A 105,642-nucleotide genomic window follows, 5' to 3' on the forward strand; every position below is an offset into this window, starting at 1 on the left:
CCGAGGCTGTGTATGGTTCCCTCCAACTTTCTTCTTCAACTTGAGCATAAGTTTCTCTTTCCAAATATTTCGATTTTGCTCTTTTTCAGCAAGTAATGAGATAACTGCTCTCAGCCACCACTTTATGTTTTTAGTTTCTTTTCCCATCTTACTATGTATGAACTTCTTTCCCCAACTTATGCTCTCCAGCTGGCCCTTTAACTGGGTCAGTCTTCCTAAAGGGAACCTTAAACTTCGTTTGCCTCCAGCTGTTCCCTAGGGATGTCCCTGCTCCGTACAGCTGCAGCTTTCATCCAGGACCCTTAGGACGAGTGTCTTCCATCCTATCTCCACTGGGAATATCCCCACAGAAATGCATGGTATTGCCTTTCACTCATTCACTCCAGCATCCATTCACCCATCTGATGAAATTTATCAAGTACTCACTGTGTGCCAAGCTCTATGCCTACATGCTGGGAATTCGCCTTGAACAAAACAGCCATGGTTCCTGCCCTGCCGCAGAGTGCAGTTCTCTCTGGATAATTCTTGGCATTCCACCTGTTTTCTTGAAAGGAAAATAAAGTATATTTATGATTAAGCCTAAAGCAACAACAAAAAAACTTGCAGTTTAAAATGGTGTAAAATATGACATTTTCCCAAAATACTCCTATTTAAAACACAGTACAGAAATACAGAGGCACCTGGGTGGCTCAGTTGGTTGAGCACCTGACTCTTGGTTTTAGCTCAGGTTGTGATCTCATGGGTCGTGGGACTGAGCCCCGTGTCAGGCTCTGTGCTCAATGGGGAGTCTGCTTGAAGATTCTCTCCCTCTGCCCCTTCTCTCTCTCTCTCTGTCTAAAATAAATAAATCTTTTAAAAAAACAAAATAAAATAAAACGCAATACAGAAATATAGTTCCACGCTTTCACTCCCTGCAAGTAAACCTTTCTAATACATCTGACTCTCAACCACACGAGAATGACATGCCCACACAGCCCTCTTCCCTGGGTGGGGTGGTAGAGAATGAGAGCTATGTGTCCAGGACCCAGCACAGTGGTGGGTCAACTCCTGGAACACGTTTGTAAAAAATGCCAGTGCCACGCCCCCCAAAATTCTGACTCATTTGGTGTGGGTTGGGGTTCAGGCATCAGCATCTTTAATAACACTTGAGTGAGTCCTACATGCAGTCAAGGCTGAAAACCATCAATCCAGCCAAAAAACCTCAGCCCTGGCATGGAATCCTGGCTCTTTCATACACTGGTTGGGTGGATGATTTATTTAGGGGAGTGTATGTCACCTGCATAAGTTCAGGTGAAGTGAAGGAACTCCATATGCAAACACCTTAGTGCTATGTAACAAGAGTTGCTCTGTCTAGATGATTGGTGAATGAAAATGTCTGGCAGCACTTGTCCAGAGTTAATGATCTTGACCCAGAAAGGGAAGGAGCGAGCCATCTTGTGGCCTGAAAAACCCAAACCTCAAGACTCCCTAGCTTCACTGCTCTGGGCCTGCAAGTGTATATGCACCGGGCCTGGAAAACAGTAACCCACCGCACTGTCCGTCACTCACATAAAACACAAACATATTCACAGAGAATCAAGAACAAGCCCCAAACCTCTCACCAAAGTCATTCAGCAAGTGCTTATTGCAAGCCTTCTGGGTGCCAGCCCTGCACTGGGCGGTGAGCAATAAATATAGGAGCTTACAGTAAACGTAGCGCAAATAAGTATATCACACGCTGTGTTAAGTGACACGAAGGAAAAGGACAAGGAGCTCTCTGAGCGTGCAGAAGGGAAGACCTTGTCTGTGGGGATTAGAGAAGGCTTCCCTGGAAGTGACACCTGAGCTGAGATCTAAGGAAAAGTGGGAGTAAACTTTATGGCAGGGAAAGGGCATTCCTGCGAGAGGCTTTCCTGAGGGAGGGTAGCACATTGGAAGAAAGAAGATAGGTCAGAGAGCCTGAAACAAAGGGATGGCACAGCCTGGTATCTGAGAACAAAGGCTCCAGAGACGGACCACCCAGGTTCAAATCTGTGTGACCACTTTGAATGTATAAGCCTGGGCAAGTTACTAACTTCTCTGCGCTGCAACCACCTTATCTGTAAAATGGGCACGATAATGCTATCTGCCTCACGGGGTTTTGACAGAGATTCAGTGAGTTAATACAAACGCAAGCATATAGTAAGCACTCAATAAATGTTACTATAATAATCACTATTCATAATAACGGTACTCCTACTTCTATACACATAGGGGTAGGAACACTCATCTACCTACTAAGACATTGATTACACTGGACCCTTTCCATCAGGAGTAGGATAGTAAATTGGACCAGAGTGTGAGACTATTCTTGTCCACGCCAATATTGCCAAAGAGCCCCCTAAAGGAAGACACTCTCAATAATCAGTAAACTAAAAGACCCTTCTGTGTATGAGAGCCAGCCTCTTTGCCCAGCCTCTTCTGTGACTACTCTGTGGGCTCATGTTCAAAGTGCCATGTATGTAGCCTATGTACGGACTCAACAGCAGGCATTTCTCCTCTCCGGTGCTATTCCTGCTGTGTACCCAAGCTTCCAACACAGAGGCTAACTCTGAACCCTCAACGTGGTATCTTTCCCTGGGTGGATCAGAGTGGTACCTGACAGCTGGTTGATTGCCACGGAGGGGACAGTGTTTTGTCTTCACTGCCAAAGAAACTTACTTTGAATTTAAATTTGTTCTCACTGATGGCCATGCTTCTCCCAGCAACACCATCCATAGTCACGTATTGAATGTCATGGCATCCCATACGACATAGTCCCTCTAAGGAACTCACTTTAGAGTGAAAGAAGAAAGGAATGGGCTTGTGCCCCTGAGATGCACTGGACTTCTCACGTTTTCCATTCCCCCCGAAATAGTTGCCCTTGTACAACAGTGGACTTGAGCACTGAAGAGTCCATTGTAGTGCCAGCTAGGAGACAATGCCTTGAAACACTGGGAGCTGCTCTGCAGCATGTAGCATCTGCTTTAAGTAGGGCTGTTTCTTCCCCTAATACATGGATCTAGAGTACTTACACCAAGGAGTACAATTAGGTAGTATCTCTCACATTGACATATAATGACCCATCCTCAATGGGTTTACTTCATTTCTGAAAGTCTGGATCTGCTGACTTAGGGTACCCAGAGGAGGAATATTTCTACCAGAGAACACAACAACGATTCTCCTGAATTAGGACCTGGGACTGCTATCTGGCTATTTCAAACATCTCATGCCACTGGAAAAACAGGTTTTTTTAAAAAAAGATCGTAGTTTGGCAATGTCTCAGACTGGGTTTTCCAAAAGCAGACATGGAGATGGAGTTTGGTGTACAAGATTTTTTATGAAGGACCAACATCTGTGGAAGGGAGTCGGAGAAGACAGGATTGGGCAGGAAGATAAACTGAACTGCTGAACTTTAGTACAGGACCAACAAACTTCAGTCAGCCCCATGAGGAGCCCTGGAGCATAAATGACCCACCAGACTTGTCCTATGTTAGGCTAAAATGTCCATGCCTGATTGACCCTGCCTTAATCGTTCATTGGGTACAGGCCACCCAGGGAAGGACGTGCCCTTGGGTGAGGCTATGCCTGTAACTGAGGCTCCCTGAAGGAGCTGACAGCTGGAAACCATCTGCTCACAGCACCCCCAACAAAGAAGTTCAGGCAACAAGCTCTTCTTCGAAGGGGAATCTGGGAGGTGCATCTCCATGTCTACCATGTAGGATGGTTGATCCTGACAATTAAGGGAAGAAGCCTCACTAATACACAAATGCGATGTGGTAGGTATCCTCTAAGGTGGTCCCCAATGATCTCTGCTTCCTGGTACTCATGCCCTTGTGATCTTGGATGACCCTCCCCCACCAGTTGTGTCTTCAGATGAGACCGCAGTCGCAGCCAACAGCCTGAATGCAACCTCATGACAGACACTGAGTCAGAGGTGCCCAGCTAAGCTACACCGAGATTCCTCGCCCACAAACACTGAGATCATGAATGTCTGTTGTTAGAGCCACTGAGTTTGGGGGTGATCTGTTAGGCAGCAATAGATGACTAATATAGGGGGCAGGGAGGATTATGACTGCAACTCAAGCAATAGATACCCTGGGCTATCTTCTAGTTCAACCTGTAAAGTCTGGTATTCTTAACAAATGGGATGACCAACAGAGTAAGACAGCTCAGAAACAAAGGTCTGACTCATCCCACCAAGTAAAGAACATAGGCAGTTGACATGCTGACTGAAGAGCAAAGGAAGACAGAATAAATGGTCATGGAAGGTGGTCATGTGGCCTCATGAACTTAGCAGAAACAAGGGTTAAGGCCACTATTCCTGTATTTCCTTCTTGCTGTGTCATCTATCTTTTTTTTTTAATTTAATTTCATTTTTCTTTCTTTTTCCTCTCACTTACCATTGGATACCCAGATGGGATCATGACAGAACTAAAGAGGACGATACATCATTCAGTGATACTGGACTTGGAGCTGATTGCAATAACTCAAAAGACAGTGGGTTGTCTACTCTTGGAAAGAAGATGCGTCCGGATAGCCTATAGCTGCACTAGTCAGGTGAGAGCAGCTCGGGGAAGTGCTAGGATGAGGGAAAGGGTGTATTTGGGTATTGGGCTGCAGAGATACTTGTCTCTTCGTCCAGGATAGCAGTACCCTTCTTAATAAAGAGAAATCTCAAAATCAGTGGTAGATAGGACCACAACTCTGAGTCGAAAGACGAAAAGGACATTTCTTCTTCCCAGCTCCCTGGCACGTTACCAGGCTCAGGCAATCAGAGGCCACCATCTACACGACTGAGACAATAATGCACTGGCTCAAAGATATCTGAGAGTCTTCAAGGGACATGTTGGGAGTCTTCTCTGATGTCCTCCTTCCCTTGGACCTGCCCCATTGTCCAAGCCTTCACACTGAGTCTGAGACCAAGTGGTTACCTTCCCAATAAATTCCTTTTATGCTTAAGTTATGCAGACATGGGCTTGTTGTTTCAATCAAGAACCCTAACTGATATACCCACAGAGATATCTCCTTTCCTATTAAGATTGATCCAGTTTTCCTGCAGTGTGTTAAATGGAACACTAGTCCAGAAGTATGCTCAAAATGGGTTCAAAGGTTAAATAAGTTTGGTAAACAGTCCATGCTGTATGCTGTTCTTGAAGATTCATGGTAACTGTGAGCATATTAAAGGTTCTGAGAAGTCCTGTGTTAAGAAAATATGCTTAAATTGGTACAGCCACTTTGGAAAACAGTGTGGAGGTCCCTTAAAAAGTTAAAAATTGAGCTACCCTATGATCCAGCAATTGCACTACTGGGTATTTACCCCAAAGATACAGCTGTAGTGAAGAGAAGGGCCATATGCACCCCAATGTTCATAGCAGCATTGTCCACAATAGCTAAATCGTGGAAGGAGCCGAGATGCCCTTCAACAGATGACTGGATTAAGAAGATGTGGTCCATATATACAATGGAATATTACTCAACCATCAAAAAGAACGAATTCTCAACATTTGCTGCAACATGGACGGGACTGGAGGAGATAATGCTAAGCGAAATAAGTCAAGCAGAGAAAGACAATTCTCATATGGTTTCACTCATTTATGGAACATAAGAAATAGGAAGATCGGTAGGAGAAGAAAGGGAAGAAGAATGAGGGGCGTAAACAGAAGGGGGAATGAACCATGAGAGACTATGGACTCTGAGAAACAAACTGAGGGCTTCAGAGGGGAGAGGGGTGGGGGAATGGGATAGGCTGGTGATGGGTATTAAGGAGGGCATGTATTGCATGGTGCACTGGGTGTTATACGCAACTAATGAATCATGGAACTTTACATCAGAAACCAAGGATGTACTGTATGGTGACTAACATAATATAATAAAAAAATATTATTATAAACAAATAAAATGCAGGCTTGTGTATAGAGTCACAAGACAGACAGACAGACAGACAGAAAGAAAGAAAGAAAGAGAAAGAAAGAAAGAAAGAAAGAAAGAAAGAAAGAAAGAAAGAAAGAAAGAAAGAAAACCTGCTTAACCTTGTTTAGGGCGCCTGGGTGGCTCAGTCGGTTGAGTGTCTGCCTTCAGCTTAGGTCATGATCCCAGGGTCCTGGGATTAAGTCCCACATCAGGCTCCCTGCTCAGCGGGGACTCTGCTTGTCCCTCTGCCCCTCCCCCGCTTGTTCTCTCTCTCTCTCTCTCAAAAATAAATCAATAAAATCTAAAAAAAACCCAAACATTGTTTATAACAGGGTTTCCATTACCATTTTTCTTTTACACTTAATGGATGACACTTCTCACTCTGAGAAATAGTGTCCTGAAGCCAAAAAAAGGAAGGTTCAGAGAGAGACTGCGGTTCCCGCAGATTTCTAAGTTCCATTTTGTTTGCTCTATGAGGTCTTCCACTTCCCCAGTTGAATCAGACAAAGAATCATCACCCCCTTCCAAAGAGGCCATGCTACCCACAGAATATCAGCACCATTCTGTTCAGTAATATGTACCTTCCTCACATACTTTCTTTGACATTAATTGTTTTCTTCTCAGGTCTGTTAAAGGCCTCTCTGTTCTGTTTTATTAACTTTAGAATTATTTTAATATTACCAAACTAGTAACTGCTTTACCAAACATCTTAAACTATGGCAGATGCCCCTTGTTAACCATTTTTAAATAAAAATTTCTTAGCCAACCTGAACTTGTTCTTTCAAATTACCTTTTGGAAAATCACAAAAACAAAGTCCTATTACAATTTTACATATAGGTTAATTTTAGCAAATTTAGTAATTTTAGTAAAGCTGTAAAATAATTTAGGAAGATGCGACATATTTAAAATAGTCTTTACATCTAGACCTACATGATGTCTCTTTCCGTTACATCTGTCAATCTACATTTTTTAGTTTCTTTTATGCAGGTCCCAATGTTTTTCTTTTCAAGGGAAGATGACAAGGTTATTATGATTTGTAGATTGATATGATGTTTTAGCTATGAAATTGAAAGAACCATCTGGAAGAGTTATTTAAATTGACAAGAGAGTTCAATAATCATATGGACGAAACAATCCACATGAATAACCTTCCTGTGTACAAAAAAAACCCATTAAAACTATGAACATATAGAGACATACGGAGGATTCCAGATGTATTTAGGAGCAGAATTAACAGGACCTGGTAATGGGTTTGGTGTCATCTGTGGTCCCCCTTCTGCCCCACAATCACTCTCCAGAAAGAACCATGTTGGATCATACTATCTCATTTCAATTTTAGAGTCCAAATTTTATGTCTAGAGGACACTTCTCAAAAATGTTGGCATTCCTAGCTTCAGCACTACTGGTGAGGTCTTTGCTACGTGTATTCATCTCGTTCTTTTCATTCCAGTCAGGCGGAAGTGGTTTGGTTAGCTGGTCAGCTCCCAACCACCATTTTTTCTCAGCAATCTGCCGCCAAGCCTCTCTGTGACTATTTCTCTCTCACTCTTTCCTGATTGTTTGATGAAGCAGGAGGGAAAGATCTGCTGGAGTTGCACCGGGAAACTGAAAAGAAGAGTGCTGATTTAGAACAGCAGCAGAGGAGAACGGAAGAGGAAGCTCACCAGGGGCACGGAAACAGACCGGCAGCCCTGGAACCACATATTCATGAGTGGCCCTGGAATGCACAGTGGCCCTGGAACATTTCAAAGGCTCTGAGACCCTTTGAAAAAGGAATCCACCATGCATGGAGGTTGGCAAGGGAAATGCCAAAGCTCCTTTTCTGGACTAACTCAAAACCTCTCAAGTTATACCTTCAGGAAAAAATATATCGATGTACATATTGATATCAGGGCACTGAATTGTTGAATGACAACCAATCGGGATTACGGGCTTTCAAGAATGAAAGGTTACATTTCACAGCACTTAACAATCTCTGAAGTCCACACATCCTAAAAGATTCCTTTGTTATATGAAAACAGAAGAGGATTATACCCTTTCAACGAGTCTTCTCACTGGCAAGGAGAGTAAGACTGGTGCTCTTTGTAGAGTTTCTCAATATACCTCTTCATCAGAACTCACCTTAAATAGGTCTGTTTCCCTGTAGTTTTGTGGGAGGGAATATTTTCTGCTGTAGTTTCGGAGCTGTCTTTCATGAGCACCACGCTCAAGGCTAAACCTACTCTTAAGATTGAGTCCTTCAGTCCAGGGGAAAAGTCCTGGGAAACTTTAATATGGGGGGAAAAAAGAGGAGAATTTTAAGCAAATGGAATATGCAGTAGTACGCTCAAGGACATTTAACAACTGGCTCTCTAGGTCTAGAGGGGAAGCCCCGATCTGTAATATTTGCCAACTGTCATTGTGGAAATATTTCTACCGTGGCCCTGAAGTAACCAATATGATGTCACCGAAAGCAGAGTTGAGAAAAGATGCACTTGATAGGCTCTTGAGAGCCTGTAAGGGCTAATTCTAGCACGCCACTAAGGGACAAGTGATGTTTTCCTCCTGTGGCCCAATCTATCCAGTTACGTGGTTCTTTTCCAACCTTGCACTCCAGGAAGGAGAGGAGGGGATGCAGCTGTAGGTTGGTGACAGAAGGACAGGGGTACTGTTAAATGCTATCAGGGAGACCCAGAGAGGGGAAAAGATGCAAAGACCCAGCATAAAATAGAAGGAATGAGCGCCCATCCCTCTTGGGGATCCTCTATTCTGAGCATCTACTGTCCACTTCCATCAAAAATGTGCTATTTCTAGCTTTAAGTTCTCTCTGTAAATTCCAGAAGGAACTGTTCCTCTTCCCTGGCCACAAGAGGCCTGGCTGCCCCCCATGACCACAACTCCCTGATATGGGCACGGTTCCCCTTCCTGGATGTGGCCTATAGTCACCTTCTTGGGAGTGGGTGACTTGACAAGGGAATCCCCTGGTTCCTGGGTACTTTCCCTGCAGTGAGAACCACAAGGAACACAAAGGCCCAGTGTTTAGCCACCGGAGAAATGGGTAGGGGAAAGGCTACGTGTCTACAAAGAACAAAAACCCTTTCCATGGATATAGTAGCTCCAAGCACGTGGGGACATTTCCCAGGTATGGGAAGAAATGAGATGCATAATGGGATTAGGCAGCCCCTTGCTTCAAAGGATTCTCATTACGCTGGAAAGAAAATTAAAAATCTATCATCTTCAACAAAACACTCCAGGATCTGGCATCTGTCTATCTCCACGTTCCCATCTCTCACCATTCCTTCTCGCTGGCTTTCTTCACATTTGGAAATATTCCAACCTTGTTTCTTCCTCAGGTCCTTTGCACTTGCAAATGTATATATGTATGTACATATACATATATTTTCTTGCTGAACCATTTGAAAGTAAACTGAAACAGGGTGACACTATTTGATATTTCTGCATTTATCCTAAAAACAAGGAGACTCTCCTCCATAATCATAATACCATTACCACACTCAAGGAATTTAATGTGGCTGCAATATCTGAACTATACACAAATGTCTAAAAAAAAAAAAAAAAGAAGAAGTCCCTTATACCTGGGGGAGAAGGTCCTGACTCTAGGATCCAACTAAAGTTTGCACATTGCATTTGATTGTTAAGGTCCTGGAGTTTCCTATAACCTGGACCAGGCTCACTGCCTCATACACACACACACACACACACACACACACACACACACACACACCTCTTTTTATCGTTCATGACATTAACATTTTGGAGAGTACAGGCCAGTTGCTTATATAATGTCTCCAACTCTGGATTTACCTGATTGTTTCTTAACAATTAGACTCAAGTTATGATTTTCTTTTTAAAACATTGTTAGTGCAGCCTGACAGCCCCTCATAGGTAGGGTTCTGAGTGGTGACTAATCTGGGGACCCAGCAGGTGTGTACCAACCGTGGCTGAGCCTGGCCTCCAGGTGTTCCCTGAGATCCACAGTCCCGATGCAGCTCAGGTTCTGAGTTTTCCTAAGCTAGAACTGTAGTGAGGAATTTTCCAGCTAAGGGCTGTGGAGCCAAGTGTTTGTTATTTTCTGACAGCAATATCTGAACCTCTCGGGCAAACATGTCTTGATGGAGGACACAAAAACCAAGAAGTGGGGGGCCTGGCTGGCTCAGTTGGTGGAGTGTGCAACTCTCAATCCCGGGGTCATGGTTCGAGCCCCACACTGGGCACAGAGCTTATTTAAAAAAAAAAAAAAAAAGGAAGGAAGGAAGAAAGAAAGAAACCAGGAAGCAACTGTATGCAGAAGGCTGTGTCACAGGGACCCATGACCAAGACTAAGAAGATGCCCCACAAAGTGGAAATACTATTTCCTGCCAGTACTGACACTCAGTGTGTAACCTGGGACCACAAAACCAGACGTGTCACACACCTGTGACACCAACCACACCCACCTCATGTGGGGAGGAATGATGTCTTTACTGTGTGAACCCTGAGAGCAGAGGCTGGGCCCCAATCTACTGAGATGTGCTGAGACTCTACTAGTGGTGTCTTTAAAGCCATCCAGGAATTTGGCTTGACCTCGTTCAAAACTCAAGTGGTTGAATGAAGACGTCTACTTCTGGCCAAGCTGGAATAACAGGGGAAGAAAAGACAACATTCAGGAAACAACGATCTTAAAGACACTGGCCATCAGGCAATGAAAGATGGGATCCCTGAGATGAAGGAAACAAGTGAGGGGAGCCCTACAGCTGCCCAGCTTGTATCTTGACAGCTTCCACAGCGTACGGAAAGAAAAGGCAGAGTCCAGCACACTCCCTGAGTTGAGGGGACAGAGCTGAGAGTCCAAGAAGACGGAAGCAGCTACAGAACACAGCACAGAGAACCGGAGAGGAGAAAGCTGCACAGATGCTCAACTCCAGAGAGCTGCAGAGGGGCCCCTCGAGTGTCCCACAAAGTACTGGCTGTGCATCTGGTCATTAAACAAAGATCAAGTCACTGTAGAGCTCGCTCCTCATTAATCAATATGTTGAACACTACATCAAATACTAATGATGTACTATATGTTGGCTAACTGAACATAATAAAAAAAAATCAACAGGAAGAGCTTGGAATCCCATTCCCCACTGCCCTGCCTCTGCTCCTCCTTATCACAATTACACCCATGCTTTCTCCAGCAGCGGCCCATAGATGGCGCCGTTACCTTTGCCTGGACACACAATTGCTCTAGACCCTGGCTTAGAGTATAGTTATTACAACGTGTGTGAATCTGGTCCTCCTTAAAATTTTGTAGGATTGGATGATAGTTATAATGGAATCCTGGTCTTCCAGGGATTCCAGACCACTTAATAAATGTAGCAAGCAATACTAGTAATCGCCTCCCTATCCCTCACTCCCTGGGCCAGGACCCATGAGACTTCAGTAAATGTATAAAGTAGCCAGATTCTTTGAACAGAGAGAGGCAGGTGATGGCTTTATGGAATGGCCTTGTCCCCAAGGAGCAGACATGGACAATCAGTCTTGGTCTTCAGAAACCAGCCAGAGTGGAGGTGGCCTCTCTCCCACTGGCTGTGACTGTTTAATACAGCAAGCCCTGACGGGATCAGTCCCAAGAGTCCAGAACATTTAGAAATGCCGGGGTTCCTGTTGTGAGGAGACCCCCTGCAAACAGGAGACAGGTGGCAGGGGGACTCCACATTTGCCTGCTCTACCAAAGCTGTTCTTGCCCAGGGAAAGAAGACCTCCACCAAAAAGAAAGACACCTGGACAGTAAGTGCCTCCTGATGTGATGCAAGGACCACTCACAAGGTTCTATTGTCCAAAACAGGAAAAGAAAAATCGAACCTGAATCTGATAAGGCCTCTAACGCTAATTGCCAGGGAACAGAGTAACATGTTCAAAGACACCAGAGGGGCCAGCAAAATCCGGAGTGAAAAATTCTAAGGATATGTAGTCTAGTCTTCACATGCGCACACACGCACACACACACCCCAAGTTGAACAGTTACAGATTTTAAAAGCCCAAAAGAATGTGTCACATAGATACAACGTATATGGAGTTTGTCTGGATACTAAGCTACCTGTAAAAAGACACATGAGAGGGGCGCCTGGGTGGCACAGCGGTTAACTGTCTGCCTTCAGCTCAGGGCGTGATCCCGGCGTTATGGGATCGAGCCCCACGTCAGGCTCCTCCACTATGAGCCTGCTTCTTCCTCTCCCACTCCCCCTGCTTGTGTTCCCTCTCTCGCTGGCTGTCTCTATCTCTGTCAAATAAATAAAATCTTTAAAAAAAAAAAAAAGACACATGAGATAATATAGGAAATACAGACAATGACTAGATATTGGCAATGTAAGAATTAGTACTAATTTGTAGGTATAATTGTTGTGGTTTTTCTAAAGAGTTCTTCTGTTTTTGAGAGTTCTTACTTCTTAGAGATACATATTGGAGTTTTTATAGTAAAATATAATATATAATATAAATAAAATAAAACAATATATAATAAAATAAATAATACATAATATAAATAAAAATATAATATCTGGGATCTGCTTTAAGACAATTTGAGGGAGAATAATAGGGATGTAGATCAAATAAGATGGGTCAGTTGCTGAAGCTGGGTAATCGGTATATAGCAATCATTAAACTAGTCTCTCTACTTTTATATTTGCTTTACAATGCATAATAAAAGGCTAAAAAAAGAGAGTTCCATAGCAAAGTGCACCAGGTAGCCACAGTCAACCGATCAGAGTTGAGATTATGGATCAGCCTTCTCTGGTCAACTCCAGGCTGGAGCACGGTAATCCTGGCAAAGATGCTGTGAACAAGGAAAGAACCCAGGGGTCTTAAAGGTGAGCCTGTTCTCATAGGGTCAGAAGCTATTTTTACAGAACGCTTGCTTACTTGCTTACTTTCCTTTGTGTGTGTGTGTGTGTGTGTGTGTGTGTGTGTGTGTGTGTCTTTTTGTTGTTATTATTGTTCTCCCTCAATCTTTGGTAAAATTCTTTTATGAAAATTCCAACTTCCTTCAGATGTAATCAGAGGGACCAGGAGAAGTTGGGTTTGCTTATCAAATGCTGAGACCTCCACTCTTATGCCCGGCCTTCTTCCTCCACTGGCCTCCAACCTGCTGGCACCTGGCCTTTCCCTCCTAGCAGCGGGCTGGGAGAAACTTCTCTGGGGCATCCGACCAGCTCAGGAGACACATTTTCAAGGCAATGAAATTGATAGAGGCCTGGGCGGAGCATCCTCCCCTCAGATGAGACTTCCAACTGACCATCCACATAAGGACCATATCTATAGGACAAATAACAGGGTTTGAAGTTAAACGTTTGTCTGCCTACGTGCAGTTTGCAGCGAGCTGCACTTCTACGTTATCATGTTTTTATATTTCTAAGGAACCTGGGCTATGTGTGTTTGCCTCCCCTCCCGGATTCCATTCGGGTGGGGGCCAGCCCAGCATGGAGCAAGAGGGGATGTGAGACAAGATTGTAGCTCTTGGCATCCAGAACAGAAGCACCAGTTTTGACCTAGAAGCCAGATAACATGGGTTTTTTTTTTTTTTAAGATTTTATTTATTTATTTGACGGAGAGAGACAGCCAGCGAGAGAGGGAACACAAGCAGGGGGAGTGGGAGAGGAAGAAGCAGGCTCATAGCAGAGGAGCCTGCCGTGGGGCTGGATCCCATAACGCCGGGATCACGTCCTGAGCCGAAGGCAGACGCTTAACGACTGCGCCACCCAGGCGCCCCCAGATAATATGTTTTAAACAACTGGGCTCCCAAGGTTATTCATACAGCATGAGTCGCACAGATAACATTCCTTGGCTCTCAATTGGGATTCCAGCCTGGCTGATGAGGTGGGATGTTGTAACTTTGCCTTATTCTCAATTATTGCCTAGTATTACCTTCATCTAAGTGTAGCTTCCTTTTCTCTTGTTTCTATTAGGTTTCTATAATAATAATAATGAAGTTTTCTTTCCTTGTTGAAACCAAAACCTGGAAGGTTACAGGAGAAACTAACACTATCGAAGGCTTCTGAAAAGGGTACCTGAGTGATTAGGGACTGGGGTAGGGAATTTAAGCTGTTATGCTTTTTTGTACCTCTTTATTTTTCATCATATTTTTTAAGCTAATAAATATCTCAAAAACACATTCAGTATCTTATCTTCAGGTTCCAGGGTCCTCCCCCAGCCTGTGACTATAATGTGTAGGTGGGTACAACACTGCCCTGTCAGCCTGCTGAAATCCTCTCCATTTTCACAACCCACCCAAAAAATGCCACTTCCTTCATTAAACCTTCTCCGAACACCAAAGCAAGAAGATCCTCTCTCCTCTGAGCTCTCAGCCCACACTGGCGGCAATCATTTTAAGGTCCTGATCACTTTTTACCACACAATTTCATTATCTGTGTATCTATCATATTTTCTCTGCTCATTCATTTGGCCTTGCAGAATGCTACTTTGCCAAAGTGGGCCCAGTATCCAAAATACCACAAATTCCCAGTGGCATCCTCCAGGCTCATTTTAGATGATTCTCACTCCCACAAGCCACACATTTGCTCTTATGAGTGTCCCCTAGCCATTGTCCTGAACAGGGGTCCACCACATCCAGGGCCAGTGACCTGAGGAGCACCAGGATCCCACATGCTGACAGGTCAATGAATTAACGGCCATAGGCCATTTCCTCCAACCTTCCATATACGACAACACTGAGCCACAGAAACAAATTTAGAGATGAGAGTAACAGCCTCTGACTCTCCTCTGTGACTGTTCTCCTGGAGACTAATAGTCAAGGAAGTCCTTCTCACAGGACAGAAGAGGGGGCTAGGAAGGGCCTGTCCTCCTGATCTTTTGGAGGACCCAACTTCTCCAACATATCTGGTATTTTTGTTGTCATGTTTTAGCTGTTCGGTTAAAGATAACGATTGTCCTCTTGCTTAAGTTGGCAAACACAGTTAAGAACTCTCACCCCATGGTCTCAAAGGATCTAATCTCCCGCAATCTGCCAAGATGTATTGACGGGAAGCTCAGGAAAGAGACAGGTGAGGCCTGGAACAAAGCAGACACGAATACACACATCAGAACTGCCCCACCACATCTCTCTTCCCAGGGCCCTTTTGCACGGGAAAGTTCCACTGGTGGCCTCGTACAGTCTACCGTGCTTGTTCAGGTGCAACCTCTTGGTGACCCCCGACCTCCTGGCACCAGGCTTGTACTTTATACTCAGTTTTTCTCGTACTATCAGCCTGTGCTATTCGCTCCTGTCTGTTCCCCCTACCAGACAATGAAAATGAAGACACGGAGGGGAGGAGGATGGTGGTGCCAGGCAGTCTGGGGTGGAGGATGCTGTTGTTCACTACCACAAGGTGGGCGTTTTCATCATCCTGGGACCCTCAGAACTCAGGAAGGAACTCGGAAACCAATATAGGCCGCTCCTTTGGCCCCGCGGCCACCGCTCTCTGGGCTCCAGGTGGTCAGGGGGCTCTCGGTCCCGCCCCCTTACCGCCCCCTGCAGAGGGACCGGGGTTTAGGAACAGCGGACTCCAGCACCTGGCGCAGACAGGTAAGCCAGAGAAATGAGACCCGCGACCAGCGTCTCGGGCCTGCCCTCTGTTCGAGACATTCCCCCCGACTTCACCTCTGTTCTGGATCCGGCTGGAGGAGGCTGGGAGAACCAAAAGGGCCGGCGCCCTCGTCCAGGGCGCATGCGCAGGGTGGTCGGTGCGGGGCGAAACCCCCTCGTCGCGTAAGCTCGTAACCAGCAGGGGGCGACACGAGGACGCCTCGCTGCTTGGGGCCCCGAGCTAACTACGTCGCGGCTGGAGGGTGGGCTGGCACCTAACTGGGGGCGGCGAGGAAGAGAAGAGAAGCGCCCAGCCTCCGGGTAAAATCAGCGGAAAGATAGGACGTGGCAGGAGCAAGCATGCCTGGCGCGACCCCAGCCGTCCCCGCCACCCCGGACGGAGTGCTTACATGCTCGCCCCACTACCATCGGTGTGGTGTGGCCAGGGGTCGAGTGGTGCAGCGGCGGAGGAAACAGGCTTCCGCCTGAGACTGAAAGACTTTCAGCTTCACCGTTTACTGTGTGACTTTAGGCACGTTATCTAGCCTGTCTGAGCCCTGGCTTTCCTGTCTATTAAATGGGGATAGTAGACCCCACTTCCCTGGGTCATTACGGAGCTCACAAGCGCACAAGTAAGTGCATAATAAATGTTGACCCTTATCAGCACTTTTCTTATTACATCATTATTGCCATTCTGTGCATCTCCTCCCCCAGTAACCCTCACCCCGACCCACCACAGGAGCTGACTCGGCGAGCTCCCCTGAGTAGATAGTGCGAGTCAGTCAACTTGGTATTACTAGGGCACAGCAGCAGCCCTGATAAAAATGACTGCTCAGGGGGCCAGGGAGAAGCCAAGGTGCTGAGTTGGGATGAGATCGTGAGACTTCCACCGGCGGCCGACAGAGCCCCTGCTCAGACCTCAGTCCAAATCATCTGTTCAGACCCTCAGACTCTAGCCCCATGGAGCCCAAGGGGTTTGCTCCATGCCAGCAGTCTGACCTCCCTGCTGTGTGGAAGGATGGGCTGCTCCCTCCCTGAGCCCCCCGTGGTCCATCTAGCCCAGGACGAGGGGTGTTTAGTCCACCTGAGAGTGCTTTGTCTGGGCCTGGGTCTCCACCCACTTCTGTGTCTTTGACTCTGCCTGACTATATCCGTGCTTGTGTCTTGTCGCTGAGCCTGTCGATCCGAAAGGAAGAGGAGGGAAGATCCACCTCTTTCTAGCTCCTGCCTCAACTGCCAGAAGTTGGTATATATAATTAGCCCTACTCAACTTTCTCCCCAAAACACAGCTGGAAGCTCAGCCCTTACCTCAACCTGCAGCCTGTGAAAATTCTACCCCTCTGTTCACTGCACAGCCCACTCAGGCTCAGCCCAAAGGGACATGGAGTAGGATCTCCCCAGAGGGACTGCAGAGCCCTGAGGGACTGTTGGGAAGGAAAACATGTCCTATTCAGGAAGAGGTGACTTGTGAGAAAGAGGTCCTGCGGACTCTCCACTGGACAGTTTCCTTAGTGAGCCTGAGGCCAGGGAGCCCTGGGCACTGTCTTCTCCCTTGTGGCCCAAAGGCAAGTCCACCTCTAACCCACACAGCACCCTTGTGAAAGTTAGCTCGGGCTGGTTTTCAGTCCCCATGTGACTTCTGGGCCAGGTGACCTTGTATAATGCATGACCTGCCCAAACTGTACATAGCAAAAACCTGCATCCTGGTAGTCCCCAAGGAGAGTAGAAACTCAGACTGTGAATAAGTCTGTGATCAGGCAAATGTCCACTTGTCCATCTATTCACACCAGGACAGTGATGGGGGCAGTGACTGTTTTATAAAAACTATCACTTCTTACTCCCATCCAGGGACCCACAACTCCCTGTGCCTCCCTCCAAAGCCTCTGACTCTGAAACTGATAGAATCTACAGGATAGCTTTGGGAAGCTTGTGGCCTCTTCCCCCCACTGTCTGTCATGCCCTAGCCAGGATGGTTGACTATTCCTCTGTGCCCAGCTCTGCTCTTGGGGACAGTCCTCACTGCCTAACTAGACCTGCAATGCTCTTTTTATATATCTAAAACCAAGAGCACCTCTCAGTGATGTCTTCTTTCTTCCCAAACTCTTGTCTCTGACTGAGTCCCTGGTCTTCATGACCTTTGACTTGGCAATGGTTTCTTAAATATAATAGCAAAAGTATAAGCAACCAAAGACATAAATAAATCGGACTTCATCAAAAGTAAATATGTTTGTGCTTCAAAGAACGCTATCAGGAAAATGACAAGACAACCCACAGAATGGGAGATATATTTGCAAATCATATATCCAATAAGGGACTTGTATCTAGAATACACAAATAATCCTTACAACTCAATAATATAAAGCCAAGTAACCCAATTAAAAATGGGCAAAGGATCTGAATAGACATTTCTCGAAGGATATACAAATGGCCAATAGACACATGAAAAGATAGTCAACATCATTAATCATCAGAGAAATGTAAGTCAAAACCATAATAAGATACCACGTCACACCTTTTGATTATAATCAAAAAGACAGATAATATCAAGTAACAATAAAAATATAGGGAAAACTGAAACCCTCACGTATTGCTGGTAGAAACATAAAATGGTGCGGACACTTTGGAAAACAGTGTGGCAGTTTCTCAGTAAGTTAAACACAGAGTTAACTCTTCAACCCAGGAATTCCACTCCTAGGTATATATGCAAGACAAAGGAAAACATATGACCACACTAAAACTTTTACAAGAACATTCACAACAGCATTATTAATAACAGTAAAACAGTAATAACAGTTCATCACCTGATGAATGGATAAAATGCATTATGTCCACACAATGGAACATTCTTTGGCATTAGTAAGGAATAAAGGACTGTTACATGCTACAAGGTGGATGAATCTTGAAAAAATGATGCTAACTCAGAAAAGCCGTCACAAAAGACCGCATGTTATACAATTGCATTTACACGAAATGTCCAGGATAGGTAAAGCTATACACACAGAAAGGAGATTATTAATTGCCTACAGCCTGGAGGCATGGGTGGATTGAGAGTAGATTAGCTAAAGGCTTCTCATTGGAGTGATGAAAATGTTCTAAAATTGATTGTGGGATGATTGCACAACTCTGTGAGCCAACTAAAAACCACTGAATTATATACTTTAAATAGGTGAATTGTATGGTATGTGAATTATATCTCAACAAAGCTGCCCCCCCCCACAAAAAAAAGGACTCAGAAGCCAGCTGAAGGGAGTCCCACTGACTACATTTCGGATAATTTGCAAATTAAGTAAATAATGATAGTAACATGTTATAACCCATTGAATAAAACATGAATCCATTGTACTTATTGTTATAAACAATGCGTAGAAAATTTGATGAGTAATAGGATATATATATAGTCTCAGAGTTCCTCCCTGGAAAATATTTATTAATTACAAAGGAAAAAATACTAACTTTACAGAGAGGAACTTAGCAGACACCACCTCACTCAAATGATCAAAATTAACATCACCCATAACTGGATAAATAAAAATCATGTCCCATCTGTAGGATACAGTGAGAGAATTCAGCACCACGTCAGTGGTGTTCCTGCCAAAGATGCATAATCTAAATTGAACCACGTGGAAATATCAGACAAACACACACCGACAGGTATTACACATAATAACTGGCCGTGGAAGTCAGTAAAAGACTGAAACTGTTACAGATTGAAGATGAATGAGGAGACAATGACAACGAAACACAGGATGTAATCTTGGCTGGATCTTTTTGCTATAGAGATATTGTCCAGACAACTGGCAAACCATAATGAGGTCTGAGTCATCCATGAAGATAATGTTGATTTTATGATTTTGACGATTGCTTTAGGATTGTGAGGGAAATACAAAATAAAGCATATGTTTGTTGGAAATACAAAATAATGCAAATGTCAGCAATTTATGCTCAAATGGGTCCAGGGCAGGGTGAGTTCTTTATACCTGACAACTTTTTCTTAAGTTTCAGACTGCTTAAAATAAAGCAAGAAACCCTAATACATAAAAAATAACTGGTTCATGTTCTTCAAAAAATGTTTGTGTTACAAAAAGGCAAAGAAAAGTTGATGAACTGTTTTCAGCTAATGGAGACTAATAAGAATTCAAAAACTAAATGCAATGAGTGATACTGGATTAGATCCTGGATCAGAAAAAAATAATAAAGGATATTATTGGCACAAGTGGCAAATTTTGAATAAGGTCTGAAGATTATATAATAGCATGTCAATGTCCTGATTTTGCTCATTGCACTGTGGTCATATAGGTGAAGGACTTCATTCTTTGGAAATATAAGGGGACACGGTGTCTGCCACTTACTCTCAAATGTGTCAATAACACTAATTTTATAAATATATAGGGAAAGAGAATGATGAAGCAAATGCAGCTAAGAAATGGGTTTAGTGGAGTTCTTTGTACTATTCTTGTAACTTTTCCAAAAATTTAAAAGTATTTAAAACTAAAGTTATTAAAAATAATGTTAAAAAAACAAGATGAAAAATAAAACCCAATGCACATGAATGAAAAGCACACACACACACACACAACAATGCATATTTTGTGAGAAAGTATGACAACAAAGACATACACACTAAACACAATTCAGTGGTTCCTTATTGAGTGCGCGGCAGGGTGGGGACAAAAATGGGAGCGTGTGGCCCAAGAGAACAAACAAAATGATTTTTTAAAGGCTGGAGTGGGGATGTCTAGAGGAACAAAAGCCAAATTTATGACTTCAGACTTCTGAAGAATAAGGTGGGATAATAGTGAAGGCAAGCATGAAGAGGGAAAGCATCATATAAACACACACTGTTTTGTGTTATGTTTTGGCATTGTTCGAATTGTTTTGTGATCTAAAATATATTCATGTATTATTTATTTAATTTTTGAAATAGAGGGAAAAAATGGAACATCCATATAATGCTATCTAGACAGCTATTAAAACTGAGGTAAAGGGGCACCTAGGGGGCTCAGTCTGTTAAGAGTCTGCCTTCCACTGGGGTCATGATCTTGGGGTCTGGGGATCAAGCCCCACATGGGGGTCCCCACTTGGCAGGGAGTCTGCTTCTCCCTCTGCCTCCTCATGCTCTCTCTCAAATAAATAAATAAAATATATATATTTTAAACTGAGATAGAGCTACACCCACTGATATGTAAGAATGTCATGGCCTCTTGTTAAACTTTTTTTCAATGGCAATTTGCAGAGTAGCAGGAATAGTATAAACTTGATGAAAAACAGTTTGCACATGCAACGTTTTAACTATCAGCTATGCTACTTATGGAGGGAGAATTAAAGAGAAGGACTTATATACATTTCAGCCTGATTATTTTACAATGAGCTTGTGTTAACACAATTTTTAACCACATAATGCATGAATATATTCTCATTTTGGAAAAAAAATCCAGTAACATATGTATGGTTTTAAGATACATATTACTGTAGACAAGGTAAGGAATTGTTTCTTAAAGGACAATTGGCATTTTTTAAAGGAAATGTAAATTCCTTTTTAACAAAACACTACTTGAAACAATGATTATGTAATTATGCCTCTATTAATATAGCAACAGTTTAAAATAGTGCATGTGCCCAATGAGGAGGTCGTCGATTTCCAATTTCACTGAATGGAAGGTGAGAGTCTCACCTTGCCCGACTTTCTCATCGACACTTCTGCAAAGTATAAGTCACTACTGGCCCCTCCAAACCCACAAAGCCCTCCAGCTACCCAACCTGTGCGCAGGAAGGTCCCTACGTCGTTCCCTTAGTTTCTACCTGACAAACTCCTGCCTGAGGCTGTCGGGGTGTCACCTCCACTGGAGTCTTACCTGTCTCCAGGCGGGAGAAGGAATCCCCAGTCCTCCTCTATCCCAGCCTCGGCACTCCACCCCATCATCCCCACACCCTCCCCACCTTCACCGCGCTTCCATAGTCTCATCTTCCCTCTACCTAGCGGGCTCATCAATTGTCGCACTAACTCACTTTGGGGACCTGTCTCAGCAGAGGCTTAGGGTGTGGGGAAAATGCTTTAAGGCAGTTTGGCACTGTATTAAAAGCAATGAAAAGCTCCCTATCCTGTTGACCTAGTAAGGATCCTAATGAAATAATCCTCCCCAAAGGAGAAAAAAAAAAAACTATTTGAAGATTTTGGTTTGAGCATCATTTTAATGCTGAAAAACTGGACATGCCGGAACATTTAACAATTGAATGGTTAAGGTAAATTACACAGTAACAGAATATCTCTCAGCCATTGAAAAGTCCTTATGAGGACCATAGCACGGGGCAAATATTTAGTTGAGACCTCAAGTAGAAAATGCAGAATATAAAACTACGTGTTCCCCATGACTAAAACGATGCAAATTAAGTGTGTAGTGAAAAGAAGAGTGGGTTTTTTTCTCCTTCTTTCTTAAGAAAGAAGGTGATGAGTTTAGGTTTGGGCACTGGGATTCTTTATCCTTCTTTCAATTCTGTGATTATTGTTCTAACCGTATGACTAGTGTGCAGAGGCTGGAAGCGGCGTTAAAAGGAGTCTCAACATCGTACGATTTAAAAACAGAGGAACTTTCAGCAAGAAGACTGAGTTTCTAATGGAGGGATTCCAGCACCTTGACTAACCAGTGGGTGCTGGGGGCGGGGAACAGGATTCCCAGGGTCTTTTAGAACAAAGCCACGACCACCCAGTGCACCTGGACGACTCGGTACGAAAAGGACCTCTCGCCCACTAGCCAGCCACTCTGCACCGGCGACTCGGGTCAGGCTGAGCGGAGCCGACTGCCCGTTGGTTGAGTGCATGTGTTTCTCCAGCGATCTGTCCCTTTAGACTACCGTCCCCACTAGCAACCTGCACTTTTCCAGTGAGACCAGCCGGCCTGCTGACCAAACCGAAGGAATCGAGAGAAATTGGGGGAAAGGCGGCTCACTCTGTGCGAAGACCCGGCGGCGCTTTGTTTGGGTCGCGCGCAGCCTCCCCATTTCCGGCCCCGCCCCTTCCCTCCTCCCGGCCCCCTCTCCCTGACCCCGGCTCCTGCTCCTGGGCTCCTGGCACCCTGCTTTCGCGGCTTCTATCCCCCTCTCCCCGGCCTCTTCCTTCCCACTCTCTTTCCCCTTCTGCCATCCTCTCCCACTCCAACACACACACACACACACACACACACACACACACACACACACTCTCTCTCTCTCTCTCTCTCTCTCTCTCTCTCTCTCTCACCTCTCCCCCATCAGGACCTCCAGCACTACCTTCACTACCACCATCTTCCCCAGGATTTGCAATTTTTGCCCCAGAGGAACGGACTCTGAAGAAGGGGTCTCTGCGGAAAATCAGTAGGACCCAATACCGAGGAGAGTCTTTCGTGGAGATCAGGACGCCGGCCTGAGCATCTGGGCTCCACCACTCCAGACGGCGCGGGCCTCGCCCCTGGGGAAGGGAAGGCGAAAGGCGGAGGCTGGGCAAGGGAGAGGCAGGTCCCTGGAGAAGGAATGACCGAGGGTGAGGACCCTAGAGATGGCGACCAGGGTGGGGCCGCCTCCACTTAGTAACGTTGAGAGCAATCCGCCGTCTATCCGTCCGTTTATTGGGATTCGGGAATCATCTACCAAGGCCAGGATTTCAGAGTGGAGAGCCCACTTCGCATCCCTCAATATCCGCAAGTTTGTTCTCCATGAGTATGGGGAGGTGGGAGAGAACGACCTCAAGGAATATATCAATACGCTCTCATTCTCCTAAAAAAAAAATCAGGTCAGGGGCTCCAAAAATGACACACACTCCCCCCAACACTCACTCCTTTCGGGAAGAGCTGGCTCTCCCTCCATACACGTACAGGACTCAGAAACGCATAAAGTGTGGGTCGTTGTTATTTTTACACAAATGGTGTGATATTCCGCGATTGTCCGTCCCGCAGCGGAGGCCGCAGATGTGTGCCACCGGCAGGGAGAGAGACGAGCTCTTGGCGAAAAAATTCCTTTGAATTATATGTTTGCCTAAGAGGTATTCTACCTTGCCAGAAAGAAACAAAAATTATTAAAAAATAAAGAAAGGAAATGAGATTAAAATCTAGAAGAAAAATAGGTAAACCCTGTTCCTCAGACACACATGCGCACGGGCGTGCATGGGAGCTCGGCACATTGGCTCTTCATTCTTTGAAATTGCCTCGGATCGCTTCTCGGCCTTTTGGCTAAGATCAAGTGTGAAATTGCCTCGGACACATCTCTGGGCTCACTTCGTGTGGCCGAGGCCCAGAACCCGGAGGTGTCCTAGTCCCGCGGCCGCCAGAGGACACGGCCTTCCCTCCAGAGCCTGACAAGGCCATCCACGCGCTCGGATCTCAGGCTTCTCGGTGCAGCCTCCCCGAGATCGCAGTCCCCCCGCTGCTGTCCCCGCGCCGGGTCCGCCGATACCAAGGACCTTGACCTCTCGCGGACCTCGTCGCCTCCTTTAGCTCTCCCTGACCTGCTTTTGAACCCGCTAATCCTGTCCGAACTCTCGCCCCGCGGCGATCGGTCGCCGCGGCCCGGCGCGTTAATTCCCACTGACCCCGCCGCCCCGCCGCCCCGCCGCCTCTCTCCACTCTCCAGGCTTTGAAGGGCGGCGAGGGCTTCGGCCTCCGAGTGCGGTGCGCTGCGCTGCGCGGGTTAGGATCGCCCGGCCTCGCTCCAACCCGCATACACGCCCTCGGACCGAAACAAGCAGTATCGTGTTGCAAACACTCTCTCCTTTTTTTGCTTTCTCTTGTTTCCCCTTAGTTTAATTCGTTTCTTTAAGAAAGCTATCAGATCCACAAAGATAAAAATTTTAAGTTAACCTACTGAACTGGCGAGGCTGTGGCGAAGCGGACACTTTCGCATGAACCTGGCAAGCAACGAGGGCGAAGAAAGGGTAAGCAGGAGTCGGACTACCGCGGAGCGAGCGCCTGGGCGCGGGCGAAGGCGGGAAAAGACTGGAGGCAGAACAGAAGGACAGTGTGACTTCATTCCTGTTTTTAGGTGGGGGCGGATATGTCTGAGATGGGGCAAGAATTTAGGGCTTCTGGGATGGGGCTGAGGATCTGGAGAGACACCGGCTTGTCATTTTATAATCCTTTGTGCTGGTTAGAGGTTTGGGTTTTTTTTTTTTTTTTCGCAGACGAATGTTTTCCTTTTAAAAAAAAAAAATTAAAACTGTTTAAAAGTTAATGAAATTGGTGCACAACATACACACTTACAAACAAGGCCCCCCCACACACACACCCAAGGCAAGGGATTGCATGTTTGTTTGGGGGTTTTTTGTATGTTTGTTTTGCTTTTTTTTTTTTTTTAGCCAACTGAACAGGAAAAAATGTGTTCCCCTTCTTGGATTTTCCTTTATTACAGAACCTCTAAGGCTGCCCGAAAGCACCTCTTTAATGGGAGTTATTTCATAGGCCATTTTCCAGTCACCCAAACAAAACCTGCGCTTAGTCACTGGCTGGTCTTTGCATCTCCGAAAACCACCAATCAGGTGGAGTGACCCCTCGAGATCAACTTCAGAGAGAGCAAGGAAGCTTTATGTGGAAAGGTAAGGGAGTCCTCAGAAGGGGTGCCAGGCATCATGCTTCCTCATCTTCCCTTTCCTCAGCTTAGCCCGGAACCCACCCTCGAGTGATGCTGATGGCAAAGGATCCCTTCTTGGGACAAGGCTCAAGACTAGCGGGTTCCCTGGTGCTGGGGACTTGGGACCGGAGTGGTTGGTGACCCTGAATGTGCAATGTGGCAGCAAGCACAGCAAAGACAAAAAGGAACCATGTCTACAGGGTAAGTCACTGTGGGCAAGCTCCCTGAGACACAAAGTAGGGGGGGAACAAATGAGCAGCTGTCCTTGACGGAGGCATCAAAACAAAACACCTCTTCAAACTTATTATAGCAACATTTAAAACATTGTTTTACAAGATTCGTTTGAATTAAGACACCCCACCCCACTTTGAATTTCAACCCCAATTCAAAGGGTGTGAAAACATACAAAAGCCGCCATTGCTGGCCTCCAGGCTGCTCCCCAAAAGTAGCCCAAGGAGCCACTCCTGCTCTCTCCGGGCCAGGCCTGATGGAAAATGAGCTGGGGAAAGGGTGGGGGGCCAGGATACCACCTGCGGGGATCCTTCTGCCTCCAGGCTGAGGGCCTCAGATCCTTCTGGGGCTCGCATTGCATTGCCGTTCCTTCCTGGACCTGAGCCTTGGGAAGGGCTGCGGGCTGGCTGGGGTTCCCCAAACGGGAAGGGAAAATTCTAGTTGGCGGCAGAGGGAAGAGTGGCACTTTAAACACGGAACACTCAGCAGTGTCTATGAGATTGGATGACCGAAAGCGAGGTTCAAGTCCAGGCAACCAGCCCACTGTCATCTCTGAGCTCAATGTTTGCTTTTGAGAAACGAGAGGTTGGATGAGAGCAGCAGATTTGCTATCTGGAGGCCTTGGGGGTGAGATGCGTTTCTCCAGCACCCCCATCCTGACTCCACCTAGGCAGCTGGGGTTGAGGGCCTGGAATCCGGGCTCCCAACCCCCAGGTCAGACAACCTCTCCCTGTCCCTTTAGACATGGCTAACCTCTTCATTCTTTCATCCATCCAGGAGGAAGGGAAAGGGAGATGAGCTCTTGCTACCTGTGAGCTCTGGCTCTAAGCCTTAAATGATAAAATCTTAAATTTTCTTCCTTCCAGCACCCTCTGAGTGCCAGGTACCAGATCAAGTGCTCTGCACAGATCAACTTACCCTCATAACAATTCCAGGAGTTTGGTACTAACATTATCCCCATTTAATGGATGAGGACACTGAGGCACAGAGAAGTTAAACAACCTATTAGCAACTAGGTAGTGGTAGAACCAGGATTCTAACCCAACCTAGTCAAGAGTCAAGGCTCTGGATCTTTACTACAGAGCCTATAATTCCTACAAGCCTCCCAGTCCAGCCATCCCCTCCTTACTGGACAGGAATGGAAAGGAGGCTTCTGGAAGACGACCCATTAGCTGGAGACATACAGCCAGTGCATGGCTCATCCCTGAGCCTCACCATGCTTCTCCAGCGGCTCCCAGAAAACTTCTCTTCTGAGAAGAAAACTACCTCTTCTGAGCTGCCAGTGGAACACCTCAAGCCAGGGGTATACCCATACTCTCACACAGGTAAGGCAGAAACCATCCCAATGTGATCCGTAATGAATGGATAAGCAAATATGGTATAACCATACAATGGAATGTTATTCAGCCATAAAAGGAATAAAGTACTCATATAGGCTATAACATGAACGAACCTTGAAACATTATGCTAAGCGAAAGAAGCCAGACACAAAGGTCAATTAATTATTAGATGATTCCATTTATCTGAAAAATCCAGAAAAGGCAAATCCATAGAAACAGGTAGATTGGTGGTTGCCTAGGGCTGGGGGTGGGGAGGTGGTGGAAAGTTGGAGCAATAGCTAAGGGCACAGATTTCCTTTTGAGGTAATGAAAATGTCCTAAAATTCACTGTGGTGACAGTTGCACTGTACATCCGGACATATACGACGTATTTGAGTATATCTGTGAAAATACTAAAAACTACTGAATTGTACAGTGTGTGAATTGTATGATATGTAAGTTATATCCCATTTAAGCCATTACCAAGACAACAAAAACAAAGCAACACGTAGTAAAGCCAGCCACAGTCAACTCAGCTTCTGCTCTTTGAGAGTTTGTGTCCTCATGCTCCAGGTTTCTTTTGGTCTTTGGGAGAGGGCTCCCCTTGAAGCTGCCAAGGCCCCTGTCGCTCAATCCGCAAGTCCCCACCCCAGCTGCTGTGCTAGGAGCCACCACATAGTGCCAGGCTGGGGCAGTCCAGTGCATGAGTTTGGGGGAAGCCAGTTCTCGGAGTGAAATGAGACACAAGGGAAGAGATTTTTGCCTTAGCGGTGCCCTGGGTTCCCACACCTGGGATTGAAGCCACACAAACTAGATATGGGACCTCAGTCCATTTCCTTCTCTGCAGAAGGGAGCAACCAAGTCCACCCTAAGGGGTGTCATGACTCATTCATCATAGTATTAGTGTTGCACAGTTTGGGGCACTTAGCCCTGTATCTCTTGCTAGAAGACAAATAACATATCCATTGATTTAGAGAATGATCCAGATAAAATCAGAGTGTGGTAAGAGTGAGTGAATTTTGGTTGTTAAGAAAGAAGGAAAAATTTTTAGAAGACTCAAGTTTCAAATTTTTTCATTGGTTTAAACTCTGCACCTGGCTGGGATGGTAATTTCCTAAGAAAAACAAGTAAAAGTGGGTGCTTCTGCCCCAGCAAGGAGAAGGCTGATGGAAAGTGGGGGGATTTGGGAGCCAATGAGGGGAAGAGGAGGGAGCGGGGAGGGAGAGAAAGAGCTACTGAGGCTGAGGGGCTGGGTGGGCAAGACGACACCAGGAAGGGAGGAGGACTGGAGAACCAGAAGGAGGAAGGAGGCGGAAGGAGGGTGAAGAAGCAAATCATCAGAGAAGGGGCAAGGAAGAAACTTCACAGAGCACTACCAGGAAGGAAGAATAGGAAGCCAAGAAAGCTTTGGGGGAAATCTGTCCAGAGGAAAGCAGAGGAGAAGGTCAGCAAATCAGGAATCCCTCCCCCACCCCCCACCAAGCCGCCTGTCCTAGAACCTGGGGACACCCATTCCTGTGCTAGTGGCTGACTCTGCCTCCCACCCTGGCCAGCCAGTCGTCTCCTCTCTCCCCTTGGGTGGCCTTTCCTCAAGAGAATCTTGAGTCCTGTGGGTGGGGGGAGCTTTTCAGATCAGGTTGGTCACCTGTGTGTTGGGTCCAGCTGTATCCTGGCCAGGCCTGTTCACCCTCTCTGATCCTTCTGCCCCCCAGTTGCCCCCACCTTCCAGACCTCTGCTGGCTTCCCTCCATCCCCCACTGACCCAAAGTCCTGACTGAAATAAGGATTTCTCATTCCTTGGATTACCGACCGCATACTGACCACCTAAGACCTTTGCTCCTGGCTTTCATCCAGCAATGCCTGCTTCCCCTACCCTTAGCCCAGTGCAGGGGTTCCCAGCCAGGCTTCCCGTGGAAGCCTTTTAAATAACAGGACCCTGCTGGGGATCTGATTTGAAGTCACTGGACCTGAATCGAAGCCATTTGGTCCGCAGCCCAGCACTAGTGACTTTTTTCTAAGTTATCCAGGTGATTTAATAAGCGGCAAGTCGAGAAATCCTTTGCCTCCTCCCTTAAGCCTTCTTGGCACTGGTCCAAGGCCAGAGTCAAGGCAGGAGTTGCCTGCTGGCAGCCACTCGGTGGTAAGTGGTGGTAGGTACCTGGAGAATATCACCAGCCCTGGCCTGCCGGCAATGTCACTCCAGTGTGGCCCTCTTTACAAACTGTCCTAGACCCACAGCCTCCCCTGGGCAGCTCTCCCCATAGGCCTCAGGACTCACCGGGTCAGGAAAGGCACCAGCGGGTTGTACTAGTCCTGGCACAGGCAGATCTTGACTGCCCTAGAGCTCCCACTGCCTGGTTGGGATCCTTGTCTACACAGAAGAGGGGACAGAGCAGAGCAGGGGAGTGTTGCCTTGAGAGGCAAAGAAGCGGGGCAGTAAGTGGGCCTTCCCCACCTCACCCTGCACCAGCGCACCCCAGCCCAGCTAACCTGGGCTCCCTGCTTTCCCCTCAGAGGTGACCTCCCCCCTCATACTGGGCACCTCTAGGGCCCGGAGGGTCTGCTCCCTGCTGAATCCTCTGAGGGCAACCCTGGCATCCAGCTCAGACAGGCCTCGGGCATCTTGCATTGCCTGGAATGAGTCAGTGACTGCAGGCAGTGTCAGCCTGCAGGAGGCTAGCAATCCAGGAGGAGCCCACACCCTGGAATCTGAGGAGCCTCACTCCGCCCCAGCACCTCTCCCACCAACCCCAGGGACAGCGTGTCCCGCCAATAGAGCAGCCCTCCTTGGGTTGCAGCACTGCTACCTACTCAGAAATGAGCACATTTTATTGTTTTTCATAAAAATAGCAATGCTCATTGTAAAAAACTCCAACAGCACCCCCATCTACTTTTAAAAGGTCAATTCCTTCGAACCAGAGAGTGGGACACGGGGTCCCTCTCTAATGTGCCAGTACAGAGGTCTGGCTCCCAGGCACGTAGGGGTGGGGTATAGGCAGGGTCAGGGAAGGAAGTGATGAACAGGTTTTTTTTCTGCCACCTAGATCTTGTGCTCCCCAGCTGAATCTTCAAGGGGTGTCCTTCCCTATTCACCCAAATCCCTAGCTCCCTTCCACTGCAATAGAATTCCCTATCCCCCCCCCCAGAGTAATAGCTGGGGGCCCGAAGAATGCCACCCAGAATCTCCCAGGGACCTTTGTATGGGGCCCCAAAACCAGCAAGAAGAACGATGGACAGGAGACCGGAACAAAAAGGGGATGAAGCAGAGCAGAGGAACCCAGACCTCCTGAGCCTCTAGGCCTCAGGGAAAGGACTGGGGAGAAGCTCTGGCTGAGAGAGAGGAGCGGGGAGGTAGAGAGGCTGGGGAGGAGTGCAGGAAGGAAGCCAGCTGGGGAAGGCACCTGAAGAGGCTGCAACTTGGCCCAGGCACCAGAAGGAGCAAGGCTGAGCTGGGCTCAGGGGTCCAGGCCTGGAGAGCTGGCCTGATGTGCTTGCCAGAGCACCCTAGGGACACAGAAGAAGGTTAGAATAACCAGACACAGATGGCTCCTCTGACTTCCCAGGTTCTGAGCACTGAAGGGGATGCTGAAGGCTCCTGCCAGAGCTGCAGGACCACTGTGAGTGCAGGACCCAAGGGCTTAGCTGTGAGATGCAGGGAGCTCCTGGGGGAACCTGGACTCCAACTCCCACCCAACCATAGGCACATCTTGACTCCCCTAGAACCCAGAACAGGGGACACACTTCTGATCCTAGAGGGCCTGCTGCTCAGCAGGGTGGTGGTAGGGAGACTCTTTACCCATAGGCATGGGGGGGGGCGCTAGCTCTCAGAAGGACAGAGGCTCAGGAAGTCAGTTTCACTCACTGAGCTGCTAAAAGGCCTGGTGAAGGTGGATGGGGAGGGCCTGGAGGGTCCATGGAGAAAGATGGGATCAAGCCCACACCAAGAGAAAAATCAGCAAGAATTGGAGATGGCAGCTAAGCGAGGCGCTAAGCTTGGTGAAACTAGAGGGAGGACAGCCTCTTTCCCCAACTCAGGCCATTTTGGAGAAATCATCTGGAGACCTAGTGCCAAGGAGCATCTGAAGAGAGCTGGGTTGGTGGAGCCCTTTCCCAACTGGCTGTCTCCCCGCTCCTACAGCTGATCGGAGGACGTGGACTGCCATGTGGCCAGGGACCACCTTGTGGCACAGCATCATGGGACTCCAGCCCAGGAGCAAAGCAGAAGCCCACTAATTCCCTCGGACCAGCAAAGCCAGGACAGACTGGTAGCAGGGATGGAACCGGGGCTGTGAGCTGTGGAGGCTCTGTGGGACCCAAAAAGGGCCAGATCAACACCTGGGCTTTGTCTTACTGGAGCCCTGGCAGGGTCAGAGCCACCAGGAAAGCAGTTTAAGGCATGGCCCTGCCCTTATCGGCTGGGACTCCCCTCCCCTCTCCCCCATACACATCCCTCCCACTAAGGTTCCTTTATTGCTTTACAAAAAAGGAGGGGGTATGTAGAGAGACAGAGGATTTTCCAGGTCCCTAGGATCTTGACCCGCTTGAGATGACTGTGAGGTAGCAAGCGTAGACTGGTAGTGAGAGTGTAAGGCATACGACACATACGCCATTGGTTTGCTACCCAGTGAGGAATCCTGGATCTCAGTGAATTTGTGCCAAGCACACTGGACACCCAGAACTCTGCGTGTCCTGCTTAGCCTGGGCAGGAGGATCTCCCAGAACCAACCGGCATCCCAACATGGGAGCGTGGACACACACTCAGCAAGGCCAACCCTGCACACCCCTGCAACCTGGTGTACCGGGGTACAGGCACACCCAGCATTCCTCACCCTGCAAGCTCAGGAGATAGAGCCGCAGGACAAGGTCTCCAGAGAGGAAAGGTTTGGGTGGGAGCCCAGTGGCCCCGCACGACCAGCCTCCTTGGCTAGGCACTGGACCGCCCAGGCGCTGGGATACCCTGGCAGGCATCTTGGCAGAGCCCAGGCTCGGGAAGTAGATCCAGCACCGCCCTCCCCTCCCCCAACACACACACACATCCACGCAAGAACGCGACACACTCCGCCTCGGCGCGCGCAGAAGCCCTGAGTTCCTCACTTGATCACCACGGCCCGGGCCACGCCTCCAGACCTGGGGAGCTGAAAGAGCCCGGCGCCCCCGGGACGCCAAATCCCACCCCGCGAAGAGGGAACGGGACGGGAAAAAAATAGAAAAAGGGCGGGAGAAAGAGGAAGAGTGGGACCTCCCAGGAACTAACCCTCCTCTCTTGCTCCGTGTGGAGCTGCGGGAGCTCGGGAAGGGGAGGCGGCCGCAATTGCCTGGGTCCTGGCTCCTCGGGATTCTGCCTCTCCCTGCAGACGGGCCGGGATCCCCTGGGAGGGTGCGGGCGCCCGGAAGCCCATCCGTGGACCTCGGAAAAGTTCGCCGGACAGAGACCGGAGTTATCGGCACTGAGAGACGTTACTTGTGGAATGAAAATTTAAAGAGTGAAAGCAATACCCGGTAGGATTCAGTAGGTGCTGTTCTATTTTTCTTTAAACAGAAACTCGGGCCGCGCCTGTGGCAGGCGGAAAAGCGAGGGCCTGGGGGCCGGGAAGGTTGGAGCCTATTGGTTACTTTCCGCCTCTAACATGAATAATATAAATATGTAAACTTGAGGGAGTTAGAGAGGAGAAAGACCGAAGTTCAGAGCGAAGGCGACGGGCTGGATCAGGAGACCAGCGTCCGACTGGGCTGGCGTGGAGGGCGCCCTGGCCCATGTGGGGGTCACTGAGGAGTTCCAACGCCGCTCCAGTGCGTGCTGCATGGGTCGGACCGGCGGGTCGCACTGCCCAGGTCCTCCTCTAAGTACAAGCTTCCTTCCTCCCAGAGCCTCAGGGGCCAACAAACGGCATCACGCGGCGCTGGTCGAAGCTCCTCTCCCCTCTGCACACCCTGCCCAGCGCCCCGACACCGTCTCGCGCTCCCCTGTCCTACCCAAAGTACCTCGTGGCCAAGTTCTTTCTTTACTATCTTCCTTCCTCCCTTTCTGTTGGTACGGAGCTGCAATCCTCCTCCCCCGGCACCCTTTACCCTGCCCTCTTCCTGCTACTCAGACTCTTCACCAAGGCACTGTTAGTCACCCAATTGCGTAATTGGGGCGTTCAGCCCACCTCGCCTTCGGCTGGGTGCATTTGAGATTGGACACACGAACACTGGACACACGCTAAGGCACCGACACGGTCACGTAACGGCGCACGCAATCGTGGAGGCTGCACCAGCCACACACTCAGCCACGCCATACCCACTTACCCTGGCACATCCATGGGCCCTACCCCCAGAGACACTCATTCAGACTCCCGGACAGACCGGAGCGCTCTCGCTCACCCGAGCTTGTGGGCGGGAAAGGGGAAGCAAAGGCTGCAGCTACCGCGCTTTAGCGGAGGGGTCTCCGGCCCTCGCGCGCACGCACACACCTTGTACACATCTTCGCTGGGATCTCTCGGTCTCTCTTGGAGCCCCTTTCTGAGTCAAACGAAGCGAACGAAGGGCCCGGCCTCTCCCGGTGCTGTCAAAGGAGAAGCTAGATTCGGGCGAGCGCGGACTCCTCAGAAAGTGCTGGGGACCGGGATGCCTCGGAAGGCTGAGCGCTCCGCCCAGGGACCCCCACCGTTTGGCTTCCTAGCCCAGCCGGCTTCCAGCCGCGCTCACCTCCGCGCTCCGCTTTTCCCAGCCCAGCGAAAGCGGGACCTGGGACCAGGGCTGGGGTGGGCGCAGCTCTACAGCGGCGGGGTGGGGGTGGCATAAGGAAACTCCCACCTGCTACCCAAGTCTGAAGATGCGGGCCCCGCGTGAAGGCCCCGGTTCCGCCGTTTGCTGCCTACCAGTCTCGGCCTCGCTCGACCCTCTTGGCTCCTGGCCCCGGCTGGCTGGCTGCGCGTGTTTTCTCTCCGCCGGCGAGCGCGGGTCACTCCGTCAGTCCCCTGGCCTCACACAGGCTCATTGACCACATTCCAGGCCTTACTCTCCCAGGAGCTCCGGGATGGGCCTGCGGTCCGTGTTCGTGAGTGTGGATGGAGGTATGAGTCTGGGGGCGGGGGTGGAGCACTGAACCCCAGGCCTGAGTCCCCGAGCCCGCCAAGCGCCGGAGCAAGGCCAAGCTCCTTTCTGTTAGGTCTCTCCGGGGTCGCCCTCCTGAAGCACTGTGGTTATTGATCCCGCTGAAAGAGCCGGAGCGCGGAGCCCGCACTTCCGTGGGGACGAAGGGAGTGGGGAGGAGAGTAGGCGAGGGGTTGGGGGAGGGAGTGGATAAACTTTAGCGGAAGACAGGGGGCAAGGGCAGCACCCCCAGGCCGCCCCAGCCTCTCTTTGCTGGGCTGGGTGTGGGGCTGGACCAGGGCTGGAAGAGTGGGGCCACCCTCCCACTCGCCCCGCGCTGCTCCCAAAGGAGCCGCTGGGAGTAGGAGAACCCCAACTCCCGCCCAATCAGCAGGGATGGGTGGAGCAGCCGGGCAGGGGCGGGGCCGGACGAGGAGTCGGGCGGGGGGCGCGAGGGGCGGGGAGCCGAGAGCTTGGCTAGCTCAGGCTGGCCAGGCGGTGGCGGAGGCGGCGGTGGCGGCCGGCATGGGCGATGGGGGCGCCGAGCGCGACCGCGGTCCCGCACGCCGGGAGTCGCGCGGCGGGCGCGGCGGGGACCGAGGCGGAGCGGAGGACTCGGGTGTTGATGCCGGCCGCCGCAGCCCAAGGGAGATCGCAGGGACCTCCGCTTCTAGCCCCGCGGGCTCCAGGGAGAGCGGCGCCGACAGCGACGGCCAGCCCGGGCTCGGTGAGGCAGACCACTGCCGCCGCATCCTGGTGCGAGGTAAGCGGACAGCTCGCGGCCCTGGCCCACCGGACCCCCACCCTACCCCTTACGCTGCCTCCCCTCCCAGTTCACACACTCAACCAGTCAGTCACCACTCTGTCATTCATTCAGCAAATATTATTCTGAGCGTCTATTGTGTGCTAACATTGCGCGGAGTGCAGGGGACAAAGCGGCGAACGGAACCAGGGAGATCCCCGTGTCACTGCCTTACAGTTCTCAGCCTCTCGGGCCGGCCGCTCACCCTAGGCCCATCCCAGCCGGTGACGGTGGCGGGGGCGCAGATGCAAGTGCGGGATGCCGAGAGCCGGTCCCCGCCCCGCGTCCATAACGGCGGGTGCGGAGAAAAGCGTCACGAGCGCTGGCGGGGTCAGGACCAGGACGGACCAGCGTCCGGAACCACGGGAGGAAAAGGCCGGCGCTCCGCTCAGCGGCCCAGCGCGTCTCCGCCGCCCGGCCAGCCTCGTTTTCTCTTCCCAGCGACGCAGACCGCCCCGGTTGCTCGCGGAAGAGGGCACCGGGACGCGGAGGGCGCCGTGCGCCGCGCTTGCCCGCCTGGGCTTCGCTCTTTCGGCTCCCACTTCCTCGCGGCGTCTGGGCCCGGCCGGCTCTCGGTGCGGCCTTCCCCGGCCTGGCCTTTCGCGTCTCTCCCTTCCTCCCTCGCCCTTCGCCCTCCTCTCTTCTTGCCTGGCCTTTTCTCTCTGCCGAGCTCTCCTCAGCCCTGTTTTCCTGCAAGCGCTTCCGGACTGCGCCCGAGTGCCCGGCTCTGCCTGGCCTCTCCCAGCGAGGCCGAGACTTCCCCGATCCCCAAGCCAGCCTCACGCGAAGCTCTAGGCGCAGCTTTCGCCGGATCCGGGCCTCGCCCAGAAAGGGGATTCGGGGTCTCGCCGTCAGCCTGTCCCTAGGCCACGGCCAGAGCCTGAGGTCTGTTCTCCCACCATTTCGGAGCGCCGGCACCGGCAGACCCGGCGCCCAGAAGAGGCCACACGCGGGTAACGGCTCCCCTGGCCTCCTTCTCCAGCTCCTGGCCCGGCTTCCACCCGCTGCCCTTTTATTGCCTCTACTTCCTGAGCGCCCGCTTGCAAGCCAAGAGGCTTTGGGAGTCCACTGCTCAGAGATGATTTCCTCCGCCACCACCGCCTCGGGAAGGGAAACAGCTTGACGCTGGCCCTAGGACACTCCAGCGCCAGGATCCCGAGCTTGTCTGATCTGACCTGGGCCACCCACACACAGACTGGGATACCTTGGCCTGGTTACCCACAGCCGCTGAGTTTGGGTGGCTCTGGGAATGGGGGTTAGGGCCAGTGTTGAGCACAGAGGCAGCCCAATATAAAGTCGGCTGATGACTGTCTTGGACACAGACTCAAGGACCCTGGTCTTCTGGAAGCACTCCTGGTGTCAGGTGTGGTCACCTAGAGATGGAGCACTAAGCGCTGTTCTGAGGGCAGGCTTGGGTCAGGCAGTTACAGACCGCGTATTAGGGTGGTCCCCACCCAGCAGCAATTCCAGTAGGCCTGTGGACCTGTTGGGCACCTGGGATTAAATTAGATCCCTTCTCATAGACTGTAGGGTGTCCTGAATACGAGATGTCAGCAGCCAGCGTGGAGTTCCATTGAGAAAATCTGCAGGGCTTCTAGAAATGAAGAAATCAGCCCCCTAAGTCCACACTCCCAGATTAAGACCCTCAAGTCCCTGCCAGTGACACTCACCACCTCATACCCCATCTGTGGGTATTTGTGAATTCTGGACAATTGTGAGTTCTATGCCCACCTACCATCTCTTCCACTCTAACTCTGCATGTAGAACAAATAAATTCTGTGTACAGATGGCCAGTTTAATAACTCCCAAATAGAGACTCATGGAAGGGCGCCGGTGGTAGCATGGAGGCCACCCATTCTAGGAGCGATCCATAGCTGGGCAGAGATGGGCACCCCCCCTCACATGCACTGTATGCAGGGCAGCTTGTGTGAATTTAAGGAGATATACTTTTATAAATGCATGTAAGCACATACAGCAATGCCGTTATCTTTGTACAATATAATGGAAATGTAGCATAGAGGGCGTATTTACACACCTAAAAGCAATAAAAGGTGAACAAGGCCCTCCTAAATCCCTCTGCCCTTTCTCATTTAATGAAAAAGAGGTTATTTCAGACTGAGATACCTGGCATGTCGTTTAGCCCTAATCCCTCCTAGCCAGGGTCACTTGTGTCACTCCTGGCCCCACCGGGGCTCAGGGTAGAGTCTCTGACAGATGAAAGGCCCGGCACTGGTAAAGGGAAGTCTGTAGCACCTTGGCCTCAGGATGAATGTCCCTCCAGTGTGCTTTAAGCCAAGAGTACATTTTGCCCTTGACCTCCCAGGACACATCCTCCCAAAGTACTTTTGGAGGAAATCATAAAAAGGCAGAAGGGAGGTGTTTGTCATCACCGAGACAGTTAGGTTGCTGATGGGGTGAAAATTCTGGGGAAAAAAACCCACTTCCTCTAGGTCTTTGCACTTCTTTCACTTTTCCACATTGATCTGTTGGGGGGAGTCCCAAGGCACAGGGGAATAGAAGGAAAGCGTGTGTATTGGAATTAAATGAAGTTGGTTTGGAATATTGGCCTTAGAGCCCTTTAAATTTGAGCCAGTTTCTTTGCCACTCTGTGCCTCAGTTTCCTCATTGCACATAGAAACCTAAAGCTGTCATCTTGAAAGTTAGTGCTAAAGGTCAGAGGTGATGTCTATAAAATTGTAAACAGCCAGCAGGATCTCCAAAACTATTCTGTTGAATGAAAGGGGGATGCTCTGAGGTGACCCACAAACCACTCAGGGAATGGGCCTCCTTCCTCAGACACCTCTCCCAGCTCACCCCCCTGTAGGGGACTTGGTGTCTTTTTGCCTCGGCAAAATGCTGCGCCTGCTCTGGGAGGTGAGCAGCCAAGGGGTCGAGAACCAGCTGCTGAAAGGAGGATTAGTGCCACCTTGCAGACCACGAGGTGTGGCCTTCCCCAATCCCCTTCGAGAAACCCTCGCTCCACCAATCCCTCAAGTTTCCTGCTGCCCCTGCGAAATGCGGGTCAGGGAGCCAGGGAGGCCGACCTTGCTGCATCCCCACCTCAAAATGGAGGCTGCTTCAAGCCGCACGCGGACACAAACAACGCCACAAGGATGACAGGCATGTGTGCACAACAGGCGTGCCCGCACACTCCGCAGCATACACAGCCAGCCTTCCATGGGGCCATACCGCCGCCCAGGCCACCGCACAGTTCTGAGCGCACTGCCCGTTGGCCGGTGAGGAGCGTGGATGGGGGATCCTTTGTTTTATGTTTGGAAAGGGCGGGCCGAGCCTGAGCAGGAGGCCGCCGGAGCAGCTGCCTCCCAGCCGTGGCCCTCACCACGCCGCGCAGACCGGATGCGGCGGCCTTTTCGGTGGAGCCGGGATGCCGGCAGTTAGAAGACGCAGACCAACTTCCACCCAAAACTTGCAGCAACCTCACAGTCTGTGCACACACCCGCACACTCAGATGCACCTGTGTGATTCCCAGATTAATCCGGATGCACATTCGACAACCCTTCTGGATAGAGCCGGCAGGGTGGCCCGCTCCTGTCACCGACTTTTGTGAACAAGGCTCAGTGTCACTGCCTGCTCACCCGAAGTGGTCCCTTAGGCCTCTGGGTGTCAAAACCCCATTCTGGCTGCACCCTCTGTCCTGAACTCAGTGTAAGCACCGTGGACTCTGGTGGAACAGGATCACGCTGCCCCCAGAGCGCTCCCATGCTATGAGAACAGGGGAGCTCCTCTCCTTGTTTCCACACTTCTCTGTCTGGGAGCAGGACAGGAAAAATTAGGGATCCCTTGACTGAGGGAACAACTGGCCCCCACACCACCACCCACTAGCTGAAATGCTTTCACTGGGGAGCTTGACGGACGCACATGGCGACTAAGGACAGAAGAAAACCCAGGAAGACTAGGGCCTCTGGCTCCTTCTGGCAATTCTCCTTGTGGATGTGGGTGTGGGGAAGGGAGGCATTGAATTTAGTGGAGTCCACCCCCAGCCCCAATCTGGGGGCAGTGCTGGTATGTGCAGAACGGGGAACCTCTGAACACTTCCGGACTGCACGACGGCATCCACAAGGCAGGGCCCTGGCTGCCAGACTCATCCGAAGACGCTGGGCAAGGGGCCAAGGTTTCTGGGGCTGGAGCTGAGAGCGGCCTGGGGGGAACAGACTCCCCCCTCCAGCAGCCAGATCTGGACTCAGCTTCCCTTTGAATCTGCTCGCTTTCTACTTGGATTTACAGAAGCTCAGCCCTGACCTTGCAGGCCTCACCCCACAAGAGGCAGCGGCTCCGCAAGAGCACACCTGCCCACTTGCCCAGCAGGCATTTTGGCAACGCAGAAAGCGGGGCAGATTGTTGTATCGAAATGAGCACTGGATTGTGAGTCCCAGCTCTTGGGCCCTCAGTGGACCTCAGGACCCTAGCGTCAATGCGAGTCTGTTAAGAGACGCAGTTACCCAGGACCAGGCCCCAAGCCGCAGTTGAAAGGTTTGAATGGTTCATGCAGGGGACTGCACTTTGGAATTTTGGGTTTATTTTCATTTTTAGTTTGGGGGCTTGTGGAGATGTATTAGGTTTCTTTTTTTATTTCGCTGGGATTGTTTTGTTTTATGGTTGTTTTTCCTTTTGCTTTGTTTTGGCAGAAGGACCCAGCTTCTCATCAAGGGTCTAACTAGACTAGGCACTATCCTTTTGGTCTTTATTTTTTCCCTTTATCTACATGCGCCTCCCACCCTATCACACACACAGAAGCAGCCCCAGCTACCAAATATGTCATCTTGTTGACGTGTCTCGGCGCACCGTTTGCATTTTCAGGGAACTAGACAAGGCTCCTTGTGTTCTCGTGCTGTTTTTGTTTTTCAGGGTGGTAGCTTGGGCTCCAGTGCCTGTGGACCCACTGCCACATCGCCACATCGCCCAAGTGTGCACCTCGCCCACGTGCCAGCACACATATACACACACACACACACCCATACCCACACCTGCAGGGTCAGAGCTTCTAGGTGCCCCCCTACCCTCTCCACCTCCATCCCCCACCTCCACTGCCTTCACCCTGCAGGGCAAGGAGGCTGGGACAGTGAGTGAGTACTTGCACTGGAGCGGAAGGAGGGGACAGTGGGGAGGTGTCCTGGAGCGGAAGGAGGGGACAGTGGGGGGGGTGTCCTTGGGCTGATATAGGTCCATGGATGGCACCGGTTTTGGGCACTGGCCTATTGTGCATCATCTGTAGGGAGAGGGAGCCTTTATGGGTCCTGTTGGCTCTAGGCCATTTCCTCAATCACCCCTGACTGAGCCTGGGGCCATAGTGGCCCTGAGTTCCCTCCCTCTATCTCTTTGATTTGTATTGGGGGGGGCACACAGAGCATATTAATTATGCTTCTATTTTTGTTTGCTTAATATAAAATAAAGATTGGCCTGGGGCGCCTGGCAGAGGCAGTGGGTTAAGCATCCCACTCTTGGCTTCTGCTCCGGTCATCATCTTAGGGTCATGAGATTGAGCCCTGCTTTGGGCCCCCCACTCAGCACAGAGTCGGCTTGAAACTCTGTCTCCCTCTCCCTCTCTTCCTCCCCCTCCCTGCCCCCCTGCATGCTCTCTCTCAAAATAAATAAATAAATCTTTAAAAAAAATAAAATAAAGATTGGCCTTATTCCTCGTAAAGTCGGTAGTGGGATACACAGCAGTGTATCCCCTCAAGTTCCCTACCCCAGTCTGAGAAACTCTGATAGAAGACACCGAGGCAGAATGGGCCTGCCTAGGAATCCCTGGGAGCTGAGCAGTCTAGGCGCCTGGTTCCTACCCTACTCCATTCAGGAGGGAGGTTGGAGGGCCTGCGGGTGCCAGGGTGGCATCGAACAATGCGGAAAGAAGCGGCAGTGCCAGGACAAGATCTGGTCCACAAAGCAGAGGAGTGGACCTATGTGGAAAAGCCAGGGCCCAGAGCGCAGCCGGGGTGGGGATGGAGTGGGGTTGGCTGCTAGGTGCTAGTTGGGGTCCGCAAAGGCCTCTCAGACCATCCCTCTCTTCCATGTTCTCCTGCGGTCTTGCCCTTCACCTGTTGGTTCTTTCTACAAACATTAAGGAATACCTACTAAGTGCCAGACCCAGCCGGCAGAGGCTGCTAGCGCTGAGCTTCCCAAACAAGAGACTGTCCCGGACACTGGGAAGTGCGGGGTTCCTGACCCGCCCGCACGGCCGGGCCGGCCGGCGGAGGTGGTGGGGAAGCGAGGCCTGCGCTAAATTCGAGGGAGGCAGGAGCCCGGAGCCGGGGTCCTGATGCCGCGCCAGGACCGCAGAAGAGGTCACCGCGCCTGCCAAATCCACGATCTCCCCAGATGTGTTCTTAGCACACAGGACACAGTAAATATTTGTCGAGTGAATGAAAGGAGACAAAACTGTCAACGTCGCGTATGGCATTAGGTAGAAAACTGCAACGCCCTTCCCCGGAAACGACGTTAGTTCTGAAATGACATCTTCATTTTTTGACGTTACAACATTGTTCCGTCTATGAAACGGTGATGGTGCCAGAACACGGAATAATTGTTAAAATATAAAATTGCCAATGCCATATTTTTGGAATTTAGTGCAGCGCTCTGCTTTGGGAACCACCGAAATATAAAACTTGGAAAACCTCAAATAGGTTTCTTTGACTCCTAGCTGGGTCCCCAGGGCCGGGGAGGCCGCCTAGAGGCCGGTCCCGGCTGGAGCAGGCGGTGAGATCAGTAGTGAGTCTCCCGCCTCCCTGCGGCTGTTAGTGTGAGGTTCCACTCGAAGCCAGCCAGAGGGTGAGAAAGAAGTAGCTAGATAAATCTACGCCCCTCCTCCGCGCTCAGTTCACAGGTCTCCAGCCATCCGCTGGAGCTTAAAATCTCTGGGTGACCAAAGCCCGCGTTTGCTCCGTGTTTTTCTCCTGCTGTCGCGCACCGCGACGACCCGGGGGCGCAGGGCCACACTCACACTGTAGACGGGCAGACAGAGGAATGAATTTCCAAAAAGCAAGACGTGCTCAACTTAAACAAAACAAAACCAAACCCGAAGCGGTGGAAGGCTCCCCCAAATGGCCACGGTTCCCAGTTTCAGGTGTGTCCTTCCCGGAGATTTTCCCACTCTGGCATGCAAACGTTAGCAAAAGCGGAATCGCATGACAGAAGCTGTTTTGCAATTTAACCCTTTAAACACATTTAATCCGCAGGGGTCATTTTTTCGGGTCAACCATTGCGCGCTGTTCCGTGACTGAAACAAAAGTATCCCTTTGGTTGGGGAAAGCCGAATTCTCCCAACCTCTGGAGGGATGTTCCGGTCGTTTTTCGTAACAGAAACACTGCGGAATAAACTTCCAAGCACCGGTCTTTGCGCGCTTGACTGTTTCGGTGAGATGAATCCCTAGCAGTGGAATTGCTGCTTGAAAAGGTTTACACACACCACAATTTTTAAAAACATGCTTTAATTCGAAAATAGTAATCAGCTCATCCCATCCCTGCCCTCCGCCTTCCAGTTCCCATCCGGCTCTAAGGCAGCTATTTTTTCCTTTCTAATTTCTCCTCCCAAAACTGTTTCATGCTTATGCAAGTCAGGGCCGCGATATTATTTTTTCTTGCATTTATTTATTTATTTATTTATTTATTTATTTATTTATTTATTTATTTATTTTTACTCAGATGGTGACATCTCTGTCTGCTATTTTCACTTACCAATATATTTTGGGATGTAAAGAATTTCTTGTTTGGCTTTTCACAGATGCATAGTATTCCATTTATATGGCTGGGGTGGACCATAACGTGTGTTGTATAGCCCATGCCCTATTGGTGGACACTTTGCTTTTTTCTTGTATGTTGCTACTATATACAAGAATTATATTACTTATTATATGCAATAAGTAAACTCATAGGTATATGTCAGGGAAGTTCCCAAAGGCGGGTTTACTGGGTGTGTTTGTAATTTGGAAGAGAATGCCAAATTGCTCTCCATAGATGGTATACCACCCCACCCCCTCCCACCTGGACCCCTGCCCCAGCTCCAGCAGCAATGCCTAAAAGTATCTGTATCTCCAAATCTTGCCATCACGGTTTGTACTGTATATCTTGATAGATATTGTCAAATTGTTCTTTGCAATTTATACCCTCATATTGTCATCTTGTTCTTTGCAGTTTATACCCTCATCTTTTCCCTCTGCCCATACTGGGCATTACATATCTTTTTTACCTTTGTCAATGGTATAGGTGATAAGTAGTACCTTATTGGCATTCTAATTTTTATTTCATTGATTATTAGTGAAATTGACTATCCTTTCATATTTACTGGCCAGTATATTTCTTCTGGTGTTATCTACTAACACATTTCCTTTGACCTCTTTTAATTTTCAAATATTCCTTTCCTTATTGATTTGTAGAAACTCTGCATTAAGGATAGTCGCTCATTGCTTTCAATATGTGTCACAGTTTTTTTTAAGTTTATAATTTCCTTCTAATTTGTTTCTGATGTCTTTTATTTTCTGATGTATAAAATAACTTTCCAATTACAAAACCAACCATGCTGTTTTGCTATATCAGGTATCAACTGAAACTTCTCCCCCCCATAAAGCATGTACACTTCCAGAATGTAACCTCCCAAACTCTCTCTAGTAATTGAAAAGTATAAATGTATAAGTTATATGTTACAAGAGTGGGAATTTTTTTGCAAAATTTTTTTCCATTTTAGAAACATTTGTAGAAATCTTGTTGTCTGGAACTGCCTTGCTCTTTGTAACAGCTGCGTGATATTCCATTCTGCAGATGTAATTAATTAAACCAGTCCCCTATTGATGGACATTTAGGTTGGTTCTACTCTTTTCACTACTACAAACAATGCATCAGTGAACATTTTTGTATCCTAATTTAGGCAGATGGTCCTTTAAATTCTCATTTATGAGACAATCTGAAAAATGTGGAAATGTGTAGGACTTTTTTATATTAAGGAATGATTGGTAATGTTTTTGGTTGTAACAGTAGTATTGTGGTTGTTTTTTAAAGGAGATCTTTTTTAGAGATACATATAGAGATATTTCTGGATGAACTGATATGATGTCTGAGGTTTGCTTAAAATGATGAGGATAGAGAAGAAATAGGATTGTTCCTGAATTTATAATTGTTGCAGTTGGGGGATAGGTATATCAGAGCTCATTACACTATTCTCTGCAATTTTGTATATGTTTGAAATTTCTTATAATAAACTGTTTAAAATAATAAGCATTATTTCACATATATCATATTCAAGTTGTGATAGATATTTCCAGATTTCATGCCAAAAATTTGTACTCCCAGCAATTGTGTATAAATGTGCCATTTTCCTCATCCTTCTAACCCAGGCACACTGAAGCTTTTAGAGTGAGATATTTTCAAATGAAAAAAAATATTTTTATTAGCATTTTTAATTACCAGTGAGGTTAAGCATATATTCATATACTATTCTTCATTTTATTTATTTATTTTTATTTATTTATTTTTAAAGATTTTATTTATTTCACAGAGATACTCAACAGGAGAGGGAACACAAGCAGGGGGAGTGGGAGAGGGAGAAGCAGGCTTCCCGCTGAGCAGGGAGCCTGATGCGGGGCTTGATCCCAGGACCCTGGGATCATGACCTGAGCCAAAGGGAGATGCTTAATGACTGAGCCACCCAGGCGCCCCTTATTCTTCATTTTAATTTCCTCTTCTGTGAACTTGTATTCATGTGCCTAGCTGTTTCTCTGTTGGTTTATTGTTTTCTTATAGTTGTGAATGGCATTTTTATACTAAAGAAATAATCCCTTTTTCTGTGACATATGTTGCAGATATGCCCAAATCTTTTCCCTTTTTAAAAATTTGCTGTGAGGTTTTTTTTTTTCTGAACTCAAATTTAAATTGTAATGATCTCTAATGGTCATTTCTCTTGGGGCTTTTAGTTCTCTGTTAGAAAGTCCTTCTCTGGGGCGCCTGGGTGGCTCACTCAGTTAAGGTTCTGCCTTCGGCTCAGGTCATGATCTCGGGGTCCTGGGATCCAGTCCCGTGTCCCTGCTTAGTGGGGAGCCTGCTTCTCCCTATTCCACTCCCCCTGCTCGTGCTCTCTCTCTCTCTCAAATAAATAAATAAAATCTTTTTAAAAAAAAGTTCTTCTCCAACCGAAGATAAAACTCAATTTTTTTACATAGTCTTTGCAACAAACCAAACAAACATATACACAAGGTAAGATCAGGAAAAATCTTTCCTCCCTGACCAGCTTCTACTCCTGAACAGTGAACAGAAGAGAGGTGTTCATCGTGCAGACTTGATCCTATGTAGACACAAGCACGCACACACACACACACACACACACACACACACACACACAGTGTAGTCTTACTTTTTGTTCTTTATAAAAATAGGTTTGTACATACTTGCTGTTTTTGTTTGGTAGTATATAAGGGACATCCGTCCAGGTCAGTACATGGGGATGTACCTCATTCTTGTTAATGTCTCCATAAAAGCCAAAGACATGACTAATACTGTGATTTTATTAACAATATTTCCACTGATAAACATTCAACTTTTTCCTTTATTTTTCTCTTTCAAACTATGCCACAAACAGTGAGTCTGTCTTTATCAAAGTGTATCAATATTTCTCTGGAGTAGAAACCTCTATAAAATTTCTAGGACAATGGAATTATGCAGTTTCTAAATTAGCCAGGCATTGTGAAATTGTCTTCTACAAATATTCTTAACGACGGAGCTTGAGAGACCCTGTGTTTTCCCTCATTTTTACCAGCACATTTTCCCCAGTCTGATAGATAAAATACGGCATTAGGAAAAAGAAAAAACTATATCTCATGTGCTGTTCTAACATTCATTTTCTCTGATTCCCTCTGAGCTTGAGTATTTTTTCATAGTTATTAGACACTTGGATTTTTTCTTCTCTGAATACCCCTTTTATATAATTTGCTCACTGCTTGACTTTACTCATCAGGCTGTTTGTACCAGACATTAGGACTCTGCTATGCAGGTATTATGAATATTTTCTTCTTCTTCTTTTTTCTTTTTTAAAGATTTTATTTATTTATTTGACAGAGAGAGACAGCCAGCGAGAGAGAGAACACAAGCAGGGGGAGTGGGAGAGGAAGAAGCAGGATCCTAGCAGAGAAGCCTGATGTGGGGCTCGATCCCAGAAGCTGGGATCACGCCATGAGCCGAAGGCAGACGCTTAATGACTGAGCCACCCAGGCGCCCCTGAATATTTTCTTCTAATCTGTTATTTGTCTTTTAACTGTCTCTCATCCTGCAAAAGCTTTTATTTCTAAGTACTCAAATCTGTCATTTATTTTCCTTTTAAAAGAATTGTCTAGTTTTTCTTCAATTTTTAGAGCTTATTTTTATATGAAAAATTTTCATCTATCTTGTGTTTATTTTTGTATGCAGTGTGAGATAGATTACTTTATTCCAAATAGTGAGCTATTTGTCCAAAAGCCAGGTCTTTAATAATCCTGTCTTTTGTCCCACTAATTTGAAATGTCTTCTTTCTAGAAATCCTCATATATGCATGGATTTGCTTCCAGACTCTTGTGCCAGCATCATACCATTTTAGTTGCTATAGATTTGTAATATGTTTTGCTGGGTGGTAATGCAAGCATTTTCTCCTCATTCTTTCACCTTGTTTCTTCACTATTCTTCCATTTTCAATTTTCCCAATGAATTTTTATAATAATCACATTATAGATTAAGGCAGGAAAGACCTTGTCACACTTAAAAATCAGCTCGTTATCAGCTTCTCATGCAGAGGAACTACCCAGGTGCTAGGAGATGAAATCAGGGAGGGCTTTGTGGGCGTCTACTGGGAGAGGGACCAGGAGTGGGTAATATCTGGTCCTAGAGGTCAGGGGCATTGGCTAGCCATTATCAGACACAGATGACCGCCTCTCCCAAAGCAAAGGCTCCTTGGACAGAATCACCCTCTCCCATCCCCCCTAGGGCTCACCCCTCTTTGATCTTGTTTATTTTGCTCATTTCTATGTCTCCAGACCTTGGGATAGTATTTGGCACATAGCAGGTGCTCATTAAATATATGTTGAATGGTTGAATATGCATAGTTGTTTCGTTTACAGAAGTGGGATGTTACTGCATACGTTATTCTATAGCTTTCTTTCACTTTATGTCAGTTCATATAGATACTTTGTCATTCTTTTAAATTGCTGCACTCTATTTCATAGTATGAATTACCATAATTTGTTCAGCCATTTCCCTTGCGGGGAACCTTGAGGTTGCTTTCAAATTTTCAATATTTTGAACAACACTGCAGCAAACATCCTTACATTACTTTGGAGCACATGAGTGTATGCTTTTCTGGATAAACACTCGCTAAAATAAAATTGCTAGGGCAAAAGTTATGTGTGTCTTTAATCTTGACAAATTCAGCCTTAAAAGGTGGTGACAATTTACAGTCCTACCAACATTGAATGGGAGTGTGGCATCCCTACAGTTCATCATTGATTTATGAACCATTCATTAATGTCTTCCAGTCCTTTGGGAGATAAATGATTTTCCATTGTTGTGTGAATTCGCATCATCCTGATTTCTGTGAAGCTGTGCTCATTTTTCATGTTTATTGGTCATTTGGCATCTTTTTCTGTAAACGGCCCAGATAAATTACTTGACCATTTTTTTCTACTGGACTATTTCCTTTTTTAAAAATCATTTATTATTGCATTATATATAATTTCTTCACCTTTTAAAAAAGGTTTTTCTTCAATTTTTAAAAAATTTTACCTTGGCCTTGGTGCTTTTGTCCTACAAAAGGCATGAGCTTTAATATAGTCGGATATATCCTTTGTCTTTCCTTTACAGCTGGAGTTTTATATCTTGCTCTTCCCAAGCTCAGGATTATAAAAATGTCATCTTATATTTCCTTTTAGTGCTTTTATCATGTTATAGTCTATGATTTTCTCTCTAATGCATTTGAAAATTATTGTCATTTATGATGAAAGACAGGAATTTAACTTAATTTTATTCCAAATAGATAATTTATGGTCACCAATCTACTTAACTCATTTATTGACTAGACCAACCCTTTTCTATTTAGAATGCTCCCATTATCATAAACTCTGTCGATATGTATATATGGGTCTACTTGTGCACTCTCGATTCCCTTGTTCCCTGATTTTCAGTCAGTTGAATATCATCTTCACCATTTCTATTATATGCATGTTCGTTTATTTACTTAATATTTTAGTATGATACATTTTAAGATTAAATACCTACTTCTGCCTCATCCTGAGCATATTTTAAATTTACATTTCTTTCTAGTAAACACTAAAATAAGTGCATAACTTTTGAAATGACAAATGTTTATTTATGTACCATTTAAAATCACCTTACAAGTCACAAGTGGAATTCAGAGGCATTTTGGGGAAACACTACTGTATTTTTTCCCACCAATGGGTTTGTCCATTTCTGTGACAAAACCTCATTGTAGCTTCATGGCATGTTTTGTTGCTGTTGTTAATGTCTTATTTTGAAATAATTCTTGACTCACAAGAAGTTGTAAAAAATAGTAGAGAAGGGGCGCCTGGGTGGCACAGTGGTTAAGGGGCTCCTGGGTGGCACAGCGGTTAAGCGTCTGCCTTCGGCTCAGGGCGTGATCCTGGCGTTATGGGATCGAGCCCCACATCAGGCTCTTCTGCTATGAACCTGCTTCTTCCTCTCCCACTCCCCCTGCTTGTGTTCCCTCTCTCGCTGGCTGTCTCTCTCTCTGTCGAATAAATAAATAAAATCTTTAAAAAAAAATAGTAGAGAGGCTCTGACAGAGAGGTCCTGTGTATCCATCACCTACCTTCTCCCAAAAGTGACATTTTACATATCCATAAAACATTATCAATTAGTTTTTTGGGGTTTTTTTTAGATTTTATTTACTTATTTGTCAGAGAGACAGAGAGAGCACAAGCAGGAGGAGTGGCAGGCAGAGGGAGAAGCAGGCTCCCCGCTAAGCCAGGAGCCTGAGGCCGGGCTCGATCCCAGAACCCTGAGATCATGACCTAAACCGAAGGCAGATGTTTAACTGACTCAGCCACCCAGGTGTTCCTCTATAATGAATTATCAAAAGCAGAAACTTGACATCAGAGCACTATAATTGACTAGACTACAGATCTTCCTCAAATTTCACCCATTTTTACACGCACTCATTTTTGCCTTTATATATAGTTCTATGACACTTTGCCGCTTTTAAAGATCTAGATATTCACCACCACGAATTGAGAACCATTCTGTTGCCATCAAGGAACTTCCTCATGCTAGCCCTTGACAGTCACACCCTCCCTTACCGAACCTCTGGCAACCACAGATCTGTTCTCTTCCTCTCTAACTTACTCACTGTGATCGCTGTTGTATTATCTTGGGACCGACTTCGGTTTTCTTCACTCAGTAGAATCCCCCGAGATTCATCCAAATTGTTGTGTCTGTCAATAGTCATTCCTTTTCATTGCTGAGTACTATCCCGTAGTATAACTGTACCCCAGTTTGCTTAACCACTCACCTGCCGAAGGACATTCGGCTTGTTTCCATGTGGGGGCTATTATAAGTAAAGCAGCTATGAAAGTTCATTTACAGGTTGTGCTGTGAACCTAAGATTTTGTTTCTCTAGGATAAATGCCCAGGAGTATGGTCACTGGGTTCTATGGTAAGTGTACGTTTAACCCTTTAAGAAACTGCCAGGTCATTTTCCAGAGTGGCTGCACCCTGTCCGTTCCCACCAGCAGTATATGAGAGATTGAGGTTCTCTGTAGCCTTGCCAGCCTTTGACGCTCTCAGTGTTTTTTATTTTAGCTATTCTAATATGTGCCTCTCGTGGTTTTAACTTGCCTTTCCCTAATGGCTGGCGAGGTTGAATGGCTCTTCCTCTGCTTAGTTCTATGGCATGTTTTGATATCTGGTGGGCAAGTTGCCTTTGCCTTCCCTGACCTTGAGAGGAAGAGCTGACTTTGTCTGTTCCCTGAGGCAGGAATGCTGGTCTCAGCTCTTCTACAAGGAGGAAAGGATGGGGGACATGTGTGATTTGACCCCAGTGGTCAGGAGCACAGGCTCAGGTGTTCTCTAGGAGGCCCACCCTTCCTCCAGTCTACACCCCCCAAAACACTTTTAATAAAATCAAGGCCCTTGGAGATGGAGTCACTTGGGTGTTGTGAGGGAGTTCTCAGATGAGTCTTGCAATTGGAAATAATAAGACCTGAGCAAAAGGGACCCAGTCAGGGGCGCCTGGGTGGCACAGCGGTTAAGCGTCTGCCTTCGGCTCAGGGCGTGATCCTGGCGTTGTGGGATCGAGCCCCACATCAGGCTCCTCCGCTGGGAGCCTGCTTCTTCCTCTCCCACTCCCCCTGCTTGTGTTCCCTCTCTCGCTGGCTGTCTCTGTCTCTGTCAAATAAATAAATAAAATCTAAAAAAAAAAAAAAAGGGGGGGGACCCAGTCAATGGGGTTGTAAATACTACCCCCTACCTTTTTTGGAATGTAGAAAGTATCAGAGAGGGAAACCTTGAGTTGTCCCAAAAGGCCTGTGGTTCCTACCACCACTTCAAGAGCAGGGCCCATGTGCATCTGATGAGCTCTGCCCAGCGCCCTCACAAGCCCGGCCCAGTGTGGGGGGAAGACCACCTGTGAGAGTGGCTGCTTTCCCTGACCCAGACACGGCTTCTCCCCAGGCTTGATTGAGCACCTCTGAGATCAGGGGCAGGATCTTCGAGCCGGGAGCCTACAAGGAGCTAACACATACCCTGGAGGAGGAAATGTGAGCGGGCCCTGGCAGGAGCCAGGAAGAACCAGTCTCATAAATCATATGGTGGAAGATTCCGAGGGAGAAGGGTCAAGTTCACACTCTAGGGCAGGGATTCTAAAAGTAGAATCCACAGTGGTGAGGCTCACAGGAGTCCCCTGACAGCACATCTCAAATGCAGGTCCTTTCTTATGGCTTCCAGGGCACTGAGGAACCTGTCCAGAAGATTCCATTTTTTGTAACCGCGACCAAAGTTCTCTTCATTATAACCTATCCATTGAATCATTAAGTATTACGGAAAGATGGTATCCATAAAGTAAAGTGAGGGTGTTTATACGGCTGATGGAACCCTGTCAGTGTGGCCTCATATAAGTTACTTAAAATGTGTTCCTCCACTTCCCTATCTGTAAAATGGGACTAATAATAGTTCCAGCTTCACCGAGACATTGGAGGGTTCGAGTGCTTAAAACAGTGTCTGGCCCAGGGCAAACTCGGCAGAGGTGTCAGCTTTTATTATGCCTGAAACGTGAGCAGCCCTGCCGTACGCTTGCAGAGGGGGAGCATGGATCGTCTCTGTCCCTACAGTTAAAGCTGATGTATACATACATAAGCCCCCACCTCCAGCTCATATTGTACTTTTGCTGGACATTTTGTTGTTGTTTCTCAGTTCTTTGAGTGGGAATATTTGGTGAACATAGGCTGCAAGGATTTCAACCTCTCTTAAGTAGGCTTCAAAATATTGGCGACCCTATGCATGAATGGCATTGGTTTAGGACTCAGGAGGGCGGTCCTACTGTTCAGAACTAGGTACATGGGGAGTGGTAGAAATCTCCCCTCCGGAAGGCATCCCAGCAGCTTGATGTGGTAGCAGTGGTCCTTGGGCTCTTTCCAGGGGATCCCAGCTCCCCAGGCTGCCCTCCGCCCCATACTGGCTAGCTTCTTCGTGGACCCCAGGAGGGTCTGTGGACTGAGTGCTCACCCATGCATGCACACCCGTCCACAGCTCAGGACCTGGCTTTGGGCTCCTCCTCCAGTAAGCCTTACCTGACTGATCAGACCCAATTTCCTCTACCCTTGAGGACTTGGTATATCTCTTTCCGTTTGTTGTTTTACTCTGCTGAGGGAACAGAATCCTGGCTGGGTCAGAGCGAATCCTTTCTGCCCAGACTATGGTAGTGGACTTGAAATTTGTAATGAGGCCCATTCACATATATACACCCGATAGATACAACATTACTGCATTGGATGATTAAGGAAGCTAGGCGCAGAGAGGGTAAGCCACTTGTCCGAGGTCACAAAGCCAGATCCAGGCCCAGCGAGCTTCCCGTTAGATCACACTGCCTCTTGTGAAGATGATTGTTGGAGGCCTAACTCCTTAAGTAGTGAACTAACTGGCCCCTTTTCATGGCCCCTGCAGACGCCAAAGGGACCATCCGGGAGATCGTCCTGCCTAAGGGTCTGGACCTGGACCGGCCCAAGCGGACCCGTACCTCCTTCACAGCCGAGCAGCTCTACCGCCTGGAAATGGAGTTCCAGCGCTGCCAGTACGTGGTGGGCCGTGAGCGCACTGAGCTGGCCCACCAGCTGAATCTCTCCGAGACCCAGGTAAGATGGCAGGGCCAGGCCGCTCCACCCCTGCCCTGAAGCCAGGGGACTTTTTGGGGTATGAGGCCTGTGGATTGCTACAGGGAGACCCAGCTTTGGAGGAGTTCAGACATGCATTAGGGAAAAGCTTAGAGTTAAAGGTAAACCAGAGCAGTAAATACAGCGCCGACAAGAGAGCGCTGGCATAGGCCAACAGGGGGCCTTCCGAATGCATCAGGCACTTTGGGTGGAATATGGGAAATGGCCAGAGAAATAGGAAGGAGAGGCGTCCAGGATGCAGGAGTGACTCAGGGGGTTGTTGGTGCAGGAGGGACCCTGCAGGAAAGGATGGGGAGGGGTTGGCTTGCTGGGAACAAAGATTCCAGAGAAGAGAAGAAGCATTACAGAATTGGGTTGGGGACTTCTCATTTCCCCATTCTGGGCCTTTCCCCACCCTCCATACATACCCTGATTACACTGTGCCTTAGAAGTTCTCGCTGTAAAGAAGGAGTCTGAACACCCCCTTCACCCAGGAAGGGCTTAGCATTTTAACAATAATAAGCTAAACCGAAAGGAAAAGCTTTTGTAAAGTGATTGCCACTCTGTGTGAATGGAGACATTTCAAGCTGGTCACAGAGCTATATAATAACAATAATGATAATAATACCCCTTAGTACTCACTGTGTCCGGGAGCTGCTCTAAGGGCTCTGCATATGGTAATGCACCAATGCCTCCCAACAACCCAGTGATGTAGCTACCTGTATTGGCCCATTTTACAGAGGAGGACAGGTTATGCCCAAGGTCATACAACTAATAAGCTCCCGAGCTAGGACTTGGGCAAGCAGTCTGGCATCCTCATGCTACCTATAAACCCACAACCATCCTGGAGCTTGTAAAGAATGACTCGGGGACCCTTAGTTGAGCAAGAGCTCTGGTAGGTTAATCTCATATGTGAGGGAACTCAGTCAATAAATGCATGACGATGACCAAATCAGGACTTACACCGGAAGAGGCGAAGAAGGAGAGGAGTGAGGAGGCCGACAGTCTGGAGGGGGACGCTTCCTGGAGAAGGCTGCGGGCAGATATGGGAGGTCCCCGCAGTGCCTGCTGCTGTCCTTCCCTTGGCACCCCCGCTGCAGTTGAGTCAGGGGTGGCTGCTGTCCTGCAGGCCCAGGCCATCTCTGCCTGGACCTGTTTTTCTGCAGCGGCCAGTTGCAGAGCCCCGAACAACCCCGCAGACGGCCCGGGGTAACAGGGGCCCTCGCTCCAGTTATGCTCAGTCTGGAGGCTGGAAAGCCAGGCTCTGTCGGACAGAGGGCTGCAGTGGCTGGGCCAGGTCAGAGCTCCTGGGGGGAAATCAGGCATAGGGTCACCCCTCAATACCTGCCCCTCCCTATCCTAACTGCCCTCTGCCTGGCCTAGTTTTGCCCAAACACTCTACCCTGAAACTCTGCTCACCAAGGACACCTCAGATGCCCAGGCCAGCAGCTCCTTCTCGGTCCTCATGCTTCCCCTGCAATGCCCCCTAGACACCCTACATGTACCTACCGGCCCTTGATGGTCAAGGCCAAACCCCTCCTCTTCCAGGAAGACTTCCGTAAGACCTCATCCCTAGAGACCCTTCCACATGGCTTGGTAAAGTGTGTGTGTTCGTGTGTGTGTGTGTGTGTGTGTGTGTGTGTGTGGTGGGCACCAGCTAGCACACACTTCCCAAGGACAAGAATGTGTTTGAAAGCCACATCTTTTCAGGTCTCCTTGGGGAGCTTAGCACACAGCTGGGCAAACCGAGACCCCCCAGTGAATCCTCAACTTCCTGACTCTTGCTTACCCCCGTCCTTTCTCTTTCCCCAGCCCCAGGTCTTGCAAATACTATAAGGCACAGCTAACCTCTACGGAGACCTTCCTCTGTACCAGGCTCTAAGTACTCGACATGGCCTAACTCATGTAGTCCTCGCCAAGACCTGTGGGAGGGGAGTGAGGATTTTCTTCAGACCACACTTCTGACACCCAGTGTGTGGTGTTTCCCAACACCAACAGCAACCAATTCTCCCATTCTCTCACCAACTGGGTGTCAAACTAGTGAGTTCATTTCTGACGCTGACTCCTGCTGTAGGGCTCACTCTCACAGGACAGTCTCACATCGGCTGCCAGGTGCAAGTCCCAGGGGGGCCACCTGTACTTCTGACTGGCCAGCTCTAGAACTGGGGGTTCCCACATCTCCCTCCTCAGGTTTGGCAAGGTGTTGGAATGAATCGCAGAACTCAGGAAAATACTTTACTTTCATTTACGGGTATATTGTAAAGGATAGAACTCAGAAATAGCCCAGTTTGGTGGAAGGGGAGATAGAGCCAAATGGAAGAGATGTATAGAGCCAGATGTTGGGATGGGGGTGTTCAAGGAGCTTCTGTACCATTTCTGGTTTCTGGGTGTGCCACCCCCCAGCACTTCACACGTTCATCAACCCAGAAACTCTAAATCCTACTGTTAAAGAGTTTTTGTAACCCACCCTTCTCCCCTCCCCGGATCCCTCTAATCACAGGTGTGGTCTTTCTGGGACCAGTGCTCCTGAAACTCTGCAGGGCCCACCCTGAGTCACCTTGTGGCTTAAAGGGGGCTGTTTTCAATGATAAAAGATACTCCTATCACTCAAAGAACTCCACAGATTTTAGGGGCTCTGTATCAAGAACCAGGGACAAAGGTCAAATATGTACACTTTTTAAATACCAGAATAGGCCTTTATTATTTCTGCTTTAAAGAGAGGGAAACTGAGGCACAAAGAAGTTAAATAACATGCTCAAAATTTAAGGCAGGCATATTTGGGACACCTGGTTGTCTCAGTCAGTAGAGAATGTGACTCTTGATCTCAGGGTCGTAAGTTAAAGGCCCACATTGGGTATAGAGAGTACTTAAAGATAAAATATTTTAGGGGCACCTGGGTGGCTCAGTTGGTTAGCATTGACTGATCTCATCTCAGGTCTTGATCTCAGGGTCATGAGTTCAAGCCCAGCATGGAGCCTACTTAAGAAAAAAAAAATCTTAAAAAATAAAAATAAAAATCAAGCAGGCCCATTCATTAACTCATCTGATCTTTATAAAAAGGTGGCTTTATGGGTAATACTATCCCCATTTCAGGAAACTCAGAGAGGTTAGTAACTTGCCCTAGGTTATATAGCTAAAATTCAGTGGAATTCTCCGTATATTCACCCATACCTTTGTTCAAAAATATTACTGAATACCTACTGTGTACCAGGTACTGTTTCGGCACTGGGGACATAGCAAAGAACAAAACAGACCGGGGACCTGGCCTCACGCAGCTTACATTGTGCAGAGAAAGAGCATTTGAAAGAGTGATGAGTGCTACGAGACAGATAAAACATGTTATGATAGAAACTAGAAATCTTTCATTGAGGTCGTCAGGAAAAGCCTCTTTGAGGAGATGAACGACAGTGGGCTGAGGTGTGAATGACAGGGAAGAGACAGCCAGAGGAAGAGCCAGAAGAAGAGGAGTCAAGACTCAGGGTAACTGTGAAGACCTGGAGGTGAGAACTAGCATAGAATGTTCTGGAAGTGTCTGAAGACCAGCATGGCTGGAGTTGGAGGGTAATAGGGAAGGTAGGTGGGGCAGAGCAGATAGTGTTTAGAGGCCATGGTGAGGTGTTGAAGGGAGAACTGGCATTTTACAGAGGTCACTCTGACATCTGGAGAATGAGAGGACAAGGTGGGGCCACTGCCGTGTTGCCTCGAACTCTGAGTGATGGTGGAGGAGAGAAGTGAACTGATCTGAGACATACTCTGATTTGGAGATAGAACCTGTTAGGACTTGCTCATCGTGAATGATGTGCACAGGGCAAGGGAAAGAGCAGTGGTTGGGAACAGGTGTGTGTTGAAAAATGGTCACTGATGCCACATAAACAGGTTGAGAAAGCAGGACCGTGGGAGAAGAATCTGGAGGTGTTTTTTTTTTTTTTTTTTTTTGTATCAGTTCCATTTGAGATCCAAGTGGAGATGTCAGGAAGGTAATGTCAGAGTTTTCTCTGGGGGTTGGTGTTTCTCTGATTTACCTCAGGGTCTTGGTCTGGGCTCTTCTGGGGGAAGGGATAACAGATTCCTTCAAGTGTGCTCAGATGCCAGATGGAGTCCTAAGGGGTAGAAGAGGAGGCACAGTCTTGTGCACCATGGCGTAGCCAGGCCTAGTCGAGAGCGGAAGCTGAAGGTCATTTGGACCCGAGAGCTTCAAGGCCACGTGCAGCCCTCCCCTCTGGTGCTCCCCTGACTCTGCCCCCAGCTACTCTCCATGTGATTACCTCAGCCCCATACCCATCCCCTTGCCCCAGATGACTTCATCCAGAGCAGCAGAATAGGTGGCACCTTCCGGGTTACGAAACCCAGGGCTGTCCCAGATACGCAAGGACCATGCACAGGTCGTGCCCACAGTCACAGGAAGCAGCCTCTTCAGGATTAATGCCATTTCCAAATCCACAGTGAGGCTTGGGGTTTATTTAACACCAACCATGAGCCCAGAGAGGATGATAGACAATGATCCCCCAGAAAACACCCCGCTAGTCCTGGCAGCCAGCTGGAAACCCCTCCCCTGGTGTGCGGCCATGGCTCACTGTGGTCCAGCAAGGGATGAGGGCGTGAGGGCCCCAAGCATTCACTGAGTTCAGGGGAACCAGGCGAGGGAGGAGATAAGATGGCAGCCTGCAGGGAGGCCACAGCAGGGCACCAAGAAGGCAAGGGGAGGCCAGCACCTCAGGAAGTATGCTTCTGCACAGGACCTATCCAGTAGGTGACTGAACTAGGCCTTAAAGGACCTGTATCCAGATTTAACCCTGAGAGAGGTGGCCCTGCGGTGGACCTGAAAGCTTCCTGGAGGCAAGGAGGGAGGAGCCCAGAGGCTCTGAGCCTCTCTTACTTGTTTGCCAAGCCCTTCAGGGACTGTGGGCCCGATGGTAGGAAGTAGACGGGCGGCGCCTATCCCCCACCTTTGCAGCCCCAGCACTTTCTACCACAGTTCACACGTTAGAATCACACCCAGAAATTTTTTTAAAATATGGACGCCTATGCCCCACTCCCTAGAGATTCTGATTTAGTGAGCTGGGATGGGGCATGCGCATCAGCATTAGAAGAAAGGGACTCCAAGTAATCTCACAGTGCAGCCCAGATTGACAAGTCCTGACATGGCCCATGAGGGCCCAAGAAATGGGCATGCCAGACCCCAGCCCCTGCCTCCCCCCCCTCCTCCCCAGGAGACTCCCCACCTAGGGCCAGCCCCCATCTCCCTTTCCCTGCTGTCCCCAAAGCTACAGACAAGACCCCCTGTGAAAGCTTTGTCATTCCTTACAGATCCCGCTCTTGTTACTGCCACTCCCTTTGTTGCCTGGAGTGGGTCAGTGCCACCCTCCCCTAGACCCTCAGCTTCCCCAGGACAGGAATCCTGACTTCTGTCCTCTCCCCCTAGTTCAGAGCTGGGGGCTGACATTCAGAGTGGGCCAGGCACCATGCAGGGCCCTCTACAGGACTTCCTTATCTGATCCCTGCAACAGCCCACGTATTTTTGCCCCCATTTTTGAGATGAGAAACTGAGGCTGGGGTGTTCTTGGGGTGGTGCCTAGGTCCTACAAGGATGGCTGCTAACCAGGGCAGAGAAGCCCTGGGACTTCCCAGCAGGGGAGAGGAATGCAGCCACATACAGGGCCACTTCCCCGAGGGTCTGGTGGGACCCTTTCCCAGAGCAATCGAGCTCTTGGGAGTGACAACCTTAGAAAGGTTTTCTTCTTTCCAGTAGCTTCCTTCAGCCATAGTTGGTCAAATGCCCTCAGCCTTCCCTTACTGATATCTCCTTCAAATGTTACCTCTTCAGAGAGGCTGTGTTTCCCCCCCAGTAATAAGCTAGTCCCCTCCCCTCCCTCTCCCCCTTGATCCTGCAGCCTTTTCCCACACAGGTGTCTCTCCAAGTGTGATTCTTGGGCTGGCGTCCCCCGCAAACTGTTATCTGTCCGGGACCGGTTAAGGGCAGAAATGGAGAGGAAGTGTAATTCATTTTAACTGTATTTGCCAAAAACATTGGTCCACAAGACTAGGAACTTTAAAAAGTGGTTCCTCAGCACAAATAATTTGAGAGACACTGCGTGAGGCACTTTGTGCCCCCGACAGTCCTGGCTGCTCTCCTTTGCCCTTCTTCATCCATCTCCCCTCCGTGCTGTCCCCTCCACTGAGGATTTGCTCTGCTTTCATCATGGCTGACCCCCCGCGTGGCGGGCAGCGCCCAGCAGGCAGTAGGCACTCAGCACACATCCACTGAACAAAGGATTGAGCGAATGAATGAGGCACAGTCTCCGTAGATCCCATAACCTTCTGGTTACTTTCTGTCATTGAAACTCAGCCCAGTCCTATTTATAACACCAAACTCTGTTCCCATCTCCTCTTCCTCCCCTTCCCCTCTCATAACAGGTCTGACTCCCAGCTGAGGGCACTGGAGGGGTGGTTGCTCCTAGGAGGCGGGTCATGAGGCATTGCCCCAGGGCGCCTTCTCTCAGCGCCCCCTCCTCAGCCAGGCAGCCCTCCCACTCCTGCCTCCTCCTCCTTGACTCTGGGCTCCTTCACCAGAGCCATAGGAGTGGCTGGCCTCCCTTATGCCCTCCCAAAGCTGGAGGCCACCAGCAAGGCCTCCCCGTCGTCCTCTATCTTTGCATGCCCTCCACTCTGTGGCCCCCGCCTTGTCCTGCTGGCACACACTGCCCCAGCCAACTGCCAGCCTCCTGAAACCTGCAGGCCAGAGGCGACCACAGCCTCTGTACTCCTGGGACACAAATCTGGGCACAGCAGTGCTGGGCCTACAGATGCTGTGGTTTGACAAGTGTCCCAGCTGGGGAACAAGTCTCAGATTCTCCTCTCAGGCCCTTCTAGCCCCTACACATGATTCTTCCAGAGCCTGCTGCTTGCCTGCCATGAGGGGGCACCCTCTCCTTCTCACAGTGGGGAGGAAATCCTGGCACCATGAGGGCTGACCACCTTGCTTCCCGCCCAGCCTCTGGTTTCTTCTATAGACCAGGAGAGGGCTTGGAGCACCAGGTGCTGGGAGGTGGTAGAGGCTGGTCCTGCGTGCTCTCATAGACATGAATAAAGGGCTCTCTCTGCCCTTTCATTGGTGGCTCCACTGAAGATGTGGAGGACTTGGCACCTCTTTGTCCCCAGGTCTGAGTGTGTGGCCCTTGGAAGCCCCCCTCAACATCCTGCTGTATGCTGTCACACCTGCTGTCACATTAAGAAACCTGGCGGCCTTTGTAGGGGATGAGGTGGGGCTGCTGCAAGGTTCAAACAGATGGGGACAGAAAGCTCACTTCAGAGGCAGTGTGGGGGTCAAGACCAGGAGTGGTGGGACGGTCCTCACACTGGGCAGCCAGCCCCTGCCCCAGGCCCCATGCTTTAGAGTGCCCCTTGTGGGGTGAGCACTCTGCAAGGCCAAGGGCCGCTGCCCACCAGGCGTCTGTGTCCACATTCTAGATCATACCCCATGGCCGTGATCTGGAGGCGGGGTCCCTTCCTGGTCGCCCAGAGCAGGCTGGTATGGGAAGACCTTAAGGACACTCTGAATGCTCTCTTCCCTCTTTCACTCCCCCTTTGCTCCCCCACTCCCCACTTCCTTGCCCTCTTTGTCCTCCCTCTCCTTTCCTCCTCCCACCTGCCCCCACTTTGCCTCGCCTGTCCCCTCTCTCTTCCTGACACCCCTCCCCACCCTCTGCCCCAAGGTGAAGGTCTGGTTCCAGAACCGCCGCACCAAGCAGAAGAAAGACCAGAGCAGAGACCTGGAGAAGCGGGCATCCTCCTCGGCCTCCGAGGCCTTTGCCACCTCCAACATCCTGCGGCTGCTGGAGCAGGGCCGGCTGCTGGCCGTGCCCAGGGCCCCCAGCCTCCTGGCGCTGACTCCTGGCTCGCTGGGCCTGCCCGCCGGCCACAGGGCCACCTCACTGGGTGACCCCAGGAACTCCTCCCTGTGCCTCAACCCACTGACCTCGGCCTCGGCCTCCGCGTCCCCGCCGCTGCCACCCCCTCCGCCAGCCCTCGGCTTCTCCACTGCGCCGCTGCTGGACCTGCCTGCCGGCTATGAACTCGGCTCCTCGGCCTTCGAGCCCTACGGCGGGCTGGAACGGAGAGGAGGCAGCCCTGGCGGTGGCAAGAAAGCCAACGTTTAAGCCTCCCCCGCCCTGTGACACCGAGTCCCCAAGGACGGCACCGCCCCTGCTCCCGAGCCGGCTCCCAGAGCGCGGGGGTAGCCGCGCCTCGGGCCCTGCCCGCCCCCAGCTCAGAGACTGTCCACCGAGAGGCCTTGGTCCCGCAGCTTGTGTGTGTGAGTGCGGTGTGCGTGTGTGTGCCTCTCACTGAAATAAAAGGAAGACAATGACAAGAAGGGAAACAGAGTCCCCACAGCACCACCACTGCCCTCAATCCCCTCTTTCCTTCTCCTCACTGGGAAGGAAAATGGGCTGAGCCCGGGGAGCTCTACTGGGAGGGGCGGAAATGAGAGGCACGTTCACAGTTCTGGGGCGATCGGGGACCACGCGTGAGGGCTGACAGGCACCTCACCTCTACTCCCAGTTAGAGCTCCCACCTGGGCACTGCAAAGCCCATGGTGGCAATATCGATGCTTTTGTTGGTTAAACATTGCTCTTTGCGAGCTCCTCTGGCAACAAAAATACTTGAGAGGTAGAAATATTAAATCCTTCAAGACCGGTAAACAGCGAAAGGTCAGATCAGGATCCAGAGAGCCCGAGAGGGTAAATCCAGGCAAGATCCCCACGCCTTAGAGAGCCCGCCCGTCAGGATCACTACCCCATGAAGCACTTTTTTAAAAAGTGTTTTGTTTTTGTCTTTTTGTTCAAGTAAGAAGACTGTATTTAACTTTTTGTTTGGCAATGACTGTGGATTTATAGCAGGTTGCAAAGATACTTTAGAGAAATCCTTGTACCCTCCACCCAGTGTCCCCCAGTGGTTGCATTTTCCATAACCGTAGTTTGAGATCAGCAGCAGGAAATGGACACGGGTACTGTATGTGCACGGTTCCCTGTCCTTTTATCACCCCTGTGAGATTTGTGGAAGCCCCACACCACCCCCAAGGTGCAGTGCTGCCAGTTACCACAAAGCTCCCCCCTTTGTAGTCACCCCCACCCAGGAGACTTCTCTGAAAGAATGGAAATCCTGAGAGAGGGACCCGGGACCGGAAATGGGTCCTCAGGCCAAAGGATGGCGGTGAGATTTCAATGCTGTGTGGAGAAAAGGCAAGCACATCCGCTCCAGTTTGCTCTGGGAAAGACACCTGGTTTCAGCTAGGCTGTCCTGAGTCACCCCGACAGGGATCCCCGGACCTCTGTGCTTCCTCCCTTCCCTCTGCGCTAGGGGTGTAGTTTGGGGAGGTGCTTCGAAATGCCCTGACATCCTGAGTCTGGAATGAAACATGGGGGTGACCAGGGGAGACCTTGGGTTCAGTGGATTGAGCCACCACCTAGTGCCCACATTGCCTTGTCCAGCAGACCTGTGCCCCATGACTCCTTTAGCCACTAGACAGGAGGGTTCCTCCATTTGCACTTTCTGCTCTGAGCTGAAAAATGTGAGGGCAGACCTGCTGCATGACATGCTGGAGGTGAAAGATGAAAAGGTAAGACAGGGTCCTAGAATCAGATGGAGGAGACCTGCCCTGTTTCCCAGGAAGCTGTCAGTATTATGACACAGAAAGGCTTAAAGAGAACCAAGTCTGATGGAGGAGACAGGCTCAGCTCTTTGGAGGCTCAGAGTCTAGGGGCAGTGACAAGAGACAGTTCTACAAAAGGGCATGACAAAGAAAAGACCCCAGATGTGTGGTGAATCCAGAGTGCTGGGGGATGCAGGGAAGGCTTCCTGTAGGAGGTGGCCCTGAAGCTGGCACAAGTATGATCTGCTATAGATGCTCAAAAAAAGATGATGATGGAATGGTGCAGGGGAAGAAGTACCCAGGTATGACCAGGGCAAGGGGTTCAGGGTGAGGGCAGGTCGGGGGACACAGTGAGGAAGAGATGTGAGGAGAGGGCTTCCTGCCAGAAAGTACAGGTGGTGGGGAGACCAGGAAGAGATGTGGTCTGGAGCAGGGGGCTGTGAGAGCACCTGAATTGCCCCGGGGTGTGTGTGTGTGTGTGTGTGTGTGGCGGGGGGGGGATGCGGAGTCCACAAGGGCTGGAGGCTGGGGGCCAGGAACAGCCAAAGACAGAGGTTAGAGAGCCAGCCTTACCCCCTCCACCCCTCCCCTCCCTGCTGCCGCTGCAGGTGGTTTAGGGTGCCTCCCAGATCTGGAAGAGCTCCAGGACCGGAGGCTGGCTTCCCTGTTTACAGTCAACTCAGTGAGGAGAGGAGGGGAGTGGCAAGGGGCGGGGTGGCCACAGGGGCAGTCCGATCAGCTTTCTCCAGCTCCAGCCAGACCTGAAACGTTGTGCTCGCCACAGCAGGCTCAGGTCCTCTGCTCCCAGCCTGGTGCTTCGCCATGGCCACGAGGGTGGACAGTAGGCCTGGGGGGCTCCCTGGCAGTGGCTGTGACCTGGGCACAGCCCGAGAACACATGCAAGCGGTCACTCGAAACTACATCACCCATCCCCGCATCAGTGAGTACAACCCCCGCAGTGGGTGAGGGTGGGGGGTGGCTGATGGGTGCCTCTGCTTCTTAGCCCAGGGAAAGAGGAGGATCTGAGATGAGGAAGATCTAGGGGGCTCTCAGTCCAGCAGAGTGACACGATGGACCGCCCGGACAAGGGGCCACCTCTGCAGATGGAGGGATGGGGTCCCCAGCCCAGGCTACCCCAGAGGAGAAGGCAGGGGAGTTCCTTGCAGGGACCTCTCGGTCATCACCCTTACCCTGCACTGAGACCCCAAGTCCAGAGAGAGCTTCCCACTGCCCCAAGAGTGCGTGTTTGTGGTACATACTCTGTGTGGATCGGTGTGTGTTGGGGGTGTGTGTGCGTGTGCACCAGAACACTCAGCACTAGGAAATGTATGATCAGGTGTTCTCAGGGAATGTGTGTGGCAAGGTGGACTACGTGTGCGTTCTCAGGATGGGGACGTACATGCCACTGCATGCCATGTCAGTGGGTACATGTCTGCATGCCTGTTGCGGAAGGTGTCTATGTCTGGAACCCACGGGAAGGCGTGTGCCTGGATCCGTGCTCCCACCTTCACTTGGGTGAGGATAGGTGTAAATATGTGTGTGACAGCTTGCGTGTGTGTATATCAGAATAAGGACATGTGTGACAGTATATGTGTACGCTTGCACACTCACGGTGAGTGTGTGGGTCCGTGCACGAGCTGCGTGCTCATGGGGAGAATGTGGGTGTGTGGTCAGTGATGTCCTATGTCTGTGCACGCACAGCTGGGGGAGGGTGAGTGCCTGGCACGGGGAACGGAGTAGACCCTTGCAGGATTCTGAGGGGGCCATCCCGAGGGGTGTCCAGATGTCTGGGGCACAGAAACCAGTAAGGCTCTGAGGACCGAAGGGAGTACCCCCTCCGTCTCTCCTTGCCAAGGTCATTCTCCAATTCTCGAATTCTCAGGCCGTCCAGCTCACTGGAGTAAACCGGCCTGGCTGGCACCAGCCACGCAGCGCCAGAGGCCCGGTACGGGAGGGTGTGTGGGGAGAGAAGCTGGCCCCGCACAGCCACCCTGCCCTCCGCCCTCCGTCTGTAGTTACCCGGGAGCGTGGGGGGAGGAGCCACCTGACCAGGCAGCCCGGAGAGCTGGGTCTGCATTCAATGGAGCTGGCAACGACCCAGAACAGGCCGAGTGCAAAGTAGGCAGGCCCGGCCTGCGGAGCAACAGAGCAGGAGGCGTGGAGGCACCTCCAGAGGCCTGAGGCGGGCACTGAGGGGTGGAGCACATTCCGGCCGAGGAGAAACTGACTGGGACCGGATTTATCTAGGAGGCTCTGCAGGCCCTGCCGCGTGGAGCCTGGGGGAAGCACTGCGGTCCAGATCCGCCCCTGGGGCAGAGCAGGGGTCATAAAGGGACAGAAATACCCCATGACTAGCTCACCACTTGGGTCCAGAGCCCAAGCCTGGTGGAGATCTGAGCCCACCCCTGCAGGCTCCTCTCCCATCCTCCCCTCCCCAGCATGCTCTCCCAGGGACCCTGCCAGGTGCCACCTCACCCCAGGGCCCCCTCCAGCCGGTTGCCTCCAGCCAGCGCCTTATTTGCAGTCAACTAAGTCCTGGTACAGGGAAACACTGAGAAGATGTGACCCAGGCTGGAACCCAGGGGTGCCGGCACCTCTGTGTCTGCTTGTGTGTCCCTTGATGGGGCCTCCACCCAGGTGAATGTGTCACACCCAACAGCTGACCCGGAGACAAGGTTCTGAAGAGGGGGAGCCCATCCACCCCCGACTCTTCTCCCCACCTGCATTAAAGATGTTCCTGCAGTGACAGAGGCTACCGCCTTTGCTGCCTACCGGTGTCCTCATAGGGTACCCTCATAGGGTACACCCAAGGGCCAGACCCAGCCCCACCGACAGCCTCCCCCACCCAGGAGCAGACCGGATCCTTGAGTGTGCTTCTGCACCCACAGCTTTCTCCAGTTCCCACCCCTTCCTCCTCTGGGGCCTGAGGGGTGAGGATGGGGGGTGGGGGCAGGGGTGGGTTGTGCAAAACTAGAGCTGTGCCCTCAGATCGCTAGAGGCAGGACTCCTGTGTCTCTTTCTGCCCGTCTCCCCCAGCTTGGCCTCCGCCCTAAGGACTCTCTGGATTTCTGGGGAGGAGAAATTTGTGTAGAGATAGAAGGAGCCTAGGAGGAGAGTTGGGGGACCAGAGGGACAGGGATGGGGCAACTGGCTCCCAGCCGCAGGGCTTCCTCGGCCATGGGTGGGGTGAGTCCAACAGAGGGCTTTCTAGACCAACAGGCCTGAGGCCTCAAGGGTGATTTCACTGCAGTGGCTGAAGGAATGAGCCAGAAAGGAGGGGCAGGGTAGACTAGGATGGGGAGTGAATCCCAGCAATGTCCGCCCTGGTTAAGAAGGGACCCGTTTGCCTCCCTCAGAGCTAGAGCTCTTCCCCAAGGGGAGGAGGTGGCATGGAGCTCGATCTGTTGTGTGGGGCAGAAGATGCTAGTCAGGGGCAGGGGGGATGGGGTAGGGAGAAGGGGGGCAGGGTACAGCTGGAGCAAAGGTTGGACTGACAGGCTGTCAGCCCGGCTGGAGGGGTAGAGCCAGGTCAGATAACCCAGAGGCTGGAGTGCCAAACTCCAGCTTTGCCGCCTGCCTCAGTTTCCTCAACCGAAAGGCCAGGGAGGTCACACTGAGAGCGTTCCACCCGGCAGGTCTTGGGCTGATTCTAAGAAGCCTGGGCTTCCAGCCCTTGCCCTCCCTCCCCTAATCCCTCCGGAGGGGATCAGGGAGGAGGTGCGGGACCCGCTGCCCCGGGCTTGCCCCGGCCCCGGCCTCACGCCTGGGCGCCGGGCTCAGCCCTCTCCCAGGACGCTGCAGGTGTGGCTGCGCAGGCCCTAATTAGTGGGCTGCGGGGAGCCCCGCTGAGCCTTTGACCGGGAAGGCGGCGGGGAGATGGGGGCCGGGAGGGGCTCCGTGCTTGCGGCCTGAAGTGCAACCGGAGTGTCAGCTAGGACAATGGGGAAGGGGAGGGCGCAGAGCGGAGGGAGGGAGTGTCTGCAAAGTCTCCGAAGGCCTATTGAGGGAGTGCCCCTCAGAGGTCTTCTGGGCCAGCCCCCTGCCTCCAGCCCCCCCCCCTTTCACCTCACCCTGTTGAAGGGGATGTCCCAAGGCTGGGGGAGCGCCACAAGATGCTGACTGATTTATGGTGTGCCCCAGGAGAAACCAGCCAACTTCCGGGCCTCAGTTGGCCACTGCAGGCAATGGACACAGTCAGTTGGGGGTGGTACACACAAAAAGCCCGGCTTCCTGGCAAGGACACCTTTGTTGCCCAGCCACCATCTTGGCTGTGTCTGAACTAGACAGCCTCTAAGAAAAGACAGGCTCTAGTCTGACCGGGGAGACACAGAGCTCTGGTCTGAGGGAGGAGACATAATCCATCTCATCAGGGACCACAGGCTGGAGAAGAGGACGCCCTCTAGGGTGCCCGCCTGAGGGCTGTGGGACTTGGGGGTGCAGAACTGGGGGGCTGCAGAACTCTGTCAAGGGCAGGGCGTTGAAGGATAGGAGAAGCCGGCTGCTGAACAGACGCAGGCAGATGGGTTATCTGCGGTGAAGGGCCCAGACTACGGAGCGATGGACGCCATCAGCAAGCATTTAGGACGCCGAGAGAGCGAGCCAGGCCTGCGTCTCTGGAAACCCAGAAAGCTGGCTTACGGCTGAGGCTGGTCGGTTGAGCTGGGGGCTTACAGACGGCACGCTGGGCACCCAGCCCAAGGGCCCTGCGAGCAGCACTCCTCCTGGCCTCTGGGCTGCTCCCCCCAGCTCGGGTGCCCTCCCCGAAGTAGCTGTGGGGATTTCCAGGTAACAAGTTTCCTGGAAAGAAGCTGTGAAATAGGGGGAGCCTGCTGTGAAGGAAGGGAGGAAGGTGAAAGACTTGACTCTGCGGCAGAATGGGAAAGAGTTCCCTGGCGCTTTGTGGACCTTGGGCCCCTCCCCCACCCCAGCCCAGCCCACCCACTCTGCAAGTTGCTTCGGCCATCTCCGCCCTTTTGGCCGGTCTGGTATTTTCTCTATAGGGCCAGTAAGAGGCCAGCTCCTTCCAGGGCTTTTTAAAATGAGGCTCTGGTCCACTGTGCCTGGTCCCTTGGGGTGGCCTAGAGAGAAGCCAGACTGGAGAATGCAGGGAGCGGGTGGAAGGTGAGCAAAGGAAGTCAGCAATGGAGCCCTAGTTGCCAGAAGTTGGGCAACAGCTGTGCAAGGACTGGGGCTGAGGGAGTGGTTTTTAAGATGGGAGATACCACGGGCGCCTGGGTGGCTCAGTCGGTTAAAAGGGGCTGCTTTCAGCTGCAGCCATGATCCCAGAGTCCTGGGATTGAGACCTGAGTTGGGCTCCCTGCTTAGCAGGGGAGTCTGCTTCTCCCTCTCCCTCTGCCCCTTCCCCTGCTCAGGTGCTCTCTCTTGCTCACTCACTCTCTCAAATAAATCAAATCTTAAAAACAAAAAAACAAAACAAAAAAAAACCAAAGATGGGAGATACCAGAGCTTGCTTGATGGGAGGGCCAACAGAGGGGGAGGCACTGGCCCTTTGCCCTAGAGAGCAGTCATCCCAGGAGCCTGGGCCCTGGGGCCAAGAATGTTTGGCCTAAGAGGGAATGTTGGATACCACCTCCTCTCCTCCAGAGGAAGCTGAAGGAGTTCCCCTGCTCCAGGTCCAAGCCCAAAAAGAACGGGTCTTCTTGTGCCTTCTTGTTCTTGAGTTTTCCTAGCAGTCCATAAGCTCAGAAGAGCCTTGCAAACATCCCCACAAGGATAGCCTTGCCCAGTCAGTCTTCCTAGCCCAAGTCCCAGTGAAAGGAACATAGATCAGACAGGGTATTTGACCACTGAGCTCCAGACTGGGCAAGACGTGAGCTGGGGGCATTTAGTTTCTCTAGGTGTGGGGTGACTTGGCACCAGGCTTGCACAGAAGCATGAGGGCAAGTGGTTGGGAGCCAGTGTGGTCTCATGGGAAGCACAGGGTGGGATTCCGGCCCCAGCTCTGTCACAAGCATGCTGGTTGACTCTGGGGAGTAAGTTTTTCATCCCCATTCTCCTCCCCTTTTGAAAAGAGGATTGGACCACTCTCCCTCGGATGTTCTTCCAACCTGCGAGTGATCCAGTGAACTTACAGACACTCTGACCATCCTGCCCTGTCAGGGTCCCTCATCTCAGCTATCCCACTGGTGCTTCACAGGGACCCCAGGGAAGAGCTGTACATCCCAGGGTCATGGGTGAGGGAGAGTCTGAGAGAGAGCCTCTAGCAGAACCAAGATAGGCTTCCTGTCTGCCAGTCCATGGCTTTCCTATTGGGGTCCCCAGCACTGGAGTTAGAGGCTCCCTGTAAGCTGAGCTCACGTCCCCATTTGTGGGTCTCTCCAGCCAGTAGGACTGGGACATCCTTTTCTTCCTCCTTCCTTGTCATTCTTTCCCCTCCCCCACAGGCACCCAGGGAGTCCAGGTTGTCCAGGACCCTCCCTGGCAAGGCCTCATGACAAGGCAGGGCCCCTGGCTGGTTTTTCTCATGGGTGCCTGCACCACCCCCGACCCCGCACACATGCGCACAGGTGCACAGACACACAGGTTCACAGGCGCACAGACAGTGCTGTCAGTGCCGAGTGATCCTGGAGGGCCACAGAGGGCAGTTCTCTAGTCATCTCTAGCTGGGGGCCAGAAGTTTCTGGAAAATGTTGTGGGTCAGAGAGGAGGGAGTGGGCAAGATGGGGGCTGAGGCCAGAGGGGAAGCAGCCTCAAGATAAAGATTTCTTCAGGCTGAGGGGGAGGAGAGGACTCTGAGGGGCCTCTGCCCTTGCCCTGGCCCTCCCCTAGCCTCCTGCAGGTGTCCAAGCCAGCGGGGGGCCCTGCGGGCAGGGGCATGACCCTTACAGCAATGGTGGCTGGCCCTGTCACAGCTAATGACCCTGACAGCCCAGACTGGGAAGGGGGTGGGGGTGGTGCGTACAGGGAGGGAAGGCAGAGGATGCCTCTGTGTATGTGTGTGTGTGTGTGTGTGTGTGTGTGTGTGTGTGTGTGTGTGTGTCTGGGTGTGAGACCCTCACCTACCTCCACCCCTCCCCCAGCCTACAGGACTGTGTGCAGTGTCAATGGGCCCCTGGTGGTGCTGGATCAGGTCAAGGTAAGACTTCCACTTCTTCCCAGGCACCAAGGCCAAATCCCAGGGCTCCCCAGCCCCTGTGCAGGATTTCTTCTAAACTGCCCTGCCCCTAGCTGTTTCCCATGGGCACACCTGTCCCTTCTAATTCCCTGTCACCCATCCCCACGATCTTCCTCTCCCGCTGTCTCCCCAGCCACCCTTGGTTTCTCTTCCTGCATTTTCAATGCCCACGCCCTCACTCCTGCTCTGGGCCTTCAGGGATCCACACCTACTACCAAGGACCTGGGGGATCTAGGCTGTTGTGCCTCTTTGTCAGTGGGATGGTTGTACTGAACTTGCTCACAAGGCTGGACTCTTCCATCTGCTGCTGCTTTTCAAAGGAAGAGAGGGCAGAAGAGCAGTGCCAGCTACCTCTTCTCCAGAGCTCAAGGTTTTCAGAGGCTTTTGGAATGTCTCAGCCTGGGAACCAGCAGCGTGGGTGGGAAGTAAAGTGGGCCCCCCAGAAAGAAATGGGATGTGGGCTCTTTTGTGTCCCTTGAGGAACCACAGGACCATGGCAGAGACTGACAGCATTTTGAGTCTGGGGCTGGGAATTCTTAAGGCATAAAGGGTCCTGCAAATGTATGAGATCACTCTCTGTCTCCCCTCCCACCAAACAGTTCCACCCTCAGGCTCCCACCCCATACCCCCCATCCCAGACCGGAAAGCTAGTGCCACCCTGGAATCATCCTTTCCTGGACCGTCAGTGCCAATGATATGTGAGCAGTCTCCCACCCTGCCGCTCCCTGATTATGGCCATGGCTCTGGGCCCCCCCCCCACCTGGGGCCCTGCTGTCCTCCATGCTGCCCCCTTACAACCAGAACCCCTGCAGTTCCCTGCTTCAAACTCACCTTCGTATTCCCAGCACCTTCACCTTACAGGCCCTACATTCTGTAACGGTTCTTGCACACCTTCCTGCTCTCATGCTGCACCCCCCCCACGTGGAAATGCACCGTGCCTCTGCGTGGAACTGCCATTTCATGTCTTTAGGGCTTTGCTCATATTTTCCCTCTGCCTCTCCGACTGCCTTTCCCCCATACCTTCTTCTGACTCACCCCCAGGGCTAGCTGAGAGGTCACTTCTAGAAGTTTTGCCCAGGCCCCTGGGCAATGAGCCTGTCCCTCTTAGACTCCTTCTTCTGTACTGTCCCATCGGCAGCTCCATCCAGCCATTTGACCACCAGCTGGCCACATGTCCCCTCACTGCCCCCACAATGTCCCTCCAATTGCACATTATTCCTGAGCCCCCCGAGCCCCACACTGTACTTTTACTGAACAGCCAGTCCATTGTGGGGGCTCAGTTTGTTCAAAGGAAGGGTGAGTACATGAATGAGAGGCATGAATGACTAAGGGTTAGAATGACTGAATCCGACCCTCTCATTCCTGGCAACAAGATTCCAAGTTCATACAGACCTTCCCGTTTGACCTACTAGCCTTGGGGAGGCCCTGGGAGGGAGTGTGACAGAGTGCGTATGCGTGTGTGCATGGGGGGTCACGCAGTCTGACTCAGACTCTCCAGCCCACCCTTCCTCCTAGCTACCCATCGGTTCTAGGTCGACAACATCAGTACTATCTGAGAACTTACTAGAAATACAGATTCTGGGGCTCCTATCCCAGACCAACAGAATCAGAAATTCTGGGGTGGGGGGATGTGCGGTGGGGTGGGGGATGCAAAAGTCAGTCTCTAAAAGCCCTTCAGGGTGATATGATGTTCCCTGAAGTTGCAGAAGCATCTGTTAGGCTTGCAAACTCTAGTTTCATCATCTAGTAAACGAGAACAGAGTTGTCGTGAGGCTCAAATCAGGTTAATGTATTTTCCTTACTCCTCGAGAACAGCTAGCCCTAGCTCTGCTCCGAATGCAGAAGTGCTAATAGGCCTGATGAAACAGTTGGTGCCATCCGCTGCCCCCTCCCCCCACCGTGTGGCATGGAGAGTCAGAACCTTCGAAGACATCCCCTCTCCCGACTGTTCGGTGGGGCTAGACTAGGAAACGAGGCGGATCTCTGTGATGATTAGATGCATCTGTAACTCTCTTAGAACAGAGTAAGTGGGTGATGGAGACAAGCAGAGAACCCTGGACTTGCATAGGGAAGAAAAAGAAGCAGTATGTATAGTCCCATAAGTTCAGGAGATGGAGAAGACAGCTTTCTGTACCCCTCTCCGGGTCCCACACCCTCTTCCCTCTTTCTGAGCTGCTTGGTCAAAATGCCACAATCCCTCCTCTACAGCGCCACCTTCTGCCCAAATCCAGCCACACCCGCAATTATGCTTCCTGCTTCCATTCTCAAATGGAAAATTGCTTGGGGGAAGAATTTTGTGTAGATTGGAAGTTCTCAGCCCAGGGAGTAAGGGCCTCGAAATTGTATGCAAACCTTTGAAGCTGTGTATCCATGTGCCTGAGCATTTTTCTAGAGGTAGTTTTCACAGTTTCATCTGATTTTTAGAGGTCTGAGTGTAGACTGTAAATTGCTAAAGGCTAAACGCCTGAGTGTAGAGACCCCTAGATTGTTGAACATCCACACTCCCAGCCCTAATCTCACAGTCACACACAGGTTGTGCAAGCATTAAAGATGAGTCGGGTTAGTGGACATCGCCTGGGATATATTAGATTTGACTAGAGCAGTGGTTTTTAAACTTGAGCATGCATGAGAAGCCCCTGGAAGGATTCTTTGGGTCCCAGCCCAACGTTCTGATTCAGTAGTCTGAGGTTGAGGCCCAAGAATCAGCATTTCTGACAAGTTCCCGGGTGCTGCTGCTGGGCTGGGGACCACACTTGAAGATTCACTGCTCTAGACGATCTCTTCCAAATGCTGTATTTTGATGCAGAACAGTCCTAATTGAGACGTGAAGAAAGCGCTCGCCTTATCCACCAGACTTGGTTCCGAATATGTGTGGCTACTTCCAAGCTTTTAAAGGAAAAGCTTTCAGAAGTATGTGTATCAGTTCTGAAGACAATTTCCAGAGAGGGCTTCCCAAACTGCCCTGGGCATTGTCAGAGGAAAGGACTGGAGGCCAGGGCTTGCTGGGGCAAGTCCTGCCAGGCTTGCTGAGAACTTCCCAGTGGGCCAGGTGTGCGGGTGCGGGCAGCAGCTTCTCTCTGCCCGACCCCTGGCTGGCTGAGAACTCAGCAGAATGCCCAGCTGAGGACACGGGTTGCATTGAACCATCCCCCGCCCCCCGCAGTCCTCCTAGGGACCCAGAGTGGGAGTTGAGAGACTCAGGCTCTGAAATGGGGCTCCTTTGAGTGTAAGCTCATTGTCGCACCCTGGAACCCTCCCCCCGCACTCCCGGTCTAACTGGCTGTGACCACCCCTGCCCGCCACAAATAACCCACGCAGACACACACAGTAGAGTGTGGTATTCTCTGCCTAGAGGATTCCAGATCACACCCTCCATGACGGGGTGTGATGGTTCTGACCCTTCTTCCCAGCGTCTGACTGTCATCTCTCTGTTGTGTACAGTTCGTTTCGTTTGATGCCATGGATTTCATCTCTCAGGGACACACGGCGCCACCTCCTCTCTGTTCCCCTTTCCTCTGCCCTCTCTCACCCACATAAACCCACATGAAAGAGGATGACTTTTTATAAGCCGGCTGCCTGGTTTTTATCGGGTACATGGCCTCCTTCCCTTTGAGCCCACCCTGCCCGCGCTCTGTCCGGCAGTTTTCCTCCGGAGGTTAACAGCCCACCAGGCACGGAAGCCGGCGGCTGCCTCCGGTAGGGAGGCCCACCGAGCGGCAGCGGAAAGCGAGAACTTGAGGTTACGTCGTTCCCGGGCCTCCCAGCCCTTGCTCTTGGGCACCCTCTAGTGGTTGACAAGCCGAAGACCTCAGCGCCTTCCTCCAGGCGAGCCCCGCTCTCCTAGCAACCCCGCTCCGAGGGGTGGTGTGGGGGAGAACGAAGGCGTCACAGGACGAGGAGGGGCGCGAGCCGGAGCTTCCTCCAGTGACCGTCAGGGCTGCAAACGCTCCGGTCTCAAGTTCCACCCTCACACCCCGTTGGGAAATGAAACCATCCTCACACACCCCCCCCAGACCCATAAGGTCACAGTGTTAGGTAGAGCGGGGGGTTTACTCTAGTAAGGATGGTGATAGCCAGTCGCACTGTACTTGAACATCCCGGATGACATTTTAATTACTCAAACACAAAAATTAAAAAACATGCTCCTTATACCCAGTGAAACAGAAAAGACACAGAAAGTGAACTGTCCCTAACTCTTTATTCCCAGCCTCTTGAGATCACCGGTGTAAAGACCGTGTTGTAAAGAGGCGGACGCGCATGTTGGAGGTTTACGCTGGCGTCAGTAGCGCTCTTCTCCATCGCAGCGCCGTAGCCCGACGATCTGTGCTTTATTCAGTGGTTTCATTATCGGCAGGCGTTCCGTGTGTTTCCGGGCTCTGCTATGACCGATGGTTCGGCAAAATATATCCCGTTTCATGCTTGCGCCTTTATTGCTAGCAGGTAGATTCCCCGAAATGAAATTGCTGCTTCAAAGTGTATATTGATTTTAAAATAGATTTTAAATAGATACTATGATGTCAGCCATGTGTTAGAGGAGCCACTTGCCCGCATCCTTGCCAGCCCTGTTCTCTCTCGGAATTTTGCCTATCTAGCAGATGAAAATAATGCTATCCTGTTTTCGAATTTACATTTGAGTATCTTTTTGTCTGTTTGGATTTCACTCTCTCCCCTGTGAAATCTTCTACCCACTGAAGTGTACATTTTGAGTTCTGGGAGCACTTTGTTTATTGCTCACGTTTTTTAAATTAAGATTTTATTTATTTGAGAGAAAGAGAGAGCCTGAGCAGGGGAGAGGGAGAAGCAGGCTCCCCGCTGAGCAGAGAGCCTGAGAGGGCTCGATCTCGGGACTCCGGGACCATGACCTGAGCCAAAGGCAGATGGATGCTTAACTGCTTAACCGACAGCCCCCCAGGCGCCCCTACAATCAAATATTTCTATGTTTGCATTTATGGTTTCTGGATTTCTTACCTTACTTAAAGACATCTCTCTTACGCAGCTTTTCTAGAAAAGGAAAGAAGAAAGGCTCTTTCAGTATTTTGTTCGTCTTAGCTTTACATGTAAAGTTTTTATTTGCCTGAACGTATGTGTGTTTATGATGTGGGTATCTTCTGAGTAGATGCCCAGTTATGTTAGCACCATTTGTTCAATAAGTTGTTTTTCCCTGTGAAGTAATGTGCCACGTTTGTTCTAGAACAGTCTCCTAAAATCTGGGGTCTGTTTCTAGACTCCGATCTGCCCCAAGCATCCATTTGTCTGCCCCACACGAACACTTACATTCGACTTCAGTACCTTCAGAGCACGTTCTCATGTCTGCTAAAAGCAAGTCCTCCACTCGGATCTTCTCCATAAGTACGTTTGGATATTGTCAGACACTTAAATGAATTTTAAAATGATTTTACTAAGTTCCAAAAGAAACAGTCCATTGGGAATGCATTTAATTTATATGCTTTTGAAAAGGATTGATGTTTTTGTGACAGGAAGTCATTCTGTCTTGGAAAACAGTATTATTCTCCATTTGTTCAGGGCTTGTTCTGTGTCCTTCAATAAGACTTTATTATTCTCTTTTTCCTCTCATGTCAAGTTTATTTCCAGATATTGTATGGGTTTGGGCCCTATTGCGGATGGAACATTTTTCTCCATTTCCTTGTCCGTTTAGGGCTGGAGTAGAAAAACAGATTCTTTTTTTTTAACTGAAGTATATTGACACACAATGGTACAAGAAATTGATTTTTATGTATTTATCTTGTATACGGCTGCCAGCCTCTCGTTAATTCTGGGGGTTTTGTTTTTGTTTTGTTTTTTGACTAAAGACTCTTGGATTTTTCTAGATGTACGATGTCATCTGCACATGAAGGGAATTCTGTCTCTTTTTCCTTCGGCACACTTTAATTTTACTTGTGATTTTGAAACAATTTCAAATTTATGAAAAGTCACACAAATAAAAATAATACCAGGAACATCCATATACCCAGTTGTTAACATTTTACCCCATTTGTTCTATCTTTTGCTCTGCGTGTGTATGTGTGTATGTGTACGTGTGTGTGTGCGTGCACATAACTTTTTCCTAGATTTTTAAGGGTAAGGTATCCCCCCAAAATGCCAGTGTTTATTTCCAAAGAATAAGGATATTCTCTTACATAACAACGGTAGTTTCTGCCTTCTGAAATTTACATGGATACATTTATCTGATCGACCACCTACATTCCAGTTTACGAGCTGCCCTAATAACATCTTTCATAGCATTTTCTCCCCTCCAGCAGAGGCTCTAGCCTGGGGTCAGGTTCTGCCTTTACTGGGCACGTCTCTGTAGCCTTCTGTACTCTAGAACATTTCCACAGTCTTTCTCTGACATTTCTGAGGAATACGGTCTCCTCTCACTAACTTTTTTTTTTAATAAAGCATTCTCCACTTACGTTTATTAGTATACTTTTTAGTTTCTCTTTTTGGGGTCTTACTGTATAAACTGTAATTTCCAAAACAATATTAAGTAACAGTGGGAATACGGGCATCTCTGTGTGTTACTGATTTTGTTAGAAATAAAAGTGGATTTAGCATTTCACCATTGAGAAGCCTGTGAACGTTGGTTTGGTAAATAGTCTAGTGTTCAAGGCTTGCCTGCCCTTCCCGTCTTAGATAGGAGTATATTAGAAACACTGCCGGATTTTATCAAAAGCCTTTTGGGTTTCTATTTACATAATCCTGTAGGGTTTCTCTTTTAATTGGTGTTTACAAAACTCCCTATTATTACTAATTATATTGTCGAATGTTGACGAATTCCCAGAGGTTGACTTATCTAGGCTCGCATTCTTTTGATGAACCCTGTTTGGTCATACATGTTTATTTAAGACACTGTTTGATTTGACTGGCTAATAGTTTATAATTTCTGCATCTACATTTATAAGAAGTTGGTCTACGTTTTTTTGGGGGGTCCTATCTTTACTACATTTGAGGTTTGGGAGGTTTTCTATTTTATAGTTTCATTGCCTTCTGATGTTTGTTTCTGTTCATCACATTACGTTGGCTGGTTCTTCCAATGTAATGCTGAATAGAATGATAGCAGGCATTGTTGTTTTGCTCCTAAAATTTATTTGACAGAGAAAGAGAGCAGAGCGAGCAATAGAGAACATGAGTGGGCAGGAGGGGCAGAGGGAGAGGGAGAAGCAGACTCCTCACTGAGCAAGGAGCCCGATAAGGGGCTCCATCCCAGGACCCTGATATCATGACCTGAGCTGAAGGCAGATGCTTAGCCGGCTGAGCCACCCAGGCACCCCTGTTTTGCTCCTAATTTTAAAGGGACTGTTTTATATGTTATATCAGAGTATGATGTTTTCTGCAGGGTTTTTGAGGATGCTTTTCGGAATTAAGGAATTTCCCTCTTATTCTGTTTTCAAAGAGTAGTTTTCTTTAATCATGGATATCATGATTCTTTAATCATCAGAGTTTTTGTTTTAATCATGGATAGTTTTTTAAAACTTTTTCTGGAATATTAAGATGATCACAGGTTTCTTTTTTTTATCCTGCAATTCATTAATAAGGTAAATTAATTACATTATCAGATTTCTAATATTAGACTAACCTTGAATTGCTGGAATAATTCCAACTTGGTCTTTTTAATTTTTATTTGTGTGTGTGTTTTGTCTTTATTTTTAGTTTTTTTATTTTATTTCTTTGAGGAAGCACCAGAGTGTTTTCCAAAGTGGCCGCACCATTTTGCATTCCCACCAGCAGTGTCTGAGGTGTCCGATTTCTGCACACGCTCAGCCACACTCGTTATCTGTCCTTCAGATTCCAGCCACATTCGTGAGTGGGACGTGGTATCTCATGGCGGTTTTGCTCTGCGTTTCTTTAATGGCGAATGTTGTTGAGCATTTCATGTGCTTATTGGTCCTTTGTAGATCTTCTTCGGAGAAATATCAGTTTAGATCCTCTGCCCGTTTTTTAAATTACGGTATTTGTATTTTTATGGTTGAGGTGTAAGAGCTCTTCGTAGACTCCTGATATTAGGCTGGTTCTTTTCGAATGGATAAGAAGAGATACTACACTCGCTCATAGCCAAAAGAGAAGTGATTGCCTGATTCTTTTTATTCCGGAAAACTGTGAGGATGACTGATGAATCAATCCCAGCCCCATGGCTAGGGAAAGACTGCCACTGGTACGAGGGGACACCTGGCAGCTCAGGGGAGCACTGTGCCAGTGTGTTCACCGTTAGTCTGCAGGAGCAGGGACAGCTGTGCTGTCCACGGGACCTTAGCAGCCATAGTAATGATTACATTTTATTGAGCTGTTACAGGTCCTGGGCACCAGCTAATGGCTTCATATAGCTCACTTTCTCCCCATAAAAGCCCTATGAAGTAGGCATTATTATTACCCCCATTTGAAAGACAAGGAAAGTAATGCTCAGAGACATTAAGTAATTTCCACAAGGTCACACAGCTTCTAAGCATCAGAGCTTCAATTCTAACCCTGGTCTTCCTGCTCTAAAGTCAGTGCTCCTACCCATCTAGGCGTATGGCCTCCCAAACAGAATCCAGATGTCCCACCTGCAGCCCCTCGAGTTCACTTCTGGTATTGCCTGGTCACAAAAGGGGAGACAGAAGCTGGAGACTGGGTCAAGGAGGGATTGAGGGGGGAACAGGAACTTCACCTCTGGTCTCACTGTTGCTCTGGGCTGCTCTCCCCTCCCGCCAGTTTGCACAGTATGCTGAGATCGTCAACTTCACCCTTCCTGATGGCACTCAGAGAAGCGGACAGGTGCTTGAGGTATCTGGGACCAAGGCAATTGTTCAGGTAAGTGGTGTCAGGGTGATGTTGGCTGGTTGAATAAATGAAGGAACCCACAAAGTTCCTGACTATCTTAAAGACTCCAAAGGAAATGTCCTATTTTCCCAAGAGCATCTCGCCCAGAGCCGGGCGCAAAGGGAGCCTAGAATGGAAGGCCCCGTTCTCCCCAGCAAGACCCTTATTAGAGTAACTAACCTGTTGTCCTATAGGTGTTTGAAGGGACCTCTGGGATCGATGCCCAGAAGACCACCTGTGAATTCACAGGGGACATCCTACGGACTCCAGTATCAGAAGACATGCTGGGTGAGAATGTGGGGGAGGTGGGGTGGGGAGCTCCTCTGTCCTCCCAGCCCAGCTTCCCTGACCACACACTTAGCACACAGCATTGTCCTTGCCTCTTTGCCTGTCTGCCTCCCCTGTGAGTTCTTTGAGGTCAGAGGTTGTGTCTTCTCTCTCTGACCCCAACCCCAGCTCAGGGCCAGACACACAGATGTTCCGTAAGTGTGGAAGGCATGCTCAGTCAACTAGGGGCACAGCAGGTAGTCATCTAATTGGGGTTAGGCTGAAACAGAGTGCACATCTCCCAATTTTCTCCCGAGATCTGCCATACCTGGCCCTCTCCTCTTTCCAGCCCTTAAAATCCTCCATTAGAGTCATTTCCCTGGCCAAGGCCTCGCCTGTAAAGATTTCCAGGAGAGGAGGGAAGATCTCCAAGGAGACAGTCACTGTAGCCAGCTCTCTGGGGGTAACCGAGGGCTGAGGGGAGAGGGATGGGTGCTGGGTGAGCAGCAGCAGGGGAGACCCAGGGCTGGCCCTAGCATCCCCCAACAACCTCCCCCACCCTCAGGTCGGGTCTTCAACGGCTCCGGCAAGCCCATCGACAAGGGGCCCGTGGTCATGGCAGAGGACTTCCTGGATATCAATGGTAAATGACCAGAGAGAGGCTCTGGACAGCTTTCGGGACCCAGCCCCCAGTCACCTTCCCCAGCCATCACCTCTGCCACCTTGCCCTGGAAGTTCTCCCCAGACACAGGCCGGGGCAATTGGCCAGGGCTCACCCACAGGCTGCTCAGACTACCAGGCCAGATGGGGAGTGCTATGAGAACTGCAGAGGCCTCCCTGTCCCCAAGTCTGCCACAGAGCCTGAAATACTGCCATCAGCACTTCGTGTCCTGCCATCATCAGGTGCAAAGTTCCATGGGTGCCCCAAGACCCTCACTCTCCCACCTCTCAGAGCCTGGGGTGCCTTGCAGAAGCAGACACAGCCCCTTCCCGGTGGGAGGCCATCCTGAGTCCCCCAATCCTATCAGTTCTGAGGACGAGACAGAGGCCCACGGGGGTCCGAGGCTGGCCCCAAACCACTCAGCAGGTCAGAGGCAGAGCACAGAATACACGTCCCCTCAGACAGGGGCTCTCCAGGGCACAGCTCCGTTCCTTCGATGCCCGCACGACACCTGCTTAGCCTCGGGGGCCTCAGCCTGAGCTCCCACCTGCCTGCAGCTTCTCACGTGCCAGGCAGCGCTGTCCAGGGAGCACCGGACCGTGGCTGTTTAAATACAAATAATTCCAGTGGAATACACTTTCATTTCAAAACCACATTTCACGTGCTCACTAGACACACATGACGTGGCCTACTGGACCGGGCAGGGTAGTTAGAGCGTGTTTCCATCATCGCAGAAAATTCTGTTCAGTATGCTGCTCTGGAGTCTGGGGCAGGGTTAGGGGAGGGCAGGGATGGACTTGAACCCTTGAGCATGGGTCCATGATCACCCTCTCCCAGGCCAGCCCATCAACCCCCACGACCGCATCTACCCCGAGGAGATGATTCAGACGGGCATCTCGCCCATTGACGTCATGAACAGCATTGCCCGTGGTCAGAAGATCCCCATCTTCTCAGCAGCCGGGCTCCCCCACAATGAGGTGAGGCCTACAGGGTCCTGCAGACATGACCAAGAAGAAGAGACAGGGTGGAGGCCAGGGCGGGTGGGCCAGTGAGGAGGGTCTCCTGAATCAAACAGGCAGGGACCAGCCACGCAGGGGTCATCGTCATCCAGATTGGTAGCTGTCCTCTGACAGCTCACAGACTCAGAGCTGCAGAAGACGACCTCAGTGTCCCCAAGCAGGTCTTCAGGCCTCCACCCTGAGGAAGGCTGTAGGACCTGGGACAGCCCTTTCGTCTTTCCGGCCTTCAATCCCTCCCACCAAAGGCCTTGGCAGGAGGAAGGACTGGAAATTGCTCCATCCATCATCCTCCATGGTGCTCAGTGGGCTGGGCTCTGGGTTCTGGGTCTGACACCCTTCCTTCTAATCCCCCCCCCCCCCCCCAGATTGCTGCTCAGATCTGCCGCCAGGCTGGCCTGGTGAAGAAGTCCAAGGCTGTGCTGGATTATCATGACGACAATTTTGCCATTGTCTTTGCGGCCATGGGGGTAAGAAAAGCTGGGCAGGTTGGCAAGTTCTGGAAGCTGTGGGCAGGCAGGCTTGTCTCTCTTGGACCCTGGCTCTGCTTGATATGATGAGGAAAGCATAATCCTTCTCCCTGAGAAGCTGTCAGAATCCAGGTCTATCTGGTGGGAGAAGCAAGAGCATGACTGAAGAGGGAGGGGGAGCTCAGTGACCAGGACAGTGTGTCCCTCAACGCATTCCAAAGGACATGGGAGCTATAAGATGATACCAGGGTGGCCTGGAGGAGGGAGACACCAGGGAATTTGGGGAGACAGCTTCAGGGAGGGGATGCCGTGGGGCCCTCAGAGGGCCCAAGGAGGGGTTTAGCAGGGAAGCAGCTGGCTAAGTGAGGGGTTGGGATGGCATTGAGCGGAGCTCACCCTAAAGAAATCTGAACTTCTCTTGTGGGCCCAGGGAGAACAAACCCAGGCCCTGCCTTCTCAAGTGCTGGGTCACCCCAGGAACTTAGCCAGTCAGCCAGGGCCCCTGCCCTTAGGCTGCAGAGACCCCCCTCCAGCCCTCCCTGCTGTGTGTCCAGGTGAACATGGAGACAGCCAGGTTCTTCAAGTCTGACTTCGAGCAGAATGGTACCATGGGGAATGTCTGCCTCTTCCTGAACTTGGCCAACGACCCCACGTGAGCCATCCCCTGGCACCCAGACTGCCTTCAGGCAGTGGTCCCTGTCCCCTTCAACATCCAGAGTACCAGAGCTCAGGAGTATCCCAGAACCACAGCCATGGGCCAGAGTTGGGAAAACAGCCCTTTGTTGTACAGACAGGGAAACTGAGGCTCAGTAAAGGGTAGGAGTAGCCCACAGAGAGACGGAATCGACCACAACCCTGCATGCCACCTATAGCTCCTCTGTTCTCCCCATAACCTTTGTCCAGCCACTGTCCACAGTCAGGCCTCCTTATCCTTGAGTCACTTCTGAAGTCACCACTAAAGAGATACTTCCTTAAACCGTGTATTACAAACACTGCTGTTACATTAGTTTCGGGAGCACAACATAGTGATTCAGTTTCTCTAGGTTATTGTTACGCTCGCCACAAGTGTAGCTCGCATCTGTCACCAAGCAACACTCTTGCAGTACCATCCACCGGATTCCCTCTGCTCTCCTCACCCATTTTGCCCATCTCCCCGCCCCTTCCCTCCCCTCCCCTCCAGCAACCGGCAGTTTGTTCTCTGTATGTATAGGTCTGATTCTGCTTTTTGTTTGTTTATTCATTTGGAAAAACTGCGATTTTTAAAGTTCAGGAAATGTGAGTTTAAATCTGTGGGTCAGGTGGGTGAAAAAAAAATTCTAATACTGTCCTGGGTACTGAAGGTGCTCCAAAACGAAGTAACAGAATTCTGGAGGCCAAGATGACATCACGCCAGAAAAGGCCCACAGGCACAGAGCTTGAGACTGAGCGAGCCTGGAGCCAGAGGAAGGGACTCGGGAGAGCTCAGAGTGGAAGGGGGCTGCCAGGCCGGCAGGGCGTGCGTATGGAACGTGCACGCTAGGTGTGCTCTGGAGTAGTGGGAGGAACCTTATGGAAAGAAGCCAGAGAGTGCTCCAGCTGAGCCAGTGGGGGGACGGGAGGCTGGGGAAGAGAGAGCTAAGGCAGGAGCCCCGCCTCGGCCTCGTTCTGATAGGCCAGAGCCCCCTTACCCTGAGGCCCACAGGGACAGGGTGCTGTCGTCCTCATCGATGCTCCTGGCCCTGCCTGGCCCACTCTCACCCAACACCCGGCCTGTTCCAGGCTCCCTACCCCTTCCTCCCTTGGACAGCAGGAGGGAGGAGTGTCAGACCTGGTGAGCTGCCCGCCCGCCAGGAACCAGAGCTGACACGGGCCTGGGAGCTGCGGCTCATTCCACCCACTCCCCTCCTGCTGTGCACAGTTCACTGTCCACTCAGCGCTTGGGGCTGGAGGGAGCACAGGCCTAGGCCTCTGGGCTCCCTCAACGCGGGCTGTCCCTTCAGGATCGAGCGGATCATCACGCCGCGCCTGGCACTGACCACTGCTGAATTTCTCGCCTACCAGTGTGAGAAGCACGTGCTGGTCATACTGACCGACATGAGTTCGTACGCAGAGGCCTTGAGAGAGGTGAGGCAGCTGGTGAAGGGCGTCAGGGTCATGCCCGCCTCTCCCTGGTCCCTCCACCCCGAAACTTGCCCATCCAAGCGGGCCGCCACTCACTCCATTTCTCAGTCACTGAACCTCCCACTCAGCCTCTTGCCCCCCTTCTTAACCCCAGCGACACTGACATTGCAGGTCTCAGCGGCCAGAGAGGAGGTGCCGGGGCGCCGAGGCTTCCCGGGATACATGTACACAGACCTGGCCACCATCTATGAGCGGGCAGGCCGCGTGGAGGGCCGGGGAGGGTCCATCACTCAGATCCCCATCCTCACCATGCCCAATGACGGTGAGTGTCTTCGCTGCCCACGACCCTCTGCAGCCCCCTGCCCGCCCTTCCCACTGGGGTGCTTAAAGGGTCCATGGTTTTTTGCATAGATGTGCAGTAGCTCTGTTTCTCCATCAAGGGATTCACTGTCTTTTCCTTGCCTCCACATACCCCATCATTCCCACGAGAGGAGTAGAGCCCAGGCGGCCCTGAGTGGGTGGAGACGTGCGCCCCGTCTACACTGACACCAGTGCATTTCCTTGCAGATATCACCCACCCAATCCCAGACTTGACGGGCTTCATCACAGAGGGACAGATCTACGTGGACAGACAGCTTCATAACAGACAAGTACTGCCCCCTCCCTACGACTTAGTGCTCTCACCACCACCCCCGGAGACACTGACTAAAAGATGTCCCATCACCTGCTGTGCTTCAGTTCTCTCTGAATTAGGAGGGGCCGGGCCAGGCTAACTCCAAGGAGGAGATGACCCAGGAAGACTGTCTAGTCACAGACACAAGACGGGTCTGGCTAGAATCCAGACCACCTGACTGTGGGAACCTTGAGGAAATCATCTCATCCTTCTAATGCTAGGTTTCCTCATCTATAAAACAGAAATAACAGTATTCATCACTCAGTGGAGTGCATTGTGGATGATAAAATCAGTTGGCATAGAGAGAGTATCCAGCAGATAGTAGATACTCAATAAATACTACTTCTCTTTGCTTTCCAGTAATTTGCTCTGGGGACCAAAACAATGGGTAACTGACACAAGTAGATGGTGAATAATGTGCCAACAGGTTAGAAAATATGTCTGTCCCATCCGAGGTTAAAGGCAACCCCTGTGACTCTTTCCTCTTTGCTTAGTATGTTCCTTCTTTGCCGCTATTAACTATTAAGCTTCAACCTGGTTTTTGTTCAAATAATCAACAGTTTTAAAATAGTGACTTTCATTACCTAATGTCACATCATGTCCCCCCTCCAACCTCCTGTCTAGGAGCACACATGTAGACACCTGCATACCCAAGCTCTAGAATTTGTGGGCGATAAAGGAGGGCAGGGCATGACCAGCCCACCTCTCTGTGGGAGGAGTGAGGAGCGGTCTCTTGAGAACGCGGGGTGGGGGGGGAGACAAGTAGGGGTAGGAGGGAAAGCTGGACGCTGCCTTCTGCCAATCCCTCCTTCTGCTTCCCCAGATCTATCCCCCCATCAACGTGCTCCCTTCCCTGTCGCGGCTGATGAAGTCTGCCATTGGGGAGGGCATGACGAGAAAGGACCATGGAGACGTCTCCAACCAACTGGTAAGGAGAGAGCCCAGGGACTGCGGGTAACCTAGTTTCAGAAGCTAGAGGTTTGAGGTTTGAACACTACCTGAACCACGAGCTTTTCTCTGGCAAAATCCCTCCCCTTTTGGGGTTCCCACACAGTCAAATTGGGGGCCACTGGGCTCCTGTGATAGGCCTGCGGTGACCGCTGGACCGTTCCCTTCACCCAGTATGCTTGCTACGCCATCGGGAAGGACGTGCAGGCCATGAAGGCAGTGGTGGGGGAGGAGGCGCTCACTTCGGAGGACCTGCTCTATCTGGAATTCCTGCAGAAGTTCGAGAAGAACTTCATCAACCAGGGTAAGGCGCACTGGGAGCGTTCAGGCAGTGACCCCCTTACCCGGCCACACATATGCGCGCACACTTCTAACACTCCTTCCCCGTCCCTAGGCCCCTACGAGAACCGCTCCGTGTTCGAGTCCTTGGACCTGGGCTGGAAGCTGTTGCGCATCTTCCCCAAGGAGATGCTGAAGCGCATCCCGCAGAGCGTGCTCGATGAGTTCTACTCCCGCGAGGGGGCGCCGCAGGACCCCGCGTCCGACACTGCGCTCTAGCCCCGCCCACAGTCGGACCCCGGAGCTCAGTCCCGGGAGCCCCTGCTCCTATGCCCGTTCTACACACATCTTGGTGTCTGCCAAGGTCCCGCACACCTGAACCAACCGCTTGAGCGCCCACTGTCAGCGACCCGCTGGCTCCGGGCGGGAGGCGGGGGGGAGGGGGCTCCCACGCTCCATCCCTCTCTCTGGATTTCCCGCACTGGGAAAGAACAAAAGGTTGTTAGGCCTGTATTAAGCACATGAGAATCACCTAGAGAACTACCAAGGCCCAGACTCCGAACCAGATCAGTTAATCTGAATCTGGAGGCAGAAGTCCTCTGCACTGGTTACTTCCCCCCCCCCCCCCTAGAGCTGGAGTTGCAATCACTAGTATAGAGACTGCAAGATAAGCCAAGTAAAGATACTGAGGGTGAACTTGAAGAGGTCCCGAGACACTCTCCAGCCCCGACATATACATAGGGTTTTGTTGTCATTCTTAGGACCCTGATATTTTAGAGGCAACAGGCCACAGAATCCCCCAACTGCCAGGAAATCCTCAAGTTTTGTCCCTGCAAAGCATTGTCCCTTTATCTTAATTTGAAGCCCGGTGTTAAGGCCCCACCTGGGGCAGATGCCCAGTAGAATTTGCTAGTTTTTAAAGTGCTCTGGAGGGGTGCTGACTCCTGCAGACAGACCACTGGGGTTGGGAGGAGAATGGGCCAACAGAGGAGGTTTCCCTAGGATGAGAGCTGCTGGGTGGAGAATCTGCATTTTTGTCCCTCCCTGTAGGTCACTGTGGTCTTGGGAGACCCTCCCCCCTCCTCAGATTTCTCTGGGAGAAATACCAGGAATGATGGGGCCCAGAGGGGAGAAGGTAGTTAGAAGTAGGTGGTGTGGTCAGGTTTACTTAGAGTTGGACCCCTGCGGCCTCAGTAAACCTCTGATAAGCTTGGGGTCATTCCCCCTGAGAAGGGATGGAATGTGGATGGTCCATGCAACACTGAATCAAGCCACACTGATTGCTTGACTACCATATATTGTAAAAAAAAAAAAAAAAAAAAAAGGCAAACTGAGGAAAACATTGACAAATATATATAAAGGGTTACTTTGTTAATACGTTTCACAAATTCAGTAAGAAACAAAGAACAATGTGAAGAAATAGATGATTCCCAGAAGAGAAAAACACTGATAACTAACTTTTGGTAGTCATCAAGGAGACAAATTAGAACATTTCCACTACCAGATTATTAACAAATGTTTATTTAAAATCACAATATTCAGCGCTAGTGGTGATGGTTCAAGTAGTTCCTCTTTTAATAATAGAAAATTCAGGATAGCTGGCCTGGTCTCGCTGCTCCAATCCCCTCCCTCCTTGTGAAGTAGGTGGGAGTATTCCCAGTTCGCTGAAGCGGAAACTGACACGCGCAGGTCAAGTAACTCCCCCAGAGTCCCATGACTGATGGGCGGTACTTGCTTCACGGCGGCCACAAGTGTAAATAAATAGAAAACCTTGCCGGTGGGCAGTGTGCAAACACAAAATGTTGATTCCCTTTCACCTAGTAATTCTGCTTCCAGGAAATTCATCCTAAGGAAACGACCGAGACGAATCGTTTTGTTTTCTGCCGCACGTGGGAAATGCGGCACGCCCATTATGATGTTGGGCTACGGTGGCGTCATAATGTACGTTCGGTATATGGCCTGACAGTGGATGCTAGTTCATAAAATGCTAAACGAAAAGAAGTACGAGAAGTGTACGTAGGATATGTATACACATATCGTAGTAGTCCGTGGTTTCTGTGGGTGGTGGGATTGTGATTCTTAATCTTCTCGGCCTTCGCGCTGTGTTTACGATCAGCACTTACTAATTTTATAATCAAACAAAACCCAGGTGTCTTCTGGTTTGTGTGTGCGGTGGATGCTGTTTCCAGGACGAATGGGCCAGAGCTCACTGGGAGGCGGGGTTCCCGGCGGCAGGATCTCCTGGAGGCGCCGGGCTGGCCAGTCGAGTCGGGGCGGCGGGTTACTCAGGCCGGGAAGTGGCGCGATCCGCGGAGGGGCCGCCCTAGCCGCAGCGCGAGTTCGAGCGTCCGCCGCGGGCGGGTGGCGCGGCCGGGACCCTGCGGGTTCGCGGGCGGGCAGGGCGTGGGGGAGGGGGAGGGAGCAGACCCCCTGCACACGCGTCCAATGCAGCCGGCGGAGAAAGTCTCGTACAAGGTCACCTGTTCCGACGCGGCGTCCCAGCAGCCCAGGTGGGCCGGGGAGGAGGTGGCCAGGCTGCGGGGCCTTCCTGGAGGGGCAGGGCCCGGAGCGGGCGGGAGCCCTTGGGCGGCGAGAGGAGCGGGGGAACGGGGCTGGGGTCCGGGCTCGCCTCTGACGGGTGAGTGGAGACGGTGGCGTCCTCGTTGCCCTGCCAACCAGCGAGCCCCTGGCCTGGCCTCCAGAAGTGCTCGGTGCTCAGTGACAGCCCTTACCCTCACGCACACCGCTCCGCAGGGCCGCCAGCCCAGACCCAGACCCGGCTTTCCCGCTCGCCTGCCCACTCCCGACCCTCCATCCCTGCGCCCACGCTAAGCCCGATGGTGAGTGGGACCAGAGTGCCATTGGGAGCTACTACGAGTTGTTCGCGGCCGCACTGGGCAACCTGGAATGGTTGCGCTTCTGTCTGAGTCGGGACCGGGACAAAATTCCGGCAGATGACAAGGTAAGGATTTGTAGCTTGGCGGCAAGAAAGGAAGTCCTCTGTACCCACAGAACGTTCCTCACATAGTGGTTCCCTGGCAAAGATCTCCCTGTGGAGCATCCACAGATACTTTTAGATAGTCACCTTCTGCCAGCAGAAACTGCTCTGTAGGTTAGGTTGTGGACCCCGGGGCCCCAGTCCTGCTCAGTCTCCTCCTACCGTCCTCCCGCCCCCACAGGGCTTCACCGCCATCCACTTTGCAGCCCAGAGTGGCAAGCTGCCGTGCCTGCAGCTCTTGGTAGAGGAGTACCAGTTTCCCGTGGACCTGCCCACCAGCAATGGCCAGACACCCCTGCACCTGGTCATCCACGGGGACAACAAGACCATGACCCTCCCCTGCATTCACTATCTACTTAAGCGAGGGGCGGCCCTCAACACGTGAGTCCAGCCTGCGTCCAGAAAGTGTCTTGGAGCGTGGGCAGATAGGAACCCCACTTGCAGGTAGGCAGATCCACACAGGACAGGCAGAGGGCTCTGGGGTGACAAGGATCGGGTCCCACATAAAGCAGTCGACGAGCCCACATGGTGTAGTAAGATCAGGCTCTGGGAGACGACAGACCTAGTTCACCTCCCAGCTTTGTCATCTGCTAGCAAACAGCAAGACCTCCGGCAAGTCACTCAACGCTTGGCCTCAGTGCTCTGGTTCCCCAGCTTGCCAGGACACCGGAGTCACCCATGCAGCTTCAGAAATACCTGTGGCTGTGTTCTAATCAGAGGCCGCCATTGGTATGGGGTGCTGCCTGGGCTTTGGAAGGCCTAAAAGATTCCCAGGTGTTAATTTACAGCAAAGTTTGGGAACTATTTCCTGGGTGTCTTCAACTGAAATGTGGGAGGATGACATGAGACTATTGTGGTCACGGAGGAAATGCATGGAAGTGCCCGGACGGCCTATGGGAGACTGCACGCGTTCATATTTACGGAGCCCTGTGTGCTCAGTGCCATGCCTGAGTTGAATACAGCAGTGAAGACACGAACGGACGTGGTCCCAGCCCTCGTGAAGCTAATATACTTGTGCAGACAGTGAACTAGCAAACTAAGAAATGAACGCAATGACAGTGTAGTAAGTAGTTACAAAGGAAATAAACAGGGTGTTGAGGTAATGAGTAGAAGGGGTAGGGCAGAGGATCTCTTTTGGAAGGGGAAGTCACCTCTAAGGAAATAACATTTAAATTGCAGCCAGAAAGCTGGGAGCAAGCCAGCCCTGCAAAGAGCCGGGGAAAAGAGTCCCAGGCAGAGGGAACAGCATGTGCAAAGATCACGTGTTGGGAAAGAGTGGAGCAAGGTCAGAAGATGGGGGTGAGGAGGAGGCAGGGCCCAGGTCACACAGGCCTTGTGCGCCATGGCCAGGCAGGGGAAGGGGCAGGAGGGCTGGCTGACTTAAGAGCCAATAAGGTTAGTGCCCTCTGAGCTCCAGCCAACGCAGCTCTTCTTCCAGCAGATCGTATCTGTTGCATAACCATATAATCAGGCTCCCAGCATTCATTTAGTCCAAACCCTCCTTCTACGGTTGAGGAAATTGAAGCTCGGAGAGGAGAGGGGACATTTCAGAGTCACCAGTGCGCTAGGGGCAGAGCAGACCTGGAAGCTGGTTTGCCCACCTCTCTGATGGGCAGATGGTCCTTGTCCTTCCTTTCTGCCCTCTTCCCGGCCCTCTACAGTCAGACAAGCAATGGCTCCACACCCCTCCACCTGGCAGCCTGCAAGGGCTTGCTGAGCTGCGTGAAGGTGCTGGTGCAAAATGGTGCCAATGTCCATGCCCGAGACACCGTGGGCTGCAAGCCCATCGACTACTGCAAAATATGGAACCACCGCGACTGTGCCCGGTGAGGGTGTGAGAACCACCCACAGCCCGCCACCCCTGCCCACTCCCCCAGCCCTTTCTCTGGGGCCCTAAGGCTGAGCCTTTCCCAGGAGGGTCTGGGCTGGCAGATAAATCTGCAGAGACCCCAGCCCAGGCTATTATTCCCAGGGCTTTTCACAGGGCCTCCCCTCTTTGGATTTAGCAGGGCTCTTCCTTGCCCTGAGGCCTTGAATCCTCAGCCGGGGGTGGTGATCCGACTACAGACACTTTCCTCTCTCACCTCAAAGGATAGTGGTTAGCCAGAGGGGCGTTGGGCAGTGCAGAACAGCGTCTCTGGTGGCTCCCCTCCTCCTCACCCAGGCCCTCAGCAGCAGCCAGTCTTCCCAGCCCAGGGTGAAGCTCGGTCACTGGGGGATGACATACCCCCACCTTGGCCATCAGGTTCTTGAACGATGCCATGTGGAAACGGGACAAGAAGGACTTTGCTCGTGAGATGGGGAAACTGAAGAGGCTCAAGGACCAGTTGGCCTTCATGGAACAGGACTACCTGACTGAGTATCAAGTAAGGGGGAGGGCGGGCAGGGGCATCGGGCAGCCACTGCTATCCAAGCAGGTGAGCACAGGAGACCATGACTCAAACGCAGTTATTAAGAGTGGCTGGTGGCAGTCCCATCCAGAAAAAGCCTCCCTCTCCCTATCCTCTGAAATTCCACCCTTAAAAGCCACTCCCCTAGGTCAAAAGTCTTATTTTGTGTTAGTCTTAAAAAAAAAAAAAAATTCACCCTTTCCAACAGACACTGAGCACTTCCTCTCTGCTAGGCACCTGCTGGACCCTGAGGCTCCAAAGACAAATGAGATGTGGTCCCCTCGCTCAAGGAGCTTAGGGTCTAGAATGGGAGGTAGGTTATATGCCCATAGAGGAGGAAGGGTCCAGGAGGGTGCCGGATAGATGCCGCTTAGGAGGATCTTTAAAGATTGGCAGCAGTTGGCCGTATGAAGAAGGGAAAGGCTGACCAGGCAGAAGGAACAGACAGCCCTGTGGAGAGGCACAGAGGTACAGGAGAGCGTGGTGTACGCTGAGAAGTACACAGTCCGTACAGCTAGGGGAACAGATGTGAGTTGGAGACTGACAAGCTAGAGACCTGGAAGGGGCTCAGATCTGTTGATGGACCTTGGCTGGGGAAGAATGGGCGAGTCGCTAAAGGATTTTAAGCAGGTATAATGATACAGGATGCAAGAGCCAGAAAACCCAGAGAGAAGATGCTGGGAATCCTAAGTGGATCCAGAAGTGGGGAGGGCTTCAGGGCTGGCAAAATCCAGTACTCCAGCTTGGTTCCAGCTGCATTTCTCTCCAGTTTTCTCAGCCCCACCCTCTTCTGCTGTGTCACCCAGTCCTCATAGTCCCATGTGTCCAGAGGAGGCAAAGCTCATCCATTCCTGTGGCTCTACACTTTCCCAGAAGCCCCTTCCAGATCTCCCCTTATCTCTTATTGGCCTCAATTGGATCCTATGTCCATTCTTGTTCCAATCCCTAGAGCTAAAGGAAAGCTATGTGCTGACTGACCTGGGTCTGGGGCGAGGCTGATGGAATTATTATGATTGGCTTAGCCTAATCGGAGCCTACCTCCCGAGCTGGGTCAATCTCCATACCACCTGATGGCTTAGCAACAGTCTGGGGAATGAGACACTGAAACAAGGGGGTGGACAAGGGGCAGTTCTGGGACAAGCTGAAGGTTCAATTCCAGTGGAGGCAAAAACAGAGAGGTAGACTGAGTCATGACCACCCAGCCCAGAGAGCCAGCCAACTACATCCCCTAACATATAAGGCTCACCACTTGCAGAAGCCTATCCAGACTGGCTCCCCCTAGTTCCAACCTTCCAAACCTTTCTTCTTTCTTCTTCTCAAACCAGAGATTCTCTCAGGGCAGGACACATCTCCACCAGCAGATGGGGGACTTCTTTGGAGGTGGACGCATGTCTCCCCCAGGAGACTTGAGGTTTTCCCTAGGGCAGGGACTAGAGACCTCACTTGGGGCAGAGGCCGTATCAGGTTAGAAGTCCCCTGTATGGGAGAGGTTCTGCCTGCCCCATGAGCCCAAGGGCTCCCTTCGGGCAAGTTATCTCCCTGTCAGACCAAGGGCTCCCATAAGGCAGGAGTTTCTCTCATCAGACTTAGGCCTCCTGCGGTGGGACTGTATCTGGCCAATGACACCTGAGGTTTCCAAGGGCTACAGCCACAAGGCCCCTGCTACAGGAGCGGGGCGGAGGGGCAGTCCTCCATGACTCTCTTGCACCCTCTGATGTTGCAGAAAGAGCACCAAATTCTGAGAGAAGCTGATTTCAAGAAGTGGCTCCATTGCAAGCAGCTGCTCCGGGGCCAAACCCTGATCTGCAAGGCCAAGCAAGTGCCTTGTGCCGCACCCCAGGCGATCCCCGTCTCCAAGACCCCCAAGCACCAGAGCCCTCGGAAGAGCTTCTACCCCTCCCCAGAGGCACGCCTGAGGCAGACATCAGGGCCCAAGCTGCAGCCCTTGGGGATACCCACACCCATCTACACCCACCCCATGGTCAGACGGCCCAAGTCGTGGAATGTTAGCAATAACCCTGCCAGATTGCCCACCACCCAGATCGGCTACCCACAGGGCATCCGCCTGGGTGTGCATCCAGACCCCAGCCCAGAGCAAGACTTCCGCGGCTTCCTGGAGGTGAGGTCTGACAGGCACGGCGGTGTGCAGCTGTGCACGGTGGCCGGCCACCGGGTGGCGCCTGTGCCCCGGCTGCCTTTCGAGGTGATAGTCCGAGAGCTGCACCCTTCAGTGTGGCCACCCAGGATGAAAGTGCCCCAGGGCTTCTGCCCTGTCAGCATGAGGAATGTGCCCCAGAAGCGGCACTTGGGTGACGACAACTTCTGGACCGACACTCTGGCCATGAACCTCCGTGAGACATTTGATGAAGCCTTCCTGGCAGCTGTGCGAGCCCATCAAGGGCTCCCCACTCTGCCCTCCCCCAAAAGCCCCCCATAAACTTATTTTGGTAGGCTCTCAACCTGAGGCAGCCCGATGAAGGCTGAGATGTGGTGATTCACGTTGGGGGTGGAAGAGAGGGAGAGGAGTAGCCACAGGCTTCCCACTTCCCACTCCCAAGCTTCAAAATCAGAGCCTCTTCTCCCCTAACAAAAGCCTAGATCCCAGGTCTCCCTTCTCCAGAGAAATTTCTTGGACTCCCCAGGAGACTTAAGCTCGGGCAGAGGCCTCGGAGTGGGCATCAGTCTCATCCTGGGCCCTTGCATCGTAAAAGTGACACTTTGGTGTCCCCGCTACTTCTCCTCACCCCAGCCCACCAGGAACAAGGCTTCTAGGATGAAGGACCACTGGAAAATTCTGCCTCCTGTTCAGATTAAGTCCTTCAAGGTTTCTGTAGTTCAGGGAGGCACAAGCAGCCTATCTTGGGGGAAGGGAGGGAGGACCCATGGCTTCAGTTTGAGACGATAAAAGCACTTTGCACTTCCTCCAGGAAGCTAGCCTGGGTCCCCTACTATCCCCTGGACACATCACTACAAATCATTCATGAAACAAACATTTATTGAGTGCTTTCTACGTACCAGGCACCAAGCCAGGCACTGTTGATACAAAAATTGAAGGACAGTCCCTGCTCTCAAGGAGCTTACAGTCTAGAGGGGAGATAGACCAGTAAGCAGGCAAGTAAGCTAGAGTGATCTGTGTCGTATGCCGGGGGAAAGGGGACAAAGCTCAGAGGAAGTGAAATCTCAGTAGAGAACTGACAGAGAAGGTACCCAGGTGGGCAGAAGAAAGGGGAATCAAAGTGGCATCTCTGAATACAGGAGGCTGGGACACAGGGCGCGAGGTGGCAAGTGATGAGGCCAGAGAGGTGACCAGGAACCAGACATCACAAGTCTCACAAGCCATGCTAAGGGGTCTGGACTTTATCCTGAGGGCAGTAGGGAGCCATGGAAAGTTGTAGGCCAGGAAGTGACTTGATCAGCTATACATTTTAGACAAGTCTGGCTGTGGGACAGAGAAGGAGGAGGCTGTCACAATAACCCAGGTATAAGTTGATGACAGTGGGTGTGGCTCGAGTCAAGAGATGTTAGGAAGGTAAACTTAACAGTTTTGAGAGAGTGGACGGCAGGGGGAGGGGCAGAAGGAGAAAGCAGGGCTAGAAAGCAGGTTCTGGTCTGGCTCCTGAGGGGTCTTGGGGCCACGACAGGTACCCAAAAGAGGCAGGTTTGCGGAGGACAGCAACAAGCGCCCTCTGGCCCATGAGAGTTGTCTGTGCACCCAGAGGCAGCAGAACTATGGTTGAGAAGATCAGGGGGGATGCTGGGGCCGGCGGTCAACTCTCAGTTCCTTGGCAAAGAGTCCTTGAAGCCATCAGCATCGATGGGCTCCTCCAGGGAGCCCACAACAGAACCCTGAGACACCCCATGGTGCATGGGGCAAATGGAGAAGCCTGCACAGGAGACTGAAAGGAACAGCAGAGGTAGGAGGAAGACCAGCCACAGGAGTGCCAGGGAAGTGCAATTCAAGAAGCTGGGGGCCATCAGCCCTGTCAGCTGCTGCAGAGATCCAGTAAAAGATATGGAAGGGTCCGCTGCATTTAGCACGGGAAGGCCACCGGCAACCCCTAGGAGAGAAGCCGTATCATCGGGGTGAGGAACAGAGGAGACAGCAAGGGAGAGCAGGGCCAGCTGCTGACCCAGCAGTGAGGGTGATATTGGCCTCCTGTGTCCTCTACCTGGTCTTCCCTTGTCTGCATAGGCTACAAAGGCCTGGCCATCTCATTCCCACCAAGAAGAAACCAGAATGTGCTACTCCTCTCAGGGAAAGGGAAAGGCTGGGAGTTTTAAGAGAACAGGAAATGCTGAAGTCAAGGGAATGAAGGGCTGTGGTGGGACTTGGGGCAGGATAGAGAGACTTTCAAGCACAGGAGCTTCCCCGGCTTAAAGGTCCCGCATGTGCACTGTCCGTCTCCACACCTGCCAGTCTCGCTCTGAGGTACGGGACGTGGCTAGAACGGCTCTCGTAGGGGCTTCAGTCCCGTGTGTACTGCCGAGTATTTGCAAGGCACTGTAGCTGGAGTGCAAAGTCAGCAAATGCTGGTCTGTGCCAGGATCTGGCCCACCTTCTTAGAAGACTGAGGTCAGCTCCCCGGGAGTCAAGAGCACACAGAAGAGAGGGCCAGCCCTCCTGTGCTCTTAGAGTGACAAACCCTTTCCCCCCTCAGTCCCATTTCTTAAAAATTAGGCTGTCACCCAGACTGCCTGGAAGCCAATTTCTATTTTCTTTCTCCTTGGGCCTAAGATAGAATTCAGGCAGAAACCACTTCTTTTCCCCAGGGGAAGACTTACAAACAGGATATTGCAGATGTTCTGAAAATCCAACCCAGTCCCAAATTGTCCCTCCTCTGCCCCCAGCGTCACAGCCATGGAGCCTTGGGGGAAAGAAGAGATGGAAGAAAAGGGAGGGGCACGAGAAAGGCTGCCCCTGCCCCCAGCTCCCCTGCCCCAGCTCAGCTCCTCATCTCTGCCCATTTCCCACAAAGGGCCATGAGAGCAGTCCCTCTGGGAGGGCAAGACCCAAACCCAGAAAAGGAGCCCCTGGAGCAGAAAAGCCAGTCCAATCCAGGGCAGAAGGTCAACGGGAAGAAAGGGAGATGAACTTTCAGGATATTAAGGCAAACAGTGCCACCTAGAATCTTTATTCAAATGGGAATCAGCACTTGGGACAGAAATCACAGTTCAACAGCAAAAACTATTTCTCTTGGAAGTGCCAAGCCACGGCCCCTCCCCACGACCATCTGCCCAGAGAACTTATCCCTGTCTGCTCTCCAGCTTCATAGCCCCTGCCCTGCCTGCCCCAGCGAGCCAGAACCTCTTGACCCACCATGGAAGTAGGCAGGAGGGTCATAGGGAGCTCAGCTTCCACCTACCCAGGTGGACCATGCCTCCTGGCTAAGCAGGCTCTGCCATCCTCCCTGGTGCCCTCTCAGGTCGCAGCCTCTAGCAGCGTCAGATCTGAGCCAAGCTGAGCCCTTCGAGGAAGGTGGGGATGAGGGCTTCAGGGAGAGTCAAGGGAACAAGGGCCAGGGCTGGGGGAAGGTGCCTTCCAGGCTCACGGCCCCCATCTAGTGCAGAGGCCCAGGGGCCCGACTCTCCTGATCTTGCCCCCTCATCCCCTCCCCAAGGGGTTCAGTATATCTTCTGACGACTGGGTAGAATGGCCTCTTTGATGAAGGAGAAGATAACCAGGATCCCTAAGCGTTTGCCCCGCTTGCCTTTGGTGAAGTAATTGGAGACCACGTCATCTGTGGAGACATAGGCAGGGAGATGAGTGTGTGTGTCTACATGTGAACACGGCTCTTCCCACCTGGAGCCCAACTGTCTCCATCACAGGGCTGGGCTCGGGCTCGCCACATGACCCAGGCCTTCCTGAGGGCATCCCACAGTGACCCCTGACAAACCCCTTCTCACCTCCTGGCTGCATGGTGGAGGGCAGGACGTTTTCCCCAGCCGACAGTGACACAAAGAACGCAAACGGGATTATCCACAGACAGAAAGTGAAATAGGCCAGGACCTAGCAACAAGAGACACTGAGAAGAAGGTGCCCCGGAAGTGCCAAGGGTGGGCACTACATGGTTACCACGTGTCTTACAGAGGCGGTCAAGAATGCACAGAAGGCCCCGCACCTGATCTCTGAAGGAGGCTGGGGCCCAGGAGGCAGAGCCAGGGCAACCTCAGACATGGAGATAATTCAGTGGGGAAAGGTGAGGCTAAGGATGACGGACTGTGACCACAATCCCCAAATCCTGGTCACTAGGACAAACAACTCTTCTGAACTAAAGGAAGCAGATGGAAGGCAAAACCATGACTGATCCATATTCCCCCCCAAAAGTGACCTTGTTCTTCCCAGGGGTCCGAACTGGAGCAGCAGGGTGTGGAGAACCCCTGGGAGGAAAAAGGCTTGGCAGGCTTCTGGGAGGAGCCAGGCTTCAGGGCTGCAACCAGCCCAGCCCCGTGAGGTCTGTGTCAGACCTAATGCCCTATCCTGACCTCAGGGTGTTAGGCTGTGATCCTGGGAGAACCAAAGGACTCCCTGGAGGAGAGCAGTGTCCTCCCTACCTCAGCCACACCACTTTCCAAACTCATCAATACTATTTTTTTCAAATGCATTATCCCTGCATAGACTATTTCAAATCCTAGCTAAGTTCACAGAGCAAATCATGCAAGCCCCCTTTCCTTCCTCTGTCCCTGCTAATAGTTTGACGTGCTGAACACTTCTTACCTCTGAGAAAGGATAATATTCCTCTGCAAAAAACTGAAACGCTAGGTAATGATTCACCACCACTAGCCCTGTTGAGGGAATGAAGAGTCAGTCAGTTTGGGGGGAAGAATATAAAGATGGACTTTTAACCTTCAAAAGGCCCCTGGGAGCTGGGAGCCCTAAGTCTTTTTTTTTTTATTTTTTTATTTTTTATTAATAATGATTTTTTATTATATTATGTTAGTCACCATACAGTACATCCCCGGTTTTCGATGTAAGTGGGAGCCCTAAGTCTTAGTCCTGATTTTACACCGAACTCAGTATGGCTATAAGCCAAATACACCACTCTCCAGAACTCAGTTCTCCATCTGTGAAAATGGGAGGATTAGCTCCTACCTGCCCACGGCAGAAGGCATTTATGAGCAAAATTAGAAGGCAGATAAGTAAACTCTTTGAACGGTAAAAAAAAAAATGAGACTTGTTACATAATCCAAAGCACTGTGAGAGTTAACCTGCTTTTAAGTGGCTGTGAGTCCTGAAGAGTGCCCTCCCGTGGGCAGTGGGTGCAGGAAGTCATGAGTGTGCAGATAACACACTCCCAAGAGATTCCACTCTGAACTGGGCACCTGGGAGAGGGCCTCAAATAAAGAGGCTCTCATTCCTCAGGAATAGAAGGGCACAGTTTGCTAGATGCTTTGGGGTGCAGTTTTAGGGTTCCTCCAAATTCTGGAGAGGGTCCTTCCTCATTCTGCCCCAGGGTAGGGCTCACTGGTCTAAACTGGTATGTTCTGGACTGAAACCCACCTCCTCAGGGTGCAGCCACATTTATGTAGGACAGAGCCAAGCTGCAGATCCTGGGGATGGCTGCTCAGGGACAGGCATCCCTGCCAGTTCTCATGCTAAGGTGAAGGCCAGGCACCGAACAAAGCACCCACTCAAATTGAACACCCCGCACGGCCACCTCATAGCCAATGCCACGTCTTGTTTCTCTTTCCTCCTCTCTTGCCTTTCCCCTTCTAAGGCAGAGCTCTGCCGTGCCTAGCCACACTCTAGGACTAGGGAAACTGGAAGACAGATGATGCCTGATGCCCAGAGATCTTCAGGAAACCTCTCTCAGGCATCTAAAGGGCAGGTTGGGGGAATGACAAAGGGAAGCCAGGACGACCTGCTACTGTGGGAGGGATGGGAAGGGTTCTACTGCCTGGGAAGTTGCAGAAGGGGTCTGGTCTCCAGGGAAGACTCCCCACACCAACCCCCACCAAACACATCCTCTGGTGGAATCACATGAAGGCACTCAGGGAAGAGGCCAGTCCTAGCTTCGACCAGGTGCCCTCCTTGTGGGTAATATTCTCTTTGCAGATTCTCCCACAGAAATAGTAAAGTAGCTCTAAGAAACTCCCAATTATATGTCATATCCTGCCCAAAGGCTAGATGATCAGTAATGATTAATGGGAGAAAAGACAATCCTGATAACCAAACACGTCCCAGAATCTTTTCTGGGGATATCTATAACCACCTACTGTGCGGCACCTGAGTCCAACATCTTTGAACAGATCAAGAACCCAAGGCCAAAGAGGAGAAATGATGACACCCAGGATCAGAAAGTAGTGTCAGGGTAAAGGCAGAAAGGTCAGGGTCCTCTAAACACATTTGTCTACGTCAATGCCGGCACCCGCAGGGGGACCCACAGCCCCATGAAGCTTGTGTTAATCAAGATTTTGGGCCAGACGACTAGACGGGGCGCTACCTGCCAGCCAGGGTAGGGCTTTGGGCTTTTCCTGGCCAAGTGGTTTCTTAGAGCCCATAACTACACAGAGAACCCACCTTTTCTCCCTTCTCAAATTCACCTCCCTGGGAAAGCCCTCCCTGTCTAAGTATCCCACCCCCACCACCCCATCCCCCCAAATACTAGTCACTAGAGCCAAGCAGACTCTAGGCTCCTCAAGTGTGAGAAGCGCATGTTCCCAATCAGCCTGGCCTCCTGGAGGACCTTGGTGGTTTGCCACTTTTCTCTATACCCCCACGGTGCCCCGGACTGAGCTGGACACATGCAACCACCTCGACTGCCTCCCCAGCTCTGCCCCCTCTCACCGCATGAAAGGATGAAGTTAGGCGAGGTCAGCATGATGAAGGGGAAGGTCTGGAGGAGGCCAAAGTAGACAAGGTTGGTGAAGAGGCCCACGCCAATCATGAAGGCGGGGAAGCGCTCAAACACGTAGAGGCCAATCAGCACAGCTGTGGAGAACTGAAACAACCAGAGGTACACAGTGCAGGGAGCCTCTTCCAGGCAGCCTTCTTGGTCTCACTAACCCCTAGCCTGCTCCGGGCAGCACTAGGTTCATGCTTCAATCTCCCCGTTTCATAGTCCTCCCCAACTTGTCTCTCAGCTCCCAAAGGGCGGCATCTTTTAATGCCGTTCTCGAAAATTTTTGACAGCAACCCACAGTAAACATTTTACAGATCAAAGTTCAAATTTCAATTCTATTTTATTATGTTTTTTTTTAAATGCTGATCATGACCTACTGAACTGATGACACAACCCAAGAATGAGACCTACAACTTGAAAAACACTGTTCTGAAGGACTTACAGTTGTCAGCGCTTAACGAATGGCAATTGGTAGAATGAAGCTCTAATTCCTTTACCTAAACCCACAGGCCAGGCCTCTGAACCCAGAGCTGACTGCTATGGTCTTGTCTCCACCACTAACCCGCTACCCCAAGTAGCCATGCCCAGAGTGGCTGCTGACACCAGGTGACTTGGGAGGCACTGGACTTCTCCCACCCAAATGGTCCCAATCCCCACCCCTTCCTGTAGCTGGCAGGAATCTATCCGCTAACAGGCACTCCTGTAGCTTTGACATCAATGGCAAGGATTGTGTCTTTAGGAACAGAAGCCTTCCATGAGACCTCGGGAGGGCAGGGCCTGGGCCAGGGAAGGCATCTTCCTCTTAGGACAAGTCACTTGATCCAATCAGAAAGAGGGCAATGAGTACTCTAACTCAAGTACTCAAAACTGTCCCTAGGTTCCTCTTAGTTCTAAATGCTGTCAACAGAGCAAGGGGCTAGAGACAATGGGAAAAAACGAAGCAAAGGCCAAGCCATGGTCCTGCCAACACCGAGTGTGCACTCAGCTGTCACCCTAGGAAACTGAGAACACGGTCTGCAGTGAAGTGCTGCTACTTGGGGAAGGAGGCAAGGGAACACCTGGACCCAGAGAGCAGACTCAGGAGACAAGGTGCAGGTGAAGGAGGTAGGGGTGGCACCCTGGGGAAACAGCAGGGACAGAGGTCTCATCTGTTGCCAAACTCTCCCCACTTCCTCCTTTGAGGCAGGGCAAAACAGGGGGAAATCCTGGGGAAAACTGCCACTTACCCAGATCATGTATTTTATGATCCTGCTGGTGGCCACTGTATATTCTTCTATCAGTTCTGCCAGGTAATAGAGTCCAGCCGCTGGGGGGGGGGGGTGGGAAGAGAAGGAAGCAGGGAGAACATTAGCCAGAGTCACTCCCACCATCCTGGTCCTTCCTCTCTCTGCAGCTGGGTCCCCATCAACCCCTCATGAACTCCCTAAGGAACAAACCAAACAACCCATGTGGGGTCCTCCCAAGTCGGAAGAAGCAAAACTTTGTCAGGGCAACTAAAAAGAGATTCCATAAAACTGAATGGAAACCTGTATCTGAGGCCTCAGCACAATCCTAACCTCTGGGCCATAAAGGGGAATTTCATTCACTCATTCACTAAATATCTGTTGGGCCCCTGGTATGGGCCAAGTGCCCGGCTGAGTGAAGAGCGCACAGGATAAGACAGGCAAGGCCCCTTCCCTGACCCAGCGCGGGTAGGTGGGGGTAGGGAGAGGAGTCCGCCGATCCCAGTGTGACAAGTGCTACTTCAGAGAAAGTACAGGGCACCGCCAAACCCCATGAGAGCTTCCCCGAGGAGGTGAGATCTCAGCTGAGACCAAGAGTAGGAACTAGCCAGAAGGGAAGAGCGTGTCAAACTCCAAGAGAGGCGGCAGTACGAAGGGCCAGAAGCGAAAGGGCGGGGATAAGTGTCGCGGAAAAGTTCAGCGCGATAGGCCCGCGAGGGTGGGCACGGCAGCGGTTGGCAGTGCGCGAGCTCGTGCAAGGGGCACTTGAGTCAGCCACTCCCAGGCAGTGCCGGGGCGGGTTTAGTGACACCGGGAGGGACCCGAGGTCCCACTGGGCTGCTGGGGTCAGCAAAGGGGGCAGGATCCGGCGGGACAGGAAAGGGGAGGGATGCGCAGGCCGGGAGCACCGGACAGGAGTCCCCCGGGTTGCTCCGGCGCCCCCGTGATGCGACCGCCCTCGCGATGCGACCCCTGGCCAGCACAGATGCCGGGACAGAAACCCGCGCGGACCCGGGTCGCGCACTCTCACCGACGGCCAGCGTGATGAAGGCCACCTGGATGAAGAGCGAAAGCCAGCTCAGCACGTACATGAACCACATGGCGCCCCCGCCCCGCCCGCCCCCCGACCGCCGGGACGGGCCTGCGCGTTTGGGCTCCGGCGACACGGAGCCGCCGCCACCGTCGCCGCGTCCCCGCCCCGCGGACGGCGGGACGGCCGTGCGCCGCGCCCGAGAGCAGCCCGGCCGGAGCGCCGCCCCTCGGCCGAATACGGACGAGCGCCGCCCGCCGGCGCGGAGGACCAGCCGCCGCGGGCCGCGTACGGCACCCTGCTCCGGCCACCCGGGGCTGCACCCAGGGAAGGGCCCGCGACGCAGCCCGGGGGCGGGGACGCGGCGCCTGCCGGAGGGACAGCGTTCCGGGCACCCCCTGGGCGCTCCGGCGCCAGCGTGGAGGGGGCCGGGGCGCGAGAGGGCCGCCTGACCGCTGCCCAGCCAGCAGCGGCCGGAAGGCTTCGGGCGGGTCGCCCACCGGGCTTGTCTTGCTACGGCGGCTAACCGGAACAAAACTGCTGCGGCCGAACGCGGGCCAGGCACCGCGCAAAAGGCTGCGTGGTATTTTCGTGATGGACGTTGATTGTAAGTCATTTCAGGATGGGGAAGCTGGGGCCAAGGAAGGTTACCTTGCCTCAGGTCTTACATCTAGGAAGCGGCACAGGCAGGAGTTGGGGCGCCTTTCATCAGTCATCCTCAGGCGTAACTCTCCCTTTAGGCTGAGTTCCTTGAGGGTGCCTTCTGCACCTTTGTATCGCCTGCACATCGCCAGGGGTGGGCACGCAGGGCGCCCACTGGGCACCGAATGCATCTACTATACCAATGAACCTTACTGAGGGGGCGGAAGGAGCAGCGCAGCCCCTGTTAAGAAGTTCCCCATCTAGTGGCCACGACAGGCATGCAAAATAAAGTATACGTACGGGACTGGGCTAAGCTACTCATTTCAGGATAATCTTTACATGCATCAAAATGAATACATATTCCTCAGAGACTGAACATAGAATTACCATATAGCGCATCGATTCCGCTCCTGGGTATCTGCCCCCAAAGATCTGAAAGCAGGGACTCAAAGAGTTATGTGTACACCAATGTTCATAGCAGCTTTTTTCATAATAGTCAAAAGGTGGAAACATCCCAAATGTTCAGCAACAGGTGAATGCATACACAAAATGTGTTTTATACGTACAATACAATATCCTTCAACTTTAAAAAGAAATGAAATTCTGATGCATGCCACATCATGAGTGAACCTTTAGGACATGCTAATTGAAACAAGCCAGACACAAAAGGGCAAACATTGTATGATTTCACTTATCTGAGGTATCTAGAGTACTCAAATTTGTAAACAGAAAGGAGCCCGGTAGAGGAGGGGAACAGAGAGTAATGGGGAGTTATTGTTTCAGGGGTACAGAGTTTCAGGTGGGGAAGATGAAAAAGTTCTAGAGATGGACAGTGGTGATTGTTGTCCGACATTGTGAATATGCTTAATGCCACTGAACTGTACACTTAAAATGGATAAATTGGTAAATTTTACGTACATATATTTGCCTCAATAAAGAATACATAAGATTAAAACAAAGAAATTATACTGAAATACAGCTATCAAAATATTTTTTAGAAAGCCAGATGTGTGATATGGTAATGTCTTTATTAATGCATAGCACAACCAGATCTAATGGAAAATCTAAGAACGACCTGTGACATAATAAGAAATATGTATGTTTAGTCTCTGCTCCCATTCCTGACACAGACCTCCCCAAACCCTTGTAATTTCCTGAATGGTAGAGGTGATAGGAGTGTGTTACACAGGGCTCCCAAATCCCTTGGAATTTCCAGGGTGAGAGGAGTGTCTTTGGTCTAACGGAGTGACTCTGGGTGGGCTCCTGGATAGATCAGGCTGGGACTGGTCCCCAGAAAGACCAAGCCCTGATTAGAAGCTTGGAACTTTCGGTGCCATCCCCCATCCTCCATAGAAGGGAGAGGGCTGGAGATGGAGTTAATAGTCAATCATGACTGTGTGATGAAGTCTCCATAAAAATCCCTAAACTATGGGGTTCAGAGGTTGGGGAATGCATCCACATGCTTGGAGGGTGGCACACCCCAACTCCACAGGAACAGAAGCTCCTGGATCGGGACCCTTCCAGACCTCGCCCTTTGTGCCCCTTAATCTGGCTGTTCATCTGTACCTTTATAATATCCTTTGTCATAAACTGGTAAGTGTAAGTAAATATTTCCGAGTTTTGTCAGCCAATTATTTTTGAGTTACTATTTACAAGTTTTGTCTAGCAAATTATCCAACCTGAGGAAGGTGGTTGGGAACCCCCCCACGTTGTAGCCAAGTTGGACAGAAGCGTAGGCACCTTGGCCACCCATGACCGTAACTTGCATCTGAAGTGAGGGCAGGCTTGTGGGACTGAGCCCTTAAACTTGGGGAGTCTGACAACTAACTCCAGGCAGTTACAGTATCAGAATTGAATAAAATTACAGGTCACCAAGTTGGCGTACAGAGAATTGGAAAATTGGTTGATGTCAGGGGGAAAGCGTACACATTTGGTGTCAGAAGAGTTGTTAAGTAGAGAAACGTTTTCCTTTACTACGACAATGAAAAAGTATGAATGAAAGTAAATGATATTTCAAATTACCATCAATCATGTGAGAGAGTTACAGACACAGCTAACAAGCACCATGAGTTTGTTGTCTCTATTCACAACGGAGGGAAATGTTCAACCCCAAGTCGAGGTTAGTGCAAATAAAGATGGAACATTTTTTTCCTTCCAATTTTCCAGGGTTCTGGAGTTGAGCTCCCTGAATTCTAGGTCTGCTGGCTTCTAAGGGGTCCCAAACCCCTGCTTAAGAATTCCTGAGGAATACGTATAAGGAGCAGTGGAAGCTTCGAGGACTTGGTGCTTATCTACAAGTCTCTTCCTTGCAGACTGGGAGACACTGAAAACCACCTGAAAGTTCACTAATAGGAACCTGGATAAGTGCCTTTTGATACATCATAGAGCAGAGCTGTCAAAAGAAATGAGGACAGAGTAGGTCATGGGGTAAAAGGTACAGCACAGGGAATATAATCAATGATACTGTTAAAGCGCCGTGTGGTGACCGATGGGAGCTACCCCGCGGTGAGCACAGCATGACAGACTTGCTGAATCACTGTGTTGTACACATAATATTGTGTGTCGACCATACTTGAATTTTAAAAAAGAATAAAAACAAACACGCAACACTGAGGCTGTTCTTTATGTACCCATATAAGAGGATCCCCCTTTTGAAAAAAGTAAAAGGCTGGGAAGAAAGAACTAGATATTTATAGAGGTATTTCTTTATATAGACTATCTCTGGAAGGACACATTCTAACATGGTGACATTGCTTGCTTCCTAGGAAGAGAGGGTGGGGTTCAAGAGTGGGAGAGAGCCTTTCCACAGTATGTCTTTTTATATTCTTAACACACCGGACCACGTAAATATATGTAAACACGTTACTCATTTGTAAGTTGAGTTTAAAATTAAAATGTTCGTAGTATGCTGGAGCTGCTGGGTCGGCTCAGATTTCTTGAGATTACCCCGTCCCTTTGTGAGGAAAGCCACTGTGTGTGCCCTACAGCGGGTTGGCTAACCTCGGATCATGTGGCCTGGCCGCCCGGGAGTTTGAATTTAGACACTGATGCACCAGTGAGTAGAGGCACAATAAAAACCTCAATTGTTCTTATTTTTTCCTAAACACTGTCCTCCCAGGGAGGAGGGAGCATATTCCCCCACTCCTCCCGGAACTGCACAGAAGAGAAACTTGAGGGCCAGAAAGGTTAAGCGCGTTGAGATGACCGGATGCAGGATTGTTGCTGCAGGGCTGGGGACTGCACTTCCCCATGGTCTTGGGGCCAAAAGTTGCCCCTGGAACCAAGGCTGAGCACTGGCGTTTCCTCCCCCAGTAGGCAGGAGAAGCCATGGTTTCCTGAGAGCCGTGCGAAGCAAGCCAGAGGCCCTGGCTCCCATCTGCTCCCTCTGACCCACCGGGGCTGGACAGGGCTCAGCGAGGCTCTCTGGGACCCATGCTCAGGCAAGGGGTCACAGGGGAGAGCAAACCTAGCTTCCCTGGAAGGAGGGTTGGGAGGGAGCAGGAGGGCTCCCCACCCTCAATTCAAGGGACTCAAGGGTGAAAAGGTTTGTAGATTCAGAAGTTTGTTGACCTACATACTGACAGTAAGTATATACACTTACCGCAATGTTACACGTAACCCTTTAACTTTTCCTAATTCACACACTCATGTGTTACCATTTGATGCTGGCGTGGGGACCAATTCTCATACATCTCATGAGGATGTTCTAGGGGAAACTAGCTCTTTCACCATCATATGGATCTCTTCCTCAAAACACTAACTGTAAACATTTATTGTGTTTTAGTCTGTGTCAGACACTGTTCTAAGTGATTTGTATGTATAAACCCATTTAATGTCCATATCTACCACAGGAGATAGTGCTATTACGATGTCCATTTCACAGGTAAGAAATTGAGGCACAGAGAGGCTGAGTACCTTACCTACAGTCACACAGCTAGTACTTGGAAGAGCCGGAGTTTGAATCTGGGCATTCTGGCTCCAGAGCCACATCGTTTTTTCTGGTCTCTTCAAGTCAGCTGCCCTTGTTGTGAGAGTGATTCTGCCTGTCTTGTCATCACCGGCCATTTGGCCAGCGGGCTCGATCCTGCTTTATCTCCCTGAAGGCTGCCTGATCCTCTGGCTCTTCCTCTTTTTCCTCTATCTTTATCCTTAGAGGAGCTGATGAATACGTCTAGGGTTCTGGTCACCTCTGGTCCCTTCCTGCATCTCTACTAACTCCCCTTCTCACACTCTCACAGACTTACACCTTCACTGAGCCCAAGGCCAGGGACAGGAACTTAGTTGGTTCTGTGGTGCCAGGGGCCCGCACAGCTGGAGCCTGCACATCCCTAGGGGCTGGGAAAGGCAAAGGACTGTGGAGTGAAAAGGCGGGGGAGTGAAAGTGTGCAGTTCAAGTTCTGGGGCCCCGCTGTGTTGGCTGCTGCCCTCTAGTGGCGGCCAGAGGAGCTGCAGAGGACCAAAGCCAGGGCTGGTTCAAGGCCTATTGAAGGAGTTTTTTGTTTTGTTTTGTTTTGTTTATTTTAATGTTTTTTTATTATATTATGTTAGTCACCATACAGTACATTCCCGGTTTCTGATGTAAAGTTCGATGATTCATTAGTTGCGTATAACACCCAGTGCACCATGCAATACGTGCCCTCCTTACTACCCATCACCAGTCTATCCCATTCCCCCACCCTCCTCCCCTCTG

The 105,642-nt window shown here is 50.8% G+C and overlaps 4 protein-coding genes across 7 annotated transcripts; 3 read left to right on the plus strand and 1 right to left on the minus strand.

Annotated features, from left to right (window-relative positions):
* The first annotated feature begins 34,181 nt into the window (after positions 1-34,181).
* On the plus strand, positions 34,182-60,232 carry VAX2 (ventral anterior homeobox 2). The gene is made up of 3 exons (XM_045788401.2): positions 34,182-34,430; positions 51,630-51,817; positions 59,548-60,232. The coding sequence occupies exons 1-3, from the start codon at positions 34,193-34,195 to the stop codon at positions 59,989-59,991; spliced, it is 870 nt and encodes a 289-aa protein (XP_045644357.2). The 5' UTR covers positions 34,182-34,192; the 3' UTR covers positions 59,992-60,232.
* Positions 60,233-62,224: 1,992 nt separating this feature from the next.
* On the plus strand, positions 62,225-84,851 carry ATP6V1B1 (ATPase H+ transporting V1 subunit B1). 2 transcript variants are annotated; one of them, XM_045788218.2, is made up of 14 exons: positions 62,225-62,424; positions 68,525-68,580; positions 77,308-77,406; positions 77,610-77,703; positions 78,248-78,325; positions 79,181-79,320; positions 79,728-79,829; positions 80,384-80,481; positions 81,809-81,932; positions 82,101-82,251; positions 82,497-82,579; positions 83,426-83,530; positions 83,725-83,854; positions 83,945-84,851. In XM_045788218.2, the coding sequence occupies exons 1-14, from the start codon at positions 62,307-62,309 to the stop codon at positions 84,106-84,108; spliced, it is 1,542 nt and encodes a 513-aa protein (XP_045644174.1). In that variant the 5' UTR covers positions 62,225-62,306; the 3' UTR covers positions 84,109-84,851. The 2 variants fall into 2 exon arrangements, with proteins under 2 accessions (XP_045644174.1, XP_087719635.1); XM_087863509.1 differs by lacking the exon at positions 78,248-78,325.
* On the minus strand, positions 73,498-100,489 carry TEX261 (testis expressed 261). Of its 2 annotated transcripts, XM_045788221.2 has the most exons (6): positions 100,311-100,475; positions 99,284-99,363; positions 98,003-98,156; positions 95,933-96,000; positions 95,122-95,224; positions 94,311-94,955 (listed from the first exon to the last, which is right to left on the minus strand). In XM_045788221.2, exons 1-6 carry the CDS (start codon positions 100,378-100,380, stop codon positions 94,840-94,842), a joined length of 591 nt encoding a protein of 196 aa, XP_045644177.2. In that variant the 5' UTR covers positions 100,381-100,475; the 3' UTR covers positions 94,311-94,839. The 2 variants fall into 2 exon arrangements, with proteins under 2 accessions (XP_087719637.1, XP_045644177.2); XM_087863511.1 differs by lacking the exons at positions 94,311-94,955; positions 95,122-95,224 and adding an exon at positions 73,498-73,620 and having other exon boundaries at positions 100,311-100,489.
* ANKRD53 (ankyrin repeat domain 53) lies at positions 85,193-92,044 on the plus strand. 2 transcript variants are annotated; one of them, XM_087863510.1, is made up of 6 exons: positions 85,193-86,339; positions 86,584-86,791; positions 87,009-87,208; positions 88,444-88,653; positions 89,073-89,193; positions 90,941-92,044. In XM_087863510.1, the coding sequence occupies exons 1-6, from the start codon at positions 86,275-86,277 to the stop codon at positions 91,652-91,654; spliced, it is 1,518 nt and encodes a 505-aa protein (XP_087719636.1). In that variant the 5' UTR covers positions 85,193-86,274; the 3' UTR covers positions 91,655-92,044. The 2 variants fall into 2 exon arrangements, with proteins under 2 accessions (XP_087719636.1, XP_045644176.2); XM_045788220.2 differs by having other exon boundaries at positions 88,489-88,653.
* Positions 100,490-105,642: the final 5,153 nt, after the last annotated feature.

The sequence above is a fragment of the Ursus americanus genome, chromosome 7 (assembly GCF_024610735.1).
Source record: "Ursus americanus isolate L20-20 chromosome 7, mUrsAme1.1.p, whole genome shotgun sequence".
Taxonomy (NCBI): domain Eukaryota; kingdom Metazoa; phylum Chordata; class Mammalia; order Carnivora; family Ursidae; genus Ursus; species Ursus americanus.

What these genes read in the sequence shown, in the direction of transcription:
- ATP6V1B1 (XM_045788218.2), top strand. Translation starts at nt 62,307, where the DNA reads ATGGCCACGAGGGTGGACAGTAGGCCTGGGGGGCTCCCTGGCAGTGGC. An exon ending in TTGTCTTTGCGGCCATGGGG is followed by an intron (nt 79,830 to 80,383) that starts GTAAGAAAAGCT and finishes CTGTGTGTCCAG; the next exon opens with GTGAACATGGAGACAGCCAG. An exon ending in GAAGAACTTCATCAACCAGG is followed by an intron (nt 83,855 to 83,944) that starts GTAAGGCGCACT and finishes CCCCGTCCCTAG; the next exon opens with GCCCCTACGAGAACCGCTCC.
- VAX2 (XM_045788401.2), top strand. Translation starts at nt 34,193, where the DNA reads ATGGGCGATGGGGGCGCCGAGCGCGACCGCGGTCCCGCACGCCGGGAG. An exon ending in CCGCCGCATCCTGGTGCGAG is followed by an intron (nt 34,431 to 51,629) that starts GTAAGCGGACAG and finishes TGGCCCCTGCAG; the next exon opens with ACGCCAAAGGGACCATCCGG. An exon ending in TGAATCTCTCCGAGACCCAG is followed by an intron (nt 51,818 to 59,547) that starts GTAAGATGGCAG and finishes CTCTGCCCCAAG; the next exon opens with GTGAAGGTCTGGTTCCAGAA.
- ANKRD53 (XM_087863510.1), top strand. Translation starts at nt 86,275, where the DNA reads ATGCAGCCGGCGGAGAAAGTCTCGTACAAGGTCACCTGTTCCGACGCG. An exon ending in AAATTCCGGCAGATGACAAG is followed by an intron (nt 86,792 to 87,008) that starts GTAAGGATTTGT and finishes CCGCCCCCACAG; the next exon opens with GGCTTCACCGCCATCCACTT. An exon ending in AACCACCGCGACTGTGCCCG is followed by an intron (nt 88,654 to 89,072) that starts GTGAGGGTGTGA and finishes CTTGGCCATCAG; the next exon opens with GTTCTTGAACGATGCCATGT.
- TEX261 (XM_045788221.2), bottom strand. Translation starts at nt 100,380, where the DNA reads ATGTGGTTCATGTACGTGCTGAGCTGGCTTTCGCTCTTCATCCAGGTG. An exon ending in TCATAAAATACATGATCTGG is followed by an intron (nt 98,157 to 99,283) that starts GTAAGTGGCAGT and finishes TGGTTGTTTCAG; the next exon opens with TTCTCCACAGCTGTGCTGAT. An exon ending in TAACTTCATCCTTTCATGCG is followed by an intron (nt 96,001 to 98,002) that starts GTGAGAGGGGGC and finishes TTCCCTCAACAG; the next exon opens with GGCTAGTGGTGGTGAATCAT.